General features: G+C 42.6%; 2 protein-coding genes across 17 annotated transcripts; one reads left to right on the top strand and one right to left on the bottom strand.

The window, feature by feature from the left end:
- Positions 1-55,454: 55,454 nt before the first annotated feature.
- SLITRK3 (SLIT and NTRK like family member 3) lies at positions 55,455-64,462 on the bottom strand. Of its 3 annotated transcripts, none has more exons than XM_084638149.1 (3): positions 63,701-63,806; positions 58,963-62,084; positions 55,455-55,475 (listed from the first exon to the last, which is right to left on the bottom strand). In XM_084638149.1, exon 2 carries the CDS (start codon positions 62,064-62,066, stop codon positions 59,214-59,216), a length of 2,853 nt encoding a protein of 950 aa, XP_084494275.1. In that variant the 5' UTR covers positions 62,067-62,084; positions 63,701-63,806; the 3' UTR covers positions 55,455-55,475; positions 58,963-59,213. The 3 variants fall into 3 exon arrangements, with proteins under 3 accessions (XP_084494275.1, XP_084494274.1, XP_084494273.1); XM_084638148.1 differs by lacking the exons at positions 55,455-55,475; positions 63,701-63,806 and adding exons at positions 58,122-58,631; positions 64,381-64,462; XM_084638147.1 differs by lacking the exon at positions 55,455-55,475 and adding an exon at positions 58,122-58,631.
- Positions 64,316-123,627, top strand: LOC311525797 (uncharacterized protein). Of its 14 annotated transcripts, XM_084638153.1 has the most exons (9): positions 64,709-65,032; positions 89,044-89,124; positions 99,308-99,454; positions 109,895-109,998; positions 111,267-111,430; positions 117,966-118,120; positions 120,053-120,130; positions 121,453-121,512; positions 122,506-123,627. In XM_084638153.1, the coding sequence occupies exons 5-9, from the start codon at positions 111,408-111,410 to the stop codon at positions 122,610-122,612; spliced, it is 423 nt and encodes a 140-aa protein (XP_084494279.1). In that variant the 5' UTR covers positions 64,709-65,032; positions 89,044-89,124; positions 99,308-99,454; positions 109,895-109,998; positions 111,267-111,407; the 3' UTR covers positions 122,613-123,627. The 14 variants fall into 14 exon arrangements, 10 of the variants coding, with proteins under 10 accessions (XP_084494283.1, XP_084494277.1, XP_084494279.1 ...); XM_084638157.1 differs by lacking the exons at positions 99,308-99,454; positions 109,895-109,998 and adding an exon at positions 64,316-64,634 and having other exon boundaries at positions 64,750-65,032; XM_084638155.1 differs by lacking the exons at positions 89,044-89,124; positions 109,895-109,998.
- Positions 123,628-124,756: the final 1,129 nt, after the last annotated feature.

Raw genomic sequence — 124,756 nt, 5'->3', positions numbered from 1 at the left:
GTACACATGAATTATTGCCCATCCCACATGTTTGAAAATCATGAGATTGGCTGAAAAATCTTCAGATATTAAAATAATCAAGGTGGGTGCTTTTATTTGCCTTCTGTTTTTTGATCCTTTAAGTACTATTCAGGTTACATTTTCAAGGTTGCCTCTGCAAACATGAGGGCTAGAAACTTTTGTTTTATTTATTTATTAAATGAACACAGAGATTCTCATGTAATCATTTATCTCCAGGAGCTGGGAGTTTAAATAAAACATCAGAGCTGGTAACACTGCAAATGTTACTGAGCAAGATCAGCATATCATGGCCTAGACAGGGACTTTGAGTAGTACAAAGGTTTTTTGCCTATGGCCAGCCACAAAAAGGGCCAGATCTTCAACTGGTATCAATCAGCATAAATCCATTCACTTCAGTGGAGCTGCACTAATTTACACTGGCTGAGGACGTGGCTTAAAATGTTCACAGCACGCTTACATACACTAGGAAGCTGTACCAACTTCTGAATCGTCCTGGATTTGAATCAATGTTCACTTTCTACAGAGTCACAGTTACAGAGCTAGCTGCACCCCTTAGCTCATCCCCACTTATTCCTTTACCTCCTTAGGGTGGAATCCTTATCCTGTGATTCTCCTACTCTTAGACCAAGTCCTGGCCTACAGTACCTTGTGGATCACCATGCTTACCCCATCAGGTCCAGCTGGGTTTCGGCACTTGCTGTTCTTCAGAAGCTTGTGGCCATCAGTGAAATCAGTGACCTACAACATCCTTCTCAAACCAAATTTAGGAACCAAACATAAGAGAAAAAGGTTCAAGTCAGGAGTCCTGGGTGTTTGCTGAGAGGCAGGGCTATTGTCCTCCTTTCTGCCTGAGTGCTTCTCTTGATGATCCTACAATAGAATTAACTCCATATACACACACAGCCAACATTACAATAACCCAGTCAAGATACAGTATTAATAAATTATTACAGGACAATCCAAATCCATCATACATCAAGCAATTTCTTCTAAACCTGAAACCAGTAACAAAGTGTTACTCCTTCCATAGAAAACTCTTATATCTTGTGGCTCTTTCCCTATTCCTTTGTTGCTATCGAGGGCAATTCAGATTTTCAATGCTCTTTAACAAAGCTTGCTTTTAACTGTAGCCTTTTATTTTGTTTGAAGTGAATTTAATGATATTGTATTATACCACTGGTTGCTACAGTTTCAAGCTCAACAGAGTGAAAATCACCTCTGGGTCCTTGTCTCCAATTTGGACTCTAGGAACACAAAGACCAAGGACTGTGACTACAAACACACTCATAAATACAAAGTGTTATTTGTAGTAAAGTTACAATTACCCATCCATATATAAATTCTACAAAAAATCATGCAAGAGGTATAACTGTAGTCATACTCACATCCTCAAAAATATTCTAGAGTCTGATGGATCTTTCACCAGATGATCATCAGTAGAGGGATGATTTCTGTTGGGGTTTCCAGTGGATCTTCCCACTTTGTACCCAACCAGGGAACTCTCTTTATATCTCTCTTTATATATCTTTAATCTCCCCACTATATTTTCCACTGCATGCATCTGATGAAGTGAGTTGTAGCTCACAAAAGCTTATGCTCTAATAAATGTGTTAGTCTCTAAGGTGCCACAAGTACTCCTTTTCTTTTTGCGAATACAGACTAACATGGCTGCTACTCAGAAACCTCTCTTTATATTGTAATTCTGACTACACCTAACACCTTATGTATATGCATGAAGGTATCAACCTTCTTTTCCCTACCTGTACTCCCACACCCCATGAATATTGACATCCCCTTTTCTCATAGTTTATGTTCCTCTTATTCTCATTAGCATCTACACACCTGTGGTCAGGTTCAAACATTCAGAGATTGTTACAATCGAGCATCTCTTGGTCTTGGACAATATATTACAGTCTATTGTAATCCACTTTTCTGTAACCTTGTGACCTTATTCCTGGGTCACCCACTCATGTGCAGCATTCTTAAGCCTATGGCTTAGTATGGCTACACTAAAATTTTACAGGTCTCAGCCTGTGTAGGCCTTGTGTTTCAGCCATATTCAGTTTACTTATATAACTAAATGTGACAATGAGTACTTGTGGCACATTAGAGACTAACCAATTTATTTGAGCATAAGCTTTCATGAGCTACAGCTCACTTCATGTTCCTCCTCTGCCTTGGTGGGTCCTGCACTTATTGGCAGATTTTCTCGCCTCAGAGGTTCACGGCAGTACCTAAGTTTGGCCACTTTCGTGGCTCAAATCTGCATTCACTCAGTTAGCCTCATCACTGGCCAGCATGGGGAAAGGAAGAAGAACAATCGCCGCAGCCTCTGCTGATCCACCTAGTGGATCGGGGAATAGGCCAGAGACCTTCCCCTCTGGTGGAACCCACAGTCCAGTTCATCTCCTCCAGTATCAAGTAAGGAGTTGGGGGGATGGAGGGATGGGGGGAACCCGGGCCCGCCCTCTACTCTGGGTTCCAGCCCAGGGCCCTGTGGATTGCAGCTGCCTACAGTGGATCCTGTAACAGCTGCGTGACAGCTACAACTCCCTGGGCTACTTCCCCATGGCCTCCTCCCAACACCTTTTTTATTCTCACCACAGGACCTCCCTCCTGATGTCTGATAGTGCTTGTACTTCTCAGTCCTCCAGCAGCACGCCTTCTCACTCTCAGCTTCTTGCGCCTCTTGCTCCTAGCTCCTCGCACGCACACCACAAACTGAAGTGAGCTCCTTTTTAAACCCAGGTGCCCTGATTAGCCTGCCTTAATTGATTCTAGCAGCTTCTTGATTGGCTGCAGGTGTTCTAATCGCCCTGTCTGCCTTAATTGTTTCCAGAAAGTTCCTGATTGTTCTGGAACCATCTCTGTTACCTTACCCAGGGAAAAGGGACCTTTTTAACCTGGGGCTAATATATCCACCTTCTATCACTCTCCTGTAGTCATCTGGCCTGACCCTGTCACATAAGATAAATGAATAATAAAATAAACTAATTGGCTGTACCCCCTTCTTAAAGACTGGCTTATTCATTCTTGAGCAGTTGAAGCGTTACACTTTCCATACAATGAATCTCTCAGTGCAAGTATATTCTTATACAAATTATTTGCTAGAGGAGATGTCAGCCCACTTTCTCATTTTAAGACCCTCCATCACAACTCCCTCTCCCTCATACAGAGCTGCTGTACTTTGGATTCAAACTACAGCAACTCTCTTTAATATTAAATGCCCCAGACTCTCACAGTAGCCACTATAATGAGCAAATTGGGGAGGGGAAAATGTTCTATTGACTGTTAGTCTAGGACAATATGCTATAGCTACCAGCCAACAATATTCTCTTCATCAAATGCTTGCTGGGTGACTGAGGCTCTGAACCCAGCATGCCAGCTAAATGGTCTTGCAACTTATTTGGCTTCATGCTCCAGCTGAGTCTCTGATCAGAGTGTCACAGGCTATGGAGAGCTGGAGCAGTGGGCCAGAAACAGAAAGCAGAAAAATCCAGATAACACACAGATGGATAAAGAATGAAAAGGGAAATAAATTGAGACCAGAAAAGCAGACTAATGAAAGTTCAAACTAAAAACTGAGCCTGAAAATGCCATGTAAGCATACAGACAGAGACTAAAACATAGGTTGAATGATATAGATCTCAGAAATGGATGCAAGGGGTGCTGAAGAAAAAAAATGGGTTTTATAGTCATGTCACAGGGTATTCAGAATGAAACCTAGTAAATAGCTTTTTTGGAGGGAGAGGGGGTATCTAAAAGTGCTCATCAGTCAAGTCTGTCTTTTTCTTTCATTTTTTTCCTTCACATTTTTCTACCTTGTCCAAATATTTTTCTTTCTTCAAAAAGAGGTGTTTATGATACATTAAATGGAGGGAAAAGGTGTCTTTAAAAAACTAGCTTGGTTTCATATATCTCCAGCAAAAGGTGTTTGCTGTGCTTGACACCAAACTGCACAACAAAAACACAGACCAGCAAAAATAAAGTTATTGCTCTTAGCTGTAGAATTCACTGACATAAAAAACACAATAAATTCTGTTACCAGTTTATTTGCACTTTTCTGAAGCAACGCCCACACCCCTCTTATCTACACTATTGCTAGCCTCATTTATCTTGGGTAATCCCAGGGAAGAACAATCAATAATTGTTCCTTCATGTGTGTGTGTGTGTGTGTGTTTGTGTAAGGGTTACCAAGACCCACCTAAAGAGACTCGAAGGAAGAAATTGTTAATCAGGAATAGGAAAACCTGAACAAAATGTTAACTAATGTGCCAATGAAGGGCATTGAAAGAGTGGCCGGGGGGTGGGGAGATTGGACTCATTATTATAATAATAATATAATGTGCCCCTAGATTATATGTTTGAGGAGTTTGTGGCTACTTGAACTAGCCACCATATTTTGTATAGGTTTCAGAGTGGTAGCCGTGTTAGTCTGTATTAGCAAAAAGAACGAGGAGTACTTGTGGCACCTTAGAGACTAACAAATTTATTTGAGCACAAGCTTTCGTGGGCTAAAGCCCACTTCACCAGATACATGCAGTGGAAAATACAGTAGGAAGATGTATAAATACAGGTATATATATACCAACTGGTTTTTTAATGTTATAATTTTTGACGTCTGATTTGTGTCCATTTATTCTTTTGCGTAGAGACTGTCTGATTTGGCCAATGTACATGGCACAGGGGCATTTCTGGCACATGATGGCACATATCACATTGGTAGATGTGCAGGTGAATGAGCCTGATGGTGTGGCTGATATGATTAGGTCCTATGATGGTGTCCCTTGAATAGATATGTGGACAGAGTTGGCAACGGGCTTTGTTGTCAAACCGGACAGTCTCTACGCAAAAGAATAAATGGACACAAATCAGACATCAAGAATTATAACATTCAAAAACCAGTCGGAGAACACTTCAACCTCCCTGGACACTCAATTACAGTCCTAAAAGTCTCAATTATTCCACAAAAAAACTTCAAAAACGGACTCCAACATGAAACTGCAGAACTGGAATTAATTTGCAAACTGGGCACCATTAAATTAGGCTTGAATAAAGACTGGGAGTGGATGAGTCATTACACAAACTAAAAACTATTTCCCCATGCTAATTTCCCCCCTACTGTTACTCCCACCTTCTTGTCAACAGTTTGAAATGGGCCATCCTGGTTATCACTACAGAAGTTTTTTTCTCCTGCTGATAATAGCCCACCTTAATTGATTAGTCTCGTTAGAGTTGGTATGGCAACCCCCATTTTTTCATGTTCTCTCGCTCTCTCTCTCTCTCTCTCTCTCTCTCTCTCTCTCTCTCTCTATATATATATATATATATATCTTCCTAATGTATTTTCCACTACATGCATCTGATGAAGTGGGCTTTAGCCCATGAAAGCTTATGCTCAGATAAATGTGTTAGTCTCTAAGTGCCACAAGTACTCCTCGTTCTTTTTGCGTATTTTGTATAGCACAAGACTGGATCCTTTCCAATGTAAAGTATCTAGGGGGCACTTTGTTCATATGGTGGGTTGGTGCTGAATTCTCTTACCTAACACACAGGAAATAAGGAGCTGAACTGGAGCTCTCTTAAGAAGAACCAGGGGTTCCTCAATTATAAAAAAGTCATCCTACAAAGAGGGGAACAAACAGGAGTGTTTAGGTTCCCAGAGAGAATGGGAAAGGCTAACCCAGACCTAAGGCAATGTGGCAAATACTTTTGTGGTCACCTGTATACAAGTGGCAACCCTGTTTTTTGCGGAAGTTCCCATATACCTTAAATTAGCATGATACTGACTACAGTAACTGGTCCCTAGGGACCTAGTAAATTGGGAAGTATTTATTTTTAGAGTTTGTATTGTTTTGTTAAGAACATTTACTGAATGAAGTGATATGATCTATTATTAACCCTATAGAGTGGACAGTGTGGTAGTCAGTAGTTTCAGAAATCCTGGCTCTGAACAAGGGGTGACAGCCCACCTGTGAAAAATTACCCCTTAACTTCAGTTTGAAGGATTTCTGTTCTACATCTTTTATAAACGTAATGAGGAATGCTGGAGTGGTGGTCCTCACGCCAAGCATCTATCCTAAAGCAACTCCAGGAACACATGGATACCCTCTGAACAAAACAACAGTTTTATTGGTAAATAAACCCACAAAACGCTCTCACTATGTTGGTAGTGGATCCATTATGGGTGGGGACCAGAATAAACCTGGAACCCTGCAGGCTTCAAATGTTGAAGTCGGTTCACTGCTACAATCTTTCATGTGTAATGTAACCAAGATTCCTCTTCTCCTTTACAGAAATAGCCATGAGGTTTGGCCTTTGGAAAGGTTTTCCCACAAACTCATGGTTATCCAGTTGGTCTGGCTGAACCTGCCTCCTCTACTGTAGAAAAGTCTGGCTTGGTCTGTCTTTCACTTTCAAGGTAGTGATGATCTTCTAATCTAAACCTGTCCAGCTCTCCAACATACAGTCCCTGTTGTAGTGGCGGCCAGCTATTGTTGCTACATATTAGATATAGCCAATGCACTAGATCTTACATCAAAGACTTGATTTGTTTTTCCCCCGTGCAAAACTCTACCTTCTTGCCATCCTCCACAAGTTAGGGTGACAATAGTGGGTCATATCCTACCATATGCCCACATATATAACCCAGATCAGACCAACAAAATTGATGAGCTTACAACAGTTGTAATTAAAAAAACTCCACACAAATTCAGATAGTCACCAAAGAGGACCTCTTTGGGTGTCTTGCACATGGAAAACGCCCAACAGTTCACTCTTCTTCTCTTCTAGGTGTACCAGCAATGCAACTTTCAGAAAGGAGCCCTGTACTCTTATATAAAGCTAAGAGTATATTTGATTAGTCTATTTATAACAAATAAAAACGTCTGTCTGTCTTGAGGTAGGGAGACTAAGGGCATGTCTACACATACAACGCTGCTGCAGCGCATCTCATGAAGTCTGCCTATGCCGATGGGAGAGAGTTGTCCCATCGGCATAATAAAACCACCTCAGTGTGTGGCAGTAGCAGCTCTCTCACCGACACAGTGCTGTCCACACTGGCACTTATGTCAGTGCAACGCTAAAGGGGGTGGTTTATTCACACCCCTGAGCGACATAAGTTATGCCAACATAAGCACCAGTGTAGACATAGCCTAAGGCACAGGCCAAAAAAAGAAAAGTATTTTTCCTCTAAATCACTGATTTTAATCTAAACCAAACCAGATGTCAGAGCAATACGGTATAATCATGGCAGTTAGCATAAGTTATAATTAAGCAATACTAATTATGAATTAATAATGATGTATTTTGAAATTGTACTGCTTTGCTAACAAAATTTATCTGGCCCCTTATGAAAGTTTAGATTTATTTATTTACCTTTTAAATTTTATTTAATACAAAGGAAAATAAGGAAAACAAGGGGGGAAAGGGTATGATAATAATAAATAAGTTAGCATAATGTTCTTGGTTTATCAGCAAGGAACTATGAAGTCTAATGAATTACCGGTAAGTATGCAAAGGCTTACCAGAAAGTGGCAATTTTCTCTCATTCTGCAAAGGTGATTTTGTAACAGCTACAGAAGCTTTGAATAATTTAATACAGGGCCTTGCTAACTGACAGTTTAACCAGAATTAGCTCTAAAGTTAGAAATGTGATTTGAACTTTTCTGTTAAATTTCTTAAACATTAATAAAAACTCTCCTTCCTGGGGATAATTATGATAGTTGACCTTTTTCTCATTCAGACACTTAAATTATATATCATAGCATCAACCCCAAGTATCTGTGCTCAATGCTTTTACTTTTAAAAATCGTCTGCTTGACAACAGATAAATTGTTTGTTAACTTTAATCTTTTATTTTACCATGCTCATGGTGCTACAGTATTTTTGCTCAATTGTAAGGGGACAAATAGAACAGTCAAAGGAACAGACAGGACACAGTCTAACAGAAAAAAGTTAACTGCTGACAGATAATAGCCAGGCTTGTCTACCAATTCAAAACCCTAACTCCCAGAATGCAATCCATGTTGTTCACCAATAGTTAGCAGAACAAGCTATTGCACAGAAGTTTAGCTGAAACATAGAAACATTGATTCCAGAAAATTAGACTTGATTCCAGAAAATTACAGAGATATGTTTAAATAATTTAGTGATCAATGGCTCGATGTCTAGTTGGCAGCCAGTATCAAGGGAAGTGCCCCAGGGGTCGGTCCTGAGGCCGGTTTTGTTCAACATCTTTATTAATGATCTGGATGACGGGATGGACTGCACCCTCAACAAGTTTGCAGATGACACTAAACTGGGAGGAGAGGTAGATAAGCTGGAAGGTGGGGGTAGGGTCCAGAATGACCTAGACAAATTGGAGGATTGAGCCAAAAGAAATCTGATGAGGTTCAACAAGCACAAGTGGAGTCCTGCACTTGGGACGGAAGAACCCATACACCGCTGTAGGCTGGGGACCGACTGGCTAAGCGGCAGTTCTGCAGAAAAGGACCTGAGGATTACAGTGGATGAGAAGCTGGTTATGAGTCAGCATTGTGCCCTTGTTGCCAAGAAGGCTAACGGCATATTGGGCTGCATTAGTAGGAATATTGCCAGCAGATCGAGGGAAGTGATTATTCCCCTCTATTCGGCACTTGTGAGGCCACATCTGCAGTATTGCATCCAATTTGGGGCCCCCCACTATAAAAAGGATGTGGGCAAATTGGAGAGAGTCCAGCGGAGGGCAACAAAAAAAATCAGGGGGCTAGGGCACATGACTTACGAGGAGAGGCTGAAGGAACTGGGCTTGTTTAGTCTGCAGAAGAGAACTTTCATTGTAACTAAGAACATAGACATTCAAATCAGGGGTCTTAGTATCAATATACACCATGCAGTCTTTGTGTTAATTTGAAAACTGTACAAGCCAGCCAGACCACATATACATGTTGACTGCACATTTTCCTACTTAGATGTTGAGATTTTCAAAGCCAAGTATGGGCCTGATCCAGGTCATGCTGAAGTCAAAAGAAGACTGACTTTTAAATAATGCTTTGATCAGTACCTATGGAATTTAGCCACCCAACTCCTATTGAAATAAATGAGGATTGTATAGTGAAAGCCCCCCAGCTGGTTATGAAAATCTCAACTGGAGATTTCACTCTATATATTCAGTCACCATATCTTGTGATTCTTATGAGTTGTAAGTTAAAGAGCGCTTAACAGTCTTAAAGAGCAACATCTTGTGGTAATATTGACAGCAGGTCATTGACTACCTGACTATGACGAAATCCTTCAGACAACAGGACCTCACCATCACGTTGATTTGCAGGAGCATCCAGAAATATATTGGTTATCATAATGAACAATCTGAGATTAAACACTACTACTGAAAGGCATGCAGTTGTAACAAATGGCACCAAGTTCACCATTCTCATCAAATCATTTCATAACTGTAAGTAGTCTGTGAGCTGTACATTTATGTTGTCTTTCCATAGGCTCATTGACCTGGACCAATTTGAGATGGCTCATGTTTCAAAAAGCTGTCATTGTGCTCCTTCTGTGGTTTTCTTGCTTGAACACTGTTCTGACTATCGTATGTTTAAAAGCACAGTGGAGTCTTTAAGTCAAAGATGTAGCATACTCAATTCGGGTATCAAGAGCTGAATTTGCAAAATCTGATGTATCTTGTCAGATTGAGTATATGATCTGTGCAGTCTGATGGTGACTGTTGTGCCCTACTGGAAGATGGAAACAAAAAACTGCGTAAGTATGGGAAGGTGTTTTTGTTGAAAAAAATACACCTAGAAATCAAACATTTTTTTTTAAAAAATAAGAGGCATGAAGATGAATTGAACCTTCCAAATGTATGCAATGCCTTTTTATATAACAGACTATAGAGAGTGAGGGGGCTACTTCTAAATAATGTCCTAGGGACTTTTTCCTTCTATTTAGAATCATGGAGTAGCATTTTTATTCTGAAGCACTTGAAACTTCATGTATAACATTAAAACTACATTCAAACCATGCACATGACAATTAGGAGATATCATCTACTATGTCATGACCAGGTAGAGAGGAAAATGTAGAGATGTTGCCATGAAAACCAATCCAGTTCTCGCTATTCCCCCTCCTAATTTCCCCAGTTTAGTCACATTCATCACCATCATTTAATGGACCACCATTTAAGACCCTGATTACACATAGGGTATGTCTACACTACGAAATTAGGTCCAATTTATAGAAGTCTTTTTTTAGAAATCGGTTTTATATGTTCGAGTGTGTGTGTGTCCACAGAAAATGCTCTAAGTGCATTAAGTGCATTAACTCGGCGGAGTGCTTCCACAGTACCGAGGCAAGCATCCAGAGTGTTGCACTGTGGGTAGCTATCCCACAGTTCCCACAGTCTCCGCTGCCCATTGGAATTCTGGGTTGAGATCCCAATGCCTGATGGGGCTAAAACATTGTCGCGGGTGGTTCTGGGTACATATCGTTCCCTCCCTCCCTCCGTGAAAGAAAGGGCAGACAATCGTTTTGCGCCTTTTTTCTTGAGTTACTTGTGCAGACGCCATACCACGGCAAGCATGGAGCCCGCTCAGCTCACTGTCACCGTATGTCTCCTAGGTGCTGGCAGACGCGATACTGCATTGCTACACAGCAGCAGCAACCCATTGCCTTGTGGCAGCAGACGGTACAGTAGGACTGATAGCCATCTGCTCCTGGTTGCTTCTGTGAGGTCGATCAGGAGTGCCTGGGTAGACATGGGCGCAGGGACTAAATTTGGAGTGACTTGATCAGGTCATTCTCTTTAGTCCTGCAGTCAGTCCTATTGAACCATCTTATGGTGAGCAGGCAGGCGATACGGATTGCTAGCAGTCCTCTTGTACCATCTTCTGCCGGGCAGGCAAGAGATGAGGATGGCTAGCAGTCCTATTGTACCATCTTCTGCCCAGCAGCCATGAGATGTGGATGGCTTGCAGTCCTTCTGCACTGTCTGCTGCCAGTCAGAGATGTAAAAGATAGATGGAGTGTATCAAAACAAGAAATAGACCAGATTTGTTTTGTACTCATTTGCAAACCCCCCTCACTCCCCGCCTAGGGGACTCATTCCTCTAGGTCACACTGCAGTCACTCACAGAGAAGGTGCAGCAAGGTAAATCTAGCCATGTATCAATCAGAGGCCAGACCAACCTGCTTGTTCTAATAAGAACAATAACTTAGGTGCACCATTTCTTATTGGAACCCTCCGTGAAGTCCTGCCTGAAATACTCCTTGATGTAAAGCCACCCCCTTTGTTGATTTTAACTCCCTGTAAGCCAACCCTGTAAGCCATGTCATCAGTTGCCCCTCCCTGCATCAGAGCAACGGCAGACAATCGTGCATCTGAGTTGAGAGTGCTGTCCAGAGCAGTCACAATGGAGCACTCTGGGATAGCTCCCGGAGGCCAATACCATCGAACTGTGTCCACAGTACCCCAAATTCGACTCGGCAAGGCCGATTTAAGCACTAATCCACTTGTCCGGGGTGGAGTAAGGAAATCAATTTTAAGAGCCCTTTAATTCGAAATAAAGGGCTTCATCGTGTGGACGGGTGCAGGTTTACATCGACTTAACGCTGCTAAATTCGACCTAAAGTCCTAGTGTTGACCAGGGCATAGTATAGTGGATCTTACAGTCAGGGCCACAGTGAGAGAGCTTGATTAACATCAAATGCTCAACAGGATAAGTACATTTACTTAAATGTGTAGAACTGGCCAGGGGGAAGAAAAAAAAAAAGCTAAATATATTATGCTGAAAATCTTTTCTGTCACTGTACATTTTGTTTAGTTCAAAATTTTCCATGATTTCTTTTTATCAAAACAAATGGTTTTTTTTCCAAACTATTTCAAGTAATTTTGGCTTGCTTAAGTGAGAGAGTTTTTTCCTCCATAAAAAAATGGAGTGGGAGGTAAAAAGTGGGAGAAACTGTTTTTTCCCCCATCAAAACGAAGTTTCTTAAAAACAAAACAAAAAAAGAATTTTGTCATTGAAAGTATGAAAAAAAATATGACCAAAATGTGGGGGGGTAGTTTGTAAAAATTTTCATTTTGATCAAAAAGGAAGTTTTCATTAAAAAAGTCTGGTCAGAAAATTTTTTATCAGTTCTAATAATTTTCTGAACCATGTATTTGCAAAAGAGGGAGAAAGAAAGAAAAGACAAGAAAAAGGAGCAGAAACAGTAAGAAACTGGGACACATGACTGGAAGATAGAAAATGTAACAAATTGACACCAAAATAAAAAAGGTGCCATAATGAGCCACTACCATCTGAATGTTGCTTGATTTATAAATAAATATATTATTTAAAAAATTCATAAAAAGCTAGATAATTAAGTCAATATTTTTATGAGACCACCCCAGGACAAATATTTTAAAGAACATTTTCCCGAGTCTGATGAGGAAAGAAAGTAGCAGAATATGATCCCTCTGAATACATTCTGGTGTAAGTTAATAAGGTTGTTATCCCAGCTGATAAAAGCAAGGAATTGAAAGGTTAACAACCAAGGCTGACAAACATATCCAGAACTAATGTGGTTCTTCTGAAGTTTAATATGTCACAGTGCAACATATCTGAGGCCTGACACAACACAAATTTATCTCTGTGGCTGTTGCTTCTGAGAGGCATTCGGAGTTTCCTGGTTTTTGCAGCTATAGAGCAGTGGTTTTCAAAGTTTGGGTCACGACCCAGTACTGGGTCTTGGAATGCAAGGCACTGGGTCACCTTGCTCAGCACCCAGGGACCCTGGCGGTTGGCCAGTAAAAACAACTGGTAGAAAATTAGTAGTCCTTACTTGGAAGCGGCCAGCAGCACGTCTGGCTCGAAGGCAGTGGGGCCACGGGGCTCCGCGCACTGCCTCTACCCCGAACACCGACTCCACACTCCCACTGGTCACGGTGGTGGTACCTGCAGGCGAGAGCTGCGTGGAGCTGCTTGCGCACCTCCAACTAGGATCCGGACCTGCTGGCCACTTCCGAGGCGCAGCATGGCCCGCGGTGCCAGGACAGGAGGGAAGCCTGCCTCTGCATCCTGTCTGTGCCTCTGACAGCGAGATGCTGGAGGTAAGCCCGTGCCCCAATCCCTGCCCCAAACCCCCCAAACCCAGAGCCCCTTCCTACACTCCAATCCCCTCATCCCTGGCCCCACCCCAAAGCCCACACCCAGAGCCCTGACCCCCTCCTACACCCTAGCCCCCTGCCCCAGCCCTGAGCCTCCCCCCAACCCAGAGCCCCCTCCTGCACCCCAAACCCCTCATCCCTGGCCCCACCCCAGAGCCTACACCACCAGCCCAGAGCCCTGACCCCCCTCTGGCACCACTGGCTCAGTCCAGAGCCTCCTCCCAGAACCGGAACCCCTCATTCCTGGCCCCACTCCGCAGCCCTCACCCCCACACTCCAACCCTCTGCCAGAGCCCTGAGCCCCCTCCTACACCCCAAACTCCTCATCCCCAGCTCTGTTGGGTCACAGGCATCAACAATTTTCTTCAACTGGGTCACCAGAAAAAAAAAAGTTTGAAAACCACTGCTACAGAGTCATCTTCTGGTCCTGAGAGGGTAGTTCTTCTTTAACCAATGGAGGTCCCCTTGTAGCCTACAAAGTGTTCCCTTTTCACAGGGGACTTGGGCTCATGAAAGTGATATTAAGGAATAAGATCTCCTGATGCCTTCATGTGATGTTATTAGGGAGGAGAAATGCTTAACCTTTCTTCTCCACAAAGAACACTACAAGGGGTCTTCTGTGGCTATATCTCCTCCCTCTGCACCTGAAGCCCAAAGCCTGTTGACTCTTCTTTCTCAACATGCCAAATGGTAGTCTGGTTTTCTTTCCCTACAACTAAGAGAGCTGCCTAGGTCCTGGTCACCCACCAACCACATAATTATCCTCTGAGTCTTCCCTGATCCCTGCTTTGCTCCTTTCCAAATCATTACCATCCAAATCATTATGGTCAAATGACTGCACCCACTAATCCATCTCCACAATGTCCCAGACTAAAAATACTATTTTAAAACATAGGTTGTAAGTGTGCCCATCCTCTATGCCTATCAGTGTGATTTTGCCTAAAACTGGGGTGTGGCAATTGAGATATTGCTATGTCAGCCAACGTCATGCCAAAGGCATTAGTAAACTCCTGTGTAGGACCTTGCTGGAGATAGAAGAGGAAGGTATCCTGACGTATAATCCTCTCAGCAATTTAAAGCTGATGCAGAGGCTCACACATCACATTCCAGCATAGAGGGGGGAAAGGGGCTATGGTAGAGGACATGTGGTTAATACACCATTAGACCATGGGGATCCTGATTCCAACCCCTTGAGGCCATTAGGGGCCTGAGTTACTTAGAGCAGCCACGAGATTATTGTAATGCACAGTGGGAGAGATGGCATTTATAAAGCAGCAGCATGACGAGGACAAGTCAGAGGACTTTTGCACACTTTTTCTGATTAGTAATATCCCTCCCCTCCACTCCACCAGATGATCATTATTGCATGATAATTGTGAAGAAAATGTTTTCCAAAATTTTTGAACAACTAGAAGGATCTGGGGATAGTTATAAAAGGTTGTTTTTGCACTAAATCTATCACAGAGTTCCCAGTGAAATAAAACACAAGAATCTGAGAAGACACACTTCTGCAGATGGATACTAGAATGTTTCCTAAATTCCTTGAGGGCAGTATTTCAGGAAACATGTGGCTATATATTCATATTCTCTTTGAACTGCTATCAGTTTATGACAGAATGTCAAGAAATATCTTCGCATCCCTTCAGGTTACAATGATTATAAAAAGTAAACATTAAAAAATCATTGCAAGTGAACATGGGCAAATCACTATGTAAATTAGACTGTTCATAGCTTTATCAAAAACAAACATTGCCAAAATGCTTCTCTGTTCAATTCACAAACTTTTAACAGTGACAGCCCATCCAGTATTTCATCTGCCTTTGGAAGTTCATCTGCAGAGTATGTAATTTCCATAGTTATATTAAATTAATTCATTCAAATTAGGCATATTTATTTAGGAAAAAATACACCAGAGTCAAAATGTGTCCTTTGCTTTAAAACAGTTAATGGGATATACGATGCTGTATGGAATCTGTGGGATTTGTCTCAAAATCACCATTGTTTATGTATGTGCAGCTTTGTGAATGCAATTCTTTGTGCTGATACCTTTGGCTACAAAGGTTTCAGAGTAACAGCCGTGTTAGTCTGTATTCGCAAAAAGAAAAAAGAAAAGAAAAAAGAAAAAAGATGAAGTGAGCTGTAGCTTACGAAAGCTTATGTTCAAATAAATTGGTTAGTCTCTAAGGTGCCACAAGTACTCCTTTTCTTTTGGCTACAAAGGTAATTTACGTGTATGAGTAAGGTAAATAAGAGTTTCAGAATCAAACCCACCATAAATAACATGGGGTAGATTGTGCCCTGCCCTCATATAGCTGTATGGGGCACTGGAGGCGATAAAGACTTCCACCCCTCTGTACAAGACTCAGGGAAGAGCCAGCCACAGTACTTATGGGAGGCAAGGCTGCATCATAGAATCATAGAATATCAGGGTTGGAAGGGACCTTAGGAGGTCATCTAGTCCAACCCCCTGCTCAAAGCAGGGCCGATCCCCAATTAAATCATCCCAGCCAGGGCTTTGTCAAGCCTGACCTTAAAAACTTCTAAGGAAGGAGATTCCACCACCTCCCTAGGTAACGCATTCCAGTGTTTCACCACCCTCCTAGTGAAAAAGTTTTTCCTAATATCCAACCTAAATCTCCCCCACTGCAACTTGAGACCACTACTCCTTGTTCTGTCATCTGCTACCATTGAGAGCAGTCTAGAGCCATCCTCTTTGGAACCCCCTTTCCGGTAGTTGAAAGCAGCTATCAAATCCCCCCATATTCTTCTCTTCCGTAGACTAAACATCCCCAGTTCCCTCAGCCTTCCTCATAACTCATGTGTTCCAGTCTCCTAATCATTTTTGTTGCCCTCCGCTGGACTCTTTCCAATTTTTCCACATCCTTCTTGTAGTGTGGGGCCCAAAACTGGACACAGTACTCCAGATGAGGCCTCACCAGTGTCAAATAGAGGGGAACGATCATGTCCCTCGATCTGCTGGCAATGCCCCTACTTATACATCCCAAAATGCCATTGGCCTTCTTGGCAACAAGAGCACACTGTTGACTCATATCCAGCTTCTCGTCCACTGTAACCCCAAGGTCCTTTTCTACAGAACTGCTGCCTAGCCATTCGGTCCCTAGTCTGTAGCGGTGCATGGGATTCTTCTGTCCTAAGTGCAGCACTCTGCACTTGTCCTTGTTGAACCTCATCAGATTTCTTTTGGCCCAATCCTCCAATTTGTCTAGGTCCCACTGTATCCTATCCCTACCCTCCAGCATATCTACCTCTCCTCCCAGTTTAGTGTCATCTGTAAACTTGCTGAGGGTGCAATCCACACCATCCTCCAGATCATTTATGAAGATATTGAACAAAACCGGCCCCAGGACTGACCCTTGGGGCACTCCACTTGATACCGGCTGCCAACTAGACATGGAGCCATTGATCACTACCCGTTGAGCCCCACAATCTAGCCGGCTTTCTATCCACCTTTTTGTCCATTCATCCAGCCCATACTTCTTTAACTTGCTGGCAAGAATACTGTGGGAGACAGTGTCAAAAGTTTTGCTAAAGTCAAGGAACAAAACGTCCACGGCTTTCCCTTCATCCACAGAACCAGTTATTTCGTCATAGAAGGCAATTAGATTAGTCAGGCATGACTTGCCCTTGGTGAATCCATGCTGACTGTTCCTGATCACTTTCCTCTCCTCTAAGTGCTTCAGAATTGATTCCTTGAGGATCTGCTTCATGATTTTTCCAGGGACTGAGGTGAGGCTGACTGGCCTGTAGTTCCCAGGATCCTCCTTCTTCTCTTTTTTAAAGATGGGCACTACATTAGCCTTTTTCCAGTCGTCCAGGACTTCCCCCGATCGCCATGAGTTTTCAAAGATAATGGCTAATGGCTCTGCAATCACATCCGCCAACTCCTTTAGCACTCTCGGATGCAATGCGTCCGGCCCCATGGACTTGTGCACGTCCAGCTTTTCTAAATAGTCCCAGACCACTTCTTTCTCCACAGAGGGCTGGTCACCTCCTCCCCATACTGTGCTGCCCAGCGCAGCAGTCTGGGAGCTGACCTTGTTCGTGAAGACAGAGGCAAAAAAAGCATTGAGTACATTAGCTTTTTCCACATCCTCTGTCACTAGCTTGCCTCCCTCATTCAGTAAGGAGCCCACACTTTCCTTGACTTTCTTCTTGTTGCTAACATACCTGAAGAAATCCTTCTTGTTATTCTTAACATCTCTTGGTAGCTGCAACTCCAGGTGTGATTTGGCCTTCCTGATTTCACTACTGCATGCCCGAGCAATATTTTGCTCATGGAACAGACATGAGCAACACATCTCAAAGAACACCAGTTACAGAAAAGGTAACTTAGGTAACATAGGCCAAAAGTGCAGCCGACGAGGCTTGCACCCTAGTCGAGTGTGCCCTCACAATCGGCAGTGGGGGGACTACCGCCAGGTTGTAACAGGTGTGAATACACGGGTGATCCAATTGGAGAGCCACTGAGTGAAGATCGGCTGACCTCCCATGCGTTTGGCCGAAGCAATGAACAGCTGCGAGGACTTCCTGAATGGCTTTATATGTTTCAGGTAAACAGCCAGAGCCCATCTCACATTCAACATGTGAAGGCGGCACTCCTCACTGGACACATGGGGCTTGGGACAGAAGACTGGTACGAAAATGTCCTGACCCATATGGGAGGCAGAGACCACCTTGGGGAGAGATGAAGGATATGGTCAGAGCTGGACTGTATCCTTATGGAACACCGTGTATGGGGGTTGAAAGGTCAGGGCCCAGAGGTCCGAGACCCGTCTAGCAGATGTGATCACCACCAGGAAGGCTACTTTCCACGAGAAGTGCGACAAGGAGCATTTAGCTAGTGGTTCAAACGGGGAACCCATCAACCTGGTCAGCACCAAGTTCAGGTCCCACTGCGGGACTGGGGACCTAACATATGGGAAGAGACGATCCAAACCCTTAAGGAATCAGCGAGTCATGGCATGGTAGAACACCTTGTGGCCCTGCACCAGCAGGTGGAAGGCCAATATGGCCACCAAGCACACCTTGACAGATGAGGGTGCTAAGCCTTGGGCTCAACCATGCCCAACCCCCCTGCCCCCCGAGAAGAAGCGAGAGCACCGGCGGTTCTGCCATGTCGTGAACAGGTCCACCTGGGGAGTGCCCCATGTTTGAAAAATCCTGTGCACCACCTCTGGGTGTAGTGACCCCTCATGCTGAGAGGAGAAGTCTCAGCTCAGGCGATCCAACCAAGAGTTCTGGGCACCCAGTAAGTGGTGGGCTTCCAGGCAAATATCGTGAGCTATACAGAAGTCCCACAGCCTGAGGGCTTCCTGGCAGAGGACAGAGGAGCAGGGCCCCGCCTTGCCTGTTGATGTAGAACATCGAGTCCGTGTTGTCCGTGAGAACCCTGACCACTCTGCCCTCTTGGTGCGAGCAGAAGGCCACGCATGCCAGACGGACCGCCCTGAGCTCCTTGACGTTTATATGTAGGGTCTGAATGTTCCTTACATGGGCTCCCCACCCCAGGTCCAACGTGTCAGACACCAGCTCCTCGGACAAGGACCAGCCCCTGAATGGGACCCCATGGAGCAGAGTGCTGGGCTACTCCGCTCAACTCGAGTTGGAGGCCAGGAGGCCGAAGGGACCGAGAGCTGCCCAATGCGGGTCTAGTCTCTCCCCTGGTCTTGCTCTGGTGTCTCCGCAGAGAAGACCTCTTCTTAGCCTTTTTGGAGTGTCCTGTGGACAGGGAGTGGTGCCGGCTGGTGGAAGGCACCGAAGGGTCACCGCGCACCAACACCACAGTGCTCGGTGCCAACTTGGAGCAGCACAACGGTGTCGGGGTCAGGGCCGACTCCATCAAAATAGCTCTGAACCAAATGTCCCACTCCTTCTTGGTCCAAGGCTTGAAGGATCTGCAAATCTTGCAGCAATCGCTCATATGGATTTCCCCCAGAACGCGTAAACAGTCCGCAGGCAGATCACTCATGGGCATCGGCTGCTTGCAAGTGTTGCACAACTTAAAGCCTGGAGCACAGGGCATGCGCAGACCCACGCACACTAACCTAACTCTAAACTAAACTACTTCTAACTACAGGTACTACTAGCTATGAACTAACAGAGTCCAAGAGGGAAGCTGCAGCAAAGCTGGAGCAGAGCAGTTCCAACACACCTTCACTGGCGGCAAGAAGGAACTGAGGGTGGGGGGAGCACGCAGAGCCAGAGAAGCCACTCCAGGGGCCGCTAGGGGGGCTCCCCTATGGGAACTGCTAGGTTGAGAAACTTCCGACACTGGTGCACATGGCAAGCACGCATACCTATTATGGAATGCACGTGAGCAATCACTCGAACTACTACTGGTGAGTCAGAGTCCATTCTGATAACACACCTGGAATATTCTTCTTTGACAGATTATTTTTTTTATTATTGCTTCTATATGTATTACATAAATAAGAGATAAGAGACCGTGGTTAGAGTCCAATGGCCATATTAAAAAAAAAATTGCAGAGCAATCACACAGTGATCCTGTCGTGATCCAGAGATGATCATGTGGACCTCCAATATGAAATATCTTTGGTGACCTTCACTCATATCCAGGTCACAGAAATTGGCTCCTAAATGGGACAATTTTTCCTAGTTAATGAAAGGAAGCTATATGAAAGCAACTGAATCATGTGAAGAGGCTATGAACCAAAATGTTATAATAAACATATGGTGGTAAGAGATTCAGCTTTCCTTTCTGGTGCCAGTCTCAAGAGTCACATGGCACTGACTACTGTGGCTACTGTTAAAGACCAGTTGTTAGTGTATTTCTCCTACACGCCCACAAATGGTAATTGTATGTCCCTTCTTTATATGGTAACGAAGTGTCACTTCTGATACCACACAATTACATATATATTTTTATTAGAAGGATTTTTGTAATTATGATTTTTAATTTAAAAAATGGTTATGCACAGATAACTTGTTATCCAAAGCTCACAAGTGGTTTTGACCTGATAACCCTGAATGCTGAAATTCAACATTTAAACAAACAGAGAACAGGTACAGTGCAAGCTTCCCCATCATGCCTCAGCCCTGACTTGGACAAAATGCTTTGAAAAATGAGATAGTAGTTCAGTCTCCAAGTTGATTCCCATGTTTAGCCTGTGCTGAAACTTCCAAACAGGTACCAATTATAAGGTATAAATGTACAGTTATATAGGTGGGTTTGTGACAAAGACACCTGTACAGGAGGAACTGCTCAGAGACCCATAACTTTTTTCCCTATAGGTCATGAAACAGTCTCCTAGAATATTAATTTTGTGTCAGGCTTGAACTTCAAGGTGTGTTACAAGGTCTAATTAGCAAAAACACCAAGGAGACTAACGAATTTATTTGGGCATAAGCTTTCGTATTTGGGTTAAAACCCACTTCATCAGATGCAAGGAGTGGACAATACACTCGGCAGGTACATATATATATACAGTACATGAAAAGATGGGAGTTGCCTTACCAAGTGGGGGGGGGGGGTCAGTGCTAACGAGACAATTCAATTAAAGTGGAAGTGGGCTATTCTCAACAGTAGAATAACAAGGGAGGAAAAATCGCTTTTGTAGTGGTAATGAGGCTGATATAATCAGGGTGGCCTATTTCAAATAGTTGACAAGAAGGTGTGAGTAACAGTAGGGGGAAATTAGTTTTTGTAGTGACCCACCCACTCCCAGTCTTTATTCAGGCTGAATTTGACCATGTCCAGTTTTCAAATTAATTCCAGTCTGCAGTTTCTCGTTGGAGTCTGTTTGTGAAGGTTTTTTGTTGAAGAATTGCCACTGTTCAGTCTGTTATTGAGTGTTCAGGGAGATTGAAGTGTTCTCCGACTGGTTTTTGAACATTGACATCTGATTTGTGTCCATTTATTCTTTTGCATACAGACTGTCCGGTTTTGCCAATGTGTATGGCAGAGGGGCATTGCTGGCACACAATGGCATATATCACATTGGTAGATGTGCAGGTGAACGAGCCCGATGGTGTGGCTGATGTGGTTAGGTCCTATGATGGTGTCTCTTGAATAGATATGCGGACAGAATTGGCAACGGGGTTTGTTGCAGGGATTCCTGGGTTAGTGTTTTTGTTGTGTGGTGAGTAGTTGTTGATGAGTATTTCCTTCAGGTTGAGGGGCTGTCTGTAAGTGAGGACTGAGGATTGTCTCATTAGCACGGACCCCCCACTTGGTAAGGCAACTCCCATCTTTTCATGTACTGTGTATATATACCTGCCTACTGTATTTTTCACTCCATGCATCTGATGAAGTGGGTTTTAGCCCACGAAAGCTTATGCCCAAATAAATGTGTTAGTCTCTAAGCTGCCACAAGTACTCCTTGTTGTTTTTGCTGATACAGACTAACACAGCTACCACTTTGAAATGACTAATTAATTTCTATAGTACTCTGAAAACAAAACATCATATAATTACTATTTATTAAGAAAGGTGAAAAGTTATGTATCCAGTCCCCTGAGTTACCACACAGCTATTATGTTGTTGGTCTTAGAAGTAGGTTTTCAGTGTTAATCACATCAATAAAAATGCTCCTTCTAAACTTACCTCTGCTTGTTTCTTAGCATTTTCTGTTTTATTCCTATTTGAAGACAAAAGCTAAGTGTTGATATTCTCTAAAAGGAGCACAGCCTTTGAGTGAATAAATAGAAGCTGCATTATTATGCCTTAAGCTCTGAATACAATGAGAGACTAGAGATGTCATCTCTCTCATTATTCTTAATAATTCCATATATAATTAATGACTCTACCCTACATGTACCTGCATCTGAAGCTGAAGGGTAGCCGTAGTGCACAGCAGGAAAAGTGACCCCTGGCCTTCCTCATATCAAATGGTATCCATCCAGCAATGGCAATCTTCTTTTGGTCGGGGCCAGGGGGGAGGGACAGCCCAGCTGTTGGCTCCTGCCCTCACAATTAGCCTTTCCTAAGATCAGCTGTGCTGGGGATTCTCCTCTTTCCCTTACAACTAGTAAAACTGTTTCAATCTCTGTGTAGCAGGCATAGTGCTTGGATCTATCTGCTGCTTCAAGCCACTGCCACCCTGACCCTCTCCTTGGTCCACTCTAAAGGCCCAAAGCTCTGGTTCTTTACTTCTCCTGCTCCCACCCCCTATGCTCCAGCAGGGTAAAGTTGCTTCTGTTCCTTCAACCTGCTTGAAAGGAACAGAACTACCACATCATAGTCTTGTGAAACTATCTATACTTCCCAGTCTCTTGACACTCCAGCGCAAACTGCTCCCACCTCCCTGGAGCTTTTTGTTCCTTTCTCACCCGGGGACTGTCCTTTGGGATTCCTTTGGAAAGTTTTGGCCTTCCACACGTGTACTTGACTCATACTCATTCCAGGTCTAGGTGGCAACAGCGGTGGCTTTGGCTGGTCTATCTAATTAGTGAGTTCAAGCATTGAGCCAATGAATTTTGGATCACCTCAATTTTTAAGTATGTCCCCACGGTTTTCCTACCTCCAACCCCCTCTCCTTCCCACACACAAATAAAAACACAAACCCCGACAGCTTGGAATGACAAGCCTCCCACTCCTTTCCCACATCTACCCCCTAGTTTCTATAATTTACAGTTTCTTTCATAGGTCTTGTCAGTCTGAATACAAACACAGTAGATATCCTACTAATCGATGTCTGTATCCTTGGACTCAGCATTATTCACTGGGCTCTCACGGATCTCATCTTGGCTTTCCCTATGTCTTGGAGATGACAGTACATGCACGTGACCAGAGACACTCACAAACACAGCCCGAAAAGAACTGAACAATAGAGCAGATGCTGTTCTCGCCCACTTTAAGGACAATGACCTGGTCATCCAATACAGTGCATGCTTGTTAAAATACGTAAAAGCAGACTGAGGCTATGTCTACACTACAGTAGCTACAGTGGCACGGTTGCAGTTGCTTAATAACTCCTGCCTCTATGAGAGAAGGTAGCTATGCTCTCCCACCAATATAGGGCTGTCCACACCAGTGCTTAGGTAAGTATATATCTAGGGCTCTACCAAATTCATGGTCCATTTTGGTCAATTTCATGGTCATAGGATTTTTAAAATAGTAAATTTCATGATTTCAGCTATTTAAATGTGGAATTTTATGGTGTTGTAATTGTAGAGGTCCTGACCCAAAAAGGAGTTGGGGGGGGGTCAAATGATTATTGTAAGGGGGGTTGCGGTCCTGCTACCCTTACTCCTGCACTGCTGCAGGCGGCAGCGCTGCCTTTGGAGCTGGGCAGCTGAAGAGCGGTGGCTGCTGGCCGGGAGCCCAGCTCTGAAGGCAGCAGCAGAAGTAAGGATGGCCAGGTATGCTATTGCCACCCTTACTTCTGTGCTGAAGCCTGCAGAGCTGGGAGCCTGGCCAACAGCTACCACTCTCCGGCCGCCCCGCTCTGAAGGCAGTGCAGAAGTAAGGGTGGCAATACCACCCCTCCCCAAAATAACCTTCTGACACCCCCCTGCAACTCCCTTTTGAGTCAAGACCCCCAATTTGAGAAACTGGTCTCCCTCATAAAATTGTGATAGTATAGGGTAAAAGCACACAGAAGACTAGATTTCACGGGGGGACGCCAGATTTTATGGTCTGTGATATGTTTTTCATGGCCGTGAATTTGGTAGGGCCTTACTTCTGTCACTCAGGGACATGGATTATTCACATTCCTGAGCAACGTAAATTATACCGAATTAATCTGTAGTGTAGACACAGTCTAATAATCATTTATCTGTTTCCAGCTCACTCTTCCACCTTGGTCAAAAATATTGCTGTGGCCCCTGCAGTGGTCAGAACCAAGAGAGGCGTCAGCCATGAGATTTCATTTCCTCCATGAGGTGTCTGATCATTAGCCACAGGTCTCTGACGTCCCTGAATTTGTTTAACTCTCATACTGTCTGACTCTCAGGGTGTGAATCTACAGTGTGGCAACATCCTGCATAGATACTGCTACAGTGTATTAAAAATTACTTAGTGCGGTCTGACGTACTGCTGTTTAAAATGGAAGTACATCAAAGTACACTATGGAACTTTTGGTGTGCCGTAGCAGTGTCCACCTGGGCTGTTACTGTGCGGCAAGATACTATGCTGCAGTAGCTGGCTTGCCGCACTAATATCCCATGTAGACAAGCTCTCAAGAATCTTTAAACTAGATCTCTGGTGCCGAATGGATGGATGGTTGGTAGGTAGGTAGATAAAAGGATAGAGAATGCCAGACAATCTGACTGGGAGCATCTTGTGGAAGTAGGTGCTGGCAAAAGGGGACCAACAGCTTATAGATCTACCAGGTCTCCCAGCACTGCAGCAGTTGCTAGACAGGGACACATTTCCTCACACAGAATAACAAGTCCTCATATTGGCTGATAAGGGTTTGTTTTCAGGATGATCCCATTCTTCCAATTAGGGAGAAGGTAGCTCTTCCAATTAGGGAGAAGGGCTGTTGGCACCAATTGCTGTGGGCAGTAGCGAAGGACTCCTTATAGACATTGGGGCATGAATAATCAGTGGATCAGTTGGGAAGTCTTGCAGGATGTCTTGTATGGGTGTACCTGTGTGAAAGAAAGGGAGAAGCAGCAAACAACTGAGGGCTCCTGACTTTTTCAGCTGCCAGGACTTCCCGCCCAAGGGTTTAGAGTCAATTGTGTGGCTGTAACAAAGTTGCTGCTTGGTCAGCCATTTCTATAGCTCATGAGTCAGTTTCATTGTTCAGGTGTGCCCTTAATGGACATAAAAAACATATTGAGTGCAGTTATCAATGCTGTTGGTGATGTATTTTTTAATTGTAAGAGTGACATGACATTTAACAGGAAAAGGGTCCAGCCACAATAAATACATGGGTCAATACAGATTTCATAAAGTTGTGTATATTATGTGCCTTGTGAGAAAGTAGTGGCTAGTGACTATAGCAAGAGAATGGGCTCTTTGTTCTCTTTATCAATCTTTATTTATTATACACCTGTTTTGCAAGAGGCTCACTTAGAAATATTTTATTATTTTGTACTGCAGTTTGTGATACAGCATTTAACTGATCTCCTAAAAGCTGTCTCCAGCCAAAGTATTGTGGTGTTCCAGGCAATAAGACCCCAAGGAAGCCACTTGTTCTGCCTCAGCAGCTGTATTCCTGGTCCCTTGGCCTGTCAGGGATATCAATCGGCTGCTCCTTGGTGGGACTGAGATCATGGGTGTGTACTTGGTGCAGTTCACCACCATCCCTGACTCTTGCCCCTTTTGCAGTGTAAAGGAAACCCTGGCACACATTTACATCAAGTGCGCCAGGTTGCAGCCCCTTTTCTGGCTCTTCTACAGCCTTCTTCTGAGGTTCTGACAGCACTTCTCCCCACGCCTCCTGATATTTGCATACCCTATTAGTGACCCCATGAAGTCATGAGACCTCCTCGTCAACCTCCTCCTAGCACTGGCCAAGGTGACCAGCCACCATACCAGGAGGAAGATGCTAGACGGGGAGGTGCTCTGCAACTGTGGGGCCTATTTCCACTCCTCCCTTTGCTCATGTATTTGGGCAGAGTTTCTCTGGGCTGCATCCACTGGCTCCCCAGATGCTTTCGATGAGACAGGGGCGTTGTCTGGGGTTGGTGTCTCCATCTGACTCCCTACTTATGACCCTGTGACCCTCACTCCTGTCCCTGTTCGACATTAGTTGTCCCCCATATTTACTTGAAATCTGGGTCCAGTAGTTCCTCCCCTTAGGCTGTGGGGAGGGGCCTTCAGATGAGGACGGTCTTGCGTCTGCCCACCCACGGATTCTCAGTAGGTGGCCAGCTTCCAGGGTGGAATGTGAACATGTCATACAACGCCAAATAAGCCTTTACAGTGGAGCAGCTTGGGATGTGGCAGTATAGACAGATGCAAGAGCTTTTCTTAAGTATTCCCTCCCTCTTGTGCACTGCAGTTTCCTCTACAGAATCAGGTCCTCTTCCTGCTGCCAAGGCCATGTAAAACCGTTGGGAGTGCTCAGACATGGTATGCTCTTCTGTCTTTTTGTGACCTCCAAGAAGTCATTAATCCAATTAACAACAAAATTACCTGCCTGATCACTAGGAGGCCTGCGTCAATCCATGTGCACCTTCACACATCCCATGGACTCTCAGCGAGGTTATAGTAAATGAAGCATTTCATATGCACTCCCCAAAATTGAAACTTCCACTCAGTTTCAATTTTTGGAGAGTGCATATGACCAAAATGTACATATTGTCACTGCTTCCATACTCAAAACTGGCTGATCATCCTTGAGCAGACAACAGACTTGAACAATTGCAACTCAGAAGATGAAAGTTTGAGAATGACCCTTTAGCACTGAGATTATTGTAGCTAGAGCATGTGACAATCATAATTAATTTATTTAATTATTGCCAGTGTCTATTGCCAGAACTGTGGGTGGAAAATTGCACAGCCGCTACCTTAATCTTTGACTTGCGGCAAAGTTACTGGACATCAACCAGAACCCCTCCCCTCCAATTTATTTAATGCTATATTGATTCTCCACTGTAAAAAGAAAAAGCCAGAGGTACAGTAAAATGTCTGACTACGCTTAGCCACAAATGGTGTGTCTGCATTGGAAAGATTGGGACTCATAATTCACTAGTACAGTGGTACTAGTGGTGAAAATGGTGGTAGCAATGGTGAAAGCTGTAGTGTGGATGAACCTAAGGTACTTTTACCCTGGTGTCTCTAATTTTCCAGCAATGTAGCTCCACGTGGTCAGGATTAAAGTTTTTTTTCAGAGCTTTAAGGGCCACATTTTCAGGAGTGGTTCTAGATAGCCTTTATTTGTGGTAAACAGCTTTGAACACACAGTCAACATGCAAGACCAAATTTTAAAATCTCTGTTTGATCATTTGTGTCCTGAACATTCCACATGCAAAGGGCAAGTTTATAAATGGACGCTATGTTTTGGAAAATTTGGCCCTGAAAAGCCAATGCTTTGCAGCAAAGGAGTGGGCTTTTTTTTTTTTAAGTTAAAATCACTTTTATTCAATATAAGACTGTTTGCTTATCGCAGAAAGTTCTAATGCCCAGTATTATAAATTGAGACTACTAAGCAATAAGAATGACTGTGAGACTGGAGTTATATTGACTATATTACAGTATCAGTGTAAAATGTGTAATCTAATGTAAAGATTGTGATTTGAGAGGAAAAATGCTCCACCAATATTCTTGGCTTAGCACATTGTATGTGTGGGACTCGAGGCTAAAGCAGGACCCATGCAGCAGCTGTGGATTTCACTCAAGGCGAGATAGAACTGTTTCCATGCTAATTCAGTTCTAGCCAAATGGCACCAAGCAGTGCAAAATTATGATGGTATTTTTTGTGATGTGGACAGCTGTTCACAAACACTTGACAGACCAACAGCTATTCACATACATCATGAAATAACCATGAAAAACAGTAATGATATTGGTCCAGATTTGAAGCCAGCAGACAGAGCGGGTGGGGAGGCTAAGGGCTTGTCTACCCTAAACCCTTCCATTAGTATGCACAGTGGTGTTAAAAAGGTAACCTTTTCAGGTATGTGCTAACTGTTTTCTAGGAGAGGTGTGTTTGTTTTTTAAAATCCTGAGCCATTCCTAATACTTGAGCCATTCAGTCAGCAAGAGAGACAAATGTTAATTCGTTACGAACAAATGTTAAGTTATGTGACCGACCCAGCTTCCCCTGGCTGACTCTTTAAATTACTGCCACCCACACGGACAAAACTTGAAACAAAACCTTCATGACAAAGTGAGCTTTTTCCCCCAGGTATCTCTGTAGGGGTGCAGTTTTCAAGTGTTCACCCACAGCTTGGAAGTAGAGTGGGGGAGAAAAAAAGAAATACAAAACAAAACCCCATAGCCCCTCATTCCCCTTGACCAGGAAGAGGTTAGCAGGTAGCCCTCTTCTGAGGCGGGGGAGGGAAAGCAGCTCACATGCTGCCCTTCTTCCCAGAACATGCCCTGGTTGGCTGAGAGAGGAGCCTAGCCCCACCACTACAAGGCTCCAGATCCAAGGCCCTAAAAGGAACAATAGCCTGGTTTGTTTCCCCCACCCCCACTGTTACCACATCACTACTTCATCACGCAGTCTCTGTCCATTCTCTGGGTCTCTGACTGCCCCCAAACTCCTTGACTAAGGTAGGTTAGACCCTTAGATTTCCCCCTTTGGCCATAAAATACCAGCATACCCTGTAACAAGATTAAACATTAATCCTTACCCCTTATATAGAAAAGGAGTACTTGTGGCACCTTAGAGACTAACCAATTTATTTGAGCATGAGCTTTCGTGAGCTACAGCTCACTTCATCGGATGCATGCCTGTAGTGAAGTGAGCTGTAGCTCACGAAAGCTCATGCTCAAATAAATTGGTTAGTCTCTAAGGTGCCACAAGTACTCCTTTTCTTTTTGCGAATACAGACTAACACGGCTGTTACTCTGAAACCCTTATATAGAGTTTCACATCTGCTGATCTCCAAGTGCTTTACAAAGGATGTATCATTATACACGTTATAGATGGTGAAACTGAGGCACAGAGAGGTGAAGCCCAAGGTCACCCAGAAACCCAGAGGCAGAGCCAGGAACAGAACTCAGGTCTCCTGAATTTCAGCCCTATGCCCTTTTGGGCCATGCTATTCTCTTAACATGTTTCTTCTTACAAAGAAATGTTTCTATTCCTATTTGCAGAGTAAAGCAAAGTGATGTGCTGTTATCTAGAATGAGTACAGCTGCTGAGATAGTAAATAAAAGCTCTGCTTTATTCCGCTCTGGCTACCACATCAGAAACTAATGACATGTCTCTCATTACTCTGCATCATTTGCTTTATAATTCATGAATCTATATTGCATGTATTTTGAGTTGTAAATGGTATCTACATCTGTATGTAATGAAAGGCATATAAAGGATGGTTCACAATAATGTTGCTAGAGTTCTAGCCTTTTATGATCAGTTACAGTAAGTGACTCTTAATATGAAGTGTCTCCTGCTACAATAAGTAGAAAAGTGAATTCAGGTTATATACATTTGTGTATATTGAGAATATTCCCAGTGAGGGTGTATTGAATAGTGGTTAGATCAGGGAACTGGGAGTCAAGACTCCTGAGCTCTTTTCAGTTACTCAGTCTTCACCTATTACGCATCTGTTCTGCAAAGACACACTGCCAGTAATACACTGTAATAGAAAACAGAATAGAAAATTATTCGAATACTCCTGTTAAACTAGATCTTAAGGAATCTATCCATCCAAAATAATATGTAGCCTACTGTTATCCATGGCTAGAAAGGGTTAAACATCCTGCAAATAAATAACCCACAGAAGACATGTGGGGAGATAATGTTTGTGTTTTTGTGTATTTACATATGTATGAGTAGGGTGGACAATGTGATCAACAGTCCCTGTCTATGCTTTATTCTGATAATTCAGAGGTCCAAAGAACATCCTATCATTTAAATGAATTGTAAACACAGGATATCTCAGTATTCATCTCTCTTTGAAATGTACTGTGAATGGTGGAGGAACAAGCAAATGGCCTTATGTTAATTCGTATAGCTAAGTACTAAGGATGGACCTCCTTCAAAGTCATCCTAATTACCTTTTGTTCCCTGAGGAATTCCAGCTTGTGAAAAGACATGAAATTGTATAAAGGATCCTTGGGTCCTGATTCTGTCATCTCAGATCTGCTTAGGGCTAGTCTACACTGGCAACGCTAAAGTGCTGCCATGGCAGCGCTTTAACATGCCTTGTGTGGTCCCGGCGCAGCTCTCCCAGTGCTCTAAAAAACCCACCTCAACGAGGTGCGTGGCTCCCAACGCTGGAGCACTGTTTACACTGGCGCTTTACAGCGCTACAACTTGCTGCGTTAATGGGGTGTGTTTTTTCACACCCCTGAGCGAGAAAGTTGCAGTGCTGTTAATTGCCAGTGTAGACAAGCCCTTAGGCTTCATCAGGGGAAGTCTGAGTTGCAAGACTGAGGTCCCAATTATGCTGGTATGCCCTGAATACGAGATTTGGACATTGGACTATGACCTATGAACTGAATTCAAAGGAACTCTTTGCAACTACAAAGCTCACGATCTCTGCTGCGAAGCTGAACCTCAATGAATTGAACTCATGTCTGTATGTATACTGATCTTAACCACACTCTCTCTTTTGTTTTTCAATAAATTTTAGTTCAGTTAATAAAAATTGGCTGTAGTGTGTATTTGGGTAAGATGCCCAAAGGGACAAGAACATTAGATACAGGGTTTTTTGGGGGGGAGGGATAGCTCAGTGGTTTGATCATTGGCCTGCTAAACCCAGGGTTGTGAGTTCAATCTTTGAGGGAGCCATTTAGGGAGCCAGGGGAAAAATTGGGGATTGGTCCTGCTTTGAGCGGGGGTTGGACTAGATGACCTCCTGAGGTCCCTTCCAACCCTGATATTCTATGATTCTATGATCTGAAACGTTCATTAACCTGGGAGGTAATGTATCCAATCCTTTGGGATTGGTAGAATGTTTTCTTTTATATGATGAAATAAGATTTACAGAAATGTTCATCATATTTGACGTGGGTACCTGGATGGAGGCCTGAGAATGGATCACTCTTAGGGAACTGTGTTATTTGGACTTCTGAGTAACCAGAAAGGTAATAAAGAAGCTGTTATATGCTGGCTTGGTGAATCTAAGTATTGGAATATCCACCAGCTTTATGAGGATTGTCTGCCCCATTCTTTGCAGTTCACCCTAATTGAGTGACCACAGCTGGCTCCCCACTATGACCCCGGTCACACCTACCATACCATGTAGGTCCCAGGCCAAAAGTGCAAGCCAACCAATCTCGAAGAAAGGTGGACGTGCTATATAAAGCTGATAAATATGAACAGGATACTTCCATGCTGGGAAGTTATAGAGCTGCTTGGAATGTAGAATAGGGATATGGGGAAGATGGGGAATGTGGTTGAGAGATCTCTGGCTCTCAAGCAATGCAATTCCCTATCCCGGGCTACATCCTCTCCCTGTTGCTGACAATGCATGAGCCAGTTACTATCCTAAAACAAAACATGCCCTTGTCTGTCCCCACCGGCTATGCAGCTCCAAGAACAGAGGAAAAAAAGATTCAGACAACAAAAAAAACATCTTTCCGTGAAGTGGCTTACGCTTCCAGCCCTGGGGAAATTGGTGGAGGTCAGATTCCAAGACCCAGTCTCTGGACAGGGGTGGGAGCCCTCCCACAGCATTGTATGGCCCACATCTGATTGTCAGAGTGAGGAGGATCTTTCCACCGCAATTCTTGATGGGGTGTAACCTGTTATCCATTTATACCTACCCTCAAACAATCTCTGTTTTCTGAAGATTCACAGTGGGGACCTTCACCTCAGTGAGACTTTACCATTCTCAAAAAGAAAAGGAGTACTTGTGGCACCTTAGAGACTAACCAATTTATTTGAGCATAAGCTTTCATGAGCTACAGCTCATTGCATCTGATGAAGTGAGCTGTAGCTCACGAAAGCTTATGCTCAAATAAATTGGTTGGTCTCTAAGGTGCCACTAGTACTCCTTTTCTTTTTGCGAATACAGACTAACACGGCTGCTACTCTGAAATTTACCATTCTCTTTTCTCTGACAGAGCTCCTTATCACAGCTCATATGGGGTTGTTAAGTTAGGACCCATAGTCTTCTTTTCTTTCTGGGTGCGATCCCATATTATAGCATTTGGGATGGGTGATTCATGGGATCTCCCTAGGGAAGACAAGCTTGAACAGTCACATAATGGATGTGCAAAAAGAAAAGGAGGACTTGTGGCACCTTAGAGATTAACCAATTTATTTGAGCATGAGCTTTCGTGAGCTACAGCTCACTTCATCGGATGCATACTGTGGAAACGGCAGATGCATCCGATGAAGTGAGCTGTAGCTCACGAAAGCTCATGCTCAAATAAATTGGTTAGTCTCTAAGGTGCCACAAGGACTCCTTTTCTTTTTGCGAATACAGACTAACACGGCTGTTACTCTGAAACCTGGCATAATGGATGTGCTCTCTCTCAGCAGAATGTAACCCGCATGGCTATACAGTAGGGAGTACCACAGGGCTTCTGAGGGGCAGCAGCCACGGGCACCACTTTTTACTAGCTCAAATCCTAAATGGTTACAAATCTTGCCTTTTTAATATATGAAAAAGAGCTAAATTCTGCTCTAGGTTATAGCCAGGTACATTGGAAGTATTTCAGGGCCAGATCCTGCGAGGTGCTGAACTCCCTTTATTCCCATTGGAATCCTTACTGGGAAGGATCAGACCCTGTGAGTTAATTTAGCCCTCCCTCAATGTCTAAAAATGGGAACTTTTATTTCCTTTGCTAAACAGTATGCTTTTAAAGGATCAGTCCACACCAAAACTTCCTGCGTGTGATTCCTCTTTCAGTGTTGCTCACGATATTCATCAGGTCAGATCCAGATCTTCCCTGATGCTAACCTTCTGGTGAACCTAATAAAAGTTTAGAACTTTATGTGTGGTTTGGAGTTTCTTTGTGAATATTCTGCACAGTGCTATATATAATATTCCACATACATTTTAAGGCAGGATCACTGTACATTTCTACCACCGCTTTGTGGTAGTGAGATAAGCATTTTATAGATTGGTAAACAGGGAGGTGAGATTAAGGGATTTGCCAAAAGCCACACAACAAATCAGTATCAGAGCCTAGATGAGAATTCGAGAGATTCCTGGCTCCCAGTCTCTAACACACCCCACCAGCTCAGTAATGATTGCTGATTTATGCTTTCATACACAATTACTACCTAATCCTTTCCCATTTTTTTAAGTTTCTTCAGCCTTTGTATTCTGCAGATCACTCTATAAAAACCATGGGCAACAACCCTTCTGAACACCTCAGCCTTGCTCCCCAGTATCTTATTTGCTGAAAAAGGCAGGAAGAGTTTCACAGGCTGCTTCTACATCTGATTTATAGTTTGAAGGTAGCTTGACCCTCTAATCAAGATTTTCAAAAGTGACTGCTGATTTGGGATCTGATTTTGGAATACTGGGTACTCAGCACTTTGTCTCAAGTTGGACATGCAAAATGGAGTCACTCTAAAGCACCAGTCACTTTAGAAAATCTAGGTCTCTGTTCTAATTTTCCTACCTTAGATTCATTACCTTATGCTTCTTTAGGAAGAACTGCTTGAGTCACCTAGCTGCCCATAAACCCAATCTGTGCATATAATTGTGAATGTTTTCAGTGTTCTGCTGCAGAGTTTAAAGTCCAAACTTCATCATCAGCCATGCTAGCTATCTTGGAAATGATACAACCTCCTTTAAGTACTATACAAGATGAATAAAAGTGATATAATGCAGCTCTTTTCAGCACTTGTCTTGCTATCACCCAAATGGTTTCCTTTTGCTGACCCTTCCTCTTTCATCTTCCTAGGACTATATTCAGTCTATGTTACTGTTTCTCTCAAACACTGCATTCTTCCCTTGTAAATCAATCTGTTTATCAAACATTTTTTGAGTCCACATTAAAAGCCGGTGTTGCCATTTTTGGATGACCCTTGATCGTCAGACATAATAATAGATTATTTTTCTCTATTACTGCACCTTTATGTGGTCTACTGATTTTTTGTAGAGGGTTATCAGAAATATATTGAAACACACAACAAATATAACTGTGTCAATTTACATTGTTTGTATATGGAGGGGAGGGGACAATCTTTAAGTCTCTCCACAGCCTTCTAATGTAGAAGTCTAGCACAAATACTTGTTCCTTTCAACCACATGGATTTATGTTTTCAAGCGTATTAACACGAATTAAAAGGGATCAAACGTTTGGACCATTTTTTCAAAAGTAGTCACTGATTTGGGGTGCCCAACTTGAGACCCTTAGGACCTCATCTTCAGAGGCACCGAGAACCTGCATTTTCTTCAGAGCCAGGCTTTTAATTAGTTGGGAATGAAACAAAACTGACAACCAATTTCACATAGGCCACCAAAGAGCTTTCAGATGGTATTGACTTTCAGTCAGTAACCAACCTAGGCACAATTTAAGTTATCTGTAAGTGAAAGACTCAGAATCTCATTACCTTCTCCTTGAGCCATCCAGGCTCCTGACAAACATACATGTAACTTTTTTACCCTCTACTGACTCCAATCTATGTCTGATCAGCAAAAATCTCCTATTATAACCATGCTAATCCTTTTACATTTCTATTACACTATTTTAATATTTTCCAGTCAAGTCACTGTGTTAATGTGTCAAGTGACCTTGACTGAGTCATATAGTTGCTTTATTCCCTGGAACAACTCCAACCTCCATTTCTAATGACTCCACATTTTCCCAGTGCAACCCACACACCTCCTGAGTGTGGTGTTCTGTCCCTTCTAGTGGCACCGAGACCATTTAGAGACTAATGAGTCTGCTCTACAGCCTTAGCTAAGATCCAGTTGGCTTTTAACTCATGAAGTACAGGCTCATGCACTAAGCTCCAGAGGTCCCAGGTTCAATCCCGCCCACCAACGACTGGGGCTCTGTTGGTGTTATACCAGTATCTCCCTAAACCTTTCTTCCAGGATCTAACAAATCAGCAGCCACCAAAAATAGGGTTGTACCTTAACTTCTGCCTGTCCTTCTAAATCATTTGCAGTATATCTCATCAGTGATTGTCATTTTCCAGCCAAGTTTAAGCTCATAATGTCAAACCTTTGTATATGCCTCAGTCACTTTTATTTTATTTGCTAGATTTAGCAGTTTTTTGCAGTGGTATTTATATCGTAATAAACCACTGTACTAGAACCTGTAAACACCTAAATGAGTCTTGTATTTAGCTTTCTGGGAGGAATCTCTCCACTGACCTTAAAAGACTCTGGATCAGGCCCTGGACATGCATAGTTCCCTATCTGATTTATCGACAAAATTGTCCCTTCACTACTATAGGTTGCAGCCAAATGTCAGAATTTTCATTTCAGGATAACTGGTGAATTTACACCTCATCAAATGCATTCTCCATCAAAGATAGTTTTCTATATAGCACAGCTGTCATACACTAATATCTCTGTGTCTTTCCTGGTGGTCCATTTTAGGAAATTTAACAAAAAGCTACCACTGTTGCTAAGATTTCTTAAATATCTTGCAAGTTAATTTCCCCCCTAACACTCGGAAATACAACTTTAATTTAGAAGTAACATTCCATCCATTTTCTATTTGTTCCAGTCCTTTCAAAGGGTGAGGCAGATTGACAGTAATCAACAAGAACCTGATTCGAAGCCCAGTGAAGTCAAAGGAAGGGATCCCGCTGACTTCAATGGCGAGCAATGACTTCAATTGAGCAATCACGCTGTGAGGTGGAGGGCTGCTAGGTTGGGTTGAAGAAGACAACATTGGTCCTGAGAGAGAAGGTCCAGGCAGGCTGGCAATGGCCACGCAGGGGATGATTGCCAGGCTCGTGAGAGTCCCGTACCAGTGCTGTCTGGGCCATACTGGGGCAATCAAAAGGATGCAAGCTCCGTCCGTTTTGCTCTTTTCCAGCACCTTGCTGATCAGCGGAATCAGGGGAAAGGCATACAAAAGCTGACCTGACCAGGACAGAAGGAAGGCATCAGAAATTGCGCCCGTGCCAAGGACCCCCTTGGAGAAGAAACGAGGACATTGGCAGTTCTGTCTGGTCGCGAAGAGGTCCTCTTGGGGAGTGCCCCATGTTCGGAAAATCCTGTGCACCACCTCCAGGTGCAGCAACCATTCGTGCTGAGAGGAGAAGTCCCGGCTCAGTCGATCCGCCCAAGAGTTTCAGACACCCAGTAAGTGGTGGGCTTCCAAGTTGATATCATGGGCTATACAGAAGTCCCACAGCTTGAGGGCTTCCTGGCAGAGGGCTGAGGAGCGGACCTTGCCTTGCCTGTTGATGTAGAACATCGAGGGCATGTTGTCCGTGAGAACTCTGACTACCCTTCCTGCCAGGCACGAGCGAAAGGACACCCAGGCTATTCGGCCCGCCCTGAGCTCTTCGACATTTATGTGCAGGGCTAGTTCCTGCACAGACCACAGACCTTGAGTCTGGAGGTTTCCCACATGGGCTCCCCACCCCAAGTCTGATGCATCGGACACCAACTCTACAGTCGGGGGCTAGCCCCTGAACGGGACCCCTTGGAGCATGTTCCCTGGGGTAGGCCACCAGCGGAGGGAGGCTAGCACGGGTTCGGGCACAGTGAGGACTTTGTCCAGCCTGTCTCTGGACTGGGAAATTGTCGAGGCCAACCAGAGCTGAAGGGGCTGCATCCCGAGTCTGGCGTGATGAACCATGTACATGCACGCCGACATATGACCCAGGAGTTGGAGGCCCACCCTGGCAGTCGTCTTGGGAAACCTTGTGACCACCCCAATGAGCTCCGTCAAGGTGTTGAACCTGTCCAGTGGGAGGGAGGCTCACACCGATGTTGCATTGAGAATCACGCCAATTAATTATATTTGTGGCACCGGCACCAACGTGGATTTGGTGCTGTTTACCAGCAGCCCTAGTGCAGTGCATGTGGACAGGAAGAGTGCTACATGGTCCTGTACCTGTGATCTGAAGCTGTCTTTGACAAGCCAGCCGTTGAGGTAGGGAAAAAACTGGACCCCAAGACGCCTGAGGTAAGCCGCTACCACAGACATACACTTTGTGAAGACTCTGGGTGCTGTTGAGAGGCCACACGGGAGGACGGTGAACTGGTAGTGTTACTGTCCTACCATGAAGCAGAGGAAACCCCTATGGCCCTCAAATATGTGAATGTGGACGTATGCGTCCTGGAGATTGAAGGCGGCGTACCAGTCTCCAGGATCCAGGGAGGGGATGATGGAGGCCAGAGAGACCATGCGAAACTTGAGCTTTACTATGTACTGGTTCAAGCCTCACAGGTCCAGGAGGAGCCTGAGGCCCCCTTTTGCCTTTGGGATAAGGAAATAGCAGGAGTAGTATCCCTTGTATCTGAACTCTACCGGCACTACCTCCACTTCCCCTAAGAGAAGGAGCCGCCTCACCTCTTGCTCGAGTAAGTTCTTGCGAGAGGGGTCCCTGAAGAAGGACGGGGAGGGAGGGCAGGTGGGTGGGGTAGAGAGAAACTGGAGGGTATAGCCTCAGTAGATAGTGTTGAGGGCCCATCAGTCCGAGGTCAGCAGGACCACTCCGGGAGAAAAGTACATAGATGGTTGGAGAAGGGCAGGTCGGGTGGATCCCTGGTACAAACTGGTAAGTCGTCCCCGGGCGTCCCATCAAAACTGATGCTTACCTGCCTGCTTGCCCTTGGAGGGCCCAGGCTGGGGTGCAGGCTGAGACTGCTGCTCTGGGAGCTTCTTATAGTCCCTTGGCTTTTTGTAAGGGGACTCGTATTTGGAGTGGGTGGCCTGGCTGGGAGTCTGCTGCGGTTTGAACTTGATCCTGGCCAGGGCCGGGACACAGAGACCAAGAGTCTTTAATGTTGTGCGGGAGTCCTTGAGACAGTGTAACTTCACGTCTGTTAGTTCTGCGAACAGGGCCTTGCCGTTGAATGGAAGGTCCTGCAGGGAGTTCTGTGCCTCACTGGACAACCCAGATAAATAGGAGCCATCATGCCCTTCTCATGGACACTGCAGAGGCCATAGTCCTTGCACCCGTATCCACAGTGTTGGAGGCCACCTTAAGGGCCGCTCTGGCGGCAGCTGTGCCCTCCTCTACCAGGGCCTTAAACTCCTTCCTACCACGCTCCTGGAGGGAGTCCACAAACTTGGGCATTAAGCCCCACAAGTTAAAGTCATATCTGCCCAGCAGGGCTTGGTGGTTCGCCACCCTCAGTTGGAAGCTCGAGGAAGAAGAAATCTTTCTAACGAACAAGTCTAGTCTTCTCGAGTCCTTATTGCTAGGGGTAGGGGCAGGTTGGCCATGACGGTCCTAATGGTTGACTGCCTCAACCACTAGGGAATTGGGAGCAGGGTGGGTAGATAGATATTCGTGCCCGTTGGTGGGCATGAAATACTTTCATGCTACCCTATTAGAGATGGGGGGCAAAGAAACTGGGGTCTGCCACAGGGCATTTGAGATCTTTCCCACCCCTTCGTGGAGAGGGAGAGCCCCCTAGCCAGCACTGTAGCTGAGAGGACATTGAAGAGGGAGTCCGAGGGCTCCTCCACCTCCTCAGCTTGTAGGTTGAGGCTTGAGGCCATCCTTTTCAAAAGTTCTTAGTGGGCTTTCGTGTCCTCCTGAGGGACAGGAGGATGGGGGTGTGGTACTCTGTGTCCCCACCGGTGCTGCAGGTCCCAACACTTGGTCCCCTTCTGAGCGTGGAACTAGGGAAGAGCACTCCACTGACCCCTTCCTGGGGGGATGAGAGAGGGCGGCCGACGGTCTTTCCGAGGCTCCAGCCACCGAGCGAGCCAGCACCTGGGGCTGCGTCAGGGTCCGCGGGGCTCACTGGTACCAGGTGCTGGCCAGGGAGCCTGGTGTCACTGCACCTGCGGCAGCACCGTCGAGCAGGCTGCCCCACCTGACTTGCCTGGCTCACCAACTGTCAACTCCAAAGGGAGGCCAGGTTGGCATACGATTGACTGCTACCCGAGATCGGGATGAGTGACGTCGTTGCGAGTGGTGCCGAGCTCACGACCGTGATCCTAGTGTGGAGGAGTAGTACTGTCTGTAACGGCTGCTCCGCGAATGGCTCCGATGGGCGGATCTGCGACTGCCGGTTGCCGGTGATCTACGCCTGGGGCTGCGGCAGTGGTGCCGTGTCGGGGACCTCGACTGGAACGAAAAGCGTGAGCAGCGTCGATGTCAGTACCGCAAGGGGCTACGATGGCTTCTTAGAGACAGTGACCTCCGGTGCCATCTGTCCCGGTCCTGGTGGAGCACGCTCTGATCCTGAGGTCCGCGCTCCCTCGAGACGGAGTGGTGCCTGGATCCCCTACTGCTTGGCACTCAGCCAGAGAACCTGGTGGGGGTCGACGGGGACCGGTGTGGGCTGCAGGTGGTACGGTCACTGCGTCAGGAACCTTCCCTCGACCATGAGCGGTACCATCTGGCCGGCGACTGTGGTGCCAGCTTGCCTCTGGACTGGGGCACCGCTGGTGTCGGTGCAACCGGTATCGGTAGAGACATTATGTCTCAAGCCGCCTGTAGGGCCTCCGGCGGAGGGGGCACCAGTATGTGGCCACTGGCATCCGGGGAGGTTGTCTCAGCTTGAATCAGAGGCCACAAGGTTGATGGGGATGGAGAGCTGCACAACGTGGGTCTAGTCTCACCCACAGCCTTGCCGCAGTGTCTTGATGGGAGAAAACCTCTTCTTCATCTTTTTAAAGTGTCCCGTGGACGGGAAGTGGTGCCGGCTGGTGGAAGGCACCGCTGGGTCGCCACACATCAATGCCCCAGTGCTGGGTGCCGACTCGGAGTGGCGCAGCGGTGTCGGGGTCAGGGCCGACTCCATCAATATGGCTCAGAGCCGTATGTCCTGCTCCTTCTTGGTCCGAGGCTTAAAAGATCTGCAAATTTTGCAGCGGTCGCGGAGGTGGGTTTCTAGACAGCGTAACCAGTCAGTGTGTAGATCAGTTATGGGCATAGGCCTTTTGCAAGTGTCGCACGACTTAAAGCCTGGGGCATACCCCAACCCGGGCACACCCCAACCCAGGCACACTTATCTATTCTAACTGTACTACCGTTTAAAAAAACAAAACAAAACTACAGGTACTAACTAACTATGAACGAAGCAAAGTCCAAACATGTAAAGCTTCAACAGAGAGCTGGAGCAGAGCAGTTCCAAAGCACCTTCACTGGTGGCAAGAAGGAACTGAGGGTGGGGGAGTGCACAGCACACCTTATAGCGCACCATAGCAGCGCCACTCCAGGGGTCGCTAGGGGAGCTCCCACATGGGTACTGCTAGGGGAAAAACTTCCGGCACCAGTGCACGTGGCGAGCACGCACACCTATTGTTGAATGCACATGAGCAATCAGTCAAAGAAGAATGCTGGTACGTCAATAACAATAAAAACCTGCAATATCTGGTAGATCTGGACTTTGCAGATGTACGAAAAAGAGTTGGTGTTTTAAGTCATTCATCTGCTCAATCCCTTTCTGGTTTTATAGTTTCTTATCACTTGAAAAGGTTGTTCATAAACCAGCGTTGCTGCCTTTTTCCTACAGCTACACGTCACGTACTTACATTTTCTTATGTGTATTATTATTTTTAATAGGGACAAGATGGAATATAAGAAAGATGAATTCAAATTATAGTTTACCTTGGTAATAATCCAGTGTAGTAAGGGACAAAGTCAATGAAGGTGCTGACATCTATCCAGTTGGAGTGTGCACTCATAAACCACCCGTTGACTATATCTATATTCATTGTCACTGAATTAGATTTTTGCATCTCCAAGCCCTTTGCCAACTATGGATTTGACAGGTGCCACAAAGCACAAAAGGACTAAAGTTTCCCATCCCTCACCCTGGTAATAGCTGACTTGTAATGTTGATCGTAGCTCTACAGAAAAATTCTACGTGGGTTAGTACAAAATTTTCTGATTAAACTTTTTTTTTTTTTTTTTTTTTTAAGAAAAAGGGTTTTCAAAAAAAATGAAAAAAAGACCAAGATTTTGCTTTCCTCAAAAATATTCAATTTTTGTTGGAAAACCAAAAGTCTCAAAAATTTCAGTTTTGGGGTTTTCAGGTTTTTTTTATAAGAACTGTAACTTTTCCACTGAAAATGTTAATGAAAACATATATTTTAGCTTCATCAATATTTTCCATAAGAAAAAAAAAACATTTTCCAACATGCTCTATATTCTATTCAGGTTCATACTGTGGCCATCACCATGTTATTGAAATGTCTAAGCTTTTTCCCACTCAGTCTCAATATTATATTTCCTCAGCATATTTTTAGAGCAATATGAATCCTTTCATATATTTTACATAGCCCAAAATGCATCTTTATACACACACAATTTTACACAGTTCAGACTCATACAATATACAATTTGTGTAGAAGCTACACACCGCTTAAAATCTCCTGCTAAAGCAGGAAACAAATGGCAGATATTTTTTTTTCACTTTTTCTATCTATGGTACTTAAATGGTTCCATCGCCACAGTATCTGAGCTCCTCACAGTTTTTAATGTATTTATCCTCACAACACCCCTGTGAGGTAGGGAAATGTTATTATTCCCATTTTACAAATGGGGAACAGAGGTACATAGAGTAAGTGACTTGCTCAAGGTCACATAGGAAATCAGTAGCAGAGCATGGAACTGGAACTGGTCTCCTAAGACCCAGGCCAGCACCCCAACCACAGGACTATCTTTCTTCTTCTTTTCTGGGAAATGTTACATACCACTCTTATTATACTTTTATTATACTGACAGTCTGATGGCTTGTTTTACACCTCAACATATGTCACTTTGCTTTAATTGGTATTATATTTTTGTTTTACTTGATGCTATACTGGTGAATCAGTGCAAGCGAAACTGCATTATTAAATATTTTGTACCATAATGGCTTGTGACCATAACATTAGCCTCAAGATCAGAGACTGAAAAATCTGGGGAAGGTGGTGTAATGGTGGTTCTTCCGGGCCCTAAGAGGGACAAAGGAAAAAAATAAGCATTGCGTTCAGATACAGACGATGGCAACGTTTATATACAGAATATCATTCAGTTCTGTACTAGCCCCACAATATTCTCGTTACTTCCCAGAAGACTTCATTCTTTGCTCATTAGCTACCTTTATAACCATTAAAACTGCAGTCTTTCGAGTTCAGCTCCTGTGCCAGAAGACCCATATCTAATCTACTCTATTTTAAAGATAGGAGTTAAAAAAAAAATGACGTAAATGTTTGTAACAACAAAGGCCAATACTCAACAACCTGCTTAGTCATTAAATGTTTTTAAACGATACAACAAAAAATTATTCTTTTACACCAGCCTTGGTGACATCTTGCTTTACAAAAATCATACGATTTCTAATCCCTGTAATTTTTCAATGGCGTATTCTACTAGAACGTCACTGGACTTTTTAACAACTAATTTAAGGTTTGGCATAAGTAACATTTATAAAAGGTAAGAATCAGATAATTTGCATTTCTTTTATTTTTACCCAGAAGGACATGAGCAGGGTTAAGTCAGAGTGAATACTCTTGCAAAAAAATCAAACATAAACCTGGTACACTCTTTGTGGAGGATTAATGAGCTATTCACATGCTGGTCAATAGCTTGACTTTCTACAATTCTGTATGCAACAAAGCAACAAAAGCTTTATTTTACTGCATTCCCATGAGTACAACAACCTCCAATGTGGTCCGGGGAGAATAGCTACCTATAGGGTCAGAATCTCAGCTAGTGTAAATCAGCTCCATTAACTTGCCAATTTACACCAGTGAGAATCTGGCCCACAATCTTTCATCTCTTTCTTCCTTTGTAATTAATTGTTAAAAAATAAAAACACCCTAACAAAGAACACTAATGGCTGCACATAAAATCCCACCAAATGTAATGCAAATTCAAAAGGCTATCATACCATGAGAATGACAAACAGACTCTTATTAACACTAACAGAGGGCATGTCTACATTGCAATGAAAGCCCACCGAAACTCAGGATCAAGTCTATCCTTACTTCCGTCTACACACAAATAGTGCTAACCCAGGGCTCGGACCCAGGGTCCCAGGATCCCATGGAAATGGAGGATCCAAGCCTGAGTCAAGCTGGGACTTAAGGTTCAAGTCCTATTATTGCTTTTCAGTGTAGATGCAATACCACTGGACTCATGCTCTGGGAGTTTGCCAAGAGTATCCCACAATCCCATGAGCTGACATTCTTTGTCCTCTGGACATTCAAGTTTTCCCACACTGCAACATGAACAAAGGGCTACAGTGGGCACATTTTGGGAGGACACTAGGATATGGGTGGCTGGACTTGTGCCCGCGTACTGCAGTGCAGATTCTGGAGCCCCAGGCTGGGACTCGGGGTTCAACAATTCCTGATCTGGGGTTACAAATGAGTGTAGACACTGAAGCAATAGGTTAACAAACACAGGGTCTGCTAACTTGAGTTCTACTAACCTTGGGCTTACTCTAGGCATACCAAGACTGATGTTAAATGTCTTTTCGGCAGAGCCTCACTCAGTATAAATCAGGATAGCTCCACTCCTGTCAATGGAGCTGCACTTATCTATACTAGCAGTGGATCTAGTCCTATATGTCAAACAGATATGGGTTAATTACTTGTATGTCTAGCTACAGAAATAACATGGTCTTGTATGTTTGATCTTGAAAACATACTGTATATTTTCTAAATATTAAAGAGAACAGCAAGACTCTTGTATTCAAGGCATTTTTGAACTGAACAATTTATCTATAAGCCAAATTTATACTGGATTTAATTCGACTCTGTACGGTACACCTGCAAGACCTAAGCACTATTTAAGCTTTCAAAACAGGATTTAAGTAGGACTTAAGTGATCTATAGGCTTTGTTTGTGAGCCCCTGCAAAAAGGTGAATTTCATCTCATAATCAGGTTCCTTTATACCGGCTTTGGGAGATGCAGAATTAACCACACAGAACTATCTGATTTGCAAATTTCAGAACATAGTCAACAGGCTCATAAAACCTGAGCTTCTTGTGAAAGTAACTGTTCTCCAAAGGACATGGAAGTTTATGCATCTTCTTTAACGCAAAGAAAATAGACAAGCCCACCATTTTACCAAACCCTCTGAGTACCCTAGATGCTCAGCAGAGCAGCACTCATCTAACCATGTGCTATAAATCTGATGCTTCCCTCTAAAAAAGTGGCCTATTTGAAAATGATGTAACTTTGCATAGCCAAGAGATACTGCACTCAGATGTGCCATTTTACATGTATGAGTTGATTAAACAATAATAGATTTTTCTGCTCCCCTTCTGCAGCAGTCCCCACTTAGGTAAATATACACAAACATAGCAAATGACTTTCCTTGCCCAAAATATAGAGTGTGCATTCAGCACATTTTCTGCATAAAAACATGACATTTCTATTGAAATGACATATTTTACTTGAACAAGGCTGCTAAATATCACACAAAGTTTCACTGTAACATTTATGTAAAAACAGATTGTAAACTGCTTTCCCATAAGATGCTTGCTTCCCTCAGACAGACTAATAAGGTAAAGCATAACAAAAAAACTTGAAAGAAGGATTTCATCAAATAAAGCATATTTTAAAACCCCATGGAATTGTTTTCATGTCTGTGATTAATTTGTTTGTGTTTTTTTCTGCACTGAAGGAAGTAAAAGACTGAAAATGAAATAATCCACTTCTCCCCCCTTTTTTTCTCCCCCTAATACCATTACAAATGGTGACAGATTGGCAGCATGACAGATTCATGCTGCTCTAGTAGCCATCCGATGAAGTGAGCTGTAGCTCACGAAAGCTCATGCTCAAATAAATTGGTTAGTCTCTAAGGTGCCACTAGTACTCCTTTTCTTTTTATGAAATAGAAGGTCTGTTCTATTTAAAGGCTGAGAAGCTCATTTTGTCTGTGACACTTACCCAAAGACTGCTATGCATGCCACAGTATGTGGTCAGATTATGCCATGGACTTTAGTACATGGGAGCTGAACTTGCAATGACAAATCCTGTCATTACTGTGACCTACTTTTAATCCAACATAAAGCACGTGGCAATTTAGTGATCAGAAATCATTTAAAGTAGATGGCTTAGGGAGCTGCTTGAAAAGAACATTACTTTACAGCCTTGCCTTTAAACTGCAGCATATTATGAATGCATTAACCAAGTGAGCTGTTATAGCACCTAATCTTGCTCCTACTGAAATGAATGGCAAATCTTCTATTGACTTAATTCAATGGCATAGGATCAGGCCTCTAGTCCAGTGGTTCCCAAACTTGTTCCACCGCTTGTGCAGGGAAAGCCCCTGGCGGGCCGGGCCGGTTTGTTTACCTGCCACGTCCGCAGGTTCGGCCGATCGTGGCTCCCACTGGCTGTGGTTCGCTGCTCCAGGCCAATGGGAGCCGCTGGAAGCGGCAGCCAGTATATCCCTCAGCCTGCGCTGCTTCCAGATGCTCCCATTGGCCTGGAGCAGCGAACCGCAGCCAGTGGGAGTCGCAATCGGCCGAACCTGCGGATGTGGCACGTAAACAAACCGGCCTGGCCCATCAGGGGCTTTCCCTGCACAAGCGGTGGAACAAGTTTGGGAACCACTGCTCTAGTCAGTTCCTTGCATCCACAGTATCTGTTTAAAAATCTCATTGCTATAAATATACTGTAGTCATTATTTAGGCTCTCAATTTACTACACAAGCATTATTATTAGTAAGCTCTATTTGAATACCACTGCACAGTTAGGGAACCATTTCACATTAGTGTATCCTGCAAAACTCTGGGTCTGATGTAACTTCCACTGAAGTCAAGTACAAAATTCCCATTGACCCGAATGAGTCTAGGTCAGTTCCTTCATGAATTGGGAATTCTCTCAAGTACATCGCGTGCAATTGCTACAACAATGAAAATGAAATGATTTTAAAAGGAACACAACTTAAGGGCCAGATCCTCAGCTAGTATAAATGGGCAGAGTCAATGGAGTTCCACTGCTATACATCATCTGACAATCTGACCGACCGGCTTCATGGTACCTTTATTGTCACCCAATCTAAATAACAACACTTCAGGTCACTTACTTGAGGCAAGGAGTTTGTTTTCCTCTGTTTTTGAAAGCATTTAGCATATTCTGGGCACTACAACAATCTAAATAATCAAGATATTTAGCACTTATAATCAAAACTCTTTACAAAAGTTAAGGGGAAGATTGTCAAAAGTACAAATAACTTAGAGTTCCCAACTCTATTGACAGTCAATATCAATGCCTTTGAAAATTCTCCCCCTAATTAACTAGGACGCCCCTCTTACTAGGCAAGTATTTTATTTTCCCCATTTTACCTGGAATGCAGTCTAACAAATGTTATACCTAGAATTAAAAGAGAAGAAATAAACACACAATGTTAAAATACATATTTTTAAGTGTTACAAAACCAGTTCAAAGGCTACCATGTTTTGGGCTGGAGAACACCCTGAACCCATGGAGATGAAATTCGAAGCAGTGGGAGATGTGATGTATTGCTATTATCACTCTTATGTTTGCTATGTGAGAATCCAAAATGCTAGTATGCCTCAGAGGTTTCCTGTACCTACATATACTAGGAATGTAAGGCTTCTAATAGAGATGGGTGCAAAACAGAACATTACATTCAAACCCTGGAGATGTTCAGCTTTAGATCCAAACTTTACAGCTCTATTTATACTGGATCAAAGTAAAACCACAGATCTGAACATACTAGAACTTTGCAAAGTTCATCTCTACACTCAGGGCCTGTCTATATGGTGGGGGTGTGATTCCTAAAACACATAAACATGTTGGTTTCAGAGTAACAGCCGTGTTAGTCTGTATTCGCTAAAAGAAAAGGAGTACTTGTGGCACCTTAGAGACTAACCAATTTATTTGAGCATGAGCTCTCATGAGCTACAGCTCACTTCATCAGATGCATGCCGTGTGCATCCTGCTGGCACACACTAAATGTGTCAGCTGACTGGAACAAGGGCAGTGTAGTCTAGTGGTCAGAGAGGGCAGCGGACCTCGTGGTCAGGGTCAGAGCCATAGTCAGTAGAAAGGAGACAAAGCAAAGGTCAAAACCAGAAGGCAGAAATCAGATACCTGGCTGACGGCTGAGTTGGAATCCATAGCCAGGAGCCAGAGCCCAGGGTCAAATTGGAGAGCAGGAACTGAAGTAAGTAGGGTATCAGGCAAGGAAAGCTTCAAGGCAGGCGCAGGACAGAGGCAAGACTAGAGGAAAGGCAGGAGCAGCAGGAACCAGATATCACAGTAAAGGGCACAGCGGTGGGTATGAACATTGAGAAGCCAGCAAGCCGTAGCTACAGCTGGCTTAAGAGTCAGCTTGCTGGCCTCTGCAAGCAATCGGGGGCACGGCTAATCAAGAAGCCTGCAGCAGGCAAGCTGTACTGAGGAAGCTGTCTGGAGACTAGCTCTGCTGCAGGCCCTGATTCCTGACAATGTTTCATTAGTGTGCTTTAATACTGCACTATGTTAACATACAATAGGTAGGGGCCCACCAAATTCACAATCCATTTTGGTTAATTTCATGATTATGGGATTTTAAAAATAATAAATTTCATTATTTCAGTTATTTAAATCTGAAATTTTACATCGTTGTAACTGTAGGGGTCCAGACCCAAAAGGGGGGGGGGTATCACAAGGTTTTTGTAGGGGGAGTTGCGGTACTGCTACCCTTCCTTCTGTGCTGCTGCTGGCAACGGTGCTGCCTTCAGAGCTGGGGAGCTGGAGAGTGGCGGCTGCTGGTGGGGAGCCCAGTTCTGAAGGGGGCGCGGGTGCAGGCTCTGGGAGGGAATTTGGGGGCGGGAGGGGGGGTGCGGGAAATGGGTGGGAGTGCAGGCTCGGCGGGGGGGGAAGGCTGCGGCGCTTACCTGGGACTCCTAGGCAGGCAGACCAGGGGGCCTCCACAGGCTGCTACCCCCAGGCACTGCCCCTGAAGCTTCCTATTGGCCGCACGGGTGCTTGGGGCGGGAACAGCATGCGTAGACACAGATCCACCCCATGCAGGGGCCGCAGGGAGGGGCCGGCAGCCACGTGGAGCAAGCAGGCAGGAAGCTGCTCAGCTCCGCTGCGAGGCTGGTGATGGGTGGGGGCCCCATTCTGAATCGCTCGGGGGACACCGCTGGGGGGAGCGCCCGGGGGGCAGAAGGCAGGACCAAGGGAGAGATCCGGCCTCAAACATTGCTGGAATCGGGCCCCAGGCCAGGAATATTCCTGCTGCCGAGGCACCCCAGGCCCATAGAACTCGCCGCCTATGCATCCAGCATATCCCATATAGCTCTTTGAATACTCTAATACACTGTGGATAGATTGCAGATGTGCTGGCAGCATACAAGGCATTGTAAAATGTGGAATTACCGCTGTTCCCCTATGAAGCCTGCTTGCACACCAGAACTAGTGCATAGGCAGGCTAGCCCAGGTAATACATCTTGCAGGATGGAGTCTGTACATGTAAAGCACCACTCTGCCAAAAAATCTGGCATGCATTGTCATATTTTTAACTGGCTTGTTTTCTGCACATGCCAAATTTAAAAATGCATCCTCTTACATGAGCAAACTGGATGCACCGTTGCCCGACTTACATTTATAAATGCCCATCTGTACATCCGAATAGATAAATGGAAATGCTTTGAATACAAACAAACTGGAAGGTGCCTGGAAATTTGGCTTGAAAAATTATATCTGTTTCTTTTCACAGAGTAGAGAACAAAATCTGCTTAACTGCTTTAAGAAACAGAGGTCCTTTTCCAGGACACAACTGATTTCCCCCAGAAACTCTTGTAACATTAACAAACTCCCTCAGAACATTATATTGCCCCCATGGCTATCATCTCCCTCACAATGACGGCATTGCTGCCTGCCTCAAATATCTACAAGATATGATGGGAATAGCCCCGGGTACTAGGATGGCTCTCAAATAGGCTAGCCTTTTCATGGGCAATCTTGAAGAAGAATTTCTGGAAAAATGAATCACAAAAGCAATGATATACCTGAGTACATCAGTGATATTTTCATCCTTTGGACAGATGAGCTAAACTCCCTCATAGATTTCTACCACAACTTCACCAACCACCACCAATCCATCAAACTCTCTCTAGAATTCTCTCTAGAACACTCCCACACCAGCATCAACTTCCTGGACACCACAATCAGATTCAACGGAACCCTACAGACAACTATATACAAGAAACCCATGGATCACCACACTCACCTTCACATCCAGTAAACACCCCAAACACATCAAGAAATCTGTTATCTACAGCCCGCCACTCAGATATTACAGAATATGCTCTGAGATGAAAGTATGGAACTGCCTTCACCAAACAAGGACACTTCACCAGAGAAGTAGCTTGCATCATGGAATGGGCTATGATATTTTGGGAATACCATATACCCTGAGATAACAAGCTTCTATACAGAAAAAACAAACCCTCAGCTGCACAACCCTAGTTGTCATTTACCACCCCACACTGGAACCCATATGCGTTATCATTAAATAATTACAACCCATACTCAGTGGGAACCGCATCCTGAAAGAAATCTTTCCTGAACCCCCTCTTCTGACCTTCAAACAGCCCCCAGACTCGCCATGCTCATCATCAGAAGCAAGCTCCCCACAGACCATGACACACCAACTCAAAGCAGCAGCACCACACCCTGCCAAAACAACAGATGCAAAACCTGCAGACGTATCTCCACTGCTATGATGATCAATACCCCCCACAACACACCTTTCAAGATCCATGGGTCCTACACATACCTATCAAAACGTGAGGTACCTCATCCAGTGTACTAAATGCCCCAATAACAACTATGTGGGTGAAACCAGACAATCACGATGCTCCTAATGAGCTCACACAGAAAAATGATAAAAGACAAAAACATCCTATCACCCATGGGCAAACATTTTTCAAAAACGATCACTCCCTAACTGACTTCTCTAAAAGCTATTACCTCACCCATGTTGTCTCTCATTAGAGACTTTCATAGTCTTATAACTCAACAATTTTGTTTTTAGGCTCACATTTTGCATTTTGGTACTGTCTATTAGTCAGAGCTTGGTCCAGCTACCCATCAAGTTAATGACATAACTCCCATTGACCTCAATAGCAGCAAGATCACAGTCCATTAGAGTTCAAATTGAGAAGGTTTTCTGAAGTGATTATACATACATTTCTCACCATTGCTGGTTGAAAAATGGGAGGGAAATTGAAAAAAAGACAGAAAGTTTAGTGGGTGTTTTTGAGTGCATATTATAATTAGAGCCTTAGATGTTTTCAGTGAAGGCTGCCTAGCTAGCAAAGACTAGGCATCACTTGCCCTGTTTACAGTCAGATACCGTAGCATCTTTACATGCCAGATTTCTTTGACTGACTATTATACCCACTAGAGAGACATGATTAGTGACTTAATATTTTATTGGACCAACTTCTACTGGTGAGAGAGACCTGAAGAAGGGCTCCTGTGTAAGCTCAAAAGCTTGTTTCTCTCACCAACAGCAGCTGGGTCTAAATAAAAGATATTACCTCACCCACCTGGTCTCTGTAATATCTTGGGACTGACACAGCTACAACAACACTATTATGCCCATTTTCAGATATAACCAGGCTTTATGGAACACTGCAGACAAACATAGTAAAATTACATCAGAGAAAAATCCATGCTGTCTAATCTAGAAAAATGCGGGGATTGTGTGTATTTTTCAGTTATGCTGTCAGGAAGATTTTTAGGATGCCCATGCACAGCAGTCCCAATAACATGAGAGAAACATAGTGATAGGTTTTTCAAAGAGCTCAGGGACAACATTTTAAGTGCTCTTCAACTATAACAAGGGCCAGATTTTCAAAAGAATTCAGCTCGCATCTAGGCACCAAAGTAAGGGTCAGATTTGATGGTATTCACTGTCAGAGACGGGATACTGGTCTAGATGGGTCTCAAATCTGGTCCAGTGTGGCAATTCCTATGCAAATCGGGTCCTTGGGTCTCCAAAGAAAAAAGTAAGAACCACTAAGTTAAAAAAAAACTTTTAAAAATATGGTTTCTTGGTGAGGATATAGGAACAATGGACCAGAAGAGACCCCCCTGGGCCATCAAGTCCAATCCCCAACTTTTGCAGACAATCCAGTCATATCATCCCTTTCGTAAACTTGTCAAGGTCCATCTTAAAACTAGTTAGGTTGTTTGATTTACATGTTATACTACAAATATGCTGGTGTGGCTGTTTCTGTTTGTTTGTTCGTTTTAAACAGACCAAATAAATGAATACAAGTAAGTCCTGAACAGCTGAACCCCAATTATCCCAAAATTTCTTATAGCAAATAATAATGGAGAACGTAGCTGGCAAAATTAAATAAAAAAACACTTGCACAGCCTACCAGGTAAACAATCTCACCTCTAGTACAATTACTTCCATGGTAGATTTGTTTCATTTTAAATTATTTATGTTCAAATACCATTAACTGATCCTGCAGTTCCTCAGCACATAAAATACCCACTAACTTCAGTATAGCTACAAAATTCCTATCAAGGTGAAACTGGAAAAAAAAAGAGAATAACCCTGTTCATAAATAAACTCTTATTGCCTACTCCATATCTGGGCACAGATCACGAATCTCAGGCAAAGTGATCCATATTCAAGCCCAACTCCAACCCTTACAAACCAAATTCACTAGAGTGGATCTCTCTTTGGAAAGGGTGCTACCTTATATGCTATACATATGTAGTTAGTTAGCAGGATTTTCCTGTGCAATTGGTGGAAGGACATGGGAGGATTTGTCCCTTAGGTACATTAAAATGTTTCTTTAACTAACAGAATATGTGAAATGCTCTATGAATATTTAAAGACATTTACTACTAGGAAAAGAAGGAAATTTTAAAAAGTGAGGTAACAATTATTATCTTAAAAATGCAATGTGTGATTCTGAACCGTTGACATGTTTTATGTATCATTGTGTTCTGTTATTTTACAAATCAGGTATTTATTATTATTATTATTATTTGGAGAACCCAACATCCTGATTCTGCATATGGCTTCTCTGTAGTATCTAGGCATAATTTCACAGTTTAGATTGGAACTATTAACATACCCAGATATAGACCTGATCCACTGAAGTCCTTGGGAGTTTTCCCAACAGAACGACCTGCTGGGAACTCTGTGAGAGGACCCTTACAGGACTTTCCTCCCGCTTGACCTTCCTTCCACCAATTTTCCCAGAGAAGGAATGATCTCAGTCTTTGTTTTCAAAGCCACCACAATAACTGCCAATTTGACAAAACACCGGTGAATATGTCCTACTACTCTCAGCACAGCAAAAGGTGAGTAACCAACAAAATTCCATTCTTACAGTTGTCCTCCTGATGCAATCCATGCACAGACAGAAGATTAAACGGAGCTACTGACGCTTGCAAGGTGATGAATATCTCCCATATATATATATACACACACACACACACATACAGAGTTTAATTAAATTAAAGTAGAAAACATGTAAGAGAGAAAGAAAATGTTGAGATCCTTAAAGGGTGCTACAAACGAAGATTAACCAATAAAAAAACTATATAAAAAACTAATTGACAGTGTCCCTTTAATTTCACAACTTCTGTAAAAAAAATAAGGTACTAACAATACTAATACAGTATTTTCAAATGTTTAAATAGCAGACATTATGTGATGAACTTGGCTAGCTAATAAACATTGTGATATTAGGCCTCAACCCCCAAAGGCTGGCTGAATTGCACCAATTTCACTTTCCTAAAACCAATTCAGGTATTTTAGTAGAAGTGCGTGTAAACACTCATATTTCAGAATAAAAATGGCTAAAATCAATTTGACTAATGCTGGTCTGTTGGTAAAAAAAAACTTTTCCTAAATTGACTTTAGCCACTTTTTTGTTCACACAGAGATTTACAGCAAAATACCGACATCAGTTTTAGGTAAGTAATTTAATTCAAGTGGTACAAGTTTGTATGCAGACCTGCCCTTTCTCTTTATACAGGCAGAACTCCATTTGACTTCAGCTGGGCACACTGAACCCAAAACTGCATCACCCAAGTCAATGACTTCAATGGGAGTAGGATGACACCCACTGTGGATATCCAGTATAAGGGTCTGTTCTAAAGCACACTGAGGTCAATAGGGTTATTTTCACTGACTTCAACAGGTTCTAAATCAAGCCCTAGTTACATAAGCCAGGGTGGAATAGCAGGGCTATGTGAAGAAATTCTCACCACCTGAAAAATCCTATTTTCAGGGGAAATAAAATCATTTCCAGACTTGCTTCAAACGTACCTGAAACCAGAAGACAGAAAAATGTCATTTTACTTAAAAAAGCTGCTATTTAGTGTGGAAAAGTTGTGAATTTGTGTATTCAGCAAATTCACAGTATATCATATCTTTCCATGGGAAAAATCTGGTCATTTTCACTAGAAAACTCTCATAGCTATAGAAAAGTGTCACTCAGGAACAAATTTGGGAATACTCCCAAGAGGGTTATTTTTACCTTTTGAATACTCTCAGAATTAAAATACGAAAATTCACAGAGCTCTAATTGTTTCAACAATATAAGCAACTCCATGTTAGAAAAACAGACAACTTTGGACAAATTGCAATTCTTCATCATGTTCACACTTGTCAGGTGCTTGAAGGAAGCTGGACTTTAGCCATAAACCTCACAACAGCTAAGGAATGGAGACACCCAGTACACCTACACATAGAAGGCCACATTTTGTACACCCTATTCACGCAAACAGTCCTACTTAAGTCAATGTGGCTACTTACTTGAGCAAGTCCTAATTTACATATCACTCATGAGTTAAGTTTCAGAGTAGCAGCCGTGTTAGTCTGTATTCGGAAAAAGGAGTACTTGTGGCACCTTAGAGACTAACAAATTTATCTGAGCATAAGCTTTCGTGAGCTACAGCTCACTTTATCGGATGCATTCAGTGGACAACACAGTGGGGAGATTTATATACATAGAGAACATGAAACAATGGGTGTTACCATACACACTGTAAGGAGAGTGATCACGAAAACCTTTTGTAGTGATAATCAAGGTGGGCCATTTCCAGCAGTTGACAAGAACATCTGAGGAACAGTGTGGGGGGGGAATAAACATGGGGAAATAGTTTTACTTTGTGTAATGACCCATCCACTCCCACTCTCTATTCAAGCCTAAGTTAATTGTATCCAGTTTGCAAATTAATTCCAATTCAGCAGTCTCTCGTTGGAGTCTGTTTTTGAAGTTTTTTTTGTTGAAGAATTGCAACTTTTAGGTCTGTAATCGATTGAAGTGAGAGAGTGAAGTGTTCTCCGACTGGTTTTTGAATGTTATAATTCTTGACGTCTGATTTGTGTCCATTGATTCTTTTACATAGAGACTGTCCAGTTTGACCAATGTACATGGCAGAGGGGCATTGCTGGCACATGATGGCATATATCACACTGGTAGATGTGGAGGTGAACGAGCCTCTGATAGTGTGGCTGATGTGATGAGGCCCTATGATGGTGTCCCCTGAATAGATATGTGGACACAGTTGGCAACGGGCTTTGTTGCAAGGATAGGTTCCTGGGTTAGTGGTTCTGTTGTGTGGTGTGTGGTTGCTGAACCCCCACCCCCCACTGTTCCTCAGAGGTTCTTGTCAACTGCTGGAAATGGCCCACCTTGATTATCACTACAAAAAGTTTCCTTCCCCACCCCTGCTCTCCCGCTGGTAATAGCTCATCTTAAGTGATCACTCTCCTTACAGTTTTCAGAGTAACAGCCGTGTTAGTCTGTATTCGCAAAAAGAAAAGGAGTACTTGTGGCACCTTAGAGACTAACACATTTATTTGAGCATAAGCTTTCGTGAGCTACAGCTCACTTCATCAGATGCACTCAGTGGAAAATACAGTGGGGAGATTTATATACATAGAGAACATGAAACAATGCATCCGATGAAGTGAGCTGTAGCTCATGAAAGCTTATGCTCAAATAAATTGGATGCATTGTTTCATGTTCTCTATGTATATAAATCTCCCCACTGTATTTTCCACTGAGTGCATCTGATGAAGTGAGCTGTAGCTCACGAAAGCTTATGCTCAAATAAATGTGTTAGTCTCTAAGGTGCCACAAGTACTCCTTTTCTTTTTGGTTACGTGCAGTAGAGCTTGAGAAACCTATGGTAGTTCAGGAGGACATTTTTTAGTGAGTTTTGTGTGCCACTGACTTAAATGTTTATAGCTAACAATACTAAATTGACCATTATTGTACATTTCTAGCTCAAAATTAAATGAACTGCAATCAAAAAATAAAATAAACAAAGAAATAATAAAATTATACAATATTCGTTCAAAGTACTTTGACATAATCTTGAATTGAAAAGGCTGTTTTCAGGCAAGCAACTCTACTGAAATCCTTCATAAACGACCCCTTTGAAATATTAACTATAACACACTTTTTTTGGCTTACAAGGACGACTTTTAGAGAAGGAACACTTTACTGAACTCAGATTTTGCATTAGGAGAAGAGTATTCATACCATTAGAAATAAACACCTTCTGTTCTGTTGATGCAGTAGGAAAGACCTTTTATTTCCCAGGCTCAAACACTTCTTGTTAAGTGGGATTTTCTTTGTAAGAATTGTGTGAAAAGTCCTGGGAAATGGGGAAGAACCCTGAAATTTAGTTATCTTCCCTTTCTAGCTAAACATTTATTATAAGCTATGACTGTGACTTACCTGGCCTTTTTTCCTTTACACCTGTAGGAAGAATTTCAACACAGTAAATTAGTGAATAAAAATAATTGTATGATGAATGTTCTACCACAAGATTCTGAGCATCAGCACATACATTAACCTGATGTCAACTACTTGTCAATACAATACTGAATTAAGCTAAAAAAAGTATTTTTATTTAAAATATTGTTCCATTAAACATCACTTATGTGAATGTGGATAATTTTATTTCATTTCATTCCTTCCAAATAGTATCAATTTTATGAATAATACCGCTAATAATGATAAATAATCCCTATTAATTAGGTTCACTCAGGTTGATGGATATGAATAGTCTCCCTTCACCAGATCAGATATGATAGACCCACTTTCGTTTTCTGAACTGGACAGTAATTTTACCATCCACCCATCCACAGCTTATCACAATAAAATAAAATTAGAATCATCATATTACACATTAGATATCACAGTTAAATATTCTGAACACTTCCACGAGAATCTCCCCCCACTGATTTCAAAGAGTTTATAATGCACAAGATAATGTTTCCTACACAATGAAAAAAATAACTCAATTTAAGCCAAAAAATTCTCTCTTTTAATACAAAATTCCATTCTCATAGAATAAATTTATTTCCACTGAATAAATATATTCCCTCACCATTTGCAGGTGAAATTGCTACCTCTATTTAAGTCAAGATGCTCTTGCCTTTTTGTAGTTTAAATAAAATATAAACATTATTTATAATGATTGGCTTACACTTTGATATGATTTATGAACACTCAGGTTTTGCTTCCCTCCCCCCCAAATGTATACAGCAACAGTCACACCATGGATTGTACTTTAACCTGACATATCATCCTCCATTTTCTGCATGCTGCAGCATTATCAATGGAATTATAATGATTATCATCAGAAGGATCTGGCCTTGCACTTTGATGTTTATTTTTTGTAAATACCTGCATGCTTTTCTAATATCCATTAAAAACAGATTAGTGCTGAATGCAGAAATAATGAAACCAACATCAATACTATAAAGGGATCTGGCAACTTGGCAGTTCATAACATTAACCAATAATATGGAGGTGATGCAAAGATTTACAGACTTTTGAAGCTGTTCCCTTGCACCCTTCTCCCCCCACCCCATTATCTCTATGGTCCAGAGGGCTACTATTGATTCCCAGAAAATGTTTTCTACTTCCTCCACATGACACTCAGAGACAGAGAGAGCCAGTACTGTGCATACCTGCCAAAGCTGTAAATAGGGGCATCCTGGGAGAACATCCGCCTTTTAAATCCATTGGAATACAATGTGCTGGGTGGAATAATTTTGTTGCACATGAGACAGGGAAGCAGCCTTTCCTGACCAGGGCAGCTGGCATGAATGTAGCAGCATGGATGTGGCACATCAGTTCATGCAAACATAGGCTCTCTTTCCTCACCCAATCCAAAAAGTTGCAACTTATGAATGGACATATAGTCCCATAACAAATGCCCAAAGCGACAAGAACATTAGATACAGGGTTTTTTTTAATGCAGTGGAAACATTTTTCAATTTACCTTGATAAACTGCCATGATTGTTGTTTTTATTAACACAAAATATATTTTTGATTTGATATTTCTATATAAAATTCATTAGTTGAGATCTTTAGGACAGGGCCTCTCCTGCGTAACTGCACGGCTAAGGAGCTGACATTCACATTCCCATTTAATTTGTTCCTAGCTTGATGTAAGGCATTAGTGACGTCTGGTGAATTACATTCAACGTAACGATTACATGCTATTAAGGGCAGACTCAGAAGTCCAAGAAGAAAGTACTGGACGGGCGGCACAACTCAGCTGCAGCCTTTGCTGCGATCGCTGGAGTTCCGGCGCCATCTACTGGCCACATTGTGTAAACCCCCCCACCACAAAGCTTTCCCTTGGCTTTTTCCGTCTGTCAGTCCAGATCTACCAGGAACAAGATACCAGCCAGTACCCTAAAAGAAAAATCCGTTTTTCTTTGGTTTTGTTCAGATCTAAGTGGGTTGTAAACTGGGTGACGCGGCAAGTCTATTTTGCAGCATCATTTTAATGACACACATTTTGTAAAATCAGCCTGACCCCCCTAGTCGTTCTGATTGCAGCAAGGCAAGGGAGAGACCCAGCAAATGTCAGCTATTGGGCCTGAGTTTCCCACATTGTTTCAGTCTTTTTCAAACGAGGGGAAAGAACATTCCAAGCGCAAATGTATCAAATATTCAAATTTACATCTAAGCCTTTCTCCACTCTCTACTTATTTCCTTTTATAATTGATGTGAATTTAAACACTGAAAAGTTGTAATACTAATGCCTTATTTTCTCTTAGGTTGTAGCAGAACTTAGATTCTACTAGCAATATTAGTAGAAGAAATTGGGTTAATTCAGCTGCTTATTTTGAAATAAAAGAAATTCTGACATAGTTACAGTGCAATGTGGAAGAAAAACAGGTTTCAAATTGGATTTTTTAAAGTCCTAAGTGGTACTGTGGCAGAAGTTGAACAGATTTTTTTCCCTGTTAACATCACACAGTGCACTGAACGGTGATTAATAAAATAGCTTTCAGGAGTAAGGTGAGAGAAGTAATCATGGGTAGGGGGAGAGTAAACTGAAATGTTAGGTTCAAGCTTTGTATCCTCTATATATCTATATGTATTTTTTTCAAAACTTTTTATTAGGAAAGCTATACCAGACGCATCACTGTACAATGAATGATTAAACATTACCTTTACAATTTATATTCACTTGAAATTACAGAATAAATATATGCACATTGTTGTTTGTATCTTTGTGTGTGTGTACGTGTGTGAGAGAGAGAGAGAAAAAACATTAAAAGTGCTTCCTACAAAGCCGTTAGTGATAGGTACCCAGTAATTTATTTATTTATTTTTGTATAGTTGTATGGGTCTGTTTCAATAAGAAAGTGCGGATGTCCTCCAAAAACTCATGGCGTCATGAAGTGCAATTGATCATCCCCAGGTGTGTGTGCGTGAGCCACGTGGTTACATCCAATGGGCTTCTTTGTTTCGGATGACTTCACACTGGAAATGGAATCCCCCCTCCAAGAGGAGAGGAGGGGAAGGGCGAGCGGAACGGAAGGGGAGCCGATCGGAGCGGCTAGGGACCCGACCGGCGGCTGGGGTGGGGAGCTGCGTGGACGCGTCTACGTGTGTGTGCATGTGAAAGAGAGAGACAAGAGTGAGAGAACATTCGAATAAGACCCCCGCCCCACCCCCCTCTTTCCCTCTTGCAGTTTCCAGGCATGCAGCAAACTGCATTTGATTGTTTTAAATAAATGTACAGGATCTGTGCCATGATGGGCAAGAAGAAAGAAAGCCACAAAATGCCATCACCCCCTACCCCCCCCCCCAGGAAAAAAATATATATATAAAGTAAAAAGTTTACTGCAACGGAAAAAAAAAGACATAGAATTTACTTAGTTAGGATCAATACAAAGATCCCCGTAGTAATAATAATAATTAATAATAATATACCTTAGACATGGCACAGTCAAAGTCTCAGTTTCAGTATAAAAAAATAATGATTAACATCTGCTGGCAAGTCTGCGAAGGCACTTCATTGATTAATGATCTGAGAACGGCCCTTCCTCCAAACACACACATCTCTGGTGGGGGAGAGCACACAGCTGTATTCTCTATTCTCAGCATGCGGTTGCACGGGGGCTGGAGAAGGGGGGGCCGGGGGCGCTACTGGAGGGCGGGGGGTGGAAAGAAAAGCTCTCTGGTCAGAACCTATAGGTTGTCTTCTCCAGGACTTCGAGGTAATCCGGCTTGGTTTGGAGTTTGGCCCTTAACTCGAGGTATTCGCTTGGGGGGGGTTGGTCTGTGAAGCCCTTGCCGGCCGAGAAGAGAAGGGTTTCTTTCAGCCTGGCGTCCTGCTGGAGGTCCGGGTACTGCATGCCCGGCGGGTGGACGTGCAGTTCCTTTAACTTGGGCACCGTGCCGTAGAGGCAGTCCACGAAGCCCACCGTGCAGGGCGGCGGCGGCCGCTCTCTGTCTAGCCCGGCGCCGGCCGGCGGGAAGAGCAACACCCCGCCGTTCTTCTCGTGGGGGAAGCCGGGCGGGGCCGGCGCCAGCGCCAGCTCCCCCGCCAGCGCCAGCCCGCCGCCGCCGGCCGGGTGGTGGTGGTGCTGGTGGTTGGCGGCCACGATGGTGTTGAGCTGGGAGCTGGACACGGCCAGGCTCCACTCCTTCTCCTTCTCCAGCAAGGTCCGGTAGTGGGTGCTGTTCTCCTGGTGGCCGGGCTCGGCGAACGGATCCCCCGTCCCGCCTCCCCCCAGGCGCTCGCCGGCCTCGCCGCCGCCGCCGCCCTCCTCCCGCTCCGCCTCCTCCTCGCGCGGCTTGTAGATGGGGTTGTTGCACATGTGGGTCACCGGGTGGGGGATGTAGTCGTAGACGTGCCCCGCCGGGTGGCCCTTCTCCGGCGAGGCGCCGCCGCCCGCCCCCCGGCCGCCCTCCTCGAAGAAGCGGTGGCACTGCATGTGGATGCCGCTCAGGTCCCCCGCCTCCGGCCGCTTGCTGCGGAAGGGCAGTTTCTTGCGCCGCCGGCGCAGCACGAAGGCGAAGAGCCCCGCGGCGATGAAGACGGCTGAGAAGAAGAGGACCAGCAGGCTGAGGATGAGCACGGAGAGCGGCACGGCGGCGGCGCCGGCCGGGGAGAGCTCGTAGGCCGAGGGGCTGGTGGGGCTGGGCTTGCCCCCGGGCGGGGCGGGCGAGGCGGCCGCGGCGTGCAGCAGCTCCGGGCACAGCGCCTCCAGCTCCACCGAGCGCACGTCCCGGCGGGTGAGGTTCTCCGGGCTGGCGCACAGCACGTCCCCCACCACGATGACCGAGCTGATGGTCTCGATCCACTGCTTGAGGGGCACCAGGTCGCAGGTGCAGTCCCAAGGGTTGAGCTTGAGGTCGATCTGCACGATGGCGTGGAGGTGCTCCAGCACCCCGGCCACGGGCAGGTAAAGGAAGTGGTTGTTCCTCAGGTTGAGCCTGGCCAGGGAGGTGCCCGCAAAGGCATCGGTGGGCAGGGTCCGCAGCAGGTTGTCGTTGAGGAAGAGCAGCTTCAGGTTGGGCATGAGGCTGAAGGCCGCGGGCTGGATCTCCCTGATCAGGTTGTACTCGAAGTACAGGTAATGCAAGCTCTGCAAGCCCCTGAACATGCCTGGAGTCAGCCTCTCGATGTCATTGCCGTTCAGGTACAGGCTTTTCAGGTTAGGCAGGTTAATAAAAGCCCCATCCTGCACGTAGGAGATACGGTTGTTCCCAAGGTGTAACAGATCCAAGGAAGAAAAATTCCAGAAATCCGAGCGGTAGATTTTCTGTATCAAATTGCCGCTCAGGTACAATTTCTTGGCGTTCAGGGGCCTGGGCAGAAGCTCGGAGATGTTGTGAAATCCTCTCTCCTTGCAATTGACCGTCAGGCCCAAGTCGTTGATGTGCAAACTACAAGAGCACCCAGTAGGGCATATGATGGGAATCGGGGGCCTTGTCTGGTAGGCAGCTATAGGAGGCTGGTTTGGCCCAGGATACAGGCCTCGGGATGTAGGGGGAGGTTTGGGCACTCTGGGCTGCTTGGTGGGTTTGGGCTGCTTATTGGATGTTTTGTATTCAACAGAGGAAGCAGTGAAATGGAAGGAGGATAGCATGGAAGAAGGCTTCGTAGGCCATGCGTTCTCCTTGCTAGATGACAACTGAGGAATCCCCAGACTGGCCTCGACTTCGGAGTCAGACAGCATGGGGCAGAGTTTACTCCTTTTGATTTCCCTCAGGTCCTTACCATGGAAGTGGAAGGGGGTCTCACAGGTTATGTCTCCCACAAGGGCAGTGTAAGGTATGCGCTCCAGCCAACTTTTCAGCTGCACAATCTCACAGGTACAGTTCCAAGGGTTCTCCTCCAGCTGGATTTCCATCAGGCTCCTGCCAATATGGTCCAGCATCCCTCGATAGGAAAGGACTTTTAACCTGTTTCCCCGCAAGTCCAAATGAGTTAAAGACACAGATTTAAATAGGTTGGTGGGAAGCATGGGGATAAGGTTGTCATTTAAGATCAAGACTCTCAGTTTGCTCAGATTTCGAAATGCCCCACTTTCAATCCGTTTAATGACATTGTAATCTGCCTGCAGATATTCCAGACTTTCCAAACCCAGGAAAGTGTCGTTTCTGAAAATGTCTAATTTATTCTCGTGCAGGTACAATCGCTTCAAAACTTTGAGCCCAATGAAGGCTCCTGTCTGAATGTCCTGCAGTGCATTGTTCCCAAGGTTAATAGACACAGCATTGTTCAAATGAAGAAAACTGTTTGTGTATAATTTCCTCATGGAATTCCTCTGCAGATAAAGTTTAAAAGGTCTTGACCACGACTCCGTTATCTGACTAATATTTATAAATCCTTTATTGTCGCAATGTATATGGAAAAGGCTCTCTTTTACTTCACAGTAACATGGATCAAAGCAGGGCTCGTCAATTTCCTCTGAGTCCTCTATCAAGGGAATTGGTGTAGTCCATGCTAGAGCAATTGTGCTTAGAAGAATTACCCACAACATCCTTCCTTTATGAAGAGTCTCTGCTGTGGAAGGTTTCATCATTTGTGGCTGATTACAAAACTGTAACAGAAATAAGAATGCAGAATTTTAGTATTTAGTCAGGTCACTGTTCTTAATAAACTCCGTTTTTGCTAGACTTTTATTAGGCTCCTGGAAAGTTCAGCAATTTTTGGGTAGACGTTCAAAACAAACTCTAGCAGTGCTTGATGTTCAAGGCTGGTTTCAGACTTAAGAGCTATAGAAATCTCTAATCATAAGATGCCATATTTTCCCTTCCCCTATGATATTTAGTAAATGGCATCTATAATGAAAACAGCATGCACATACCATATAGCAAATGAACATATAGACTGAGCGTATTACATATATACATATTTTTCACCACATGACCAGTGTTTAGAGAAACACTAATTTGCAGGCTTACCTGTGTGTACATCATAACCTGCATTAATTACAGGAGAAAATATCAGTGGGTATCTTTCACCAGCATCATGCTACATCCTTTAGATATACACATACACACACACACAAAAAACCCTCCCAAAGTTGCTAGATTGCAATGGTCCAATATCCAGTGCACCAGCTCAGTATATTCTATATGGAAGTTTGCAGGAATTTGCAGGGTTTGTAAATGTCCCTGATCTAACAGTTTCCTTTAGAAATTCTCACAGTGTCTTTAATAATGCTTAACAACCTTGATTTAAAATAAAACCTCCCACTTCCAGGTACACTGATGGATTAATGCTATTGGTATATTATCAGATAAATACATACTACATATTAGTCATTTTAGCTGATTAAAGCATTTAGAGATGATTAATCTTTCTAAAGCACATGCCCATGCGATCATCAGATCTAAGGCGAAGTGACAGCTAAAGAAGCATTTCGGATTGAAATGCTCAGCCTGGTTTGGATTATTATATTTTGCGCCCCCAGGACCAACCAAGAGACCCGGTTAAAAAGCTGAAAGTGGAAGAAAAATACCTTGACACCAGCTGATAAATTATCTATTGTACTGTCTACCTTTCAAAAAGAAGACACCATTCTTCTCCAGTCAAAGGAAACAAATACTGTACTAATGAGATGCAGCTCTCCAAGATACAGTTTCCCCCCTTCCTTTTGCCAGATATTTCAAATGTTTGGGGATAAATAAATGTTAATGATTATGATAATAATGGTGATGCAGCCCTTCTTGAGTCAGTGAAATACCAATTGAAAATGTCCAGAAAGATCGTTAATTTTAATCCTAATTTATCAATAAAAATGACCTTTTTCTTTTGCCTTACCCATGTACAGCTAGAGAATTTCCCCCCACCCCCTTTCCCCGCACAAACTTAAAATCCGAAAGACGCATTTAGGGACAGAAATGGGAAAGGAATACAAATCCTTAGGATCAACTTGCAAATAAAACCCTCAGCTGTAGGAAAGGGGAGAAAAGAGAAATATCCTGTGCAATTAAAATCATGATCTAATTGTGAAGAAGGGGGAGAGAGAGAGAAAGGAGAGCTATATTGCAGTATCCGTCAGTCCTCTCTGTCTCTCTTGCAAAATAGCGACTTAAGTTCTCTCTGTTCTGCAAGGGCTATAATAAAAATGATGGGGGGGGAGGGATAATGGTGGTGGGGGTGTCTTTGAAGCTAGGCAGAAAGAAGAGGACCCAGAACGCTTGTACTTACCGATTTGCAGGAGAGATTTTAGCACATCTAAAATAAATAAATAAATAGAATTTTTAAAAAGCTCGAGTTTAAGGATTGCTGGTTTCACTCTCTCTCTTTCTCTCTCTCTCTCTCTCTGTACTCCTGCTGAGGCTGAGGCAAAAGGAGAGGAGGGGGGAAAAAAAAAAGAAAAAAAAGCAAGCAAGCCTGAAACGTGCTGGGAATGCAATGAGCCCCTCAATGAGCTTCTTTAGGATGCAGAGCGGCTGTTTGGCACACTCAATGGAGGAGGGAGGAGAAGGGGGCTGCTGCAGGCTCCCAGCTCTGCTGCTGCTGCTTTCTCTGGGCACCAGCACATCGTTGGGAGGGAGGCTCAATCACAGCGGAGAATCTCGGGCTTCTCTCTCTTTCTCTCCGTGTGTGTGTGTGTGTGTTGTTGTTGTTGTTGCCCTGGATCAGGCTTTTCCACGTCATGAAAATGAGCTTCAAGAAGGGGAACAAATGAAGGGGGCGCGCTTGGCACCAGGTCGGGGGCGCGCATTTGGGAAGCCCTGACTGTACAGTTTTTTTTTCCGGGGGGGGGAGGGATGGGGGATGGGAAGGTGGGGTGGGGGAGGAGTGGGAAATAATCAGACTGGGGAAAGCCGAGAAGAACGAGGAAGGAAGGAGCAGCCGCCAGAAACGAGCCACGGTCCCCTCACCCCAACTCTCAAGGAAAAAGAGCCCCCGATTGCCAACTGCAAATTCCAGCAAGGCGCTCGTGCTGCGGGTAGATCATGGGGAGAAGTGTCTCTCTGGGCAGCTGCCCCCCAGACAGGGTCCTCTCCGCGCACAGACACTGCTGCAAAAAGCCAATTGATTAGTTTACGCAGAGCCGTAGGTAGCCGCTCTCCATCACACCTGGATGTCCCAACGTGAAAGCTCGGGAAGCCCCAGCCTGGGTGACTTGAACAAGGTGGCTCCTCTGCCCTCGCATTTCTTCGCTCTCTTTGATCCCTTTGCACCACGAGCGCCCCCCCCCCTTTTTTTTTTATTGTTGTGCTGCAACTCAAGCCTTCAATCTTCCCCAGGATCCAACAGCCTCCTGCTCGCTTCCAGCTTTAAAAGGAGGCAAAGCAAATCGCTGGGAAGAGACCCGGAATCACTTGGGTAACAACGGCACATTTTGCATTCTGTCACCGAGCAAGGCATCAAAAGCGAAGAGGAGGATTTAACTCCTTAACGGCCGCAAGATTTTTCGGTCTGGCTTTGGGCGTGTGTGTGCTCGAGAAGAAAATCATGCCCGATGCTGACTGGATCCGGGAAGAGAATACAACTCAGCTGACATCTTTACACGACAGAGGCAGCAAGAAGGTAATACAGTTTTGCTGAGAAACCGGGGCGAAGGAAAGTGACACTGTGTGGGCGGGAGTAGATTATTTGTTAGTGAAGAGCTACCAGCCGGTAACAGATCACAAGGAGGGAGCGCCTTGCAGCTGAGACTCCAGACTCTGTCCAAATTTATCCTTGGATGAAATTTAGCTGGCAAGATCGGTTGTCAGGGCGAAGTTCTTTTTAAGCAAGAGAGGGGCTATTGGGTCAGTAATGCACGTCTCAGTCCCTGTCTGTGCATTTCAAAGATCAAATTCTGATTTTTTCCCCCAGCGCTGGGCAACGTAGCTAGGGCAGGGAGATGCAATCCACCCCGTACACTTTATTGCCCAGGTTGGGTTGTGGTTTTTTTTTCACTCCTTCAGTTCGCACACCCATGACATGCACATACATGGGAGACACACTCCACATTCACCAGGGATGGGGCTCGCTCCCTAACTTGAAATGGGCATGGCATTCTGCCCTCCACCTCTGCTGGGAGTTGCAAGCGAGCCTCCAAGCAAGTGGCGAATCTACCATCCCTTCTGGAAGCCACGAGCCCCTGGGTCCGGAGAGTCACAGCAGCCTTAAACCAAACCTTTAACATTGTTATTCTAACAAGTCCCCCTCTCCGCTCCAAATGTGTGGGTAGGTAAGCTTGCCGGACAGAGGCTTGGCTGGAATCCTTGAAGAGGCAGCAGGTTGGTAGAAAAAAGTTAGTAGGCAAGAAGCCCGGCTGTCAGGAGCACAGATCACTCACTGTCGACTCCCAAATAGGAGGCTAGTGCCCACTCTGCTAATAAGGCCAAGAGCTATCCATATTCCTTTACCACCTCCTCTCGCCCTGACCGCTCCCCATACCTGTCGGATCAGTAACATCCCCCATGTTATTTTAAACATCTCAAGCGCTCGTTAAACTTATTCAATATGGAAGCAGCACTACTTGCTAATTAAAACGCTGCATCATTTATTTGCAGGAGCAAAATCTGGAGCCGTCAGGCGACATGCACTTGATACCTCTAAAAAGGTCGGGGGAGTGGGGGGGAGTGGGAAAGTGAAAACAGTTTTATTAGATCTCTAAAGAAATAAGAGGGAAGAAATACCGAAGCAGATTGTAGGAGAATGTCTGTTATTCTTGCCAGGGGTCTCTGTTTCGCAGCTGCCTTAGCGACGCACTGGGGTTTGAAATACATTCACAAAAGGTCTGTATTTTTGCCCACACCACGTTGCCATATCAATAGATCTTTTCACAGGCCGCTTGCAAGTACGGAACACTGCAATCAGGCGAAGTTATCCTGCGCTAATGATTTTTATTAGGAAAGTAGCAAACGATCGCGGTTAGCACCGATCCATGTGGAGTGCTAAAAGCTTACCGAGATTTGCTCTGAAAGGGTAGGCGACGTCAGGCGAACTCTTTAAGATGTATTGCATCCCTAATGCCATAACCTTGTACTTTCACTCCCCCACCCCCACCCCCGGCCAGCAACTTCCAGCAATGGCACCAAAGAAGGCTTGTAATCCGTTTAAGTGGTTCTCCCCTCAAGTTTTGCAGATGAATTGGGGAGGTGGGGGCGGGGCGGGCGGGGGGGTGATGGTGGTTGAATACAAATAGATAAGCATTGCATGGCGCCTACGGTATCACAGTACAGAGCGTTGTGAGCCAAATCTTCCCAGGTTCAATCGCTGTCGGGTCGAAGCTTCCAAGGACACCCCCTTTTTATTTTAAATCGGAGTCCTCTCGGATGCAGCAGTAAAGGATTTGGTCCCCAGGAGTTCAGCGGTGGGCTGCTGCTGCTGCATGTCTTTCCCCCCTCCTGATAGGATGTCACACAGTGCAATCCCTGCCTGGATCCGCCCTGAGTCCACTGGAGCTGGGATATCTCCCTTCAGCCCCACTGTATCCTTTACCCGTGTCCCGCGGGTGGGTGGCTCCAGCTACTTTATCCCAGCACCGACCCGGCGGCGAAATGGCACAGAGGGGGGAAGGAGGAGGGGAGGACAATCCCTAGGGTTCTAGATGCTAAAAGTCTGCAATTTCGATGTAGGGTACTGCAGTCAAATCACAAGGCTAAGGATGGCAATCAACCAGCGTGGGGAGCAGCGTGTCAGGTAACAACTCCGCGCTGCTTGGCTAGGGGGATCTTCAAGGAGGGAGGGGAGATTCCTTAGAAGAGAGACAGAGGCGCCTTCCCAGACAGACCTGCTTCAAAAGTGCTACTTAACGGCCACGAATTAACCGAGAAGGGGATTCGATGTTATTTATCAGCGGCTGTGACTAGCCCGTGCTAGAGAGATTGTTATGAAAAGGAGAACTTCTCGTCTGGGATCGGAATCATACTTACCAGATCCGTGTTTAGCTCCTGTTCCAACACAGTGAGAGCAGCGACCTCTCTGATGAACTAGAAACAAGGATCACCACACCCCCCCCCCCCCGCACAAGAATTTCAACCTTACCTCCCCCTCAATACAGGGAAATGGAAATCGCCCAGAGGTCATTTCATAAACATCTCAGCCCAAGCAAAGAAAGGCAGAAATGCTTTTATGTTTCTGCTTGTTTGGTCGACATACAACCTGCTCAGCACAAGATCCGTGTTCAGGGATTGGCAGGAGAATATGGCAGAGCGATGTAGCCTAGACTGGGACCTTCCCTTATCCCTTTTTAGTATTTTGATTTTGACTGGTAAATGAGCTGCTTCCTTGCAAAAATCGAACCCAGTCCTAGGGCTATAGACTCAGGTAAAGAGCATCTGATCTGATCTGTGTGGAGGTTGACTGATATCTATTTGCAGCGTATTCTTTCACCTTAGCTGCAGCAGGTAAAATGCCCCCTTGTTAAAAAAAAAACAAAAAACAAAAGAAGAAGCCCTGGACAACTTTTATGACAAATTAGAGAAGGGTACTTGAACAATGATTGCACCTTTTTGAAAAGTACCATTGCAACATTACATTTCCACTGTATGCGACCATTTCCCCCACTGCAGTCATTCTAATGCAGTCATTTAGTGCTTCATTCAATCTGCAGTGTAAACCAACTCGTTCCCTTTTTAATAGATCCTCTACATAAATGACAATGGTTGGGAAAAAGAGGGAGCTTTCTACCAAGCTTTCTCCGCCTGACTAGAAAGAAATATTCCGAGGTTTAATAGTCTCCTCTCCCTCCAGCAAGCTGTGGCCAGGGTGAACGCAATAAACAGTGCAAGGACAAGGGAAACTCATAGCTGCTGTAACTATTATATACAAGATCTTCTGTCTAGTTTTCTCTATATTTTGGAAAACCAGCATGCAGCTTAGGCTTTGCAAGAATTGTGTAGATCTTTATTTAGCAGTAATTTAGGAACAACCATAAGCACATGCAGTGTTTCAGGGTCTTTGTGGATTTCTGTTTAGTAATCACTATAACCACCCGTGTGGTATGCATCTTACACAGGCACCGTCTGCATAGAGAGGACATAGAGTGGGAGCAGTACTGAGAAGAGATTCATCAGGCCAAGTGAACATGCTGTATCCCAAGTGGGAGGAGGTGAAAAAAGACACAAGTGGGCTGCGAAGCTTATTAATTTGTGAAGCAAATTCCACATGTAAAAGTGCTTGGGAAAGATATCAGGTGGAAAGCTTTGGAGACTGGAGTTCTCTGATTATCCACAGACCAGGTACCATAGGGACAGTGCAAGCTTCCCTAAGCCATGCAGTGTGCTTCAACATTCTCCTGGAGGACCTACCTCTGGGGATAAGAGCATACTTTATTCTCCATGTCCACTCAGTTTTTGGGTTCTCTCCTGAGAATGCTAACACAGGTGTCAGTTAGTGCCAACTGCCATGGTGATTTTAAGCTGCGGACATCTTTCCATTAGGAGTTCAGGGCCAGATCCCTCTCCCATTGAAATATAGTCGCATGACTTTTAATGAGTTCAGCTACAGGAGAAATTCCTAGATGGAGACCACCAGTGCTTTTCCCAGGCCTCAAAACAGCAACCACATGTTAATGTCATTAGTGACTATAGACTGGGCTAAATTCAAACCAGTGAGGAAGAGGTAAAAGGATTCAAATCCTATTATTAGTCCATTACTGAGCCATCCATTTGCCCTGTAAGATACCACTTTGTCTGTTCTGTTAAGAAAAATGTAGTTAAAATAGATTCTGTTTCCTCAGAGGGGAAAACTGGCTTTAGGGTCATGTATGTATGGATAGTTTAGTCTGAGGAATTCTAGTGAAGATGTTGAAAAAGAAGAACCGCAATACAGTATGTTTTTGGCATAACATGTTCATTCAATACTTTGTATGGTATAAACCTGCTTTTTCAACATTATTTAGTTCATTTATCCGATGGGATTTAGCCGATGGGATTTATCCACACTACTGCAGGAAAGAACATTTATTCCAGAAGCTGAGACAAACTGGTCTAATCCTAATTTAGAAACCAAGATCTCCTTGCTACTATACCAACATGTCAAATCAATTTCAAGTGGAAATGAACTGTGCTACTGGTGGTGGGACATATATGGTCAGACACAAAGGACTGAATCCTCCAGTCCCGAACCCACTGAAGTCAGTGTAACTATTCCCACTGACTTCAATATTTACAGTGTAACTATTCCCACTGACTTCAATATTTACAGTGTAACTATTCCCACTGACTTCAAGGTGAGAAAAACTGGACCTTATGGACCCAATTCAACTTCCACTGAAATTAAAGGGAATCTTTCTACTGATTTCAATAGGAGTTGGGTAAAGCCCTAAATTAAGATTATTTCAGCCTTGTTCAACTGAAGGCTCTCTTTGCACTTTGCACTCTACAGTACAGATATCTAGGTTGACATTTCATTTATAAATCCAAACACAGATTAGTTTAATTATATAAATATTTATGAACACATATGATATTGATTATACATAATATATATAAACTTGGGATTTTCTAAGGGAGTTAGGTATCCAGCCGCACTGAAATTCTTTAGGATTTGGGTACTTAGTTCCCTAATGGCCATTTGGAAATCCAAGTTATAATTTTTATAATTATATGATTATTCAGTTCTTAACAAATAATTACACATTACCCTACAGAGTACCAATCTACTATATTTTCCATGGTAGATCCATCGTAACTGATATAGCAGAATGACATGCAGTGTACTTCTGTTATGAGATCAAAGGTACAGAAATGTAAGTTATCACACATTACCTACTAATTTACAGGTCCTAAACTAATTTATGTTGAATTTAAGGACAATTTTCATGTATTTTACATCAAAAATCCCTCTCACACAGGGACCCTTAGACAAATTACATGAAATCAGTTTACAGCCATAGGGATTGTTTGCTGCAAAGTATTTGAAGGTATGTGTGAATATTAAAAAGAGCTGAGTAAGAGGGGAAAATGGTGAGGATTCAAACTGAACAGCCAACACCATTAAATTATGAATGCAAAATGTTATTTAATGCAATATTATATTTAAGAAAGAGGCCACTTGCCAATCTTTTGCACATCCTCTATACCCGTCAAAAGATGCATGTGTTCAGTCAGCACTCTCTCAAAAAGTTTAAGTGTCAATATCTTTTCTTCTCCAATCTTGTGTATTTTAAGAGTGATGGAGGAGGTGATATTACCAGATAACATTAAGAAATGGATTGTAGTAACTATTTAATAGCAAAGGAGTTATTCTGAGAAAATGGAAATCTGCAATTCCTTCCTCATACACAGACTGACTTAGTGAGCTCTCTACTATGGCATTAATGGAAAAAAAAGACTCTGTCTAATAGAAATACTTGGAAAAAATAATAATGTGTCTGGTCAGACATGAACTATTGCATACTTTTGTAGTATAGTGTATATTAGTCCCCAACACTTATAGGTTATGTTTGCATTTATTTATCTATTTAGTCACTTTAATCATTAATATCCTGCACGACCTCTATGGGTTCAGGGGTTTGTTTGCTTGTTTTTGTTGTGTTTCTTCCAGGTTTTGCAAATAGTGAATGTTGAATTTTGTTATTCATATGCTACTTCCATCTTGTGTATATATTCATACATGTTTTCTTTTGTTATGTATTTATATTTTACATAAAAACAAAAAATAGTAAACAAAAGAAAGAGAAAGGTACACAAAATTAGCTAACATGGTCAACAGATGCATGGGACATAATATATAAAATCCAGACCTAGTGAACATTTCAGGAGCAATTTTTAACTAATGGTACAATAGTCTTGAATATTTTTTCTGTTATATTAGGCACAGATAAATTACTTGTTTCCACCTCAGCATACAACCCACATTTTTTAAAAGTGTCCAAATATTTATTTTGGCCAATGTCAGAAAACACCCTCCAATTTATGTGTGAATTTCTCATTTACCTTTATTAGGGTAATATGCAGTCATGGTTATGCATACACAGTTTCCTGTGACAGCAAGGAAAATTTCATGCATGGATCAAAAGCCAAATAATTCCCTTAGGGTGTTCCCGGAAATAATGAACTCTCTCTGTTATAATGCAGAAATGTGGCTTCTTCAGATGTTTTCATGCTCCAAATAGAGATTTCTGCAGCATGTCAACCGCAACCACATTTGTGCCAAGGTACTGCATCTTCTTTGGTGAAGCCAAAGCAGGGCAGTTTTAATTCCCTGCAACACAAATACAAATTCTGATATATTGAATTAGGTTGAACACTGATGATGTGAATAAGGTGACCAGATGTCCCAATTTTATAGGGACAGTCCCAATATTTGGGGCTTTGTCTTATATAGGTACTTATCCCCCTCCCCTGTCCTGACTTTTTACACTTGCTATCTGGCCACCTTTGGTGTGAAGGAAGAATGTAGATTTGGAAATTCCTTCCACAGCAAGAACCACTGACCTAATATCGAAGTGGCAAGAAGAAGAGGATTTAAAATGAGATCTACTGCCCTGCTCATGTGCTAAGATCCTTAGGCAATGTGGAATGTTATCTTCAGACCCCTCCGAGTAGAAGATTTCATCCAGCATCCCAGGGTACTCATGTACTATCAGATTATTTCTACAAGTATCTATTTTAAGTGTCCTGATTTCTATTTGCAACTACTAGTGCGGAGTGTGCTTTTCACCAATAAATCTGTCTTTTGTGCATACCACTTTCTTTGCTTAATTTGAGTATATGAAGATAGAGATTGCCCAAGAGTATGCACTGGAATCAACAGTACAGATTTGCAAGGCATCAGTTAGAGTTAGAGTTGCCAGAATTAGAAACATCAGCATGAACAGATCATGTCATGGCAATTCACCAGCATTACGCCATAACATGAATAATTTTACAAAGTATATTGATAGAAGCTGCTTCTGTCTTGCTGAATACTGTGTGAAGAAAGACACTTGCTGCTCATATGAAAAGAAAAGCTCACATTTGGAAAAGGAAAGGAGGAAAGAATGGGCTGCAGCCCAATTTAACAGTCCAAATCAACCCCTTCCATTGGGAAATGTCTGCCCTCACTAAGACAAGGTCTGTTAATCCTGGATAGGCCTCATTTGTCACCTGCCAATCTGCTAGCGATAACCGGCAATCATTTTATTGGAAGACAATTATCCTCAAACTCTAAGGGATTGCCAACACATGGGGAATTGCTACTTTGATCAGTCCTGATCCTACTCCCAATGAATTTAATGGCAAAATTCCTATTGGTTTCAGGCATACAGTATCAGACCCATAAGAAGTTGATCAAACGACCTGTTGGACAGTGGCCAAAGTGACATTTTTTCAAATGTTCATTGGAGTAAATGGCATGAAACAGCCCAACATTTGCTGTATATTGCATGGGAGGATTGTGAGAAAAAACACTTATTTGGCCAGCTATCCATATAGTCTATGTGTTTATATCATGTTAATCACCAGGGTGTCTGAACTACTTAGTAGAACTATCTAAAGTCAGCAACTAGACTAAGGAACTAGATTAAACACACTAAATCCCTCATTCTTTCCTCCTTTTCTCCCGGCATATAGGTGAAACCCTAGCCTCATTGAAGTCAATTGGAGCTTCACCATTGACTTAAATAAGGCCAAGTAATAAGATTTACCCTCTTTTCCTCTTCTTCCATTTCTCCCTCTTCTTTCTTTTAGAATCTTCTATTAGACTTAGTTACTCTTTGAAGTTATTAAAAGCTAGGATGTAGATGTGGGCTTTATATTTCATGCCAAAGGCAGCCAGATGAATAGTCATTGTAATCTCTCATGGAAGGTCATGGGCCAGATGCTCATGTCACCTTCTCCTGCAAGGCTCACCCTCCTCTCTTGTTCTTGATGACACAGCTGTTATAGTAGAGTCTGATCTTGAATACAGAGGCAGTAGTATCTGATCTGACATCAACTCAGCTCATTAAGGTTTTGAAAATCAAGAGAGGTTGACTAATTCTGACCTAACTTGTACTGGAATAATTTAAGTCAAAGGAGTTATGCTGGTGTAAAACTGGGTAAAAGAGCGAAGAAACAGTGCTTAGCACCTTGAATATCATCTAATATTTGACAATAATCACCATAGTATTCAGATTTCTAGCAATCGATGCCTAAATACATAATCATGCTTTTGAGACAATACTTTTAAACCTAAAGGCAATAATTTCCAGCTTTCTTGTCTCAAAGAAGGTGCTTTAAGTTAATACAAATTGGAGGATACTGGAGAAAAACTGTTTTAGATTTATTCAAATAATCAATGTATTTGCTTACTAATTTGCTTGGTCTTATGACATTTTAAATAATATATACCTTGACATTCTGTTAAAAGGATTAATGTGAGCAATGATTGTTTTGATTCACGAACTTCCCCAAATGGACATGCTCATAGGAAGAAACTCTATCATGGAAGAAAAGAATGACTTCTTTCATAATGACAAAGGAAGTAAAAATAAAATAATTGATTTTAAATGACATACCTATAATCGGCAATAATTTTCACCAGGCACCAAAAAAGGTTGTTCTAAGATTTTTGGGAAAAAATATGAAATATTTTCAACTCTGATCTTTCCAGCCTCACTGAATCTTGCATTTAATATTTTGTCCATATACTCATACGCTACAAGCAGTAACCAGTAATACTGAATTCTTCTCTGTTGTCTGATGGGTTTTTTTATTTGTTTTTGGTGGGGAGAGGGAAAGGGGTCAGATCTTGTATTCTTTTTGCTCCCAAAATTCCCATTGAATTTAATGAGAAGATGATTGAAATGGAGGATCAGGCCCAGTGTTTGTCACTCTCAGCAGTCATTATTCACTATACATTAAGGAATGAAATGTACATGATCCCACATTCCATCCTTACAAATGCAAAATTACAATCAAAATTAATAGGAACTTTGCATGAAAAATAGGTACAGAGTGTAAGTAGATACAACAACATTAAAAAATAATACAGTACGCTAAACAACAAGCATTCAAAAATCATGATTTAGATCCCTCCAGAATGTTGAGATTGGCTTTAAAATCTTCAAATATACAAAATGTACATCTCTAGCCCTTATGGTTGCAGAGAAAAGTTTAAGTGCCTTCTGGTTTTTGAGCTTTAGGGTTCACATTTGCAAACTTTTCTCTGCAACCGTAAGGCTAGAAACTTACATTAAAAAAATTAAAGCTGAAATACTTATGTAATAACCTGATTCCAGGACCTGGGGCTTTAAGAAAAGTACCAAATATTGTAAGACTTGCAACAGAATCATAATTGTTGGTAACTCTGAAGATAAACAAAAAAGTCTGCATTCTTAATATATGAAAAACAGTGGTATGCTGTATTATAAAAGTTTTAACAAACTCAGAAATGCACAAGTACCTTTGATGTATTATTTATTAGCTATTCTAAAAGAGAAATGAAACATCCTGTTATCTGTTGATTTAACTAATCTCAAAATCCAAGGAATAAATTGTATATAATTCATTAATTTGTGGGGTATACAGTGCCCAAGCATCAAATAACATACTATGTCTTGCACTGTCAAAGGTTTAGCAATCACACTGCTGAGGAACAGTGTAAATAAAACATACAATGGAATCATAAATGAAATTACCAGATATTATTTTAAAATACAAGAGCTTAAATATATCATATCTGTCATCTGAACAGTCAGCAATCATTGATATCTGTTATATTTTGAAAGGACTCTGGGGCAGACTCAGCTATGCTTACTCACATTGAATAGCCCTTTACTCCTTGAGTAGTCTGATTGAGGAACCAAGATAGCTCACTGATTATGGAGGTGCTACTCAACATAGGCTGGCCTGATCTCCCCCTGCTAGACTATAACCGGTACAATAATAATACCTGCTCTGTTTCAAGTCAGAAGATGTGTTGTAGAACTGGGAAAATTCAGTGTCCATTATATTCTGCTATATTAACTGCTTTTGTTCTGGTTTACAAAATGAGTGAATTAATTTACAGCAATTATCTCTTGTACCAGGCAAGCTGCAGCACTCATCTGCAGAGGCCAGCTTGGAGCAAGAAAATGATTTGCCATGATGATTGATTGTATATTATAGAAATGCCAAAGTGCCCCAGTTATGGACCAGGGTTCTGTTGTGCTAGGTTCTTTATAAACGTGGAATAAGAAAGGCCATCCCTAACCCCAGAAATCTTTCAATTTCAATAAATATCTATGTGAGTGCATATATGGTCATCCTCTTTTGTACTAAAAATTTCTGGCACTGTATTCATACAAGAGATCACCCAGAGCCTGATTCTGGTCTCTCACAAGTTTTTTGAACCTCAAAGCTCATTAGTTTCAAGAGCAGTTATTTTGTTAATTTCCAGTGTGCCATATAGGAGACCTAAGTTTAGCAACTTCTCTAGTAAAGCCACATGAATATTTAACTATCAGAATATCTTCTACACTTGTATAGTGTCTCCCTGACAGGTATTTTTTCAGTGCTGCTGTGTTTCTAGCTAGGCTCTGCTTAGGTATAGCTGCTTCAGCCCATGACAGCTGCTTAGGTCTTTTGTCACTTTTTTACCACTGGAATCCCAACTAAGAGCAGGGCCTTATTGTGATAGGCTCTGTGCAATTGCATTATAAGAAATGGTCCCTGCCTTGAAGACTACTATCTAAAAAGACAAGACAGTTGAAGGCCGGGAGGGGAAGAGGGGAAACAGAAGCCCGGAGAAGTGAAGTGACTTGACCAAAGTGCCACAGGAGCTCATTGGCAGAACTGGGAATAGAACCCTGGTCTTGTAACTCCAAGTCCAGTCTCCTACCCACTAAACTTTATCCAGGCAGTTAGTTTTATCTTTCGTGACAGAAGCCTTTTGTCAATTAGTTAAAAACTGATAACGTAAAATACATTCATTTGTGAGGATGTGCAAGGTCAGACAGCTATTTTGTTGGGACATGCAATCTCCCTTCCTGCCGTTTAACATTAGAGCCACTTCACATTTCAGCAGAGTTACTTCTGATTTACAGTGGTGTGAGGTCAAAATCAAATCCCCTGTCCCTATACTCACACACAGGACCTGCAGCTCAGTAATGTCCAGTTAAAAAACTATAACTGAAAATCACACAGAAACTGTATGCTTAACTACAACCAAATTAAGCAAACTCCTGAAAGCAGCAGAACTGCAAAAATGCCAACATTCTATGGCCACACATACCTTCCCAATTCTCCCCTGCCTTGCACCTGTGCAAAGCAGGTGAGCACTACTGGGTCAGAATGGCAGCATTTCACACTCAGCTTGCACATGTGTAAATAATTATACAAGGCAGTGGAGAATTAGGTCCACCAGGACTGATTAAAGAGAATAGAAAAGGATATAGGCTTTTGCATTCTGGTTTTCATTTTACAATTTAAAACAGTGTCACCTCTCAAATTTCTTTATATATTTTTTAATGTATCAACATTCTAAATAACATATAATTAATTTTTAAAATGCACATTACACTAGCCTTACACAAAACAATGCAATTCTATTTTATAGCAATAATTAATGTTTTATCTCATGCAGTTTTACAAATTATCCATATAAAGCTCGTTTTAGGGAAAGCTGCTTAGAGAGATTTCAGGGGGCACTAATCCACAGGACTTTCATTGGAATACTAAACACAAAGTCATATGAAAACCTTATCATGGCAAACCTAATTGAAACATATTTGCAATAATATAGTACTAAACTACAAAAATCTCAAACACACCATGAATTATGGGTTTGCTATGTATATTTGCTGGAACATCTTTAAAACTGCATCATTTCTATTTGTTTGTACAGAGGAATAAATTAGTCATTAACACACACACACACAATTTAGATATAGAAACCCTGATGATCTTTGTGTTTTCCCCTTCTTTCTGCTCTTGCAGAAAAATAATTAACAATATTGACACTGTTAAACAGTCACTGTTTACACTTCCAGCTTTGTGGGTGGCTAACTATTTATGTTGCAGGACCCTAAGCAGAGAGCTGTAAGGAAAGAGCCCACACACATACCACAAACACCAGAGTACTGCTTTGTGCAAGCTGATTTTAATTGTAAAGTGAGAACATGGGTTTTCCAACCTCTGAAAATACTGGTGAATATCAAACGGCACCATAATTATCATGCTAGGTCCAGTTTGCTGCAAAAGCCTTCAGGCTCCCCCAGATGGCGCTTTCATGTCCTGTTCTCCCAGTGCTGAGGTTGGTCAGTTACCCTCAGAAGGTTATAGCTAGCAGAGCAATTTAGGTTTAGAAGCTCAGAAGGCTGATCCCAGAGCAGCAGCAGCCTTTTGGAATTAGTCACACACTATTCCCAGCGCTGGGAGGAAGAGAAAGCAACAGCTTCTGTGTGAGCTGGACTTCCAGTTTTAGCAGACAGTTGCTCCATTTCCAGTCCAATCTATCAGAAAACACTGAATGGAATAAAGCAGGTATCCTCAAAACAGGTTTCTTTCTTTGTATATGACTCTGTTTGTTTGTGTGTGCTTCATACAGTTGTGCCTATGGTGGCAGTCATAATAATGCACATTCTCACTAGATCTGGATCATTAATGCACACTTAATTTTTCTAGCAAAAAAACCCTCTTGCTCCTGGCTTCAGGTTTTCACTATCTGCTAGTGTATGTAAAACTAAGACAAAGCTAGTTCATAAAGAATTTTTACTTCTTTATTCTCTTAATAACTGACTTGTATCTCCAGTTCATCCATCCTTTTTGAATTATTTGATTTTTGCTAATGTATTTAAAAAATTTAATTTACTCCTATGGGCTATTATCCACACCCATATTATTTTGTATAATGTGCTGTGTGAGGGCTGAGACAGATATAGGTCAGATCATATCTCCCCTTAGCTCTGCATGTATGGGGGGATACTCCTTGCACACTCTTCCCTTATCCATGTTCCTTGCTCCCCATACCCTGAAGATGGCTCTCCAGAAGCTGTAGAGTTAGTTTGGGGGTAGGGGGAGTCAGGGCAGGTGAGTGGAACAGTGGGTGCATCAGCAGTGGGGTCCAGGGTAACACACATCATCCTCCCCCCCAACTCATGGAAGTTATCTAGGCTATATTAATTTTTTCTATGAATTTCTTCTCCTTAGGAGTCATTGTGCCCTGACAGGGCAGGGCCTGGAAGTATTGTGTGGGAGCACCTAGGAAAACAAAGATAGTCTCCAAACTCTTGGCCTCATATACTGCAAAGAGAAAAGGAACACAACATATGGTCAGGGGCTTAAAAGAAGTTGCCGACTCATGGAAATGACAGTCCTGGTTTCAAGTGGCTTGCATGACCATTAAAATCTACCAAAGGTTATTTCAAGCCATTGCAACATCATAATCTTACCATAGTGTATTACAGCTTTGTGGAAAGTCAAGGTGTCATGTTGCATCTTGCAGATGTTAAAAGGAGCAGTCCTTAACAAGGGGAAGGAGTTAGATATGTGTATTTTCTCCCCTCTCCTCATCAGTTACAACAGATTTTGAAGCTAATGTGAGATGGAAAGGATTAGAAAGGAAACAAGAAGATTCCCCCTCCCCTCAAATTCCAGCTGCGTAACATGTAGTCCAAACAACAACATAGCAACTTGCAATTTAAAGGTTGTTTCAGCAGGAGACTCCCACCAAATTCATATGTTAGAGGTTTTGTTATTATTTTATTTAGTTCTAAGTAGCTTATTTTAACCAAAGATACCCACTAGAAAATTTACAAATGCAGATCCAAATTATGCCCATTTAACTTGGGTGTAAATAGTGAGTAAATCTTTGAGCCAGTGAACTTTCTCTCAGATTGCACCAAAGTAAGTGAGCAAATACTTTGGCTTGAACAGAACAGATAAAAATAAAACAAGCAGTGAGCAAAGCCAATTATGTTCCACATTGCCTAGGGATGGTCAACCTAATTTACAGCTGACAGTGATTTGATGGACTGAATCATATTTTCTGACCTAGCATTTGGAGTAATTTTTATTGTAAAACAATCATTACAATATAAGACTTTCAGTACCATCAGTGTCACCATGACAAATGCCCACATGAGCATTAGCCTTGCTGCTAGGGTTTTTCCTCCAATTTTTCATTGCTTGGCATGTTCTAGAAGGTAGCTGGATGTGGTGTTCCCTGATTCTATCCTCAACACAAGCCCCAGGCATGGCAACTAATGGGTCGTGTAAGGGCTGCTATGCCAATACTACCATTTTGTCAGTGGGGAGATGTTACCTGTCTCTCTGCTTGTAATTTTTTCAGTGGCACCTAATTTAGCTCGTTTGTTCAGTTTGTAACTGAAGAACACCAGTCTGGGGGCTTGGTAGAACATTTTTTTCTTCTCTTCCTCATCTCAGATCCAGTGATGCAATTAGAAATCATTTCTTGCTGGTACTGCACTCATGGGAGGGACACAAGGGGGGGCACGTGACCTCCCCACGTGACCCTCCATGTGACTCCTCCCTGCCCTGCCCCCACCCCGGGGCCTCTACTCTCTCCCCGTCCCCTCCAACTCTCCCCTTTGTAAATAGAAACATCAACATGCTTAACTAGTCACTTTCTCCCCACATATGTAGTATTCAATCTGTTTATATGGAATATGGGAGTTGGGTGAGGAGCCATTTCAGCATATTTATGACTTATTAAAAGACAAATTTTAAGTACAACTGTATCCTAAACTGCTTTATGGTATTGTACCCAAACATTGCATTTCAATGGGGGATTCAACTTCCTTTAACTCCTGAAACTCTTACCAGTCCACAAAAGTGGTCCATAGTTATGCAAATTGTCCCATTATCTTCAATGGAATTGATCAAATGATTAAAGGTTTGCAGGATTAGGTTCCAAGTTTTTAAATTGTTCTGGATGAAACTGACAATATCTGAGCAGTCTGATGAGAAGGAGCTTCATTCAAATAAAGGTGGGCAGATGTGTGATAAATCTTAGCTCCGTTGCTAAGATGAGGAAAATAGTTTCAGCAAAGTTCTTGGCAGATTCCTGAGGCAGCTGGTTTAAGGCCATCAGCGTCCGGCATTATAATTTCACTTATAGTTCTCTCACCCACAAAGCTGGAAAATGAGGCATTTGTTTTTGTTGTTTTGCTGCTCCAGTTCCAGTTAACAAAATGCATGTTAGACTAGTTTGGCTGCAAGGAAGAATTCTGTGTACACTGGGGACAACACCTGATCTGTAAGGCTGCAAAACTGGGCTAACATCAGAATCCAAACATCCTCTGGTCAGTGTAAGCGGAGGCATTCCTCTAATGATTTGGACTTGATGTGATGCAGTATGGATGTCATGGATAATTCAGACCAATGGGGTGAAACAGAATAAAAAACACTGTTTAAACACCTTCCACCCTGCAATCCCTCCCCTCTTGATGACTCCTGACCAACATAACAGCACAATACGTATGCTAACAAACTTAAACAAAGCCTTTGTTTAAGTTTGTTAACATATGCATTGTGCTGTTAAAGCCATTTAAAGAATGAATGCCCTCTGGAGCCACGTTCTGCTCCTTTAAGGAGTAGAGCACAGCCCTGGCTAGCCCCAAGTCTTTCCGGTACCCTGTACCCACTAAAAATCTCTTGCCGGTACTACGTACTGGCGGGTACCGCCCTACTTGCACACCTTTTCAGATCCTCTCTAACTTTGCCCCCATATGTGATTTTATTCTTTTGAGGGATTGATTTTCCCCCCCTAAATATTTAGGGATATATTATCTCCCACAGTGCATTGCTGTGCTGTCCAGGAGCATGCAGAGAAGGAACTGCAAATCATTGAATTGCTTCCCTGCTCCTCCCTTGGTTCAGGGGGGTAGTAATTTCCTGCTGGGCTATGCCAACCATAGATAACTACCCACCTCCCTGTACTGGCCCAGGTCTGTGGGCTGGCATGCTGGAATGCAGAGACAAGGCACTATCACTCCCTCCCACCTGCAGGAAGGAGCAGATGCGACACCCCCTTTAATCTTGCGTGCACTGATCCAAGATCCAGGTAGTCTGTGTGCAGGCTTCAAATGTTGTCTTACTTCCTCTTACTCCTCTGTCTAGGCACACAATCTGGCCTTCTGCCTAGCCCTTTATGAACAGAACACAGTGACACCCAATTTATTTCCATCCGTTATTAACAAATTACCGGTATTCTTACTGTTTCCTCAAGAGGTCTGATCCTTGATTTTTCTAAGCTGTTGGGGCTGGCTACTCTGCAGAAGACATATCCCATGCTGAGCGGTAAGACCCAATGTATGGCACAGAAATAAAGGGAAGCTTAGTGAAGGCTATTGGAGGAAGGGAAAGGTAGGGATGAAGACTTATGCTCTTGAACATGGGAGATTTTGCACTACCCACCTGCTCAAATCAGATGCTGGTAATTAGGATGTAGTGCATGTGCAGAGGACTTTACCTAATTATTTTGATCTTATTTTTGTTTGAGCTGTTAAACCTGGGATTTCTTTTTTTCCTGTGCAATATCTGGTAAAGATTGCTTATCAAATAATAGATAGGCACCCTGCTACATATAATTGGGAGGACAAAGGACCATAATTATGCAAAACCTCTGGTATAGAAGCAATTGGGACATATTACCAAGATTTGCTGTAATGTATTGCATACATATATCAATACCTATAATCCATCTAAAAAGCTATGTGAAAAGAACATTATTAAGGGTTGTAAAGTGAAGCACTAAGAAGCTAGGAAATGCCAGAATTGTGGTAACCAATGTACTCTTAATTCTGCTCTTTATGTGTTTGAATTTTAATAGAGTGTCTAATTACATGAGCACATTTTTTTTTCCACCCAGGACCAAAAAAACGAGGGTGGAAGTGAAGAAATGAATATATTTGGGTGACCCATCTAAACATCAATTAATTGAAGTTTGGTCACATGGGTTTATGTACTTGTAGTAAATCCTGAGGTCCTTATTCTTTACTCATGCTTTACTCAGACAAACTTGTATTCCTTGTATACAACCTGTCGTTAAAGTTTGGTTTAAGAAAATCCCAATTTGGTCCAGCAACATCTCTTAATTGATTGGCAGTCACAAATGCGTGAAGAGAGCTTCAGTAGGTCCCCAGGCGAAATAAGTGGGCAGAGTGGCTATGAAGAAGGGAAGCTGCACCAATGTGCGCCAGGAAAGCGGGCTCTGTGCTAGCCTGAAATACATCTGTACAAAGGGGATGAAACGAGGGCCACACATACATGAAATTAATACCTAAGAATCTCCTCACAGAAGATGCAAATGGGAAGCAAGTGCTATTTTAGCCCATAGTTTGGTGTTGGATTTACAAAGAAGCTTCATCACCTACACAAAGTCTATTTATGTTTGTACCTGAATTTATGTGCTTGTGTAAGGAAGGTCAGTGAGCTTCAGCCAAATATGCCGGAGATCTGGCTGTGAGGGGGATGGATAGCAGAACACAAGCAGATTAGCTGTTTGTTTGGGATTGCAACATTCAATACTCTGTGTAGATCTATGTGTAGATCTAAGATCACAGTTTTGCCCAATAAGCCCCTTAAATGGCTAGAACTCCAACAGCAAATGATAACAAACAATCCTTGCAGACTTGTTTCAAGAGCAAACATGTTAAAGAGATGGATTGCTTCAGGCAAGGCATTTAAAAGGTCTTACTCTTCTTGCTTTATAAGTGCATGTTCCTGTTCCCAAATAAATATTCCTTCTCTGAAATAAACACGCTGTTCAGGAAATGTTCAACTGAAATGAGTTACATTAACTTATGAGATGCCTGCATAGAAAAGCATGTCTCTGGGAGAGGAAATTCATGTCAATGAACAGTGTTTCCTCTAAGAGATGTCAGATAATGAGCTGACTACAAAACAAAGAGAGGACTCAGCAGCAATGTATTTAAGCCTGTGCTCAAGAGAAGCGTACTGCTGTCCAGTTTATGCACATTATGGGCTGAGTCTTTCCCCCACGGACTTCAAGAGGTATTTTAATTGATGTTAGTGGGAACAGGAGCAGGTGCTTTACACTCATACAGTTGAGGACATTCATATTTAGATTGCAGAAGCAGTTAAAGATGCCCATAAATATGCACTAAGCCCCAAAAGATATACACTGAACAACTATTAGCCTGGTTTGACTGGGCAAGGTGTGTGTAGAGCAGCGCTGTCTGCATTTCTTAGCTTGAAAGCGAAACATATTGTTTCAAAAAGGTCGAAGAGCCACAGTCAATAACTTGGAGCAGATTCCCTGCCCTGCACTTTTTGGCTGGCAGATGGCACTAAGGGCACAGGAACCAGGGCCGTCCCTAGACATTTTGGTGCCCCAGGCCTTCGCGGGGGCGGGGGGGGCAGCCCCAGGCCTTTGCGGAGCAGGCTTGGAGGTCAGGGGGGAAACCGCCCCCTCCTCCCCAGCACAAGCCGGGAGAGCAGAGGGGTTGGGGCTGGCTCGCTCCACTTCCCGCCGCCCAGGGATTGCTGGATGGGCCCGACCCCCGCCCCGCCCCAGCCTGCTCTGCTCTGCTCCAGTGGCTCCCAGCCTTGGGACTTGGAAGAAGCGGGAGGGGCCCCAGCACCCACTGGCGGAGCGGGCTGGGGCGGGGTCGCTGCACTTCCCGCCGCCCGGTGAGTGCAGGGCGCGCGCGACCCCTGCTGCAGCCCCGCAGGCTGTAGCTCAGGGGAAGGGGTGGGGAGAAGCGAGGCGGGCGCGGAGCAGGGGCGGGGGCAGCTTTCCTGGTTGGCTCAGGCGGCTGGGGGATCGGGCTGGCTGCTGGAGCAGCACGCAGCTGCGTCGGGCACCAGGAGATTTGGGAAATTGCCCGACGCCGCTGCGTAGTTTGAGTCTGCGTAAGGGTGGACCTGGCAGGGACCACCCACAGATCGCCAGATGGGGATTTCACCAGTGGACACGGTGCTGGTGTGGCTGGCTCCTAAGCTTCCCTCCTCACATCCTGGTACAGTGAGAGCAGAGAGGGATATTTTCTAAGGTGGGGAATTGGAGTAGCTGGAGCTTGCTGTACTCTAGCGGTCCCCAGCTGGCCGGGGCAGAGAATCAGGGAGCCGGACTGGGTTGTTATTTCTCAGCTTATCCTCTGTTCCCCCTCTCCTTGGCGACTGCTGGGGAAGACAGACCTCCGTTGTTAAGTGCTCTCATCGGCTTAGTTCAGCTCCTGTCCTGCTATCCCTGTAGCTCTCCCATTCTGGCAGGAATGTAGACAATCAAGCAGCCAAAGCTATTCTCTTCTCCCTCCACTACAGTACTATAGGAAGCCAGCAGAGGCGCTGCTGAGCAACTGCAGTAAATAAAGGACAACAGCTGGCTCACAGCATTGTTGCTCCTGGGTTTGCTGGGACAGTTTTGTGAGGTAGTTGAGGAGGTGCTGCCTGCAGCAATGTGCTTGATTCAGACGCTTCTATTTAGAGATTGCAGGGCCTGACACAAGGAACACATCTCCAGTTGATAGTCAGTGCAAATGGACAGCCATAGTTTTGAGACTGGAGGGCCAGATTTTGGATCACTACTGATGTACGTTATATGTATGTGGTCATGAATAACATGGCATGAGTGCCTGTATTCCACTCAGCATAGTATACAGGAGAAACCCTTTCATCAGATGACTTTCTGCTGCACAAGTGGACATCGTGAAGCCCGCCATGCCAATGGCATCATGGTTTCCATAGCAACTGATGTACATCAGTCAGAGAAAAGTAGAGGAAGACTGAGTATAAGGGTAAACTCTGAACAGTATCAGAAGAATATAGTTTTAGACTGCACATTGGAGAAACAAATCATGGGAAAGTGTATAGGGACACTAAAGTATTTATTGACAGCTCACATGGCTTCCCCTTTCATCGACAGAGTGATCACCCTAAATTTATGGCAATGAAAACTTTATAGAAACAGGCCTCTAGGGTGGGATTAACCTATCACTGGCCCTAAGTGAGCACAGGGTTGCAGCGCTGCTCAGGTTTGGCCTGACCACCATTATGATGGAGGGGTGGCAGGGTCAAAATTGAGTGAGTGGTGTTGTAACCTTGCGTACAGGGTGACAGCACCTCTCGGGGTTTCCCTTTCCTCTGAATTTAAGCCCTATGCGTGTGCCTCATTCGCTTATGCATTAATATCGTCCTGTACTCCTCCATAATACAGAGATAATTTTTTCCTCCTTCCTTCTCCTGCCGTTCTTCAACCTACTCTGTCATCTCTCCCTCCTCTTCCCCATTCTTGCTCTTTAGACAGACAGAAACAATATGTTGTGTTAAATTGGTAATTCCCATTGTACTGACTAGGCGGAGTTTAATCCCTTCATTAGATCTGGTTGGAAAAACTTTTGACAGAGCCATTTTCCACTTGAAAATGCAGTTCTGTCAAAAGTGAAATGCCTTGTGAAATCATGTAGATTTTGCCAAAATTTAATGTAGGAGTTAAAACAGGAAAAAGATTTCCAACGATGTAAAAACATCAGAATTCAACATTTTTTTAAATTAAAATTTCATTTTTTTGAGTGACTTCAGTTAATTTTTTTAAAAATTGTATTATATTAAAAATAAAAACTCAAAATAAAATCAAAACATTATCCAAAACAATTTATTTTTTTTTCTGAAATTTCCTTTGTGAAGAATTTTGAAATTTTGGGGTTTCATTCCAATTTGGAACAGAGGCAAATTTTAAATGCTTCACAGAATGGAATTTCTATCCTCTGCACAGGTCTGTCCTTCAAGTTGAGTTTAGCCAAGATTTTCAAAATAGGAGTCTTAAATTAGGTTCCTAAATTCATGCTTAAGCACCTAACTAAATGACTGATTTTTAGAGCATCTACACCTGCCATTGAGTTAATGGCTCTACACTTTCCATTGACTCAAATCAGACCATAGGAACCTACTTACCTATCTTAGAAGCCTAACTTTACAAACTCATTTCTGAAGATTTTGGTGTGTATTTTTAATCCTATTTTATTATAATAAGAAAGAAAGAAATCCTATTTTATTATAATAATCAACAAAGACTGCTTCTCCTGTATTTTTCTTACCAGTTCTAGAAATATGGGGCCATGTTCACAGATCAATACATTTTTAAGGCCAGAAGGATTCATTCTGATCATTTAATCTGACCTGCTGCATAACACTGGCCATAGAACCTAAGGTAGTAATTTCTGTATCAAACCCATAATTTCTGTCTGAGCTAAAGCATATCAGTTAGAAAGACATTTAGAACTGGAATTAGTTTGCAAACTGGACACCATTAAATTAGGCTTGAATAAAGACTGGGAGTGGATGGGTCATTACACAAAGTAAAACCTATTTCCCCATGCTAATTTTTTTCTCCTACTGTTACTCACACCTTCTTGTCAATTGTTTGAAATGAGCCATCCTGATTATCACTACAAAAGGTTTTTTTTCTCCTGCTGATAATAGCCCACCTTAATTGATTAGTCTCCTTAGAGTTGGTATGGCAAAACCTATTTTTTCATGTTCTCTGTGTGTGTGTGTGTATATATATATATATATATATTCCTACTGTATTTTCCACTGCATGCATCTGATGAAGTGGGGTTTAGCCCATGAAAGCTTATGCCCAAATAAATTTGTTAGTCTCTAAGGTGCCACAAGTACTCCTCATTCTTTTGGCATCCAGTTATGGTGATCTTATGGAAGTTTTGCTGTGGTTTCCTGCTCAACATATCATTGGAAAAATACCAGTTACATATCACTGATTGACTCCGCAATTGAGCACCTGTGACAGGCAACTAAGTTATGCCAGTAATTTCCTCAAAATAATTACCCACTCTAATTAACTACTTTGCTGCAGCATCAACTAACATGTTCATTCTTAAATATAAGTACCGGTAAGTAATTTTATGAGGCTACCGCTTGATAGTAAGCCTAGAGGAGCTTGATCTTATTTTGATTGATGCAGAAATTGGTAGTAATTATTATTACATGACTACCTTTCCACAAGAGCTATCTTGTAGCTAAATTTTAATAGGCCCATATACTGTGACACTTTTTTCTTGAAGGGGTGAAAAATCTTTTTCAACTCATTTTGGGTATTATAACAGCAGTAATTTTCTTGAAATTGGTCCTTAGTACAGTGGATAGCTCTCAGCTTTACCTCAAGATGGTTAACAAACCCTTCATTAACTGTGTTTAATGAAAATTTATATTTTTTATGTGAGTAATACTGAGCGACAAAGCATTATAATCTTGTCCTTGGTTATTGATATGTCAGAAACATGAACAAATGAGGTTCAAAATTCATATGTGTATAAATACACAGTACTGTATGTGGATATAGACTATATCTTGCCAGTTGTTACCATTTATTTCTTCACTATACCTTAACGTTTCTTCCTGAAATTTTCAGAACAATGCCTCATCACCTCCTGAACTCAGGAAATGGAGCATGATGAATGACTGAGGACATAATTTATGAAGATCTAATAATAAATATTAACACTTCATATCATCAGGAAACATTGCTATCTACAATAGAATTATTCGCACCAAATTTGAGGGTAATAAAGCACAATTGTGAAGATTAGAAAAACCTGGCAAAACCATTATAATGGACAACAGGATATGATACATCACAAAATTACTTGGCTGGATTTTCATCTTTTATACGCTATTGATAAAAAACACCTACTGGAATGTGTGAAATTGCTCTGGTTTAATTTTACCTAGAACAACACACACACAAAAGATTACAAGGATGATCAATTATTGATTTTGTCCTAGAAACTGTGATAAAAAGAACGGTCAAGGAGGAAATTTTCTGTGTGGGAGGCAGGGAATGAAACATTCAATATTTAAAAAAAAAACCTCTATATATGTAGATCATGTTCTGATAAATGAAATAATATGATAGGATTTCTCCCCTTCAAAACTGAAGGAAAAACTACAGAACGTTACTTCATGTTCTTAGCATGTGGGAACAATTCAGTTGACTTAGGAGAGCATTTAATAGGTATCACTGTTGATCCTCCTGACTTGTCATACTCATCCTCCCACCATGGTTCAGGTTTCTTCCATTGCCTGGTTGGCATTCTCATACAAGCTTGTGGTACCTTCTAAATAGCAGTTGAAGAATGAAGGGTTTGTGGATGCTAGTGGGGGCAATTTTGCCAAGGGGGTACAAAGGAAGAGAATAGAATTTATGCAACATGCTCTTTTCTGTATATTGAGGGCACTTGATGTGAACAATATATTTCTCAGGGTCTGAGGTTGTTTGGTAAACAGGACAAATCTAGGAAGTAACTGCTCTCTCTGGCATCTTCTCCAGGAAAATCAAGACCATCATGTTTAAAAGCTCAGTGAAGCATTAATTCTGATTCAGGTCTTGTCCCTACCTTTGGGGGAATTGATGTGCAGGTTTAGTGAGGCCCCAGTGGTAATATTGACACTGCTGATGATCCACCTTGCTGCCAGCTAGGAAGGGAACTCTGGAAGCCTCATGGAGGAGCTGGACTTTCATGCAAATGACCTGAGATCAATAATTTTGAGGTTGGGATTTGCTGTGGATCCTGAAGCTCTGCACAGATGAGACTCCACACTCATTTCCCCCATTTCAGCCACTAATCTCTCCTTCATCACCACAGTTAACATAAACTGAGTTAAAATATAGAAAGTTTTTACTTATTTTTTCCACATCTGAATGTTTTTGTGCAGAAGAAGACAACCTAGGTGCTTATTTCAAGCTTTTCTTCTTACTGTGCCAGAATTTGGAATGTAACCAGCTCCATCTTTATGGTAAGTGTCAATTAGAACGGGATGAATAGTTAAAAACACATTTTGGAATGTTTCCATGAATAAAAGACATGGAGTTCAGGTCCCTATGAATTATGGTGTGACATTATATGTTACTCTTGAGTATTTGGGTACAGGGTAGGTATGCATAAAACATTTGTTAAAACCATGATGTCAAGAAGGTTAGTATGACTGGTTATTCAGCCAAAAATTCTATTAATTATTCTCCTGTTCAGTTATCCAATCAAGGAACAGAAAAAATGCCATGTGACTTAGACACAAAAAGAATAATAACTATTTAAAACACTCACTATTCTAAGAAGCATTTCACAAAACAGGATGTAAATCATTTGGTGAATCCTACAACTGTTTCTCGGAAATCAGGACTGGTTTGTGAGCAGTACCCTAGCCTCCAAAGGGGATACATTTGTATTGAATTTTATTCATAACTAATAGTTCAAACAGATCTCATTTCAAGGATGACTAAACCACAGCACCTGATATTATGATAGCACCTAGCGGTCCCAACTGAGATTTATGTTGTACAAACACATAGTGAGAGACAGTCATCCCCTGAAAAGTTTACAGAGTAAATAGACAAGACAAACAAAGGGCTAGAAGGGAAACAAGTGACTTATCTAGGCCACACAGCAGGCCAGTGGCTGACCTGGGAATAGAGCTCAGGTTTTCTGGCTCATGAGCCAATGCGCTATCCACTAGCCCCTGTTGCCTCCCAGTGGATATTTGAGATGATTGAATTTATGAAGCCTTTTTTACTGAAGACAAGGGGGGAATTTGTTTAACTTTAAGAAGAACAGGAGTACTTGTGGCACCCTAGAGACTAACAAATTTATTTGAGTATAAGCTTTCGTGGGCTACAGCCCACTTCATCGGATGCATAGAATGGAACATACAGTAAGAAGATATATATATACACGTACAGAGAACATGAAAAGGTGGAGTAAGGGGCTAATTAATTAAGATGAGCTATTATCAGCAGGAGAAAAAAACTTTTGTAGTGATAATCAAGATGGCCCACTTAGACAGTTGACAAGAAGGAGTGAGGATACTTAGCATGGGGAAATAGATTCAATATGTGTAATGACCCAGCCACTCTCAGTCTCTATTCAAACATTCACTTTCCTTTTTCTCCCCCATCTCTACTGCCCAAGTTGCAGCTATTCCTTTTTTACGTTCAGAGAACTTGACCTCTATGTCTTCCTCCTTTTTTTTTTCTCCTCCTAAAAGTCTGCAGCATGCACTCTCAGGTTTAGTACTTATTCTCTTAGAGCTTAAGTCATTACCTTCACTTCCACTCTCTGCCTCACCATTTGATTCCTTCTTTCCTCTTTTATACCATGTTGCAGTAATTGCAACATTGTAGGTTGCAGTGAAATGAGCAAATGTACCTTTATGTTTAGTACAGATCAAACGTTACTTTTTGACATGTTTGCAGTTTGGATTTTTAAAACACAGCTCACTTTTGTGCTGTGCATTTTGGAACAGATGAGGTGCAGAAAAGAGGCAAGAAGGGTATCTTTTTATTATAGCACGGTGCCAAAATGATTGTTCTGAAGTTGGCAATGAGAATCAACAAACAGATTGCTTTTCCTGAAGAAGGCTGTGGAGAAAGTCATTAGGATCAGATCACAGAAAGCAGCAGCAGGAGCAGCTGCAAGTTCTCCTTCATTGGACATGGTTACAGATAGAATAGAAAAAACATACATAGGGCTTGATTCTAATCTCTCTTACACCAACGTAAATCAGGAGTGACACATGTAACGTTAGTGGTGTTACACCAGTGTGAAATGGGTATGGATCAGAATCAAGTCCATTTAATTCAGAGTATATCAGTATTCTCTTTTGACCTCTTCAACTGTTTTTCTCTTTGGAAAGGTGATAATTGAAAGACAAATATTAAAACAAATCCAACAGACCTCAGCGATGTAGACATGATCAGGGCTCTACTGATGTTTCCTTGGTATTACTTGGAGCACTTAGCATGAATAAAGTTCTGTTGTCCCAACAATGTCTATTTTTACAAATAATATCATGTCTCTGAATACCTTTTTTAATTAGAAATGGTCCCAAGTGGTATATAGTTCAGTCCTGGATCCAAACTTCCCCGAAGTCTGGAAATGTTCAGATCCAAGGATTTGTTTTGAAGCCATCTGATCTTTAAATTTAAAAGCACTGGATGGTATATTAATTGTATCATCTGGCATTAATCTGGCACATTGGAAAGAACTGCTTTGACACAAGTGTTGCAGTGCTTCCCCCATGTTTTGGAATTTTTCTGTGGCAAAGTTGGCTTTCCTGGTGTGATTCTGAAGCCTCCCCACCCAGCCCAAATCTCCTGCTCTTCATCTTCCTCTTCCCCCAACAGCTGGTACATAGCTGCTTCACTGCATGTAGTTTCTCTTTATGGCTGGCTAGCCCACCTGTAGCTGTGCTCTTTGCCAGCTGGCCTGCAAACTTTCTGGGTCCAGTGAGAATTTCTGATTTGCAGGTTTTTAGTTTCCCAATAAAAAATAATAATAAAAATTGCGGAAAGTAGATACTTTGTTATAATTTTCATTTAGTTGAAAACCCAATTTTCTGTTGAAAAGAATCATAGAATATCAGGGTTGGAAGAGACCTCAGGAGGTCATCTAGTCCAACCTCCTGCTCAAAGTAGGACCAATCCCCAATTTTTGCCCCAGATCCCTAAATGGCCCCCTTAAGGATTGAACTCACAACCCTGGGTTTAGCAAGCCAATGTTCAAACCACTGAGTTATCCTTCCCTCCCCATTTCAGTAGAAAATTTTTGACTAAACTTAATTATGACCTATCCCAAAAATGTGCTTAATTCTAATCAAGATATTTAACATGATGCAGATGCTGGGGTAACAAATGGGCTATATTCACCGCTGGTCTATATAGTGTCATATCAAACGCTCACATATCATCAAATAGATTATATGAAGTAAGGTTTATCATTCACAGGAATGGTTTTCAAATCTTACTGAATATGATATTTATTAGAGACTTTTCTACAGTGGAGAATGCTGTACCAGAACATAATACAAAAATCACCTCTATCATGTGAAATGTGCAATCGTAATAAGCAGATATTTAACTCATAGTGTTCTCTTGGGCTCACAATTCCAATCAGAGGCTTAGAAGGTGTAATTGCTTCATCTGCAGATATACTGGGGCTGGCTGCAAAGCTGGTTTTGTGGAACAGGAAATATTTATGCCTGGATAGTAAATGCAGGTCAGTGTTTGTTTTGTGATAAAAATATACAGGACAAGACAAAAAATTCAATGGCAGAAAGGTCATATATTGGGAATATCAGAAGAAAACTTTAAACCAGGTAAAATACATACATATGCTGCCTCTCCTACCCACCCCATGATTAACTTTCTTGCAGAATGGTATAAAATTGCATCTCCTCTGAGGGAACTTTGGGAGAGACTGGGCTTTTCTGGAAATCCTCTGACGGATAGAGGGAATGGTCCCTGCATGCCTCCATGCACAAAAACTGCAATTGTACTCTGCTGTTGCATGGGAATGGGAAAAAGGTATCTTTGTGACTGCCTCCTTAGTCTTCCTGTAAGGGCTTGGGACAATCCAGCCTGAAGGAAGTGCCCAATACCAAACTTAAATCAAAATCCCATTTCTGGAATAGCTGTTTTCTTTTTTACTGACTAGTGATGTGATGTATCATTATTCATGAGTATTTTCAGGAAGAGACAGATGGATGAACTCTCATTTTCTATGGAAGGTTTCTTATGGAGCTAGCATTACCATGCCATGATGAGATAAGATGATACCGCAGGAAATTCAAGATGGAAAAGGGCCAGAGCCAGGTCACTGCAGAGCTGAAATCTGTCAATCTAAATTTCAGTTTAAGAGGCCCTCATTTAAGACAAATTCTTCCATTCAGAAGAATTCTTTTAAAGGCACTAACTCTTAAATGAGGCTTAATAATCTTTGGTTTGACAATAACCAGGGGTAGAACCTAAATGCATGCTTAATAGGACTGCAGCTGCACTCTGTCAGCCATTTGTATTTGTAGCTGGAGATAAATGTGTACATTTTTCTTTTTTGTTTTGTTATCATAGGTTATGGGCCTTTTATAGGAATGGGTGAGTGATGTTCTGTAGCCTGTGATGTGCTAGGGGACAGACTAGATGTTCATGATGCTCTTTTCTGGCCTTAAAGTCTGAGTTTTTTTCTTGGAGCCAGCATTGCAAGGAATATATTAAGTAACAGCACAGGAAACTCAGGATGGACAAGGGCCAATGCACCAGTTCACGGCAGAGTTGAAAGTTTGTCAGACTCCATTTATATATCCAAAATCTTTTAATGAAAATCAGTTATCTAAGAAAAATCATATCCAGTGGCAATAAAAGAGATGGCATGTCAGCATATATCAGGTCGCTAATTGCTAACACACCAATGAAATCCTTTCCTAGGGATTGTGCATGGGTATGTGTTTGAGCCCCTTTGTGTGAAGGAATGAGGAGAACCCATAATCTGAGGAGCCATAAAAATGAAAAGTTTAGAAAACGAAAAGTAGAACATAGGAATTAAAAAAGAGAAGAGATGATTGTAAAGAAGAAATAAACAACATACAAAGAGAAGCAGAGAAAAACAGAGAAAGTAGAACAGTTTATCAGAATAAGATGCCAGAAATCCTTGCACCCACCTAAATAGAAGATATTTCATTACATAAGGTATTTACATGACATGCTCACATAGGCCCCAGGCAACTGTTTCCATGAAAATCCCCTGTTCAAGTCAATGGGGTCTGCCCAAGCAGGGAAAGTTGCTGGATCAATACCATAAATATGCTGTGAAAATAAATATGGACTTTGTGGGCTTGGTCCTTCAAAGTGCTGGGTACTCTCAACTCCTATTGACTTCCAGGTCAGTATCTAATGTATGAATGAGAGTTAATGCATCAATGGAGTTGCAATACATGGATCAATGGAAAGTGATGCATTAGGAGGAGCTGAGAGAGCTCAGCATCTTGGAAGATCAGGTCATATATATTCATTTTTATTAATTTAACAGTATTGAACATATATTGTTAAACACATATACACAAGCTGGTAGTAAGAAAGTGAAGGGCATAAATTTAAATTCTGAAATTGCAAAACATTTCTGAAATAGTATTACAGAAAAATTATCAGAACTTTGCTTTATGATGCCATCATATTAATAACTTTGTCCCAAATGCATCATGGTGCAACATTTCAAATAATACTGAATTATGGATTAAGTAGACCAACAATGTGTATGCAATGATTATTGCATATAGGAAGTAGGCATTTTGAAGCAACATAATCAAACCTCCCATGCACTGTATTGAATATTTACCTTATAGAAACCCAGGACTGTGGAATGTCAGCAACAATGATATGATACAAAATAATTAGCTTGTTTTGAGTGCTTAAAACATCATTAATTTGTTCTGAAGTCTCTAATTAAGCTAATCCAAGTTTATAATGCATTAGCAGCAGCACTTTATGTGGAAGTTACTTCTTACAATTAAAAGGACTTCTTCAAAATGTAAAACTGCTCAAAATCAGAAGTAGAATACTGGAGGTTGGGATTATGAACACTACAAATAAAAGAACTGAATCCACCAAGGATGATAATTGATTTGTTCCTTAGTTCCCATATGTAATTTGTCCAAATGAGGTTTGCAGCATTCTGCTGGCCCATGTGAATGTTTGAAGGTTCTGGTGACCCATCTCTCCTTTTCTGGTTTGAAAAGCTACGACAATCCGTCACCTTCATCTACTTAGGAGATCCTGTTATAGCATTATCCAGTTATTCACTAAAATGTGTAAAGGTCTCCTGACTCAGACTACAATAGATGAAAAAATGATTTTTGGTTTGATGTTGGACTTTAGTGGGAAAAAAAGAACTGATGATAGTATAAAGCTGACATAGAACAAAGTATAAAGCCTGAAATCTAGAATACGATTAGTCTTGACCCTCTGTCCACCATGAAGAAAGTAATGAAAAAGTGGAGAAGAGAGATTTTGGCTAAAAAAAAAAAAGTAGAAGTTTATACCTAACACGTTCCTTTTTTCACTATGTGCAAAGTTATTGCTTTTGCCAACTTTGTGTCTTGTTTGCAAACTTAACCAGTGAGAGTGAGATGTGATTAATCTTTAGTTGCAAAGCTTGAAGGACATTAAGGAATAATTTCATGAGTTTGCAATAATAATGGAATAAGCATAAGTGGAAAACTATATGGTGATGTGGAAAATAAAATATTCCCTCTCCCAGTTGAAATGAGCAATAGATCAAAACAAATACTGAAAATTCAGTCAATGAAGGCTGTGAAGAGAGATCAAAATGAACTGGGGAAGACTGGGTCCTGGTGCCTGGCACCCTTTAATTTATTAAAGGCAAGGATTTACAAATTTTGTAGACACAGAGAAGTGAACGTGGTATTTAAGAACTATGTAGAAGCCTCTGCATCCAACTACTTCATACTCAAGAACAAAAATAGGAAAAGATGGCATAAAAGGTCAATAAAGCTACCTCAGGTCAACAATATCTGCACTGAGTAATGAGCTGCAAGATCTGTTACAGAACTATTTATAGCTGTAACCAGCTAAAATGTGTGGTTGCTATAATAACTACCACATCATGTAGCATTCTTTCTGTTACACACAGCAGCTCTTTCACAGGTAGAACAGGTATCAGTATTTCATGTACACTTCCCACAAGTGCTATTTACTTTGTTGTAAAGAGCAAAATATACCTGGTATGTAAAAAAGAATTCCTTTAACCTGCAAACCTCATTTAATAGATCAATGAAACTTGGAGATGGGGAAAATGGGAGATGTGAGAACAGCTGTCATGTATGCACCATGACAATTCTCTTTCAAGCTCATTTTTTTTCATGGGGGCTACAAACATGACTTCTATAAACATTTTATTTGAGATGAATTTGAATGAATCCCATTTTTTAATCTATACAAAATGAAGAAAAAAAATCCTTTATATAACATTATAGTGTACTGGGAAAAATGTTAGCAAATATACTACCTGCTAACTCAACAATTTTGTTACCCACATATTGTACTGAGAGTCAAGTCTTCTGAGTTAGTGACTAACAGGTTTTGCTGGTGGGAACTCATGTTAGCATTGCAGAACCTACACCGCTAAGGGAGAGATTTAGCTCCCATTGAATCCAGTGGAAGGACTCACATTGACTTCAGTAGGGGATGGATCAGGCTTTAAGAGAGAGATGACCCCATGCATCAACAACAGAACTGTCAGCTAAGTTCCAGAATCTTTATTGCTAATGATACAAGAGACAGAAAGAGCACTGGCTGGCTTTCAGATATAACGCTAAGTTCATAATTAGGCGTGCACACCACCACCAATGCATTTTATCTGTAAACTGAGCAGAATTAATTTGGATATGCCGGGGTGGAAGTACACATGAAATTCTGCAATGCTATTTGTGCAGAGTCACTTTTCAGAACAGAACCACACTTTAAGGGACTCTTGGAAGCAGAGAATCTTCTAACAGGTGCTCAGAGTTATGGATCAGTCCCTGACTGGGGAACACACCTCCATTAACTCTCAGTTTCTTAGATTGTTATTATTATTCATAGACAAAGGCAGAAAGGGGCAGAAACTGGGAGGTATCTCCCGTGCTGGGTATTCTTGTGTGTGGAAGTCATCAGCAGACACAGAGCTGGCATAACTGATTCCTACACTACCTGCCCCTGATAGGCCCTGTCATAGGGGACATGTCATGGGCAGAGTGGGGCATGTGTGAAAAGAAGTTGGAAAAGAAGGGGCTGGGGAAAAGAAAAGAAGTTGGCCAGAGGCATCTCTACACCCCAGCAATCCCTGGATGCCCTGAAATCATTGACAGTTAATGTAGTTCAGAGCAACCTTGAGGCTGCTGTACTTTACACCATGGACCAGACTGGCAGCTGGAAGGCCCCAGGATGCCAGGGGGAGGAGGTGGCATAAAAGTGGTTTAAAGCCACCTTTGGCCCTCTGGCTTGGTCAGACCAGAGATATTTATTCATTCCACATATTGACCACTGGTAGAGAAATGACATCTGACTTCAAAGACCCATGTTGAATTCTAATATTTTATTAAAAATGTTTTTCATATTGAGGGAGTTGCTGAACCACTTTTTGCCATCGAATAGGGTAGATCCATCTTTCTTCATACATTTTCCAGATGTCAGCTTCCACACAGTAACTTGCAGCTCATAGTGATCAAAATACAATTACGTAACTGATGTGTTCTATTTAAAATTGAAAGAGATACTTTTTAGTTGTAGTAGGACAATCTGGAGATAGGCGGAAGGGATATTATTTGGTAGCCATAGCCCCACAGGATTAGAGGTATGAAATATACAAGGACTCAAGGGTGTGATTATCTCAGGATAATACACCCTATAGGATTTTAAATTGCATCCACAGCAATCAAACCTGTTACCATAGCATTTATCTTAATGCACAGATAAATTTGTAGTCCTTGTTCATATAGCTCATCCTCTGGAGGCACTAATATGATTTCCTTTAAAACTCAAGTTAATGAGAAAATAATATAAGCAAAATTTTTTCATTGTCACTGTCATCATCTCTAATACAGCCAGAGGGTTCTCTGAAAATATAAGTTGGATTTATTTTATGTACTGCAAAACCTTTAACAATCTTTCTTTACACCAAGCTTCTGATTTCAGCCTAAAGCCAAAAAAACCCCTTACTGTCTAAACAGATTTCTACATCAGTATATCATCCATAAGCCTTACCTTATCCCTAATAGGAAACTTAAAATTGTAACTCTTAAAAACTTCACCTTGGCAAAATACATTCTCATTTTATTGGCTTTTCTGGGCTGAAATCACTGATGAGATACTGTATGTGACCAGGAAATAGGGATTGCATATCAGCTGCTGAATGTAGTGAACTGTGTAATGAAGCCATGCTTGTTTACTTTTCTTTGTGTATAGCGCTGCCATGAATCTCCAGACATTTTCAGCTGTTCGGTGATTGCTCTTTACTTTGTCGTTTATTCTAAATCCTTTGGAACAATAGGTGAACTTCATTCTCATGGAATTTCACTTGACTTCCTTTTCATGTAAATGCATGATGTTGACATAAGTGGGTCTGATAGGAGTTGGCATCACTCAACAGTGATAAATTTCACCTGGGAAATAGCTTATTTTTTTAAAAAATATATACATTAAACAAGCAGCTATAGGGATTTTGGCTCCTGACATTCCAAGCTCCATTAACATTGCACTTCTCTAGCTCTACGTGATTGGCTTGGGCATATACAGTAACACAAGACTTTTTATTGCATTCCCACTGGAGCGTGGCAACAGCAATGAAACAAGTACCCTAGAAGGTGTGTAGGGCGGGAAGGTAGAATTAGTCTCTGCCCCTCACTGCCCCGTGTGGAAGTTAAGGGAGTGGTATCTCTTTGCCCATCCTTTACATGAGCAGTTTAAAGCTTCTTGTCCCTGCTGCCTCTTTTCGTACTTAGCTAAAGTCCAGGTAAAATCTAGCCTTCAGTTTGTTCCTACTCATTCTAGAGTAACATTATGAGCTGAGTGAAACCTTGTTATGGGTTGACTTCAAACTCCATTGAGACAGATAGATGTGAACTCACCCTTCAGTTAACATAACTGTAAGCATAAGCTCCTACTTAAGACAAAAAGGAGTATGTTAACCCACTAAGGAGCTTTTGCTGAGTATTGGGGGTGTGTGTGTTTGTGTGTGTGTGAGAGAGAGAGAGATTGAGAGAGAGAGAGGGCAGAATGGACAAAACTGGGAAAGCCAAAGAGAGAGATGCAACCTGAAGCAGCAGCTAAAATCATGGTGGCTGAAGCTGGAAGAAATACGGGGAGAGGTTTTGGGTCAAGGATGCAGGCTGAAAGGAGTGCTCTTGGTGCTCTGAACACTTGTTGCTGTTGTCTGATTCCTTGATTCTGTGTGCAGAAACCTAGACCATGCAAGGTGGAGAAAGGTGCCCACTGCATAGTCCTAAGAGTAAGCATCAGGCACAACTACAGTACTAGTGCTATTTGGAGCTCAGGGACTGAGCAGAGCCGTTGGCCATTATCTTTGAAAACTCATGGCGATCGGGGAGGTCCCGGATGACTGGAAAAAGGCTAATGTAGTGCCCATCTTTAAAAAAGGGAAGGAGGATGATCTGGAGAACTACAGGCCAGTCAACCTCACCTCAGTCCCTGGAAAAATCATGGAGCAGGTCCTCAAGGAATCAATTCGGAAGCACTCAGAGGAGAGGAAAGTGATCAGGAATGGTCAGCATGGATTCACCAAGGGTAAGTCATGTCTGACTAATCTAATTACCTTCTATGATGAGATAACTGGCTCTGTGGTTGAGGGGGAAGCAGTGGACGTGTTGTTCCTTGACTTTAGCAAAGCTTTTGACACTGTCTCCCACAGTATTCTTGCCAGCAAGTTAAAGAAGTATGGGCTAGATGAATGGACTATAAGGTGGATAGAAAGCTAGCTAGATTGTCGGGCTCCACGGATAGTGATCAATGGCTCCATGTCTAGTTGGCAGCCGGTAACAAGTGAAGTGCCCCAGGGGTCGGTCCTGGGGTCGGTTTTGTCCAATATCTTCATTAATGATCTGGAGGATGGTGTGGATTGCACCCTCAGCAAGTTTGCAGATGACACTAAACTGAGAGGAGAGGTAGATATGCTGGAGGGTAGGGATAGGATACAGAGGGACCTAGACAAATTGGAGGATTGGGCCAAAAGAAATCTGATGAGGTTCAACAAGGACAAGTGCAGAGTGCTGCACTTAGGACAGAAGAATCCCATGCACCGCTACAGACTAGGGACCAAATGGCTAGGCAGCAGTTCTGTAGAAAAGGACCTTGGGGTTACAGTGGACGAGAAGCTGGATATGAGTCAACAGTGTGCTCTTGTTGCCAAGAAGGCCAATGGCATTTTGGGATGTATAAGTAGGGGCATTGCCAGCAGATCGAGGGACGTGATCGTTCCCCTCTATTTGACATTGGTGAGGCCTCATCTGGAGTACTGTATCCAGTTTTGGGCCCCACACTACAAGAAGGATGTGAAAAAATTGGAAAGCATCCAGTGGAGGGCAACAAAAATGATTAGGGGACTGGAACACATGACTAAGAGACTGAGGGAACTGGGATTGTTTAGTTTGCAGAAGAGAAGACTGAGGGGGGATTTGATAGTTGCTTTCAACTACCTGAAAGGGGGTTCCAAAGAGGATGGATCTAGACTGTTCTCAGTGGTAGCAGATGACAGAACGAGGAGTAATGGTCTCAAGTTGCAGTGGGGGAGGTTTAGGTTGGATATTAGGAAAAACTTTTCACTAGGAGGGTGGTGAAGCACTGGAATGTGTTACCTAGGGAGGTGGTGGAATCTCCTTCCTTTGAAGTTTTTAAGATCAGGTTTGATAAAGCCCTGGCTGGGATGATTTAGTGGGTGTTGGTCCTGCTTTGAGCAGGGGGTTGGACTAGATGATCTCCTGAGGTCCCTTCCAACCCTGATATTCTATGATTCTATGATTGATTCTGTGACTGCTCCTTCCCTACTCCCAGGCATGGAGGGACAAGGAGGAGGCTGGGTCACAGCTCTACCCACTCATGCACCAGCCAGCAGAGCTGGCCAACTGTAGGAAGTGGAGAAAATGTACTTCCTGAACAGGTGGAGCAGTAGGCACCTTGCCTCTGCCTTCTGGAGCTCCGGGGTGCACATTCAGGTGTACGGAGAAAGACTCCTGATACTTCTCTGTGGATTGTGCAGCTCTCCACTGCCCCCAGTGCAGGGCTGTGACTTGCAGGCATGTCTGAGGACATAGAACTCCTGCTCCCACTGAAGTGTAACCTGTTGACTTTGATGGGAACTCAAGAATGAAGTGAGCCTGGAATGAATGGTTCAGAAAAATGTTTCATTTTTAAACCACTGAGAAATGTAAAGATGAATGGTCTCTAATACCAAGAGAAACAAGAATGTAAAGCTGCAATCGTGTGTGTTTAAAACAGAAATACATTGTGACTGGGCTAACTAAGATTTAGATAATCTAGGAAACAGGCTGCGAATATTAAAAGGCCAGCACAGAGGATTTAATAAAAGGCCAAACTTAATGATTTCTCCAATTCCTAAAGGCCCTGATGAACTAACCAGCTTTCCTGGCCACTTCACTGCCACCAGATTGCCTTACTGCTGCTAACCCTTGCAATGCTAAACATCCTGTTTTGCAGCAGCATTTTTGCTAATACCATGTATTTGACACAGTTGGAATCAGACACCGCCTGTACCTTTGGGATCTGATTGGGAAACCCATTCAAATTTTCCTTCTGACAGATTTACTTTGAATGAGTTTATCCCAAAGGCAATTTGGAATGTAAGAATTATATTTGGAAAAATCTCAAGGGGTCAGATTATGGAGTTTTAACCATAATGCTGGACTCCTACAGAAAAGCAGTACTTGAGCTACTTTGTACAAGTACAGGACAAATATATTACCAGGATTTTTTTAAATTCTGCTTGGTGTGGAAGAATTTTCAAAACCTGGCCATAAAATGGAACCTGAATTCAATCTTTATATTTTATCGAATCTATCTACCAACCCCATCTAATGTGTGCATTTCTAGTGAACCCATGACTGTAGTAACTGGTCTTATGTAAAGATGGAGAGGGATTGGAATAGAAATAGCCCCTAAAAGTAAGTACATACAATTATAAAGATTAGAAATTAAATAAAGATCTTTTAGGTTACCCAATCCATCTATCTATAGCTGTATGAGTGTATCCCACAGTATATTTTCTAATTCTTTGCCGATGCTTCTAGCATTTAAGGAATGTCTACCTTGCAATAAAAAAAGACATGCAGCATGGTTGTGGCTGTACAAAGTCAGCTGACCCGGGTTTGTAGAGCTCGAGCTGAGGGGCTAAACACTGCAGCATAGAGGCTTGGGCTTGGGCTGGGGCTCTGAAATTGTCAGCCTGGGCTGCAGCCTGAGCCCAAATGTCTATGCTGCAATTTTTAGCCCTGCAGCCTGAGCCCCAGGAGTCTGAGTCAGCTGAACAAGGCTCTGAACTTGGTGCTGCGGGTTTTTTATTGCAACATATCCAAAGATGTCAAATGATACAGCTTCTAATATTTCCCTTAGGAGGCTATTGTAGTCTAACTGTGTAGATATTCTCTCCATTGGGAAATATTTTTTTCTTAATATTCAACTGTATTTTCCCTTTAATCCCACTAATCCTAGTTATACTTCTGTGTAGCACCCAGACAATTCCTCCTCTCCATTGTGCTGGCTCTTCAGATACTGCTAGACCAATATCATGTCCTCTCCTCATGGTAGTTTAGCCAAGCTACACATATTTTACATGATTCACTCTTTTTATCTCACATAATAGATGAATCCTTTAAACCCATGGATCATTGCTCCTGAGCTTCCATCAGTCCCATACAGTGTGCTTATATGTTACGTTTTGGTATTGCGTCACCCAGAACTGAACACAATATTCTAGGTATGGTGTCATCAGAAAAAATACGATATAGCTAGGGTTGGCAGAATTAGATTTTTATTTTTTTGTTAACTTAGATGGATAATATCAATGTTTATTTTTAAGCTTTTCATAAATTTAAATTTTCACAGTGCACAAAATGATGGATTTTGAAGCTTTTTAAAAATTATTTTTAGCCATTTACATTTTCACAGTTGTGGGAAATTCTGAGTGGGGGGTGTCAGACTATTGGGAATGGCGGTGTCAGTAATTATGTAATGACAGTAGATGTTAAGATTCAAAAAGTTTGACGACACAAATAGTCAACATTACATGTCAAAATATAAAAAGTAAATATCCTTAAATCACACTCTAATTATTTCTCAAGCAATATTTTTCTTACTTTGCCTAGCTGTAAACTTCAATTATCATTGGTGGAACTATTTTTTTCATCAGCTTGTTTCTACAGTGAAATCTACATTTATTGACATTTAACAATAAAAATCGAATCCATCCAAGACTATGTATAGACAGGGACTGTCGCTGGAATTGTATGAAAACTTACTTGCTCTCCCCCCAATCCCTTTTTCTCTTCAAGTTTACATGGGGCTCACAGCCCCTGAATTTTGCTTTATGTTTTGGTCTCCAAGGGCCTGGAGCAAAGCCCACTGGAGTCAGTGAAGTCTTTCCATTGACTTTAATGGGTTTGGGGCTAGATTCTGAAACCCTAGTTCTGCAATTTATTCTGGATAAGCAGGCCCCTGCACCCAGGGGGAGCCCCATGGATTTCAGTGGGGATTCTCCTGAATGATGTCAATTAGCAGGATCGAGGCCTTAATGATTAAGTGCAATCAACGGATTTAAGCACATGCTTAAATCCTTTGCTGAATTGGGGGCTTATAACAAGTCATTCTGTGGTTCAACATCAGAATATGGGAGCTGTATTTTAAAACCACTTTGAGAGTTTATATGTTAGACATTAGACAAAGAACAGTATGATTATGGTAACAAACTGTTCTACGATAGGAAGGCCAGCATGACTAACAGACTGGCCTCAGACAGAAATGGATATTTAATTTACAAATTTATAGAAAGACTAAGTCAGTGTTTCTCAATCTGTTCAGATCCTGTATACAAAGTAAAATATTTTCATGACTCCTCACATTTATTATAAAAGTAAGCGTAAAAAATGTATCAACGATAGCAATGATAAGCCTACATAATTTATCTGTGTGTGTGTTTTGAGAGGTTGACAGAGAATTCTTGACCTTGGAGGGGAAAGGTGTATGGGGAGTGGGGCAGCTGGATTTTCTATGCCTTACATTGTAATACAATTTTCAACATGCCTTGCAATCCCTCTGATTACTTTTCATGACTGTTGTTTGGGGTCGCAATCCTCTGGTGGAGAAACACTGTACTAAGTAAATCAAATTTGGCTTACTGTGTGAAAAATTTGCTCCAAGAGAGTGATCTTTTTCATCTTTCATTCTGGAAATACATTATTATTAGAGCAAAACAATACCCAGATCAATGATGGAAGAGACCCAGGGTGAAATCTTGCACCTTTGTAAATAATAGGAGATTTGACATTGATTTCAATGCGGTCAGGATTTTGCCCCCAGTTTTGATTGTTTGCATATGTGTGTTAGGATAATAATACTACATATATATGGTGATATCATCCACGTGGTAAATATGTGATAAGTTGCATTTACAATGTATGAATCACCTGTACTCTGCCAACTAATACCTTTCTACCGAATCTATTTCTGACCTTCCAGATCTTTGAACAATTTTCAGAGTTTCCATATATATTATATATATATATATATGGAAAACATTTTTGAGGTAAGTAGTTTATATATAAACTCTGCTTTCCCACATACTATGAAACTGACCCTCAAAATTATACTGGTCTGGTGCAGGTTGGGTAATAATTAATTCTGGGCCAGTAACAGATGTAAATTCCAGTAGCTCTGAAACCATCATGGCTAGAAATGGGTGTTTTATACTCCTGGAAAGAAGATAATAATCCCAGTTTGTCTGTGGTACAAGGGTTGTAATTCTTTTCTTAGGTATGTCATAAAATACCAGACACTAAATTCATGATCTCTTGATATATAATATAGCTCTTTTAGATCACCTTTAGAAGTTACTAAATTGTATTTGTTATATATATATTCTCTCTCTTCCTCCAAGGTCTGTAGAATAGGATTTTATGTTTCAAAGGCAGACTGGCTTTACAAGTGGAGGGATACAAAAAATAGTTCAAATAATTTTTTTTTTAAACTCTCAAACATATCCACAATTGTAACACATGTGACATAAACCAAATATCCCATGGGGTTAAACAGAGGGTCGACTAGATTCTGTTTGGGCTGACAGAAACAACACACTTATGGCTTTCCCAGAGTAATGTAAACATTTTCCAACCATACTGTTAACATCTTCACACCACACCATCATATATTCCACACACATGCATACACACACACACACACATAAACACGGTATTTCTTGGATGATGGCACAAAGAGCAACATTTTCAGATGGTGGAACAGCAAATAATGAGGCAGTAGATACAGAAAGATTTGAGTTATATAAATACATGGGCAAATAAATGTTGATTGCTGCTCCATGCAGATAAATGTAGCCTATCGAAATCTTGGAGAAGGGGAAATGTCTGCTAAATGGGACGGTGGTGCAGAATACTAACCAGGAAAGAGATTTCGGTAATATTGTAGGGAAATCCCCAAAGTCTTTTCTGTGCTGCTTCAATATGCAGCTGTAGTGTGCACAGGGCAAACAGGATGCTATGTGAAAAAATACATATCATTCAAAGGAGAGGGTAACATAGACTAATAGGTCTTACAGCCAAATTCAGCCCTCTGTAACTTCTCTGATAGAACTGGAGTTGCACCAGGAATAAACCTGATGCATGACATGAAATATTACCATTAAGGCTGGCTGAATAGTATTAATCTAATACAACATTTGGTGAATTTGATTTTTTTGTTTAGTAAATGTTTTGAAAACTAGTCTTGTGTTTTGTAAATACATTTTGTAGTTGAAAATATATAATGAGTGAACATTTAACAGTCTATAGAGTAATTGTGAAGTATCAAGCAATTATATTAAATATTTGGTATTAGAAAAGCATAGAAAACAGTCATTCAAAATATATGTTTTGTTTCTGGTCTAACTGGATGAGTGAAACTTTTAAAAAAGAAAATACCAAAGGACAAGTAATGCATGTCCAGTAGAAATTTCTAATTTGAACAAACATTTCATGAATACAGTACAACCACCCAAATATTTACAAGTACTGAATATTATGACCCCACAAATAGAAGCCAATACAATTTGAGCTGTTTATTCTCCAATATAGTTTTGAAGTTGATTTTTTCATTATTTGGCTGCATCTAGTGTGCTTTGAGAGAAAAAAAAATCTCTTGAGGATTCTTCAATGCATGTGAAAAAAGAGAAAAGAAGATAATATTAGATCCTAATGTTTCCCTCAAAAAGGAAGTCCTACATTTCAAAATGTAACTAGATCACGAAAGCTTATGCTCAAATAAATTTGTTAGTCTCTAAAGTGCCACAAGTACTCCTTTTTTTTGGAGATCTGGTCAGAAAATGTGTAAAGTGTTAACAAGCTCATGAATTTTTCCTGTGAAATGTTTTCTGTTTTCTCATTAGCTGTGACTTTGATGGGCCTCTAACTGTTTAAAAGTTATTTTAAAGGGGCTGATAAAACGGAAATTCTGTATAGCTCTGAAGAACACATTCACAGGAAGGATGGTCCAGTGGTTTAGTCTTGAACTTTTGAGTCCTAGGTTCAGTCCCTTGCTCTACCACACGCTTCCTATAGGAGCCTTAGTCTCCCTATGCCTCAGTTTCCCATCTGTAAAATGGGATAACAGGCAGCACTGCTCTACCTCACACAGGTGTTATGAGGGTAAATACGTTTAAGACTGTGAAGCACTCAGATACTACAGTAATGGGGGGGGCTATAAAAGTACTAAGATATATGTAGATTTAGTTATAAAATATGGATTACAGGGTTGTGGATGCTTAAACAAATTAGTTTTAGCAAAAGCCTTTTTCCATTTTATACAAAGATGACTAGATTAAGACTAAAACCATATTGAAAACTTGGTGAATAAGGACTCCTAAAAAAACAAACAAACACAAACCCTCACATGTCAGGTTCTCCAGGCTGGTGAGCCTGAATGTAAGAGTTATACTTGTGATGTTTACAAACAGGGTCGCTCTAAGAGAATGCCAGCATGGAACCAGGTATACTCTACTGGGAATAGTCTAAGAAATTATGCTCTTCCTTTGCTGTCCCTATGATCCCTTGCCTACAAAACTGATTTAAATTAAACTGTAAAAATGGTGATCTGCTTTTCTGTTCCTACCAAAATGACACATTTAATCCCCAATTTACAAATACATGGATTAAATATTAAAATAAAGATGGCACAATCTGGAACCCCATATCCATACAACCCCACAACTTTGTGGGGGTTGAAATCTGGATCTGAACCTGGATCCACATTTTTCAACTGGGTCTGTCTCTGTCAAATATTGTTCTTTGTTTCTTACCTGCCTACAGCAAAATGAGACCCTGGTTTTCACAGGTACGTTTATTTATAGTAACACAGAGACATTGAAAAATCTCTAATAGCCTGTTATCTCATTATCATTTTTTAAGCTTATTATCCACCAGATTCAAATGACAACACTGTGACAAAAGCAGACAGGATCAGAACAGAATGCTCTAATTAGGGTGACCAGGTGTCCGGTTTTCGATTGGAATACCTGGTCGAAAAGGGACCCTGATTGCTCCAGTCAGCACCGCCAACTGGGCCGTTAAAAGTCCGGTCGGCAGTGCTGAGGAGCTAAGGCAGGCTAGTCCCTACTTGTCCTGGCTCCATGCTGTGTCCCGGAAGCAGCCAGCAGGTCAAGCTCCTAGGTGTGAGGCGGAAGGGGAGAGGGAGGGCACAGAGCTCCATGCGCTACTCCCGCCCTAAGCTCTGGCTCTGCACTCCCATTGGCCAGTGGGAGCTGGGGCGGGGGGGCCGGTGCCTGTGTGCAAGAGCAGCACGCTGAGCCGCCTGCCACGCCTCCGCCTAGGACCTGGACCTGCTGGCTGCTTCCAGGGTGCAGTGTGGACTCAGGACAAGCAGGAAGCCTGCTTCAGCCCGCCCACTGTGCTGCTGACTGGGAGTCACCAGAGGTAAGCCGATGCCCCAACCCTGAGCCTCAACCCTCTGCCCCAGCCCTGAGCCCCCCCCCAAACCCAGAGCCCCCTCCTGCACCCCAAACCAGTCATCCCTGGCCCCACCCCAGAGCCCACACCCTGAACTCCTCTGCCTCAGCCTGGGAGCCACCTCCGGCACCCCAAACCTGACCCCACCACAGAGCCCTCACCCCCTCCTGCACCCCAACCCCCTGCCCCAGCCCAGTGAAAGTGAATGAGGGTTGGGGAGAGTGAGCCACTGAGGGAGAGGGAATGTAGTGAGTGGGGGGCATGGCCTCAGGGACAGGGCGGGTCAGGGGCATGGTCTCGGGTAAGGGGTGGGATTAGGGTGTTCGGTTTTGTGCAATTAGAAAGTTGGCAACCCTAATGCTCTCTGACATCAACAGCCTATTGCCCTATGTAGGTCTATTAAAAGGCAGGGGTCTTCTGAATTTATAGAAGCAAACCATTAGCTGCAACACCTTAACAAGGTCACAGAATGAAGTACAAAAATTCACTTAAAGTAGGAGAATATATGTATTTGAAACAGGGCTGGATTAACTTTTTGTGGGCCCGGCTCCGAACATATTTGTGGGCCCCTATGGGGGTAATGGAACATGGCGCAGGGAGATTGGACCTTGGAGTCAGGGGCCAGCCAGGGGCATGGAAGGGCCAGGGCGGCTCCGCTCCGCCCAGTGTGACTGCACTGTTTACAAACTGGCCCACCCAGCCCTGTGCTGCTGGCATGCCCCTTCCCCGTGGGAGTGGGTCCATGCCGCACCACACAGCCCCCCCACCAGGGCCAGCTCTAGGTTTTTTGCTGCCCCAAGCTCCGAGAGTGCAACTGCCCAAGCAAAAGCAAAAAAGGGTGGCCGGAATGCCGCCCCTGGAATTGTGCCCCAAGGACATGCTTGCTTTGCTGGTGCCTAGAGCCGCTCCTGCCCTATACCCAGCACTCCCTGAACCCGCTGTGCCCAGCACCGCCCCCACACACAGTGCCCTGAACACCACTACCCCTGCCCTGTACTCCAGACAGACCCCACCACTGCCCAGCACCCCAACATGCACAGATTTCCCCCACCCCCACTGCCCAGTACCCTTCCCCACAGGCCCCCCACCACAACTACACAGCGCCCCCCAACAGACCCACACTGCCTAGCACCCCAAAATACACAAACCTCCCCCATGGCCCAGTGCCTCCCATCTCCTCCCATCCCAGCATCCTGCCCACAGACCCACTCCCCCATGCCCTGCCGAACCAGTGTAGAGCAGGGATCCCCCCTCCCAGCACAGTGCTGAAGCTTGGGAGCACAGAGCGGCCCCGTGCCCTGGGGCACCACCCAGTCCTACCACCTGGCACTGATGGTGCTTGCAGTGGAGGAAGCGTTTCCTTGCATGGGCGGGGGTGGGGGGAGTGGGCGGGGAGGCAGCCTCCAACTTCGCCAGCCTACCGCTTCCGCAGAGCTGCAGGGAGAGGCAGGCCCGCCTCTGGGGAGCCCAAAGAGGATAGTCACTGGCCCAGAGTGGCAGCAGTTGAGGGCTCCTTTCTTTCCCCAGCTCTGCTGGCAGCGTCCTGCCAGTGATGGGGGCAGAGAGGAGTCCTCAGCTGGCCAAAATGAGCAAGCAGTGGGGAGGGGCCAGGGAGGGGCCGGCAGGCAGGGCTAGGGGCAGAGAGAAGCCCTGGCCAGACATCTGAGAGGAGCAAGTAGTGTCTGTGGTGGGAGGAGCCAAGGGGCAGAGAGGAGCCAGCTCTCCGGGCACAGCACAGGTGGAGCGGGCTGGGCCGGGGCCCCTTTTGAGCATGGGCCTGGTGCCATGGCGCCATTGTAAAGCTGGTACTGATTTGAAATGATGATGGGTTTCTGAACCGAGTGAACAGAGAAGTAGGCAAACAAATGCAGATCAGTGGTATGGCATATGGAATCACAACTGTTCTTCAGCAGGAGATGTTTACTAAACAAAAAAAACTATAACTACAGCCACAAAATAACCTACTTCCACATTGCTTGAATTCCAGCTTTCTCTTCTTTATTTGCCAAGAACCACACCCTGCCTGGAATTCTAAACAGCGCACAGAGACATCTAGTGACGGGATACTAAAGCTTATGCTCAAATAAATTGGTCAGTCTCTAAGTTGCCACACTCCTTTTCTTTTTGCGAATACAGACTAATACTGCTGCTACTCTGAAACCTGTAAGTAAACATACCTCTTTGCAGACTGAATCCTTCTCCCCCACACACATAGGTCATGTTCATGAAAAATTCTAAATTGTATACAAAAGGTGTCCAGCTTTTATTCCAAAGGGAAGAACTGAAGTGTTTTGGGGGCATATAATAGAAACGAGCATGTTAATGGAGTTTATTCTTAAAACGCCTTTATTCCCTGTAATAACAGATAGCTAAGGTGTTAGTATGTTGCCAAATGCTTTCTAAGGTCACAGTTTGGGACCTGTCTATTGCAAGTTGTCTGAAACATTAAGTAAATGTATTTGAGAGAGATGGGAAAGGAGAAAGCTTGATCCTACAACTGTTAGCCATGTGAGTAATCCCTGCTGGCTTTGGTGTTCTTCAGTGGGAATTCTCACATTTGTAAGAATTACTCAGATGTGAATAAGGGGTGCATATTGGCCCTGAGAGTGATAGAGAGATCCCAACCATTGCCACGTATCTCTCATAGATAGTTCTATTGTCCCCTTGAGTGCAAAAAAAGCACCAACAAGGCACACAAGCATGCACAGAAATATACTTTGACTCATTCAAATGCTGTTGCTCCTGCTCCCATTAAATCCCAGGTCTGATGTGTCATAGTCAGTGCTTAATTTGTAATGAAAGAGGCGCTGGGGCTCAAGCAATTTTTTTTTTTTACTTTCACAACTGATGAGGCAAGTAGCAGGTGCTGGTGCTCAGCCCAAGCAAGCTCTGGAATAAAGGAAGCACTGGTCATAGTGAAGGGATGTGGAAGAAATGCATCCAAAGCAGCAATCACACGGGCTGCCACGCATACCAATGCAGGACCAAGGGGTCCCAAGAGAGAAGTATTTAAGAGTTGCATGCAGCAACAAGTGGAATGCAGGTGTCTATCAAAAGCTGTCTCCCTGCCTTCCATTGCACATGCTCAAGTCACAGTTTGTACTGCTTGGTACTTTTAGGCAGTCTCTGTCTACTTTCACATGTACTCCTCCTGCAACACCCTATGTAGGACAGTCATTAGTGGGAGGAGCCTGGAGATTGTCCTTTGGCCACACCCTACTTTTGAGTTGCCATACCCACTGCATCCAGGTATGTTAACTTCTCCGCACCCAGGTGTGACATAACAGAGCCATGGTTTCTATGTAAATTATTCCTTCTCAGTGACGAGAAAGTGTAAATTGTATGTTCTTTCTTCACAGTTAATGGGCTACTCATCCCTTGCTTCTGCCCTTCCCCCTCTTCCAATGGAACCAAGCACTAACGGGGGAAAAGTCAGGTTCCAAAAAGCTCTACAACAGAGGAATGCTCTCTAATTATCAGACCCTCATCAAACAGAAGTGATGTCCGTCAGAAGAGAGCAACAGTGAGTTATCTGTCCATGCTATGCATTCCTTCCTGCTGGCAAGCATTGTAGCTAGTAGTGGCTGCAAAATCCAGGAGCAAACTGTGATGATAGGACAGTAGACCCCATGGCAACAGGGTGCAGGCAGCTGTCTAATGGAGACAGTGTCCATTTGCAATACAGGGGGATGTGTATTAGTGAGGACTACCAAGGAAGTCATTACTGAACCAGATGGTGCAGTGAGAGCCACTATAAAATAGTGGACAGGCCACACCATTCACAGCTAGTTGTGGGCTCATGGCATCATGATCTTGGGTACCAACACAGTGTTGCTGGATAACAAACACACAGCAGGCCACAAGCACTGTGGGCAGCTTTGCAGAACACCTTCTTGACAAGACAATGAGCTGAGGTCCTGTAGAAACAGCAAAGTCAGATGTGCAACTTTACAGCGAGCTGGACCATGTCCACTCTTTACAGTAGATAGTACGCCTGGTCAGAAAGAGAACTGGATACACGGTCCATTTGTCCCTGAGTAGCCCTCTGTTGTCTTGAATCATGCCCACTTTGGTAGCAAAGCACCAGCCCCAGATCAGGATGCACATCTCTCTGTGCTTACCTAGGGGCCAGCAGATTCAGTGTACTTTGTGTGCTTTGCATAACACTTGCTCTTTTCCAATGCAGTGTGCCACACAATGATAGAGACGACTATATTTTCTTATCAAATTAGTACTCTGTGGTGTGCTCTAGTAGCCTAAGCGTAGGCCTAAAATCCAGAAAATCCAGAAAATCCTAGATCTAGCAGTGATTTTCTCCATTACCTTATGTGAGTCACTTAATCTCTCTGCCTCAGTCTCCCCATCTGTAAAATATGAATAATAATACCTGCCTCACAGAGGATTAAAGTTTGCAGAGTACCTAGAAGATTTAAAAGCTTTCTCTACATGCTAAATATTGTTATTACCTGATTCTTCTTTATTTCCTTGTTGCTAGTGTACCTTAAGGCTGTATTGTTCAACGCTGACAGGGCAACCAGTGGGCCACACTCATAAAAATCATGGCTGGTTTGTGAAAATGAGTTATAAAGACCCAGAGAGCCATAAATATTAAATGTATTGAATAACAAATCCCCAGCACTTTAATCATAGCACAACAATTGATATTAAAAAAAAATCTGATCTTTTTAATCTCTTTTTTAAACCCTCGTCGTTAATGAGGGATAATGCTAGATTGAAGAGGGCCAAAGAGATTTATTGATACAAATTCAGAGACATCAGTGTAAATCAGAACAGTGGAGAAGTATGCCACTACTGGCTTATGTTCTCTTCCTGCAAAAGGACAGGGATGAAAGAACGAGTGTCTGAATGAATGACTGAATAGATGAATGAATGAAAGAATGAATGCAGAATCAAATAACTACATTAAAATAGATTGCCAGCTTGTTGGACTGGCATAGCAAGGGAACTAACTCTTCAGGGCCTCGCTATAAAAACTGTCGACAATGTCCCCATTTTTAATATAAAATTAAAATCCGCTTTGCCCAATCCCTCTGTGTGTGTTTAACTTCAATCGAAGGTCAAAAGAAGGTTTGCATTTGGAAAGACTGCGGGATCTGGCCTGCGGTGCTATCAAATTTATGCTATTGTATAGCTTAGTTATTAAAAAACAAACAACAAACCAAAAAAACCAAAACAAAAAGCCCAAACCCCAGATTATCTGAATGCTACATTTATGAACTACCACACTATGTACATTAATATTCATTCTGCCTGTGTTACCTCCAGGGCTGGCTTAGACAAGCTGACAACCTGCAAGTACAAGGGGCCCTGGCTTGTTGTGTATATGTGTATGTGTGTGCACATCGTGCTGGGGGCCGGGGGAGTGGTGCCCCACCAGGGACAGCTTGCAATGCTAGTGTGATGTTTACTGTGCACGCCTCACTGCTGCCTGGTGTGGAGTTCCAACTGCTGTGAGCTGACAAAGCTCTGTGGTAAAAATAGCTTCAGCCATTTGGGAAATCAGGATGTCTTCTCATTTATCACAGCCCTAGCTAGCCTGGGGCACACTGAAGGTTCCCCTTCTGCCTGTCTCACAGGATTCTCTGGCCCCATCTGAAACACATACATGAGCTTTGGATATATTTCTTGGGCTGCCCCTCCAGCCCTCTGAGTCCCATCAGGACTGAATCTCTCCCTCCAGACCCCATGCTAACATTTCAGAGCAGTTGGCAGCAAATGGGAAAGGGCTGCTGAGCAGTGAAACTTTTGCCTTGCAGCTGTAGGAGCCTAAATGCATGGCTTTGCAGGGGACCTCAGAAGTGCTTGAACCAGGTCTGTATACCTTATATTTTACTTATTTCATACAATATCAATACACTACACAGTCTTTCAATGGAGGACGTCAACCCACTTTACAAACATGAATTCATTACACCTCACAACAATCTTGCAAGAAAGGCATCATCATCCCTATTGTATAGATGTGGAAACTGAGGTACAGAGCAATCAAACCACTTGCCCAAAGATAGTCAGTGGCAGAGTTGGGAACAGAAGTCAGGAGTTCTGACTATCTACCAACACAATATGGGACCAATTCTCCTCTCACTTATACTGGTACAAATCAGAAGTAACTCCACCGAAGCAGGTGAGAGAAGAATCTGACTCTATATGCCAAATTGTCTGTTGGTGTAAATAGGTGCAGCAGAATTTGGCCCTTCATCTATATCTTTCTAAATCGGTCTTGCAAATTCTGCTTACTTGAGGCAACTATGTATTTTTTGATCAGTGAGTCAAATATCTTTAGTTTTCTCATTATTTTCAATCATCGTAATAAAAGGCAGAATAATGTAGTTTGTGCCAAGGCTGGTAAATTTTCGTAACAATTTTACATGGCTGCTCTACATATATATGCACTACACATGAATACAACATTTAATTTTCATTAATTTGAAAAGTGCCATTCTCCTATTACCAAGCTTTAGCCTTAACCTTGTATGGACAAACAACTGCACCTGCATGGATCTGACTGTAGGATCAGGTCCATATTAGTAAATACCCATTTTCAATTTTTAATTAGTACAGCACATAATACACAGGTGTGATGTTCTCATTCCTGGGAAGGAAGGGGAAATATTGTGGATAGAAATCTTGTTTGTAGACACTGACAGTTGCAGGTTATTCTTCAAAGGATTTAAGATATTTAAAGAACACAGCAAATGCCCTCTTCATTGCTTCTACCTACACATACCTCTTTTCTGCCTCCTCAAAAACAATTTTATTGCTTTTGAAGACAGCCTGGTGAGCTAAGCTCATGCTTTTCTGAAAACCATCTCTTTTTTACTTTCCTGATCTGATGAGCCGAAGGTCACTAGCATGCCCATTTTGTTCACCACCACTTCAGTGTGTAATAATACTGGTAAAACCTGGCATAAAGAATCACAGCACAGAAAATTCATCCTGAAGTTTTTTGGGATTAGCAGATACCACTAGTATCAACAAGTGAGTGCAACAAAGGTCAGTGACAATCTGAGGGCTGTTTTTTGGCCTAAAAAAGGTATGTTCTTTAATAAAGAAGAAGAAGAAGAAGACCTAGCTCTTATATAGCAAATGTGGCATGCGTTTGGTGGTCACAGCCAGTTCCCAGTGGACAGGCATTCACATCACAGACAGTTACCACATTGATCAGTGTTGGCAATTTCAGATCAGTGACCTCAATGGGTATGGTAACCAATTTAGTCTTCCATCCATAGACTTGGACACTCCAAGTCAAGAGTGGGGCAATTTTAGAGGTTCCTCCCTTCTTTAAATCTGTTTGTTTGTATATTACTACTAATGGGTAGCTGTATTATTTGCTGCCAGCACTGCACATATTTTCATTCTGTTATACTTGCTTTTTCCCTATGTGTCTCCATTTGTATTTTGAGTAGATTTTTTTTATACACACACTATTTCCTCTGGGGCAAAAATATAGAGGAGAGACATTCCGCGATGTAAAAGAGAAAAAATAAGGAGTGTGTTATGGCATATATCTGAGATTTACATGTAGCAAAGCACAATATATTCTCTTGGTACCCAAGCTACACATCTTATGTAACTGCTTTCAGCAGGCTCGGTAACTGCTTTCAGCAGGTGTTTATTCTGAAATGGTAGCAATGCTTTTCTGTCATGTTGCATTAAGTCACTTATGACGCATCATGTTAGATTGCACCACGTCATACTAGTGCATACGGCAAAGAAGCCAAAGCAAAACAACATGATATGACAGACAACATTTAGTAAAAATATTCACTTATTTGGCTCAGATACTTGCCATCAGTTTGAATCAGAGCATATTGCCCAAAATGAAGCTGGCAGATTGAGGTGAATGGTTAAGTGTCTGTGGTTCACAAGCAACTGTACCTGATGTAAATTTTGAAGTTTCTTGGCATGAACCTGGTATTTATCTTATTGTCATCTATTATACCTCTGCATGTTCTTTCTCTCTCAGTTTAACCCCTTCTGAACTTTTTCCTCCTCTCATTGCTTTAAGTAGGTTGATCATTTATTCCTTAGTACCTTTTGTTAGTTTGACATAACACAAAAGAGTTCCTGACAAGGAATCAAGATCACATTTTGAATCTGTTTATACAGAAGATTACAGAGCATTGTTAAAGGACTGACTGGCTAATCCACAAAATCCAGATTTAAAGTTTTTAACAGTACTGCAGAAGCACTCTTCATTGCAAGTCTTCCAGATTCCAAGTTTAAATAAGCACTCTTTATTTTGATGGAATTGCCTTAAGGGCTATTTTACATAAGAGTGAAGTTATTGGGGACTACACAAAGACTTGGGATGCATCAGGAGAGGTATTTCCAGTAGGGATAAGGAGGTTTTAGTACCGTTATACAAGGCACTGGTGAGACCTCACCTAGAATACTGTGTGCAGTTCTGGTCTCCCATGTTTAAGAAGGATGAATTCAAACTGGAACAGGTACAGAGAAGGGCTACTAGGATGATCCGAGGAATGGAAAACTTGTCTTATGAAAGGAGACTCAGGGAGCTTGGCTTGTTTAGCCTAACTAAAAGAAGGTTGAGAGGAGGTATGATTGCTCTCTATAAATATGTCAGAAGGATAAATACCGGAGAGGGAGAAGAATTATTTAAGCTCAGTTCCAGTGTGGACACAAGAACAAATGGATATAAACTGGCCACTAGGAAATTTAGACTAGAAATTAGACGAAGGTTTTTAACTATCAGAGAAGTGAAGTTTTGGAATAGCCTTCCAAGGGAAGCAGTGGGGGCAAAAGATCTATCTGGCTTTAAGATTAAACTCGATAAGTTTATGGAGGAGATGGTATGATGGGATAACGTGGTTTTGGTAATTAAATATTCATGGTAAATAGGCCCAATGGCCTGTGATGGGCTATTAGATGGGGTGAGATCCGAGTTACCCAGGAAAGAATTTTCGGTAGTATCTGGCTGATGAATCTTGCCCATATGCTCAGGGTTTAGCTGATCACCATACTTGGGGTTGGGAAGGAATTTTCCTCCAGGGCAGATTGGAAGAGGCCCTGGAGGTTTTTCGCCTTCCTCTGTAGCATGGGGCACGGGTCACTTGCTGGAGGATTCTCTGCTCCTTGAAGTCTTTAAACTACGATTTGAGGACTTCAATAGCACAGGTGTGAGGGTTTTTTTTGTAGGAGTGGTGGGTGAAATTCTGTGGCCTGCGTTGTGCAGGAGATCAGACTAGATGATCATAATGGTCCCTTCTGGCCTAAATATCTATGAATCTATGAAAGACGAATGCCTGGCACCTGTTTGCTTATGTAGTCAGGAGGACTATTTTAGGAAACAACAAGTTTATCCTTCAAAGCACCTATATTTTATAACATAAGAAAGTGTTTTTTACGGACTAAAAAGAGAAATATTGAAACTTTGTTATTGTTATTGGGATTTTTGGAGCTATTTCACGATAATTCTTTTTTAAAAATGGAGAGCTCTCAAAAATGAGGGGTGAAGAGCACTTGCTGGAGTCAGGTTTTACTGAGGCAAGTGCTGTGCAGGCCTCACCATACGGCTCTGTAAATACACCTCATTTCTGAGGTACCAGGCCATTGTTAATTCAGGGAGGGGCATCTCTTGAACATAGATGGACAACTGTATTAAACGGTGTGCTAGTATAATGTGCGCTAATGGAATTTAGGAGGAGAGGACATCACAGTCATTATCACCTGTGACTTAAGAAACATTTTTAACTCAGGTCTCCAGAAGTAAATGGCTAGTCCACTAATCCATGGAGCAGCCTCATCCATCAAGTTAGTAATGCATATAGGTGCAGGGAAAAGTCAAAAGCCACAAGCGCAATAGATACCAGGAGCAAGGCACTTCATGTTAAAGAAACAGAGAAGTATGCTGCCCTCACTGTTCTTTGGTAATAGTCAAGCACACACTGACAGACTGTTATGAACTTGATGAATTCCATCCACCCACTCGGGGAGACAGGGAGGACAGCATGGTCCTTTACCTCTGAAATCCAAGGTTCTGACTCAAATAAACTCAGTATTTATATTTTCCACAGGGTCAGAATCAGAATGTTCTGTGGCAAAATCTCACTCTGTAGATGGGAAGGAGAAAAGAGAGACCAGCAGGTAGCGGGGCTGGATATCACACTGCCAGACATTTGCATGGATTTGAAGACCACGCTGTCTGTTAAAGCTGATGGATCCCAAGGAGGTAGGCCAAATTGCCACGATATAATGTAATATTTACTAGTAATTTCCTTATTTATATATCATAGTCTTTTGATTCGACTAGTAATGCTTTGTAGATAAATGTAACTCTAATGAAAGGAATAAGAACAAATCCTATTGATAATGGTCAAGATTTCCAAAAGCTATTATTATTATTATTATTTATTATTTGTATTATGGTAACACCTAAGAGCCCAGTCCTGGATCAGGACCCCACTGTGCTAGGCACTGAACAAACACAGTTTCTGCCCTAAAGAACTTACAATTTAAGGAAAAGTGACTAATGATTTTGGACGCCCAAATTGATACACCTTAAAGGCAACTGATTTTCAATGTGCTCAATACTTTGTGAAAATGGGGGGTGTCTCAAGTTGGGCATGGAATCATTACTCCCTTTTGAAAATCTTGACCTATTACCATTTAACACCATTGTAAGAGACAACTTTATGTTCTCTGGGGAGGATATTAATGACAAAGGAATCAGCCTGCTCTGTTGTTCCTGACTAAGGCAGGAAGGGTACTGGGAGCATTCTCTTGCAAGAGGCTGTGAATCCTGAACTCGCATTGATGTTGGGTTCCCTTCATTCCTGTGACGTTTTTGAGTTAGACATGTAAGTTTAAATAGAATTATTGGGCCATTCCCCTATAGAAGTTGCTGCAAGCTATTTTGATGGTTTGAAATCCAAACTTTTGGATGTTTATTTTCCCCCAGTATGAATGTACCTGAAGCTCTTTGGCCATGAAATCAAACTGGAAATCTTAGAATCACAGGCTTTTTCTCCTGAGAGATCCAGTATTTCCTGGTTTCAATCAGGTCAGAAATATTGAGAAGAAAAGCTCTTCACATGGTATCACCTTATTCCTCCTCCTGATTCTAGCTGAAACCAATAAATACGGAGGCAGCATGAGAAACTGAAATAAATAAACAGGATTTGACTGAAATTGTTTTGAACTTCTAAAATAATTTCAGGTGCAAATCGAGTTTTGAATGATGGGTTTGGGTAAAATAGGAACTAACCCAAACAGTTTGCACATCTATAGAGAAGATATACATTGAACTCCTCATCAAGACTATCTGTTTTTGACTTTTGTAGGCTCACACTCATAAAACATCCTACTGTCTCAACTTCACCTGCATTTGCTTTTCAAAGAAAGCACTTCCTTCATGGTTCCTGTGCAACAACTTCCAGTTGCAATATAAGTGAAATTGATGGATACTTTACGGACTGTAAATTAAGGATGTTCTCATTTAGTCTCATAGGGTGAATATGGCATAAGCACCCTTGTCCTCAACTGGATAGACAAGGTCGGGGGAAGAGGATGAGGAGGCAAAGCATCCATAAAAAAAAAGATGAGAGGAGGGGTTGGGTATGGAAAAGAGGGGAAGGGAATTTTCTTTTGAAGGAATAGTATTAATACTAGTCATTTCCCCTTCCTCTCTTACTCCATTCCTCCATTAGGCCTTCCACACACACACAGGTTGGTTCTTTGCTTTCTCACTTCCTATAGATGGACTTGTCAAGGTGGTTCTAACTCAGGCATATCGCTATTTGGGTTTGATCTGAAGTTTGTGCAGATATCTCAATGACGTACATAATAAAATAAGTAATAAATTGTAACGATAATTAAGTGATGCATCATATATAAACAGCATATAAATGGAATATTTGCTGTGGTATCATAACATGGCACATGTTTTCTCTTTAATCCCCTCCCCTCATCTTCACCAAGGATCATTAGTAACTGACAAAACAGCATGTCTACTCCAGCAGGATTGTCCTAATTTCTCCTTGAATCAGACCAGCACCAAGGTATCCTGACAAGGACAGAAATATGATCATGTGGCACAGTGATATTCTCAGTTGTTTTGACAGAGACCATTATAATTGTCACATTCTTCTTTCTCCTTTCATAGAAAGTAGGCTCCCTAGCCTGAGCTGTGCAACTCCCATTCTTGAAAACAAAAAGCTGCTAACTCAGATCAATTTCCCAGGTACTAACATAATGAGATTAAAGTTGTAAATCAACATACATGCACACACAATCCCACAACCAGCTGACACAAAATACACACTTTCAAAAGAAACAAATTAGTATAAAAATGTTATAAAGAATAAGACAATGCAGATCAAATCAAACCTAACAAATACAGTTACAGGTGAATTATATTTATTAATGTCAATTCTATATAAGCAGACTTTATTCATGTCTGATCTACTAGACACTAGGGCTTTGCAAATCCTACTCATACTAGTTCCCATGTCTTTGTGAACTAAAGCTGGTAGCTGAGGTTCACCCTAGTACACAGCACTTCAGTTCTGCATGGCTTCTGGATTTGCCTGAACCCTTAAATGGCAAGTGTAACTGGTTAGCCATCTCCTGAGCATCCCCTGTGGCCTAGGATCTGCAGCACCCTGCCAGTTTCCCTATCCTCTGGGCTCCTTAAGAACAGTCCAAAAGTTAGAAGACTAAATTCCTCCGATGGGGATCTCCTTTATTAAGTCCAAGTACACTCAAAATAAAGTCTCTTTCTGCTCAGAGTCAAAATAAAATCTCTTCTGCCCAGACTCCAGCTGAGCCCAGTTCCTCTGACATGAGGATCTGTTGACTGTAGTTCTCTGTGGTTGCTCCTCCATGAGAAGTGTCACAGTCCTTCTCCCTCGGGATGTGTAGAGTCTGAAACTGGATCCAGCACCTCCTCCCCAAGGGACTGTCTCTTCCTACTCTTGGAGCAAGCAGAGAAGATGCAAGGCCTGCCCTGCCCCCTATTCCAGCATCTGGCTGTCTCCCCTGGCTATCCATAGACCTCAGATTTTCTACCTCCTGCACCCACCCTCCCCCAACTATCCATGGGCTTTTGTTTTTCTAACCCTCCCTCCCCCCAGAGGCCTCATTTAGTTGCATGATCATCTGTCACATAGCTTAATTCATTCTGTCCACCTGGAGAAGCAAGTAGGCAGAGACAACCTGTGCCTGCCGATAGTGGAGGGCAGAGTAAGGGCAGCCAGCTTCAGCAGTGCTACTGAGCATGCTCAGTCCATGTGAGTATGCTCAGTACAAGCCAAGCCGCAAATCTGGTGGGGCACATAACTCCAAATGCTCCCCCGATGTATCACCTCTGCAAGTAGGCTCTGTCAAAGGTAGGCTGAACTCTGTCTTTCCTTAAAGGGCCAGTCTCCCTGTGATAGTAAGTAAACTTGAAACAAACCCTTGCAAAACTTATTTTGTATGAAAGCAGTCCCTGTTGCCACTTGTCCCTTCCAGCCTCGTTCCCTCTTCCCAACAGAACTCAGGCACCTATATTATCTTGAACAGCCTCCAGAAGATGTGGTGGCCAGGTAGTCTGCATCATTACCCCCAAGAGGTCTCCTAAAGGTAAGGTGGTCTAGGGGCTTGTTGGGGGAAGCAGATCAGTGCAAGTAGGAGAGTGTGTGTGTGTGATGGAGTTCTGCTTCAACTTGGTTCAGCTGAGATGATGATTTTTTTTTAACAGCTGTACTCTACAGCACCACAGATGTACACGATGCTTTACATGACAGCCAAGACCCCATCCCTGCTCAAAAGAGCTTCCAGAAAACATTTTTAAAAGCACTTTAGTGTCTTAAGGAAGTTATGTTCCATGACTCTTAAGTGTCTTAGTCATTTGTGGAATTGACTTAGGCACTTTTGAAAATGTTACCCTACAACCTAAACTGAGCACAATACGAGAAAACACGAGAGGATAATAAGAACAGGAAAAGGGGAGGAATCCCCAGAATAAAGTTATGGGATTGTTTGGGTGGTACACAGCACATCAAGTAAATGCCTAGGAATTTGTTTGAACTGCTTAAAAGCTCATGGCGTTACCCCCCTTTATGGAGGCTATGAGTGCATCCCCCTCTGCGCTAACATGGAGCAGTGGCTCCACTTCCCAGCCACATTCTAGCTGACTCCTATGCATGGCTATGAATGTGCATTCTGGGGAAACCTACTTGTATCCTCACTCCCTTCTTATTCACCTAGACAAAGCTAGCCACAGTTTGGTCTTTAAATGAGTGCTTAGTGAGGTGTCAAAATGCACATATAAAAAAGAAACAGCCCCTTATTCTCTTCAGTTACACCAGTCACTCTGATTGCCTTTGTGAAAATATTTCTCCTTATCTGTGTGTGCAGTTATTATTGCGCACATTGCAGCTTGCTCTGGAAACTTAACTCCACCTGTGCCAGCATTCTGAGAAATGAACATTGGAGTGAAAAGATTCCATTCTCTTCTCTTTTACCTGATAAAAAATAATCCAAAGAAATTGAATAATTAACACTGAATGTAGCTGAACAATTGCTAAGGAGTATATTTAATAATTTTTGGTTGCTTTTTTTTTTCTATTTTAGGAACAAAACAGGGACAATTGAAGCATATTCTTCTCAAGCAGCACAATACTGTTGTGGCGAGAGCTGAAGGAAATGCATTGTTTGGATTAGAATATTTTTTTCATTAACAGGATGTTCAAAATAAACAAAATTACTTGATTCACAGTGCCTGTGGCTGTATCAGGTTAACACTGGCGTGCTTTCATACTTGAGCTCATCTTCACTAATCAATCAGAAACACACTTGCTGGCAAGAAAGGTCACATCATTAATCACACAACAGCAATGTTTTGACAAACAGGTATCTACATACAGCCAAATTTCGCTCTCAGTTACAGAGGTTTAATGTGCAACATACGGAAGATGATGGGTGCCAGAGAGAGAAAGAGATGAAGCTGCAGTGTCTCCCATAATTACACCTGTGTATACCAGGTACTGTAAACTAGAGCAGAATTTGTCCCATTCAATTAAATTAGAGATCATGATATTATGCCCTCCATATACACTTGTATCTTGGATTAAATTCAAGTTGATTGAATGAAAGGAGAATGAGATAAAATGTAATGTATAGGTGGGCACTGGCCTGATCTCTTTGGTTCAGGACCAAAGTATTACTGTTCATATTGAAGAAACACCATAGTGAGCATGATGGTGCTGATGATTGATTTAATGATACTGGAGGTATCATCTTTCAGAGGATATATATAAAAAAAGTCCTCGACTTCTTTGGTCATTGAGGATTCTATGACAAAGGCTGTTAGCCCCAGTCTCCTGACTGGATTACGTCTCAGAAAATTAGAGTTACTATTCTCATTAATAGATTGCAAGGCCAGAAGGGACCACTGTGATCATCTAGTCAGACTCCTGTATAATGAAGGCCACAGAACTTCCCCAAAGTAATTCCTAGAGCTTAGAAAAAAATTCAATCTTAATTTAAATATTACAGTAATGGAGAATCCCCACCATGACCCGGGGTAAATTGTTCCAATGGCTAATTACCCTCACTTAAATATTTATGCCTTATTTCCTGTCTGAATTTGTCGAGCTTCAGTTTTCAGCCATTCCATTCCAGCTGGATTGAAAAGCCCATTATCAAATTGAAGAGTTCATTGTAGTTACTATCCTTCTACTCCTAAAAACTCTGCGTGCCATTTCTGCACACAATGGCAATGTATTTTATCATTGGGTGAAGAGAATCCTGTATGTACAATCATTGGGATCAAAAATATTTAATAAATAAGAAATTATTATAAATATAGTTTAACTTTTCTAGGCTAAACTCCATGATCCATGTATGGCCTTCCTCCTCTTTAATTTTATCTGGCTCCAATCTATACTGCAGATGAGGAAGAGAGAAGCAGCTATGTTATGGGCTATGGAGTAGATGCTGAGGCTATGCTAAGGGAGAGGAAAACATCTGTATCTCTTCAAGTGGGCACTACCACAGCATAGGGTATTTACCAGAGTCTGTGTCAGAGTGCAGTGCAGTAATCCTCAGCTAGTGGATGGTTCCTTTTGGACTGTAGCTAGTGGTTGTAGGTTAGAAGTTAGGTTCCTTGAATGCCATGGTTGGAGCTCAGGTAGAATTAGGCAGAGAAGCAGGGAGCCATAACTGGCTCTTCTTAGGCTCTCCTCTGTTGGCTGAGCAGATCTCTGTCACCTCAGAGAATCGGGCCCCTTCTTTACTCTGGATGAAGTCCAGGTCCCATTGGGTATGTCTACACTGCACTACTCTGATTCAGGTTTCAGCCCAAGCCCCCTTCCATCCACACACAAATCAGTCTGACTCGGATCAACAAGCACTTATGACCTAGGACCCTGCTAGGGACATGGGTCAGAGCCCGAGTCCTGCTCTGACTTGGGTCTAAGCTCTGCCATTTTTCAGTGTGGATGTAGATCAAATCGCAGACCTGACTCAAAAAGCCTGCAGTAAGGAAGCATGAGCATGGCCAGACCTAGGTCTGGCAATGGAAAATTGTGGTTTACAATGCAGTGTGGATACTCAAGCATGGGCTTGGAAACACCAAGTCCACAAGCTCATATCCCAAAGATCTGGGCTGAGCATAGAGTATAGACCTACCCATTGAAGACAATGGTAAAATTCATAATGACTTCAATGGATTCATGGTTTTACCTTCAGGCTGTTGTGGTATGTGTACACTGCATTGTAAACCCAGGACTGTGAGAACTGGGCTTGTGGTCTCAGTGTTTCTAAGAGATTTTTGGTATGAAAAGAAGCACACATTACATTATCTGCAGCACATATTGTGTGG

This window comes from Lepidochelys olivacea (assembly GCF_965140295.1).
Source record: "Lepidochelys olivacea isolate rLepOli2 genome assembly, chromosome: 9".
In the NCBI taxonomy this organism is placed as follows: Eukaryota; Metazoa; Chordata; order Testudines; family Cheloniidae; genus Lepidochelys; species Lepidochelys olivacea.
The sequence above is the reverse complement of the archived record's forward strand: the minus strand, read 5'-3'. Positions and strand labels throughout refer to the sequence as shown.

Excerpts from the sequence above, each read along its gene's own strand:
- SLITRK3 (XM_084638148.1), bottom strand. The coding sequence starts at position 62,066 with ATGATGAAACCTTCCACAGCAGAGACTCTTCATAAAGGAAGGATGTTG.
- LOC311525797 (XM_084638150.1), top strand. The coding sequence starts at position 83,858 with ATGGGCCCGACCCCCGCCCCGCCCCAGCCTGCTCTGCTCTGCTCCAGT. Across the intron at positions 118,121-120,052 it reads AGCTGATGGATCCCAAGGAG|AAAGTAGGCTCCCTAGCCTG; the intron begins GTAGGCCAAATT and ends CTCCTTTCATAG. Across the intron at positions 120,131-121,452 it reads AACTCAGATCAATTTCCCAG|CCTCCAGAAGATGTGGTGGC; the intron begins GTACTAACATAA and ends TATCTTGAACAG.